This window comes from Ascaphus truei, chromosome 3 (genome assembly GCF_040206685.1).
Source record: "Ascaphus truei isolate aAscTru1 chromosome 3, aAscTru1.hap1, whole genome shotgun sequence".
NCBI lineage: Eukaryota > Metazoa > Chordata > Amphibia > Anura > Ascaphidae > Ascaphus > Ascaphus truei.
In genome coordinates this window covers 430705137-430848034 of record NC_134485.1, presented here as the reverse complement: position 1 = coordinate 430848034, position 142898 = coordinate 430705137, and the positions used below count along the sequence as shown (strand labels likewise).

The 142898-nt window shown below is 52.5% G+C and overlaps 2 protein-coding genes across 2 annotated transcripts; one reads left to right on the top strand and one right to left on the bottom strand.

The window, feature by feature from the left end:
* Positions 1–43426: 43426 nt before the first annotated feature.
* On the top strand, positions 43427–44728 carry NDUFB4 (NADH:ubiquinone oxidoreductase subunit B4). Its single transcript, XM_075592903.1, has 3 exons — positions 43427–43683; positions 43870–44016; positions 44559–44728. The coding sequence occupies exons 1-3, from the start codon at positions 43507–43509 to the stop codon at positions 44619–44621; spliced, it is 387 nt and encodes a 128-aa protein (XP_075449018.1). The 5' UTR covers positions 43427–43506; the 3' UTR covers positions 44622–44728.
* An 8852-nt stretch (positions 44729–53580) lies between these two features.
* On the bottom strand, positions 53581–137594 carry HGD (homogentisate 1,2-dioxygenase). Its single transcript, XM_075592902.1, has 14 exons — positions 136988–137594; positions 128369–128440; positions 126922–127010; positions 125503–125608; positions 124796–124852; positions 123081–123172; positions 122292–122326; positions 118685–118764; positions 114860–114959; positions 113771–113895; positions 66611–66715; positions 66106–66232; positions 57708–57889; positions 53581–56584 (listed from the first exon to the last, which is right to left on the bottom strand). The coding sequence occupies exons 1-14, from the start codon at positions 137000–137002 to the stop codon at positions 56441–56443; spliced, it is 1329 nt and encodes a 442-aa protein (XP_075449017.1). The 5' UTR covers positions 137003–137594; the 3' UTR covers positions 53581–56440.
* Positions 137595–142898: the final 5304 nt, after the last annotated feature.

Sequence of the window (142898 nt, the reverse complement as noted above, 5' to 3'; positions counted from 1 at the left end):
CTTCAGTGTCAGGGGATAGTGCAGAGTAACTGAGTACTTCAGTGTCAGGGGATAGTGCAGAGTAAAGGAATCCTTCAGTATTAGGGGATAGTGCAGAGTAACGGAGTACTTCAGTATTAGGGGATAGTGCAGAGTAACGGAGTACTTCAGTGTTAAGGGATAGTGCAGAGTAAATAAGTACTTCAGTGTTAGAGGATAGTGCAGAGTAAATGAATCCTTCAGTATTAGGGGATAGTGCAGAGTAACTGAGTACTTCAGTGTTAGGGGATAGTGCAGAGTAACTGAGTACTTCAGTGTTAGGGGATAGTGCAGAGTAAATAAGTACTTCAGTGTTTGGGATAGTGCAGAGTAAAGGAGTACTTCAGTGTTAGGGGATAGTGCAGAGTAAAGGAATCCTTCAGTATTAGGGGATAGTGCAGAGTAACTGAGTACTTCAGTGTTAGGAGATAGTTCAGAGTAAAGGAGTACCTTGGAGACTTCAGCCGTGCGGAGGCTGAGGGAGTAAATGAATACTTCAGTATTAGGGCATGCCGGGCTGAGCTGGGCCGCTTTCCTCTACTGCTCACGGTACAGAAGAGAGCACTGACATTCTGGGCTCACCTAAACACCAGCCAACCACAGTCTTACTGCCACAGAGCAATGCGAAGCCAGGACCTCCTCACTAAACCCTGTGCCATCAAACAACTTGTCCTCTCACTCCAAGGACAAAACCCCACACAGATTAACAACCTGCCGAAAAAGAAATCAACTCAATCGCCAACGAAATGAAGAAGCAGTATGTGACAAGATGGGAAAATGATATCCAACGCTCAAAGAAGCTGGAGACCTACCACAGCCTACAGAGAGAATACATTCTGGCACCCTACCTACTGAAGGTAAAAGACCCAAAACAGAGACAGACCCTGGGCCAGTACAGAATAAGTGCCCACAGCCTAGAAATAGAAACAGGCAGGCACAGACAGAACTGGAAGCCCCGGGAGATGAGACTGTGCCAAAGATGTGAGCTAGGTGAGGTAGAAGATGAAACTCACTTCCTGTTGCGTTGCACACAATACTCTGAAGTGAGGAGTGCCCACCTAGAGAAACTCACTGCTGTTATGCAGAAGTTTAATAATACAGAAGAGAACCAAAAAATAGCGATCCTCCTGGGAGAAGATGAAACCACAGCAGAACTGGCTGCACACTATATCAGCACCTGCCACAAGCTGAGAGACGTACATTAACCCCCACACCCCTGTGCGAAACTGTTACCCATATACCGTGCAATCATTATACCCTACCCCTAGTATTCGTGTAATTATTGTCCCCCACCCCCTATTATCCACGCTTTGGCAATACTGAAATGTTCTTTCGTCATGCCAATAAAGCTGATTTGATTTGATTTGGATAGTGCAGAGTAAATAAGTACTTCAGTGTTAGGGGATAGTGCAGAGTAAAGGAGTACTTCAGTATTAGGTGATAGTGCAGAGTAACTGAGTACTTCAGTGTCAGGGGATAGTTCAGAGTAAAGGAGTACTTCAGTATTAGGTGATAGTGCAGAGTAACTGAGTACTTCAGTGTCAGGGGATAGTTCAGAGTAAAGGAGTACTTCAGTATTAGGTGATAGTGCAGAGTAACTGAGTACTTCAGTATTAGGTGATAGTGCAGAGTAACTGAGTACTTCAGTATTAGGCGATACCTTTTTTATTTGGAGTAACAATAGATATGAATAGAATTAGGACATTGACTCCCTGCGTCTGGTACAGAATAAGTCATCGCTTTGTTATACTCTGGCGCCCCCTATAGAGTAATCTGCTTTCCTGCGTCTGGTACAGAATAAATCATCGCTTTGTTAAACTCTGGCGCCCCCTATAGAGTAATCTGCTTTCCTGCGTCTGGTACAGAATAAATCATCGCTTTGTTAAACTCTGGCGCCCCCTATAGAGTAATCTGCTTTCCTGCGTCTGGTACAGAATAAATCATCGCTTTGTTATACTCTGGCGCCCCCTATAGAGTAATCTGCTTTCCTGCGTCTGGTACAGAATAAATCATCGCTTTGTTATACTCTGGCGCCCCCTATAGAGTAATCTGCTTTCCTGCGTCTGGTACAGAATAAGTCATCGCTTTGTTATACTCTGGCGCCCCCTATAGAGTAATCTGCTTTCCTGCGTCTGGTACAGAATAAGTCATCGCTTTGTTATACTCTGGCGCCCCCTATAGAGTAATCTGCTTTCCTGCGTCTGGTACAGAATAAGTCATCGCTTTGTTATACTCTGGCGCCCCCTATAGAGTAATCTGCTTTCCTGCGTCTGGTACAGAATAAGTCATCGCTTTGTTATACTCTGGCGCCCCCTATAGAGTAATCTGCTTTCCTGCGTCTGGTACAGAATAAGTCATCGCTTTGTTATACTCTGGCGCCCCCTATAGAGTAATCTGCTTTCCTGCGTCTGGTACAGAATAAGTCATCGCTTTGTTATACTCTGGCGCCCCCTATAGAGTAATCTGCTTTCCTGCGTCTGGTACAGAATAAGTCATCGCTTTGTTATACTCTGGCGCCCCCTATAGAGTAATCTGCTTTCCTGCGTCTGGTACAGAATAAGTCATCGCTTTGTTATACTCTGGCGCCCCCTATAGAGTAATCTGCTTTCCTGCGTCTCTGTCCCAAACTGGATAGAAATATAAATGATAATATTTTCTCCGCACTGACCGTGTGCTGTAGGGCAGGGGGGCGCAAACTGGGACTTTTCCTGGGGGGCGCGGGCGGTTGCAGAGGCCCCCGCGCTCTTCCCCAAGGCATTTCAATTAAATCCGGGGGATCGTGTGAGGCCTCCGCATCTCTCAACTTACCGTGATTCAGACGGCTGTGTGACGCGTCGCCAAGGCAAATTTGACGCTGCGAGGTCATGTGACGTCACATGACCCCGTAACATCTTTTGGTTTGGCTCTAAGGTTGGGGGGGGGGGGGGGGGGAGGGGTGAGCACCGGAGCAGGCAAGGCAGGGAGGCGCCGCAGCAAAAGTTTGCGCTCCCCTGCTCTAGGGCACAAGGAGATTAATGACCTGCCCAATGCCACATGGAGAGCGCTGGGGTATAAACCACGTCCACCCCCATAAAAGCAGTGACACCATCACAATGATCCTCACCAACTATACTTGTGTGTAGATACTGCACTAACGTTCAGTGTCTTGCACCTAGTGCCACGTTCAGTGTCCTGCACCTAGTGCCACGTTCAGTGTCCTGCACCTAGTGCCACGTTCAGTGTCCTGCACCTAGTGCCACGTTCAGTGTCCTGCACCTAGTGCCACGTTCAGTGTCCTGCACCAAGTGCCACGTTCAGTGTCCTGCACCTACTGCCACGTTCAGTGTCCTGCACCTAGTGCCACGTTCAGTGTCCTGCACCTACTGCCACGTTCAGTGTCCTGCACCTAGTGCCACGTTCAGTGTCCTGCACCTACTGCCACGTTCAGTGTTCTGCACCTAGTGCCACGTTCAGTGTCCTGCACCTAGTGCCACGTTCAGTGTCCTGCACCTACTGCCACGTTCAGTGTTCTGCACCTAGTGCCACGTTCAGTGTCCTGCACCTAGTGCCACGTTCAGTGTCCTGCACCTAGTGCCACGTTCAGTGTCCTGCACTTAGTGCAGTGTTCAGTTTCCTGAACGTATCCGGCCCATAGAGTTTCACTGGTTGGACAGAGTAAGGCCTCGATTATACCAAGTGCTGCAGGGCGGCAGCGCTATTCTGTGACCTCACCCTGCGCTGCCGCCGAGCGGCATCTTGGTTATACCGGGGAGACAGGACAGAAAGTAGCAGAGGAGGCTTGGAGGCGTGGCGCAGGCGTGGCGGAGGCGTGGACATGAGCGGTTCGCCCTCATTGGCTGAACCGCTCACGTGACGCGGTTGTCGTCTGGCTAATAACAAATCCCTCTCCTCACCAGGCGTCCGCCCTGCAGCTCCAGGCGGCGCGCACGCCGCTACAGGTATGTACGTTCAGTGTGCAGCACAGTTTCCCCCCTCTCTGGAAGATGTACTGCTGCTACAGGTGTTTGTGGTGCGTGCATACCTGCGAGGGTCCCGGTGAGCTGAGTGGTGCGCGATGCTGTGGTGAACAGGACAGGCTTTCGGTGATCTTCATGTTCAACTCTGGGTGTCAGCGCCTCCAGCTTCAGTGGGCTCCAGTGTAGCACACTTTCCCCCACGACCTGGGAGATGTGTGGCTACGGTGTGTGTGGTGCAAAACCTGTGGCTCACAGGAGGCCTGAGCCTCCGCTGCTGGGAGTCTGGGGTGTACCTGGATCGATGCTCGATAGCGCTCGATAGCGCCTCCACCTGCACGGGGTTCTCTATGTAGAATAAAACTGTTACAGGACTGTAGCAGGACGGCCTCGCGGCAGGGTCAGTAAGACGCTAGACACTGTATGAAACTTTAACTGTAGTGGTTTATTAGCCACAAAACAAATAAACACCGGGTGCACTGTCCCTTTAAGAAAACCAAATAATAAAAATAAACACCTATTCCTGTTAAGGAAACTAACTAGACTTCACTCCAGCCCTTTCTAGCGGCAGCTGCCCAACTATACTGGTTCCCAGCTTAAAACATACCCCGGCATATGCACCCCCCATGAACAGTCTTAAGCCCATCAATATAAAGTCTTACTTATCTGTTAGTCCATTGGAGCAGACGTCCCCGCTTCAGCACAGCCTCATGTCCTTCCTTTCTAGGGGAACCCGGCCCCACGTTAGCTCAGAGAAAATCTCCTCTGTTCCCTTCCCTGAGGGAAAACAGCCAAACTCTTTTTGTATCACTCCCAGCATGGCAGCTTGCAGTGTCTGTTTTAAAAGACTTCCTTGTTCATTCAGACCAGGCTGATTAGGCCTTGCCCCCGCTGCCTACTACAGCGTCCTCTGTGGCGGATGCTGCACGGACGAGAGCCCTCCCCTCAATGGCGCCTGGGCCCGCTGCGAGGGGGGGCCACAGCACTCGGGCGAGAGTTGCTCTTGCTCTCAATAGAATTGAGAGCAGGACTCGCGTCGAGCGATTAGGCAGGCCCCCGGTGGTTCAGCCAATGAGGGCGAACCTGCCGGGTGACGTCATGGCCGCGCCCCCGTCACTCCCCCGCCACGCCCCCCCCGGTCTCTCTGCCTGCAGTGAGCTGCAGACCGGGGAATCGGCTGTACGCGCCGCCAATCTCGCGGGCGCGCGTTACAGCGGCATTACCGGGGCCTTAGCCTGCAGACTGGTACTTCGCTACATCATTGTCTCTGTGTCTTTGACGTCCTTTAGTGTCCCGTTGGCATAGCAACGGGCATCACATGACACGGTTTCGTCACGTGGCATTCTCGTTGGCATGGCAACGCGGCGCCTTGTGATGCAGTGCGGCCACATTGAGAAGATATGCAGGGGAAAGATCCCGGGAGATGCTGGTAGACCTGCTCGCACAGGTGAGTGAATTATGCACCGGTTCGGTGAAATTGTGAAATTTTAGGAAAAGGTTCGCACGAACCGGTTGAATCCCACCACTGTGTATACCGGTATTACCTCTCTGGGCGTGTATGTGTATACTGGTATTAACTCTCTGGGTGTGTATGTGTATACCGGTATTAACTCTCTGGGCCGTGTATGTGTATACCGGTATTAACTCTCTGGGTGTGTATGTGTATACCGGTATTACCTCTCTGGACATGTATGTGTATACCGGTATTATCTCTCTGGGTGTGTATGTGTATACCGGTATTACCTCTCTGGGCGTGTATGTGTATACTGGTATTAACTCTCTGGGTGTGTATGTGTATACCGGTATTAACTCTCTGGGCCGTGTATGTGTATACCGGTATTAACTCTCTGGGTGTGTATGTGTATACCGATATTACCTCTCTGGACGTGTATGTGTATACCGGTATTAACTCTCTGGGTGTGTATGTGTATACCGGTATTACCTCTCTGGGTGTGTATGTGTATACCGGTATTACTTCTCTGGACATGTATGTGTATACTGGTATTACCTTTCTGGGCGTGTATGTGTATACTGGTATTACCTCTCTGGGCGTGTATGTGTATACTGGTATTACCTCTCTGGGCAGGCATTTGTATACCGGTATTACCTCTTTGGGCAGTATGTGTATCCCGGTATTACCTCTCTGGGTATGTATGTGTATACCGGTATTACCTCTCTGGGTGTGTATGTGTATACCAATATTACCCCTCTAGGCGTGTACTGTATGTGCATACCGTTATTACCTCTCTGAGCGTGTATGTGTATATGGGTATTACCTTTCTGGGCGTGTATGTGTATACCGGTGTAGCCGTGATCCCCGATTCACCCCATTGAGCGGGAGGTTGCGCTTGCAAGAGTAGTTGCAAAAGCCCGCGAAGGAGGAGAGTGCATTTGGCGGGAGGGAGCAGTCCGTTGACCCAGCAGCCCTGCGGGGAGGGTCAGGTGAGAGAGTCGAGCCAATGAGCTGAGGATGTGTCGGAGATATAGGCAAGTGGTTGTGCGCACGTGGAGCTAGAGCTGATTGGAGAGGAGAGGAGATGGAGAGTCTGTGAGGGGAGGTTGAACCGCCCCAGCGCAGGCCAGGTGCCCCAGGCCCAGTTAGCCCTGAGTCACCGTAGAGACAAGCTGAGCTAGGGATCGCCTTAGCGAGGTTCCTGTTCCCCTAGTATCGTTAAGCCTTGACCGGGACTATACTGTCGAGAGGGAGGTCTGGGCTCAGACCCCCACTGGTGTTGCCGGAGTCTGGGTGTGAGCGTCCTGGACCATAGAGAGAGAGATAGAGACAGATCGTTGTCGACGTACCGAGACCCTTTGTGAAGATCGTGGCAGTCCCGAGCACCGGAGTGCTCGGCAGGTATTTCACCAAGTGCACCAACGGTACCATTCATTCACCCGAGACACAGTGGCTGCGCAGTCACCCATACACACACATAGGGCCTGCTGTGAGCGGGAGGACTAATCCGTAAGGATCGGACACGGGGTGGGATCACCCGGTGGCGGGTGTGGGAAGTATTGTTGGCGTCCGCCGTGGTGCATGTTGTGGGTCGTCCGCCGTGGCGAGAGGTAGTATTGGCGTCCGCCGTGGCGCAAGATATATATATCTTATACATATATACATAGGAATGTTATGGCATGTAATGTACTGTGAGTTTGGTTTGCAAGTATAAGAGATTGGTTTTAGAACTTGCCAAAAAATAGTGTAATGAGGCGGTCACTGCTGCCGCAAGGGTATAGAAGTTCCACACGCAATAAAAATAAAGTTTGGTTTATTAGTGCATACATATATGTATGTTATTAGTAGGTTTTAAGATGTACTAATATATGATACAATGTGTTGCTTGTTCTGCTACTGATTAACTGGAACTTTGTAAGGAATCCGCTCCGTGGTTTACTGGTTGCCTTATCTTGCAGACCTGTGCAGTCCTGGAGCACCTCTCCTGATGTTTGCTGCAGCCTGGATTCACTCACCAAAGCAATACACACTCCCTCTGGTATCTATTGCAGCTGTGCAGCCTATCACTGCAACATAGACTTGCATTCACTCATTTGGAGCAGTACCTTCACACCCCCACCGGGGATTGGCCCGCTGGCCTTTAAGTATTGCTTTCCCATAATGCTCCTTGCCGAGCATAGTCCTAACTGGATGTCAACTGTTTTGCCACAAGCTCTCGCTTGTTCTCCTTTGCTGATACCAGGTTCCGCCCTGCGTCCTTCAGCTTCCTTCAAGCCGCTTGTTCTCCAATGCTGATTCCAGGTTACGTCCTGCATCCTTCAGCTCCCTTCAAGCCGCTTGTTCCCTTATGCTGATACGGAGGTATTCCCTGCGTCCTTCAGCTTCTGTTCCCCTGTGCTGAAGCAGAGGTTTCGTCCCTGCGTCCTTCAGCCTCCTGGATTCCTGCACTAAAGTAGAGGTTTCGTCCCTGCGTCCTTCAGCCTCCTGGATTCCTGCACTAAAGTAGAGGTTTCGTCCCTGCGTTCTGCAGTCTCCTGGATTCCTGCACTGAAGCGGAGGTTTCCCTGTATCTACAGCTTCCTGGTTCCTGGGGCCTACTCTTTCCCTAATATAGAGAGGCCGTGTCCTGGTTCCTGCGCTGAAACAGTGGATTCCCTTGCCCGCTCAGGACTTTTGCGTTGTAGCACTGGTGCACCCGTGCAGCAAGACGGTGTGCTATTCTGGTCTGCCTACCATCTCCTGTGACCAGCACCATGGGCCATGGTCGTCGCTTGCGCAAAGGCCAACCCCGCGCTCCTAAGCTGAAGCGGGTCTCTCCTATCTCCTTATTGCCGAACTCCTGCATGGACAATGTTTATCCTGACGTCTCCTGTTCTGACCCTGGCTTGTACAACGACGACGCTGTCTTCTCTAATCCTGATCCTGCGACATATGACTACGAACTGCGCAATCCGGATCAGCCTGCGCGGTCTCAGGTCGGTGCTTTTACAACCCCACCTCAGCCTCGCGGTCCGACCCTGGTTTGTGGCGAGCAGAACCCTGACAGTATGCTCGGCCCTACAAACTCGGACCCCGCTGAGGTGTGGGTTGGTAAGTTTTTTCCTAAAAACCTGTCCCAGCCTGTAGACCAGTCCCAGTTTGAGAATAATTATTTGTGCGATATAATACCTCTGATGGAAGATCCGTTTATGTTGGAGGGCTTGACTCCCTTGCAAAAGAAATGCCGTAATAATCTGGTTTATAAGGCTTACTGCCTCAGAGACTTAAAACAGTATCTGGCCAGTGTTTTGGTCATTGCTAACATTGCTTGCTCCCCTGATTCCCCTTTAACTGGGGAGGAGCTGAGTCCTGTGGAACTGGTCAACGCCTGTAGTACACTCAATGCCCTGGCTTTATCTTTGGACATTCCTGTAGTACTCCCGGAACCTTCCGTCATGGTGGCTCTCGCTCACGAGACGCTGCATTTACTTTCCCGTGCATTTGATGATTGCTTGTTAAAACAGGATCGTCTCTTAGCCGCTCACGCCGTCGTTTGGCGGTATCCCTCGGCTACCAGTCCTGTTGCTAAACCGGGGGACGTATCTCTCTCTCCGGGAGAGGACCAAACGGAACTATTACCAATATCTCCCAACGTAGTAACTGCCACAGTCCCAAGCTCTGATTGTATGCCCGGGTTCCCTGACACTAATGATATGTCTACATTAACCCCTGCCGATCAGTCTTGTGAGGTCCCCTTGGAGAACACATATGTGTCACTAACTAACACTAAGGTTCTTGTATCAGAGAATAAGTCCATTAGTTCTCCTATTTCTAGCTTTGAATCCCTCTCTCTAGGTCTTGAGGGTTTTCCAGCTTTAAACTCTGCTAGGCAGTCCTGTGCGCTTTCCCCGTCAGAGAAAGAATCCCTAAGTTCTGTTCCCAGGGTTATTTCTGTATTAACCTCTGTGGGGCAGCTCTCTGAGTTTCCTTTGGTAAATCCCTGTTCTCTGTCAGCCACGGTCACGCCCCTAGCTTCAGACGAGAGATTCCTGCGCTCTTCTAATACAGAGAAAAGGTTACCTATGTATTACTCTCAGGCATTGTCTGCATTAACCCCTGTAAATTCTTGCTGCCTCCAAGTTAATGTCTTCGTTGTAGCCTCAGAGAATGAGTCCACAAGTCAGACAGCAGAGGTTGCATTGAGGGATTCCCATAACCGTACGGAGTCTCTAGATATTCTTTGCTATAAATCCCCTGCTTCAGCTCAAGTTTCCGCAGTTTCGTCTCCGGAGACTTCGGCTAAAGTTCTGGTTCCTGTTAAATGTATTCAGGAGTCAGGTTTTTCCCTAAGCTTAGTCGCAGAGTTCCTTCTCCCGGGTATTTCACTGAACCAGCCTGTCGCCCACATAGCGGTGATCCCTGCTTCAGCGCATAGTTCCCACATTATGGAGTCTGCAGTAAGTTCTGGTTTCCCAGACATTCCTTACCAAATACCTACTTCAGAGACCAGTGCAGTTATGATTAACCCCCATGTACTGTCTGAGTTCTCCTCCTCTTTAAGCTTAGGGTTAAAGGCATACAGTAGTCTGTATGTCTCTCCTGGGGTTCATATTATGTTCCCAGGAATGTTTGCTGACGCACGGTTTTCTCCCAAAAGTGACGCTTTTCCATATAGATTAGTAAAAAGCTTGCACACTCTTTCCCTTTTCGCTGAATTGTGTCTTTCTAGTTTTGAGACTCTGAGAAGTAATGATTCTCCTTCTGATTCTGAAGCTCTTCCTACAAGGAGTATCCTGTCTGAGGGTCCCCCTGATTTCTCTCTCCAGGCTAATTCTCCAGGGATCAGCATATCTGTGGTCACTCCCTTAGTACTGTCTGAGGTCACCATGCATATATTACAAGTCCTGGGGTTTAACTCTGAGCTGTTTAGCTGTCCTGCCTTTGCTGAAACCCAGTCCCTCAGTACTGTGTCTAAATATGCCCCAGCAAACATGGGGTTACTCTGGGAAGAAATTAAAACTCCTGTCTTAAAGGGTGTTTTTTCTCACATGTCCAGCAAATCTAGAACCTCAGTAATTGTTTCTAAGTCACTTATCAATACATCTGATTTTTTCTCTAATCAAACCCAGACACCCTCACTATCGGTTAGGAGTCCTGTGATCAGAGATTTTGCACTAGAAAACACACCAATTCATGTTTTTGTCAGGTTAGGTACCCCTGTGGTTAGGGCCATTGCAGTTTCGGAAAAGACTCCTTGTACTCCTAAGGTGCCTGTCATTAAGAGTTTTCATAGTTCATACTTGCTGCTTGTTGATTCTCAGGGCCCGGTCACTGAGGTACAGACTTCAGCTTCTGATGTTAGCTTCCCTCCCACCTCTACCCTGGCTCTGCCTTTTTCTCAAGCTACTGATTTGAAGATCCCAAGGACTATTCCTGATTCACTGACAATATTATCTCCCAAGGAAGATTTCCCAGTATTGGAGAGCTCTACTGTTGTTTGCTTCTCTGCTCCTGCTAAACCATGGTTTTGTCCCTCGGAATTTTCGGTTGCCCCTGTTATTTCCTCTCAGTTGGAAATACTCTGTACGTATCCCAAGATTTCGGTCCCTGTGCCTGGTTTACTGCTTGCCTTGTCACCTTCCATACCAATACCGGGAGATGCTTTCAACCAGCCTATACCCTTACTAACCATTACCTGGGAGCCTTCTAGAGGAAAAATTCCTCGCAAATTCCACCATGCAGTGGTCAGCCAAGACTTTTTCTGTTACAAAGTTCCTCCTGGTGTATTCGATCAACTATCAGGGCCGCTGATCCTAGATTCAGGTTCCTTTATTAAAGACTGGGCTTTCAGTGGAGGTTCTTCTACCGTTTCTGCTCTGGAACTCTCTGGTTCTTCACAGCCCTGGATTTCCAAGACATTTTGCGAGGCGAGCCATGTACCAAGGATGTTTCTTCCATCAATCTCATATCCTAGAACTGTACTCACCAAGGAACTGCTCGTTTACGGATCCCCTTTCCACCTAAAGAACTTTAGGAACAACTCGATGTCTCCGAGACCCATGGATGGTCCTGTCTGGCCGCAGTTTTCACCGTGGGGTGGGGGTACACTAAGGAGTAACCACGAGTCTCTGGACCACGACTCTACCCCCAATCCTAGACGGTTCAGCAACAATTCCCGGTTCCCCAACTCTATGTGTGCTCATGTTCGCCCGGAGGTCTCGCGTGAAGGGGGGGGTACTGTAAGGAATCCGCTCCGTGGTTTACTGGTTGCCTTATCTTGCAGACCTGTGCAGTCCTGGAGCACCTCTCCTGATGTTTGCTGCAGCCTGGATTCACTCACCAAAGCAATACACACTCCCTCTGGTATCTATTGCAGCTGTGCAGCCTATCACTGCAACATAGACTTGCATTCACTCATTTGGAGCAGTACCTTCACACCCCCACCGGGGATTGGCCCGCTGGCCTTTAAGTATTGCTTTCCCATAATGCTCCTTGCCGAGCAAAGAGCAAAGTCCTAACTGGATGTCAACTGTTTTGCCACAAGCTCTCGCTTGTTCTCCTTTGCTGATACCAGGTTCCGCCCTGCGTCCTTCAGCTTCCTTCAAGCCGCTTGTTCTCCAATGCTGATTCCAGGTTACGTCCTGCATCCTTCAGCTCCCTTCAAGCCGCTTGTTCCCTTATGCTGATACGGAGGTATTCCCTGCGTCCTTCAGCTTCTGTTCCCCTGTGCTGAAGCAGAGGTTTCGTCCCTGCGTCCTTCAGCCTCCTGGATTCCTGCACTAAAGTAGAGGTTTCGTCCCTGCGTTCTGCAGTCTCCTGGATTCCTGCACTGAAGCGGAGGTTTCCCTGTATCTACAGCTTCCTGGTTCCTGGGGCCTACTCTTTCCCTAATATAGAGAGGCCGTGTCCTGGTTCCTGCGCTGAAACAGTGGATTCCCTTGCCCGCTCAGGACTTTTGCGTTGTAGCACTGGTGCACCCGTGCAGCAAGACGGTGTGCTATTCTGGTCTGCCTACCATCTCCTGTGACCAGCACCATGGGCCATGGTCGTCGCTCGCGCAAAGGCCAACCCCGCGCTCCTAAGCTGAAGCGGGTCTCTCCTATCTCCTTATTGCCGAACTCCTGCATGGACAATGTTTATCCTGACGTCTCCTGTTCTGACCCTGGCTTGTACAACGACGACGCTGTCTTCTCTAATCCTGATCCTGCGACATATGACTACGAACTGCGCAATCCGGATCAGCCTGCGCGGTCTCAGGTCGGTGCTTTTACAACCCCACCTCAGCCTCGCGGTCCGACCCTGGTTTGTGGCGAGCAGAACCCTGACACACTTGTTGTCTATTTTTTGTATATGTATAGATTGGACATGAGTAGCTAGCTTTGTTTTTAATTATACTTTGTGTCATTTTAGTGTCTTGTATTAACAACTGTGTGTCAATGGTGATGTTTAGATAGTGGGCACTGATTGGCGTTTTTATGGCGCCAGGATTTCTAGGGTTAAGTATTGGTTTATTAGCCTTGGGTGTGTTATTATCTACCTGTTTCTAGTTTATCTGTTAACCAATCATATATCAGTAGCGCACTATATATACATCATCAGACATAGGGCCTCATGCAGAGAGCAGCGCTATTAACAATCTCGCCATTTTCCGGAGAAAATCGCGCTAAAAACAGCTGAAAATGGCGAGGTAGGAAAAAAGCACCATTTTTTTTTTATTTGCAAATCTCGCCGCGCGGCTGGCGAGAACCTACATCTCTCCAGTTTTGAAAACGGCCGTATTCAGAGAGGCGCGAACGCCATCTAGTGGCTGTTCGCGCCAAAAAAATGGTGCGATTTTCTACATTTTGCTTCGCCAATAAAAGTTGGCAAGAAGCTCGAGCTCGGCGGCCGGTGGGGGAGAAAAAAAAAAAACGCGATTTTTTTACAACAAGTTTCAACAGCGCTCATATCGCCGGTTGAAACTCTCCATATGCAGACAGGATTTTAAATGCAGTTTTATGACCTTTCTGCATATGGAGATTAAATCACGCCAAAAAAGGTACTATTTTTTTCTTTCTCCAATTAATTCCACCGCTGCTCTCTGCATGAGGCCCTTAGTGCCAGATACTCTTTGACAAAGTCACTGGTGTGATGAAACGCGTCAGCGTTCGCTCTGTGGCAGATTTTCTCCGTGTATATATGCACTAATAAACCAAACTTTATTTTTATTGCGTGTGGAACTTCTATACCCTTGCGGCAGCAGTGACCGCCTCATTACACTATTTTTTGGCAAGATTTACTTCGGCTGGAGCACGCTGACTTCCTCTTCCTGTTCAGTGATCCCTGACGTCATCGTTGACCGGAGACCCGGCGCGTCAAGATTGTGAGTGCTTGCTTCTCTTGTTCTCCCTTCCCCTACCTCCGCAGTGAGGATTGCTTGTTCGTGGGTGACACCGGGTGTAGGAGGGTCGTGGCGGAGGGTAGCGGTTGCTTAGCGGTTGTTCCTGGTTAGGGAACACTGCGGTACTACTGCTTTTTTTCCTCCACACCACTTTATACCCCTACCCGTTGTTTGTCACGTGGCACGATCCAAGTGGGGAGTCTCAATTTAGGCTTATTTATTATTGGGATACTGGACAGAAGAGTGTTCTATTTTTATGCAATTATTGCAATTATTGTTCTGGACTATACATAGTACATATCTGTGGACAATTTGTAGCACCAGTTTTCTCCTGGGAGAGATTCCAGGATACTTGGTTTTAGAACTTGGCTGTGTAAGTGTAATTCTTGCATATACGTCCTGCGAAGACCCACTCCCCCTTTGGCGGGAGCTGTCGCAAGTGGAGGCGCTGCACCCGTTATAAATATTGCGCGCACCCCAGGCTCTCCGTGGCAGAGACTTAGGCCCTGTGAGCCGGCAGGTAATACAGCACATAGTACCGGCTTGCTAGTGATAGGAAACAGGGCTACATTTGGAGGCGCTGCTGAGAGTTCAGACCTGGGGTGCCCCTCGAACCTAAATTGTTATCACCATGGCTTTGCCCACCTGTCACGAGATACGAGACTGGGCCCGTCAAGTACGCACGCCTACCCGTTGCGCCGTAGCGCTGGCCCGAGTGCCCATGGCCTTACCCTTAGAGACTTTACAGACGGCCTTGCGACAACTCCCGGGTTTTGCCAAAGCTCGCCTGGTAGATGTAATGGTAGATCACGACTCCAAGTGGAATACCTTGTTGGTGGACTGTCGGCGTAATCTGTTAGTGCTCGAACCTGCCGTTCCTCAAGCGCTGGCCTTACCTTATGCACCGCCCGGCGGTAGTCCTTTTGTCTACCCCCTCCGAGATCCCCTCGTACGTCCGTTGGATGAGGACGACCCCACCCTCCCTTTGATTCACTATGCCGCGAGTGACGGCGGTAGCTTCCGGTCTGTGTCCAGTGATCCAGGCTCCAGCGCCTCTGTGAAGGCTGGAATGAGTAGTAATATGCTGCAGAAACTGAATGACAAGATAGACCAGTTATCTAGTCCTCCCAGTTTGCCGCCGCTAGTCGAAGCGCTTACCTTAGCCACCCACGCCCAGAACTACCGGAAGCTAAAAGCCTTCTCGGGGACCCTCCCTGTGCCTACCGGGGAAGATGGGGTAGAAACGTGGAAAGAGCACACGCGGGGGGTAATGGAAGAGTGGTCATGCACCAATGTAGTAAAAAGACAGACTCATGGAGTGCCTGCGGCCCCCAGCGGCCACGCTGATCGGTATACACCGCGAACAGTACCCCGAGCTAACCTCTCGCTTGATGATAGAGTTCCTGGCCGAAGCCTATAGCGCGAAAGAGGATGACGGGGCCTTGTGGGCCAAGTACTATGCCGTAAACCAGAAGGAGGGGGAAGAGCTGTCCGCCTATATACACCGTGTGCAAATATCCCTCGGACCGCTGCTGCATTATAAATACGTGCTACCCTCCCAGATGAATGAGTATCTCCGTAAGCAGTACCTCCGCGGATCCAGTCCTTCTCACCCAATAGCCAGCATGATTCGTGATCACCTCACCCGGGCCCCCCCCCCGTCGTTCATCCAACTACTGCAACAGGTGAAGGAACACGAGACGCATCTCATGCTACACTCCCCTCAGAGGCCGAAAGCTAGCAGCAGCACAAAACCCAAAGGAAGTACGGAAAAGAAGGAGGAACCCCCGGACCAGCCTGGCTCCGAGAAACCGCCTTTCGCGGGACGGTCGTCCCCTCCGCCTTTATAGCAGGGCTACCCCCAGAGATATGTCATGCTACAAGTGCGGGAAGCGGGGGCATCTATCCTACGATTGCCGCCTGGGCGCTTCTCGACACCGCAGCCCCTCACCCCAGAAGTTCCCGTCCCAGGCTATGATCTGCGGGATGTATGCGACGGATGCTGACCAAGACGGGTCCCCTTCCGGAGGGGCCGAGCCGGTAGAAGATGGTAATCGGGTGGGACCGGTAGCGTTGATCCGGGTTTTAGTGGATGGAATCTACTCTTCTGCACTACTAGACACCGGATCCCAGGTCACCATCATATACCGAGGGTTCTATGATCGTCATCTTCAAAAGCGTCTGCTGCGACCGGCTGACCACATCAAGGTACGCGGGCTAAGCAATGACGACTACCCCATCGATGGGTTAGTGACCGTGGATCTGGAAATACAACAGCTCAACACGGGAAAATCTCACCCCATGAAGGTGGACGCCTTGGTGTGTCCAGAACCCTGAGATCCCCCCAAATACCCTATTACACTCAGCACCAATGCTGATATTGTACAAGCGGTCATCCGGGCCTATCTAGACGAGACTAAAGAGTTCCCCATGTCCAGCCTACAGCTGCAATTGGTTCAAGCCGACGCAGCCCAGCCTTCCTCTCTTCCAGATGACTACGGGCTGTTGTTCTGTGGACAAAAGGGCTGGACGAAGCTTTTCCCCGGAGAAACGCGAAGAATTCCCGCTTGGTGTGCTTATGCGGAGCGCCTAGCCAAAGACCAGCAATTCTCACTAGAAAGTACCCCCGGGGAGGATGTACGGCGAGGGTATCGGCTCAGACCCGAATTCCGCCATTGGCGGGGCGCCATTCCTAGACGCATTGATGTGATGGTGCAGAATCTATCGCCCTTCCCCCTGGCCATCGATGTGGGACAGCGGATAGGAAGAATCTATCCTGTTAGTTCAGTGGAAGAAGCCGTGCAAGTAAACATGACCCGAGTGGAAGAAACAGGGACGGCCCTGGACTTCGATTTTGGCTTGTCCGAGTTGCCTGGAGCCTGGAAGGACCGGTTACGGGTGCAACTGGAACAGAGACGATCCGTATTCTCTACCGGGGAGATGGATGTGGGGTGTAGTCGCAACGCCCAGCACACCATTCGCATGATGGATGCGAAGCCCTTCAGAGAGCGTTCTCGCCGACTCGCTCCAAGGGATGTGGAGGATGTGAGGGCAGCTATCAATGACATGGAAGCCGCCGGGATTGTCACAGAATCCCGAAGTCCCTACGCCTCTCCTATAGTGGTGGTGAGAAAGAAAAATGGAACCGTGAGACTATGTGTAGATTATTGGACGCTGAACAATCGGACGGTACCGGATCAGTATAACCTCCATCGCATAGAAGAGATCCTCGATACCTTACACGGGAGCCAGTGGTTCAACGTACTGGATCTACGGTCTGGGTACTATCAAGTCCCTATGAGCCCAGAGGATCAAGAAAAGACAGCCTTCATCTGCCCCTTGGGGTTTTATCAGTTCACCCGCATGCCCCAAGGTATATGCGGGGCACCAGCCACCTTCCAGCGATTAATGGAGAAGACGTTGGGTGACCTCAACCCCCGAGAATGCCTGGTGTACCTAGATGACATCATAGTCTTCGGGAAAACCCTGGAAGAACACGAGGCTCGTGTCTTAAAGGTACTGGATAGATTGTCCCAAGAAGGCCTCAAACTCTCTCTGGACAAATGTCGGTTCTGCCGGACCTCAGTAACATACGTAGGGCACATAGTGTCCGGCGCCAGAATCGCCACTGATCCCGCCAAAATAGAAGCTGTCGTTAACTGGCCTCACCCAGAGAATGTGGGGGAGCTGCGCTCGTTCCAGGGATTTTGCGGCTACTATCGATGATTTGTGGAAGGGTACTCATGCAGGGCCAAAGCCCTCAACAGCCTGCTCCGCATATACCTGTCTGAAACGGGCCAGAAGACCCACTCTGCCAAACAGCCCTTTGGGGATAAATGGACCCCCGAGTGCGACCAAGCCTTCCATGACTTGAAGCAGAGCCTGATGGCTGCTCCGGTCTTGGCCTACGCCAATCCCGACAAACCCTACATCCTGCACATGGATGCCAGCCTGAGCGGCCTAGGAGCCGTGTTGCATCAACAATATCCTGAGGGGTTACGACCCGTAGCATATATCAGCCGAAGTCTCACGGTCAGTGAACAGAACTATCTGTACGGGGTGTCATTCGAAGTACGCACCGACAATAATCCTCTCACCTACATCATGACCTCTGCCAAACTTGATGCGACCGGACATCGCTGGTTGGCCGCGCTCTTCAATTACAACTTCACCTTGAAATACAAACCTGGGCCTTTGAACATTGGAGCTGACGCCCTGTCGAGGCGACCGGGGTTGATCCCTACCACCGATGAAGATCAGTGGGAGGAGATCCCTGGACCCGGGATAAGAGCACTCTGTGGCACGGCAGCCATCATAGATGAGCAAGTAGCCTTTTCGGAATTGCGGGTGGCTGACTCCCTAGGGTGCACCCTTACCGCTATACCTGAAGCCTATCGTGACCCGAGTGGGATGCATGTTACCCCCGATCAGATCATTGCATGGGAGGACATGGTACGTTACCAAGAACAAGATCCGGTCGCAGGGACTATCCGGGATGCCATTCGACAAAAGCGGCAGGGCCAGCTTCGCCAGACTCCGGGGGATGTCGGAGGTATACTGATCCGGATCGCCGACAACTAGTGTTACCAAAACGACTCCAATACTTAGTGTTGAAGGCTCTCCATGATGAACACGGACATCTAGGGGTAGACAAGACTTTTGGACTAGTGAGAGATAGATTTATTTGGCCAAAAATGAGAGAATCCGTGGAGCATCACTGTCGTAGGTGTGTGCGGTGTATCCAATGCAAGACTCTATCAACTAGAGCTGCCCACATGAGCCATCTAAAAAGCACGGGACGTATGGATTTAGTCTGCATGGACTTCTTGTGCATCGAACCCGACACCCATGGTATAGGGAACGTGCTGGTCATCACTGATCATTTCACCCGCTACGCCCAGGCCTTTCCGACCAAAGATCAAAAAGCCCTTACGGTGGCTAAGGTGCTTTGGGAGAAATATTTCATGCATTATGGGCTTCCTCAACGTCTGCACTCCGACCAGGGACGGGACTTTGAAAGTAAGCTAATAAAAGAATTGCTGAAGCTCCTGCACATTAAAAAGTCCCGTACTACCCCTTACCACCCAGAAGGGGACGCTTTGCCCGAACGTTTCAATCGCACTCTGCTGGACATGCTGGGCACACTAACGGGTGTAGAGAAGACTAAGTGGAGTCGCCATGTGGAAACTCTAGTCCATGCTTATAATTGCACCCGACACGAATCTACCGGGTTCTCGTCCTACTTTCTTATGTTCGGCCGTGAAGCTCGTCTGCCAGTGGATATCCAGTTGAAAGTCTCCACCGATGGGGTGCACTATACCACCCATTTTCGCTACGTACAAAGATTGCAAGAGAATTTGCAGAAGGTCTATGGGCAAGCCGAGAGATCCACCGAAAAACTGAATGCCGGGAACAAAAGGCGCTATGATCACAAAGTGAAAAATAGAGACATTAAACCTGGTGATGCCGTACTGCTCCGCAACCGGGAGTACCAGGAAAACATAAGTTGGCTGACCGTTGGCAGGAAGGGGTGTACGAAGTAGTTACTCAAAAGTCTACCGTATCAAAGACTCGGAGGGTCGGGTAAAGACGTGGCATCGCAATCATCTGCTCCCTATTCCCCAAATAAAAGAAGGAGACTTGGAGTGGCCTACATCTCCCCTGAGTGAGGAACTGTCATCAGGACAGGAAAGTCGGGAAGATCCAAAGGAAGGAACCTCTCAAAGGGGCCTTCCGGCCGCGGGGGCGTCTCCCGGAGGAGCTACGGGCAAAGAGCCCCTTGGCCCAACGACAGAGACACTGACTCCAGTGAGTCCGCCACTAGATCCCCAGAGCCCGTGCTTTGTGCCACAAAGAGACTTTATAGATATGCCCAGCCCCTCAAGGGTCGAGTTGGCAATACCCGCTGAGAATTGCTACTCTCCCAAAGAGGTAGCAGAAGAGCCAATTCGCAGAAGCCAAAGAGCTGGCCAACCTCCCACGAGGTTGGCTTATGATCAGTTCGGGGCACCCCATTATGAGGCTCAGCAGTGGGCTCGCAGCCGGGTCCAATCCGTGATTATCATGTTCAGTGAAATGTACAAGTTGATATAGAGACCAATGTATTAGTATTTTTCATTATATAACTGGTTGTGCTGTTATCATTGTCCAAGCGGGTCGTTGGAATCCACAGGGGGGAGGATGTAGCCGTGACCCCTGATTCACCCCATTGAGCGGGAGGTTGCACTTGCAAGAGTAGTTGCAAAAGCCCGCGAAGGAGGAGAGTGCATTTGGCGGGAGGGAGCAGTCCGTTGACCCAGCAGCCCTGCGGGGAGGGTCAGGTGAGAGAGTCGAGCCAATGACCTGAGGAGGTGCCGGAGATATAGGCAGTGGTTGTGCGCACGTGGAGCTAGAGCTGATTGGAGAGGAGACGGAGAGTCTGTGAGGGGAGGTTGAACCGCCCCAGCGCAGGCCAGGTGCCCCAGGCCCAGTTAGCCCTGAGTCACCGTAGAGACAAGCTGAGCTAGGGATCGCCTTAGCGAGGTTCCTGTTCCCCTAGTATCGTTAAGCCTTGACCGGGACTATACTGTCGAGAGGGAGGTCTGGGCTCAGACACCCACTGGTGTTGCCGGAGTCTGGGTGTGAGCGTCCCGGACCATAGAGAGAGAGATATAGACAGATCGGTGTCGACGTACCGAGACCATTTGTGAAGATCGTGGCAGTCCCGAGCACCGGAGTGCTCGGCAGGTATTTCACCAAGTGCACCAACGGTACCATTAATTCACCCGAGACACAGTGGCTGCGCAGTCACCCATACACACACATAGGGCCTGCTGTGAGCAGGAGGACTAATCCGTAAGGATCAGACACGGGGTGGGATCACCCGGTGGTGGGTGTGGGAACTATTGTTGGCGTCCGCCGTGGTGCATGTTGTGGGGCGTCCGCAGTGGCGCGAGGTAGTATTGGTGTCTGCCGTGGCGCGAGATATATATATCGTATACATATATACATAGGAATGTTATGGCATGTAATGTACTGTGAGTTTGGTTTGCAAGTAAAAGAGATTGGTTTTAGAACTTGGCTGTGTAAGTGTAATTCTTGCATATATGTCCTGCGAAGACCCACTACCCCTCTGGCGGGAGCTGTCGCAAGTGGAGGCGCTGCACCCGTTATAAATATTGCGCGCACCCCAGGCTCTCCGTGGCAGAGACTTAGGCCCTGTGAGCCGGCAGGTAATACAGCACATAGTACCGGCTTGCTAGTGATAGGAAACAGGGCTACATTTGGAGGCGCTGCTGAGAGTTCAGACCTGGGGTGCCCCTCGAACCTAAATTGTTATCACCATGGCTTTGCCCACCTGTCACGAGATACGAGACTGGGCCCGTCAAGTACGCACGCCTACCCGTTGCGCCGTAGCGCTGGCCCGAGTGCCCATGGCCTTACCCTTAGAGACAGAAAGCCCAATGCTCGTAACACCATATTACATGCCAAAAGCTCTCATGATAAGAATCTTCGCAGGAACTGTTCGATCATTGAGGACTTTGAAATCAGATCACTTGAGATGATTGAGAGATTCGAGGCGAGGGGTTATGATCCTTTTATGTGGGTTGCAATAAACGGTATGTGGGATTAACCACGCGACCGTTAAAGCAACGCATACTTGAGCATATGAGATTAATTCTCAGGAGAGACAAACTGCACCCGGTCTCTAATCATTTTGACATATGTCAAAAGGGAAGTCTGTTGAACTTCAGATGTGTTGCACTGGAGTCTGTCAAAATGCACTACAGAGGTGGTGATAGAGCCAATTTGCTTCACAGACGTGAGGCATTTTGGATATTTACACTCAACACCTTAGTACCCAATGGGTTAAATATCGACTGGGACTTGAAGAGTTTCCTCTAAGGATATACTATAGTACTATACTTAATTGGTACATACAATGTGCTCCAATAGATATTACTGTATCAATGTATCTTCTTATATCCCATCTTTTCTATATCCCCCCTCTGGTCGTGCATGAGAACAGACTCCAGTATCATTTTGTAATCTTTATCGGTTGCCAGGGTGATTTATCATTTGAAATTCCTTTATAAGGTTTAAACATATTAGAGACTCAGATGGTTTAATATTAGTATGCGTCCACTTACCTATTTATTGCAATATTATCTCTATTGCAATTCCATGTGAAGCTTTGTATGCCAAAATTTATTCCTATACCAGTGAGTTAATTATTTACCTACCTATTTGGAGAGGCTATAATCATTGGTTAGTTAATCATTACATTTGAGGCATGACATGATGTGGTAATATTTAATTGGGCCATAACATCAGGAATCATCTTTGTCCAATATGTATCTCATTCATTCATTTTTTTTATTATTATTTTTTTATCTGTTTATTTTCATTTTTGATCACTATTATCTTTCTTTTTTCATTTGTATATAGTATATATATTCATTCTGTTTTTTCTTATTCTGCTTCTCTTCTGTTCTGTCTTGTTTCTTTACTATCTGCAAAACAAAATCAAGTGGTTATTTACATCAGCTGTTTTGTATGACGGGGAGTATGTTAAATACCCAGGACCTCCCCTTACCCAGTACTCCTTGAGAAAGCGCCATAGTGGGCGTGAAACGCGTGGGAGAGTTTGTTACTGTCTATTTTTTGTTTTTATGTAGCCTAATAAATTAGTTTTTAACTTCTTTTGCTGGTGAGTTCTTACCTTTTTTCTCCTGGAGCGGATGGACCACGGATCCTTTACCTTCTTACTCTCCGTGGCAGAGACTTAGGCCCTGTGAGCCGGCAGGTAATACAGCACATAGTACCGGCTTGCTAGTGATAGGAAACAGGGCTACACCGGTATTACCTCTGCAGGTGTGTATGTGTATACTGGTATTACCTCTCTGGGCGTGTATGTGTATACCGGTATTACCTCTCTGGGTGTGTATGTATATACCGGTATTACCTCTCTGGGCGTGTATGTGTATACCGGTATTACCTCTCTGGGCGTGTATGTGTATACCGGTATTACCTCTCTGGGTGTGTGTGTGTATACCGGTATTACCTCTCTGGGAGTGTATGTGTATACCGGTATTACCTCTCTGGGCGTGTATGTATATACTGGTATTACCTCTCTGGGCGTGTATGTGTATACCGGTATTACCTCTCTGGGCGTGTATGTGTATACCGGTATTACCTCTCTGGGTGTGCATGTGTATACCGGTATTACCTTTCTGGGCGTGCATGTGTATACCGATATTACCTCTCTGGGTGTGCATGTGTATACCGGTATTACCTCTCTGTGTGTGTATGTGTATACCGGTATTACCTCTCTGGGCGTGTATGTGTATACCGGTATTACCTCTCTGGGGGCGTGTATGTGTATACCGGTATTACCTCTCTGGAAATGTATGTGTATACCGGTATTACCTCTCTGGAAATGTATGTGTATACCGGTATTACCTCTCTGGACATGTATGTGTATACCGGTATTACCTCTCTGGAAATGTATGTGTATACCGGTATTACCTCTCTGGAAATGTATGTGTATACCAATATTACCCCTCTAGGCGTGTACTGTATGTAAAAACAGAAAAAACACAGCGCACAACGCTCATAGTGCATTAAAAATTATATTGACACAAACAATGAATAAGGTGAGTATCGTGCGTACATCAAGATGATGTTAAACAAGTAATTTTGGGATATTGTTACCCAAACACCACGTGGAAGCCGGATCAGATGTCCTCACATGGGTATGGACGCTGGTGCCACGGACACAGGTCCCTGCTTGGGTAGGTAGGGAGTCTTTGAAAGTTCTTTCTCCCACAGACGAATCAAACGTGTACAGCTCTCACATGCAATGCTGCTTCAGAGCAGAGCTCCACGCCGGCTGAAACCCTCTCTCTCCCCTCCGTTCAGACCCTTCCGGGTTGGTGACGTCACCGCGGGGTTCTCGCCGATATTGGCGCCGATTTCACTGGGTCAGCTCGCCGTGATAGGATAGTACAGTTGAAGGCAATATAGTTATTAGCTTTTCCAACGCGTTTCGAAACCCGTAGGTTTCTTCATCAGGGAATAAACATAAGTGGCATATGGACGGTTTTAAATACCCCACGCCAGTACCTCATTGGCTCAGCTGACTACATTCTCCACCAATAAGAAAGTGGCGGGGAGGAGTCAAAAGGCCCGGTTTGCACGCATCACTGGTTGTCAGTGGCAACATAACGTAAACAAAATAAACTTTATTAACAAACGAAAATAACATGGTGCAAACGCGATCGATGATTCTAAAACAAGAAGAGGGATATTAGTACATGGAAAGGAGAACAACATATTCAGAAATGTATCCAATATTAACACATTTAAAAGACTTTCCTCAAGTCCATCATATCACATGATACTAGAAAAGAAGCACGAAAAATAGAGCATAATTAATCATATAAGACACTTGAATGAAAGCACAAAAAACAAGGGACACTTTAGAAACCCCAATTATAAAGGGAAAAACTACATTCCAAATTTTAAATATGGACAAAGAGAATATGAAAAATATGATCCAAATTTTAATCAAAATGTTTATAAACCGAGTCCAAGGTATAGATCACCAGCCCAACCCTCTCCATCGGGTTTTTTAGACTCAGTGAAAAACAGGCATATAGATCCCCTAAGGAAGGAAGAGGGTCAGGGTTCAGTCCAAAAACCGGAAATAAAAGAAAGAAGGAAAAGGGTTCTATCAGGAGAGGAACAAGAGGGGGGGGCCAGATCTAAAGAAAAGAGACTGCGAGATGATTTAAAAGCACCATCTCCCAGAGGGATCTTTAATCTGTCTACGGTCATCTTGACAGATGAACAAAAAAAGGTTTTAGACAGAGGCCTTACTTTCTCTCGTTCATGTGGCCCGAGTGCATTTCAATTGTACACAGATCTCCAGAAGTTTGTTCGCAACCTCACTCTGAAGAGACACTTTATAAAATCCGATTTGGAAAGTATTCTACCAAATGTAGCAACTGAAATCAGTTTTGATCCTTCTACATCTCTTCAGACAGAGAGTGTGAACAATGAACCCACCTGCACACATACCCACTTTAGAGGGAAATCAAAATTTTACCCTGCACACTCTAAAGGCCACCACATAGAGACATTTTTTAATATGGTCAACAAAGATTTTAATTTTTTTTTTTTCCCCCCCAATGTTTTTATTAGGCATTTTTAGAGAATACAACATTTCTGACAAATTGTGTAGCCTAACATTTTCCAAAACATATATATTTTTTTTTTAAAAGGGGGGGAAAGAAGGGCAACCTAAGTTGTCCATGAAAAAAGGGGAGGGAGCCTTCATAGAGAGAAGGTAAGGAGGGAGGGTGGTGGGGTGGTTGAGGGGGTGGGGGGAAGAGGGGGGGGAGGGTATTGTCGTCCTACAGGGCTGATGGGGTGTGGCTGGTGAGGTTCGTACTGATTTTTTCTTATGGGGGGGAGTTAGTCTCCCACCTCCCTGGGTTGGTCGGGGCGCGCTGGTATAGTGGAACCAGGGTTCCCAGATATCCTCAAAGGCAGGGGTTTTTTGTCTGATGTTGGCTGTGAGCTTTTCCATAGTCATTACTTCCCCAATCCTTTTCTTTATTGTATTGAGCGCTGGCGTAGCTGTTTTCCTCCAGGAGGCCGCAATACAGCATCTCGCCGCAGTGAGAATGAAGGATATTAATTTCCTGGTGGGCCGAACTATATTCGGCATGGGTGCTGCCAACAGGAAGGTCAGTGGTTCAATAGGAATTTCTAGGCCTGTGACCTCTTTTATAAGAATTTGGACCTTGGCCCAGTATTTCACAATTTCTGGACAGGTCCACCAGATGTGGGCCATGTCCCCTCTATTACCACAGCCTCTCCAACATTGGTCTGATGCCAGAGGGTAGATCTGGTTTAATCGTGCTGGGGTAAGATACCAGCCAAACATGATCTTATAGATGTTTTCCTTAATTGTGGTGCAAAGGGAAGTTTCTGAGGCTGCCTGCCAGATTTCCTCCCAAGTCTCTCTTTTTATATCGACGTTAAGGTCAGCTGACCATCGCAGCATGTAGTCGTGCTGTGTAGGGGACGTTGAGCGCATTAGGATATTGTAAATATCTGAGATGAGTCCCTTCTGGTAGGACTTGTCCTCACACAAGAGTTCAAACGTCGTGAGAGTGGGGTATTCTGGATGAGGGCACGTAGTTCTGACAAAGTTTCTAATTTGTAGATATTTAAAGGTGTCCAATTTTGTAATTTTAAATTTGTTCCTCAGTTCTTGGTGGCTCAGGAGCTTCCCTAGGCTCAGTACGTCGGCAATCGCCTCTATACCCCGTGTGTGAAAGTGGGCGAACAGCTTAGATCCGCATCCTGGAGGGAATTTAGGGTTATTAACAAAGGGGGTGAGTTGTGAGTTTGTGGATGTGAGGTTAAATTTAAGTTTGCAACTGGACCAGGTATCCCACGTGAATCGTGAGGCCTGTAGCTTAAGATTGTGTAAGTGGCCATCTCCTCTGTTCAGGCTCCAGAGGCTTGCTTGCAGATAAGGCAGTTTGGCACACCGAGTTTCCATTCCCACCCAGCAACATCGGGTCGGGTCTGAGTTCCACATTACTTCCTGCCTGAGCTGAGCGGCTAGGTAATATTTATATAGGTCAGGCACCCCCATCCCTCCTCTGGATCTTGTGGTCATCAGGACTGATCTGGCTACCCTGGGTCTCTTACCCTGCCAAATGAAGTGGAGTAGTCTATTCTGTATATATTTTAGATCGGCGGCCGGGACCTGGATTGGGAGCGTCTGGAATAGGTACAACATTCTTGGGAGTATATTCATTTTGGTAGAGATCATCCTCCCAATCCATGAGATCTGATAACCTTCCCACCGATCTAGATCCCTTTTGATCTGATCCCATAGTTTCGGGTAGTTATCCCTATATAGGTCCCGATAGTGCCTAGATACATTAATTCCCAGATACTTAATGCATGAGGGGCACCATCGGTAGCTGAAATTTAGCTTGAGGAGTTTGATTATGGGGTCGGGAAGACTAATATTTAGGGCCTCAGATTTGTCGCTATTTATTTTATATCCTGATACCTTTCCAAACTCCGTCAGTTCCATCTGAAGGTTGGGGAGGGAAGTTAGGGGTCTGGTCAAGGTCAGGATAATATCGTCAGCGAATAGGGAAATTTTGTATTGTTCAGTGGCCATAGGTATACCCTGGATGTTTGGGTTTTGTCTTATTTTGGCCGCCAGTGGTTCAATCGTGAGAGCGAAGAGGAGAGGGGAGAGGGGGCAACCCTGTCGGGTACCATTTCGAATGTGGATTTGTTCCGCTCCTCCACCCGATAGTCTAACTGAGGCGGATGGCGTTTGGTAGAGCGCCTGGACACCCGTAAGAAAGGAGTCCCTGAATCCGAATTTTTTTAATGTTTGGTCTAGGAACAGCCAGTCAATTCTGTCAAATGCCTTCTCTGCGTCTAAGCTTAGTAACATAGCTTGTGAGTCTGTAAGGTGGGCCTGGTCAACAAGGTTAATGATTTTACGGGTATTGTCTGAGGCCTGACGGCCCAAGACAAACCCGACCTGGTCCATGTGTACTAGTCTCGGGAGAATTGGATTAAGTCTGTTCGCCAATATTTTACTGTATAGTTTTAGATCATTGTTCAACAGTGAGATTGGTCTATAGCTACCGCATTGTGTGGGGTCCTTCCCTTCTTTGAGGATTATGGCCAAATTTGCGGACGACATTGAAGATGGGATAGGACATCCTTCTAAAAATGAGTTGAACAATTGTAAAAGGTGGGTGGACAGAATGGGGAGAAACTTCTTATAGTAGGCATTCGTGAAACCATCAGGGCCCGGTGCTTTAGAAATTTTGGAGGCCTTAACGGCCCATTCTAGTTCTTCCGCCGTTATTTTGGCGTTCAGGAGAAGGAGTTCCTCCTCTGTTAATGAGGGGAGGTCGCAGTCAGCTAGATAATCAATGGTAGCCGATAGCGCCTTCGGGTCTGGGCTAGCAGAGTGAGCCCTTAGGTTATATAATTTAGAGTAAAATTTAGTGAATTCCTCTGCAATTTTTTTTTCATTGTATTGGAGTTCACCAGCACTATTCCGGATCGCCATTATTTGCGATCTTTTGTGTATGCCTCGTAACTTGCTAGCAAGAAGTCTGTCGGCCTTGTTCCCTTTATCGTAATACCTCTGACCCGTCCATTTAAGAGCTTTTTCGACACTGTCCATTTGAATTATTCTTAAGTTGCTTCTGGTAGAAGTCAACTGTTTATAGATTTTCCGGGAAGGGTTATTTTTATGCTGTTGTTCTAAACTTATTATTTTGTCTGTTAGCTCTTTGGTTTGTTTAAGTTTATTTTTTTTCCTATGGGAGGCAATCGAGATGAAATGTCCTCTGATTGTCGCCTTATGGGCTTCCCACAGGCTCGCTGGAGAGGCAACAGTGCCTATATTTATCCGGAAATATTCCTTAAGGGATTTTTTGATCTCCCGTACTGTCTCCGAGTGATTCAGTAGGGAGTCGTTCAGTCTCCAGGAATACGAGGTTGTTTTCACGAATGGAATGGATAGGGTCAGGGTGATGGGAGCATGATCTGACCACGTGATTGGGCCGATGTCAGTATCTAGGGCGGCTTCTAGGATGTTCTTGGTCGCAAGAAAGTAGTCTATACGGGAATATGTCTGGTGAGGGGCCGAGTAAAAGGTATAATCCCTTTGCCCCTGGTGTTGTGTTCTCCAAATGTCTAAGAGTGAGAAGTCCCCCATTATGTCCTTGAATTTTTTCCCCAGTCTTTGTGTCTGGGTGGAGTGTTGTCGCCCTGGGAGGCTCGATTTATCTTCTTTAGGGTTGAGAGCCATATTTAGATCGCCTGCAATAAGTAGCGATGATAGGTATTGGGGGTCAATTTCTGCCAGAACTGTTTTTAAGAAATCTGTCTGGTTCTCGTTTGGGGCATATAGGTTAATAAGGGCGATTGCCGAGCCTGAGAGCGAACCGTAGACCACAATAAATCTTCCCTCTGGATCTGCCTGGATTTTAGCAAGATTAAATGGGGTGCCCTGACGAATCAGAATGGCGACCCCTCTGCGTTTACTACTATATGAGGCAAAGTAGCTCATCGGATACACATGCTGGAATGTTTTAGGCGGCTCCCGAGATGTGAAGTGTGTCTCCTGGAGGAAAACAACATCGCCTCCCAACCTCTTAAGTTCCTGTAGGGCCAGGCATCTTTTTCTGGTGTTGTGGAGGCCCTTGACATTTAGGGAAGTAAACTTTAGAGCTTGTTGGCGTGACATTCTGCTTGGGATGGACGCAGACTAATTGTAAACTTTAAGTTAAGATGGTAGCTGGACAGCCAAGTGGGACGGGGGGTAGGGTGGGAGGGGAACCGCTGGGATAGGATCAGCGGATGTAGAAAAGAGAGAAGGTAGACCCTATTGGGGTCTGTAAAGTTTGAAACCGATCTGGTTTAAAGACCGGTTGGGGTGGTTTAAGACCCTAGGGGGGCGGGTCCGACGACTGTCTCCAGTAAGGGTGGGCCGAGTAGAGACCCTTAGCTATTTGGAGTTACAGCCAAAACATGCAGACCGTGGGAGTCCTAGAAGATTGGATTTCTCTCCTGTATGGGCAATGTGGGGAGTGGACAGGCGCTGGGCTGCTCAGTTCTAGGGGTGGGCGGTGGGGGGGAGGTGAGTGGGTGGGGGGTTCAGGGTTAGGCTGGGTAGGGGACCGCTTCTGGGAGGAGTCCGATTAATGTGTTCCTGGCTTCTGTACTGTGTGTACAGGCGCTCATATAGTGTACCTTGACCTCTCGGGTGGGTGTCTATAAGTGTTGAATGAGCCTGAGGTCTCTTGGGCCCTCCCGGGGCGGTGAGGTTCGGGTGCATCCCCTCCATGGAGTGGTCCTTGGTGTGAGAAGAGGGGGAAGAGAGGAGGGTGGGGGGGTGGAGGGGAGGGTGTGGGAGGAAAAAAGGGGGGTGATACGGGAGGGGGGAGGGGGTTGGGGGGGAAGATAAGGGGCAGAAGGGGGGGAGAGCAGTTCTGACATATCCTAAGCATAGCATTCAATACCAACATTGTACCTCGTATTAGATAGGCTGTGTGTATACAATGCTTGACAGAGTGGTTACATACACTACTGAGCTGAAGCGGTCCACTCCTAGGCTTCCTTGGAACGGCGGTGGTCACCTGTGATTTTACAGGAGGACGAACCGTGGGTGGGGGAGGACGGGGTGGGGGGGAGATTGATCATAGGGGAAGGGAAGCGGACTGGGGGGCGGTGGGGGAGGGGGGGTCTGGGGGGAGGGGGGGTGGGGGGGGAAGGGGGGTTGAGAGAGAAAGGGGAGGGGGGGGGTGCAGGCTTAAACATTGATCCTTGCGCAGTGTACACAGTTTACATTTAACAATATAGACATCAAACATTTGCCATAGTACAGGTGTTGTGTGACCTTTTGTGGTAAACCTGGGCAAAGCGTCGGACAGATGGGGGGATAATTAGGGGGGGAGGAAGGGATAGGGGGTAGGGGGGGGGGGGTACAGGCTTATACATTTAAACATTGAATATTGTACGTAATTTACATTTAGCAGTTGAGGCAACCGACATTTGCCATAGCACAGACGCTGTGCGACCTCGTGTGGTAAACCTGGGTACCGCGTCTGTCAGGCCAATCCGCGTGAGCGTGTCCGGCCGAACAGACCCGGGGGTGAGTGGTTCAGTCCGAAGGGGTCGGGGGAGGGTAGGGGGGGGGGGCAGGGGCAGGGAGGGGGGGGCAGGGGCAGGGAGGGGGGGGCAGGGGCAGGGAGGGGTGGGGCAGGGGTAGGGGGGGTGGTGTGGGGGGAAGGGGAGGGGGGGGCGGGGGGAGAGTGTGACCCTGGGCAATGAGTCATAAGTAGTGAGAACATTTTGCATTACAGTTAGATGAATGACGAATAGGCAGAGGCATATGGATCAGCTGGAGGGGAAAGAAAAAAGGGGGGGGGCGGGAGGGCCGGGGGGGCAGTGGGACAAATGAGGGTGAGGAGAGGATGTTAGGGGGAGGGGGTGGGAAAGGGGGAGGGGGTGGGAAAGGGGGGGGAGGGGGACTTTAGAATGAGGGGGGGGGGGTGCTGTTCCCGGATCGGGGAGCAGGGGGGGAGGGTGGTTGGGGGACCAGGGGGGTTGGGGGTGGAAGGGAGGGGGAGGGAGGGGTTGGGAGTAGGTGGGGAGAGGGGGGGGTCCGGAGGTGGGGGTTGAGAGAGGGGGTGTGGGGGGGGTGGAGGGGGGGTGAGGGGAACCAGCTTGATCGTGGAACCCAAAGCGTTGTGCAGATGGAACATTCAAGTATGCAGGCACCAGATACTATGGTAATACTAAGTTAGTGCAGACTTTTGTGTCCTGTCAGTAGAATGTTGTATACGTGACTTTATTCTCCAGTAGATGTAGCTGGGTTGTGGCTGGAATACGTGGCCCCTCTCTTGGAGTGGATGGGGTGGGGGGGGGGTTGAAGGGGCAGCTGGGAGGGTTTGTCCTCAGGGGTTCGGGTGGGGGGGAGCAGGGGTTTGGGGGGACCTCTTGCTGGGCATGCTATTGTGGGGAGGCGGGACATTGCTGACAGAGACATATGGGGGGAGGTGGACGGGGCATGTGCGGGGCACTAGTACAAACTGGTACAAACCCTGGCTGTCGGCGCATGTCCGTTGTGTTTCTGGATCGCGTTTCCTGGGTTCTCGCGGTGGGGGGGGGGGGGAAGGGGAATCGGGTGTCCTGAATAGGGCTATACACCTTGGCCCAGCCCCCCCGGTCGAGGGGGGGGGAGCGTTGAGGAAACCCCGTCCGGGAGAGAGAAGGGGGTGATAAGGGGATCCTCCGGAGGATGCCACCGGGGAGGTCCAGCGGTCTGCGCCGGGTGGCGTCATCACGCCCCGACGGCACAGCCACCGCTATGCTCAGGCATCGCAGCCGTCGCCGGCGGGAACCCATCGCGCAGCGCGATGACGTCAGTCGGCGCCCCTCCGACCTCGGCGGGGCTCGACTCGCTGGTGTGAGGCCTCCTCGGGCGCCATTTTGGTGAGCGACCAACAGAGCGACCGCGGATCGGAGAAGGACCACGAGGAGGGGTATGGACGCTCCGGCCGCCATCTTGGGAGACTGCGCAGTTGATGTCGGTGTGCAGGCAGGCGGGGATCATGCTCCTCAGCGGGGCTCCGGATTCAGCTCCTCGTCGTCCTGTAGCTGGATTGTCCTCATTGAGGTCTCAGGGGCTGGCTGCAAGATCTCCGGTGAGCCCTGGGTCGAAGGGAAGGCCACGAGGGAAGGTAAGGATATACCCAGCGCCATTTTGGGGGTTGTTTCTTTTTTTATTTGTTGTGGGATGAACGGTGGTATTCTGCCGGCTGGAATTTGTGGGTAGTTCTGTGCGGTCCCTCATTTTTCCCGGATTTGCCTCTGTCCCGCAATTCTCTCAGAGGTCCTCACAGGCATGTCGTCCCTCTCTCGGGGCCGGTCACCGGCTGAGTGGGCAGGTTGGAAGGGGTCATCTGGGAGGCCCAGGGCTTTAGCGAAAGGTGCCATGTCCTCGGGGTGCCTAATTGTTAGGTATTTGCCCTTGTGGGGGACCACCAATTTGAAGGGGAATCCCCATTTGTATGTTATCCCTTTTTCTCTCAGGAGCAATGTGAGGGGGCGAAGAGCCTTGCGTCGATCTATGGTTAGTTTAGAAAGGTCGTTGTAGACCTGTAGCTGTTCGCCTCGGAACGCGATCGTGTTTCTCCCCCTGCTAGCGCCGATCAGCTTGTCTTTGGTTGAGTAGCTGTGCAGTCGCACGATCGCGTCCCGCCGGCGATTAGGGTCCTCGGAGCGTGGCCCCAGAGCTCTATGCGCTCTGTCAATCTCCAGGTCTCTTGGCTCAAGGTCCGGGCAAAGGAGAAGGAAAAAATCCACCAGGTAGGCCCTCAGGTGCGCAGGCAGGATTGCCTCAGGGATGCCGCGGACGCGCAGGTTCTGGCGGCGATCCCTGTTTTCCTGGTCTTCCAGGCCATCCTGTAGGGTGTTGATTTCGTGGCCCAAGCGGATGATTTCATCGTCAGCCTCTGACTGATGATGTAGGGCCTCGTCGAGTCTGGCTTCTAGCGTGGTGGTACGCTCCTGGAGGCCATTGATATCCTGCCGGATTTCGGCCACCGCCTCCTTGATGTTGGTTTGGAGTGAGCGCTGTAGTTTGGCATGTAGTTCCTCCAAGTATGCCTTCGTGATTCCCCCCTCAGCGGGTGGGGGGGACTCGGCGGGGTGTGCTGATTCCGTGGGGCCTTGTGTGCCTCGTGGGCCTGGAGTCTGGGGGCCATCTTGCCTCTTTCCACTCACTTCTGCAGGCCGCTTTGCAGGGGTGAAGAAGTTGGCTCCTCCGTGAGTCGGGGGATTTTTCCCTTTATTAGCCATCCTGCCGTGTTTAGGAACCTTTTAGGGGCTTTTTATAGGTTTTTGGACGGGTTGAAACTCCTTAAAAAGTAGGTTTATTCAGGAGGGTCTCAGGAGCTCTTCCTCTACCCGACTGTCCTGGATGACGTCATAGACACGCCAAAGATTTTAATTTTTTAACCAGTAATGTTAAGAATGGTGACATTAGACACAATTTAAATAAAAATGAAACATTGGCTTTAAAACTCCTACAACAAAATAAAGATCTGATTATCAGACAAGCCGATAAGGGGGGAGGTGTTGTGTTACAGAACAGGAAGGATTATGAGGGGGAAGCCCTCAGACTCCTAAACGACACCTCCTCCTATAAAAGATTGAAAAAAGATCCTACAGGGGAATTTTAAATTTTATTGAAAGAACTTCTAGATAAAGCTCTCACTACCAATGTCACAGTAAAAAGTGAATATGACTTTTTGTATTCTAGCTGTCCAAGAATTGCTATTTTTTTACCACCTCCCAAAAACGCATAAAAGTTTCACGAACCCGCCAGGTAGACCGATCATATCGGGAATCCAGAGTTTAACAGCAAACTTGTCCCAATATGTGGACTATTTCCTCCAACCCTATGTGGCAAAACTTCCTTCATATTTGAGAGACTCAACATCAGTGTTGAATTTGTTGGAAGGTCTTGAATGGAAGGACTCATATAGGTGGCTCACATGTGATGTGCAGGCCCTATACACAAACATCCCACATGTGGAAGGCCTTAATGCCGTTTGCTCTTTTCTAGTGGATAATGTAAACTTACATCCCCTTAATAGAAAATTCGTTTTGGACTCAATTAATTACATCTTAAAACATAATTATTTCATGTTCCTGGATGAATTCTTTCTACAGGTTTGCGGAGCTGCGATGGGCACTAGATTTGCCCCCAGTTTCGCAAACCTGTACATGGGAGGATGGGAAAATGATTACATTTACAACAATAACCCTTTTAAAACAAACATTATTGTATGGCGTCGTTTCATAGACGATATTTTATGCGTATGGGACGGCGACCAGTGCTCAATTGGCCACTTCATACAATATATAAACAACAATGACAGGAATTTAACCTTCACACATGCAGATCATGAGAAAGAAATTCACTTCTTGGATCTCAGCCTTGTGGTGTCAGATGAGGGGAAGTTGGTGACAAAAACACACTTCAAAGAGGTTGATTCAAATAATCTCCTCTTAGCCACAAGTAACCACAAAAAAACGTGGATAACAAATATTCCCAGTGGCCAATATTATAGACTGAGAAAAAATTGTAGCACAGAAATAGATTTTGAAGAACAGGCCAAAAAATTAACTTCAAGATTTTTAGAGAGAGGTTATCGTCTAGAAAAACTGAATAATGACTTGGAAAAAGTTAGAAAAATAGAAAGAAAAACAATGTTAGTGCCAAAGAGTAAAAAAAGAAAGAGCCTTCAGCAGAATGAGGGAAAATGTAATGTGTCTTTTATCACTAATTTCAATTCAATGACGGGGCAAATTGAGAAAATAATAAAAAAACACTGGTCAATTCTCTCAAATGACTCGCTGCTGGGTGCTCACCTTTCGAAATTCCCAAAATTTATATACAGAAAAGCAAAAAATTAAAAAAAATACGCTATCCCCAAGTGATATAAAACTAAAAGAACATCACAGTGGGGATAAAAAATGGTTAAACAACAAACCAATTGGGAATTTCAACTGTGGTAAGTGCTCAGTATGCAAGCATTTGCACCCTGATAAGAAAACATTTAGGTGTATAAAAACTGGAGAAATCCATGACATAAAAGATTTTATTTATTGTAATACAGACCATGTAGTTTATTTATTAGAGTGTCCGTGTGGCCTATTATATGTGGGACGCACCAAACGTCCACTAAAAGTGCGCATTCAGGAACACCTGCGCAACATTAGAATAGGGTTTATGAAACATAGCCTGTCAAAACACTATGTACAATGTCACAATAGTGACCCCTCTTCTTTATTTTTCAAAGGTATTCAACATATACCAAAAAATAGAAGAGGGGGTGACAGAGTAAAAGAACTTTCAAGGCAGGAAACCTTCTGGATACACAAATTAAACACCTTGTATCCAGGGGGCTTAAATGAGGATATAGATATTTGGTCTCTCTATTAATTTATCCTCATGATTTTTTGATACCTGTTTTATTAATATATCCATCCATTTTAGATATTTATAATTTTATCTTTTGTCTCGATGTCCTTTTATATTGTATTATATATTGCCTAATGCATTTGCCTGCTATATAATATTTTTTGTGCTTTCATTCAAGTGTCTTATATGATTAATTATGCTCTATTTTTCATGCTTCTTTTCTAGTATCATGTGATATGATGGACTTGAGGAAAGTCTTTTAAATGTGTTAATATTGGATACATTTCTGAATATGTTGTTCTCCTTTCCATGTACTAATATCCCTCTTCTTGTTTTAGAATCATCGATCGCGTTTGCACCATGTTATTTTCGTTTGTTAATAAAGTTTATTTTGTTTACGTTATGTTGCCACTGACAACCAGTGATGCGTGCAAACTGGGCCTTTTGACTCCTCCCCGACACTTTCTTATTGGTGGAGAATGTAGTCAGCTGAGCCAATGAGGTACTGGCGTGGGGTATTTAAAACCGTCCATATGCCACTTATGTTTATTCCCTGATGAAGAAACCTACGGATTTCGAAACGCGTTGGAAAAGCTAATAACTATATTGCCTTCAACTGTACTATCCTATCACGGCGAGCTGACCCAGTGAAATCGGCGCCAATATCGGCGAGAACCCCGCGGTGACGTCACCAACCCGGAAGGGTCTGAACGGAGAGGAGAGAGAGGGTTTCAGCCGGCGTGGAGCTCTGCTCTGAAGCAGCATTGCATGTGAGAGCTGTACACGTTTGATTCGTCTGTGGGAGAAAGAACTTTCAAAGACTCCCTACTTACCTAAGCAGGGACCTGTGTCCGTGGCACCAGCGTCCATACCCATGTGAGGACATCTGATCCGGCTTCCACGTGGTGTTTGGGTAACAATATCCCAAAATTGCTTGTTTAACATCATCTTGATGTACGCACGATACTCACCTTATTCATTGTTTGTGTCAATATAATTTTTAATGCACTATGAGCGTTGTGCGCTGTGTTTTTTCTGTTTTTATTTGTTAGCTCTAGGGGGTTCCTGAGCCTCCCTCCACCACAGCTGCAGACACTCTGATTTGTTCAATTAAGGTCACGTATTATACCTTATTATTCATCACTTCACATACATCATTAGTTGCGCACTTTTTTCTTTTCAGTGTACTGTATGTGTATATCGTTATTACCTCTCTGAGCGTGTATGTGTATATGGGTATTAACTCTCTGGGCGTGTATGTGTATATCGGTATTAACTCTCTGGACCGTGTATGTGTATACCGGTATTACCTCTCTGGGCGTGTATGTGTATACCGGTATTACCTCTGTGGGTGTGTATGTGTATACCGGTATTAACTCTCTGGGTGTGTATGTGTATACCGGTATTACCTCTCTGGGCGTGTATGTGTATAGCGGTATTACCTCTGTGGGTGTGTATGTGTATACTGGTATTACCTCTCTGGGCGTGTATGTGTATACCGGTATTACCTCTCTGGGCGTGTATGTGTATACCGTTGTTACCTCTCTGGGCATGTATGTGTATACCGGTATTACCTCTCTGGGCGTGTATGTGTATACCGGTATTACCTCTCTGGGCGTGTACATGTATACCGGTATTACCTCTCTGGGCGTGTACATGTATGCTGGTATAACCTCTCTGGGCGTATATGTGTATACCGGTATTACCTCTCTGGGCGTGTATGTGTATAGCGATATTACCTCTCTGGGCGTGTATGTGTATACCGGTATTACCTCTCTGGGCGTGTATGTGTATACCGGTATTACCTCTCTGGGTGTGTATGTGTATCCCGGTATTATCGCTCTGGGCGTGTATGTTTATACCGGTATTATCTCTCTGGGCGTGTATGTGTATATCGGTATTATCTCTCTGGGCGTGTATGTGTATACCGGTATTACCTCTCTGGGCGTGTATGTGTATACCGGTATTACCTCTCTGGGCGTGTATGTGTATACCGGTATTACCTCAGGACAAAGTGACCTGACCGGCTTGGGAGGCCAAGGGATTTCCCTGAGCAGGCAGAGAACAGGGCTGTTGCTAGGGATCTGGGTAGCTTTCTCCATCCTGATTGGCTGCATTACCCTGCTGTTATGGATTACAGGTAGCTTACGACATATATAGCATAATTATTACAGGTTACAGGTACATATATAGTATCATTATATGGCTTAGTACAGCTTAGAGCATATTGTCAGAATGTTAGCTTTTTTTCTTGTCTTAGAAATAAGGGTTGTTTTGCTAAGAAGTGGACAGGATATTGGTACACAGTTACATACGCATAAAAGCTTAAGTAGATCACGTAAACACGCTGTGGTCACGCTGTGGTCAAACTGTAAATGCTGGTAAACACACGTCAGTAGCCACAGAGTATGGTCACATATCACACGTCAGGCACGTACACAGTAAACAATAAGACACCATATAAGTCAGCGTGCCAGGATATTAAATCAGAACCGAAGTGGGAAACCACACTGAGACGAGACCTAGATGAGACTGGCGTGCCCTATCATAATATCTTTGTGTTCGTGAGTATGACAGGCATACTAACTAAATAATCTCTGCATAGTGTGGATTGTTAGCTCACTGTTAGCGATTAGCTTACAAAGTTAGCTTGTTATCTTTGCAATTTTTGCTTGTGATATTTCTGGTTATTTTTGTTGTAATACAATAAACAACAAACCTTATCTTATACAAACTCTGAGTGACCTTTCTTTATAATAATCTCACAATACCCCTCTTAGGGTGTGAATCCGAGAGTCTACAAGTGAAACATCGTGATTTGTGTTTCTGCTTAGTGCAGAATATAACTTATTACGAGGCATTACTTGGGAGAAGAAAGTTTGGCATCGAGCCCAGATTACTGCAGCAATCAGGAAGAGGTGTCAGGAGCCTAGGGGTGGGGCCAAGGAGAGGAGGAAACAGCATGGAGCAGAGTGTGAGTGTGTTGTTGGAGTGTCCACGGACAGAGCTAGGTTTGTCATGTGTCCGGTTTTGAACAAGACAGGCCAGTAATTGTGCAGTGTGTCCGGTATTACCACTCTGTAGACCGCACCGCGAGGGGGGTGGTGGGAAGCATGGCGGAGGTGGGAAGTGCGAGTGTGGCACGTATTGTTGGAGTGTCCACAGACAGAGCTGTCAATAAAGCTGTGCTTGTTGTTGCCGTGTCCGCGGACAGAGTTGTGAATAAGGGGGCGGCCCCAGTCACTTCTACAGCGCACGGCTCGGCGTGCGCTGTGCTATCAAGCCCCGCCCCCCCCAGTCCGGCCGGTCCCAGTCCTTACCTTGTCGCGCACCTTTCCCCAGCGGTGCGCGACAGGTTTTCATGGAGGCAGGGGAATTTGAAATTAGAATCCATGACGGAGGCGTGGCCACGCCCCCGCAAACCCACAGCCACGCCCCCTCCTGTCGTAAACCTTCCCTCTCCCCTCAGACCGCCTAGCGCGGTGCAGCGCTGTGCACACGCCGCCCCCCCGCCGGGCGCGCGTGTCACAGTGAAGACTGGGGACTCAGCCTAAAGCTGCGCATATTGTTGGAGTGTCCGCGGACAGAGCTGCGAATAAAGCTGCGCTTGTTGTTGTGTCTGCGGACAGAGCTGTGAATAAAGTTGCGCGTCTTGAAGTGTCCGCAGAGCTGTGAATAATGCTTGTTGATGGAGTGTCTGCGGACAGAGCTGTGAATAAAGCTGCGTGTGTTGTTGGAGTGTCCGCGGACAGAGCTGCGAATAAAGCTGCGTGTGTTGAAGTGTCCGCAGACAGAGCTGTGAATAAAGCTGCGCTTGTTGTTGCCGTGTCCGCGGGCAGAGCTGTGAATAAAGCTGCGCTTGTTGTTAGTGTCCACGGACAGAGCTGCGAATAAAGCTGCGCTTGTTGTTGGAGTGTCCGCAGACAGAGCTGCGAATAAAGTTGCGCGTCTTGAAGTGTCCGCAGAGCTGTGAATAATGCTTGTTGATGGAGTGTCTGCGGACAGAGCTGTGAATAAAGCTGCGTGTGTTGTTGGAGTGTCCGCAGACAGAGCTGCGAATAAAACTGCGTGTGTTGTTAGTGTCTGCAGACAGAGCTGCGAATAAAGCTGTGCTTGTTGTTAGTGTCTGTGGACAGAGCTGTGAATAAAGCTGTGCTTGTTAGTGTCTGCGGGCAGAGCTGTGAATAAAGCTGTGCTTGTTAGTGTCTGCGGACAGAGCTGCGAATAAAGCTGCGCTTGTTGTTAGTGTCTGCGGACAGAGCTGTGAATAAAGCTGTGCTTGTTAGTGTCTGCGGACAGAGCTGCGAATAAAGCTGTGCTTGTTGTTAGTGTCTGCGGACAGAGCTGTGAATAAAGCTGTGCTTGTTAGTGTCTGCGGACAGAGCTGCGAATAAAGCTGCGCTTGTTGTTAGTGTCTGCGGACAGAGCTGTGAATAAAGCTGTGCTTGTTGTTAGTGTCCGTGGACAGAGCTGCGAATAAAGCTGCGTGTGTTGAAGTGTCCGCAGACAGAGCTGTGAATAAAGCTGTGCTTGTTGTTGCCGTGTCCGCGGGCAGAGCTGTGAATAAAGCTGCTTGTATAGTTGGAGTGTCCGTGGACAGAGCTGCGAATAGTTAACCCACAGTGGTCAATTAACCATCCACTCCCTCACCTTTCTGTTCGTGTTGTTAGTGTCCGCGGACAGAGCTGCGAATAAAGCTGCGCTTGTTGTTGTTAGTGTCCGCGGACAGAGCTGGGAATAAAGCTGCGCTTGTTGTTAGTGTCCGAGGACAGAGCTGTGAATAAAGCTGCGCTTGTTGTTAGTGTCCGAGGACAGAGCTGCGAATAAAGCTGTGCTTGTTGTTAGTGTCCGAGGACAGAGCTGCGAATAAAGCTGCGCTTGTTGTTAGTGTCCGAGGACAGAGCTGCGAATAAAGCTGCGCTTGTTGTTAGTGTCTGAGGACAGAGCTGTGAATAAAGCTGCGCTTGTTGTTAGTGTCCGAGGACAGAGCTGCGAATAAAGCTGCGCTTGTTGTTAGTGTCCGAGGACAGAGCTGCGAATAAAGCTGCGCTTGTTGTTGTTAGTGTCCGCGGACAGAGCTGGGAATAAAGCTGCGCTTGTTGTTAGTGTCCGAGGACAGAGCTGTGAATAAAGCTGCGCTTGTTGTTAGTGTCCGAGGACAGAGCTGCGAATAAAGCTGTGCTTGTTGTTGTTGCCGTGTCCGCAGACAGCTGTGAATAAAGCTGCCCTTGTTGTTGGAGTAGAGGGTGAAAGATATGACTATTTGGCGCTCCCCAGTCACAAAACACAATAATAATATTACACCACTAATTGGTGTTAAAGATAGTAGTGAAAAATGGTATATAGACATACCCCGCTTTAAGGACACTCACTTTAAGTACACTCGCGAGTAAGGACATATCGCCCAATAGGCAAACAGCAGCTCGCGCATGCGCCTGTCAGCACGTCCTGAACAGCAATACCGGCTCCCTACCTTTACCGAAGCTGTGCGCAAGCGGGGAGACTATAGAGCCTGTTACACATGCGTTATTTACATCAGTTATGCACATATATGATGATTGCAGTACAGTACATGCATCGATACGTGGAAAAAAGGTAGTGCTTCACTTTAAGTACATTTTCGCTTTACATACATGCTCTGGTCCCATTGCGTACGTTAATGCGAGGTATGCAGGTATTGTATTGTATGTATTGTATGTCTTTATTTATATAGCGCCATTAATGTACATAGCGATTCACAGTAGTAATACATGTGGTAATCAAATAAATAACAGAGCATGGGAATACGTGCTTTAGACATAAAAGTAACATTAAGGAAGAGGAGTCCCTGCCCCGAGGAGCTTACAGTCTAATTGGTAGGTAGGGAGAACGTACAGAGACAGTAGGAGGGAGTTCTGGTAAGTGCGTCTGCAGGGGGCCAAGCTTTATGTATCATGTGTTCAGAATGTTCACAGTGCTATTCATATGCTTCTTTAAGAAAGTGTGTCTAAGGTGGGTCTTAAAGGTGGATAGAGAGGGTGCTAGTCGGGTACTGAGGGGAAGGGCATTCCAGAGGTGTGGGGTAGTCAGTGAAAAGGGTTTAAGGCGGGAGAGGGATTTAGCTACAGAGGGGGTAGAAAGAAGACATCCTTGAGAAGAACGCAAGAGTCTGGATGGTGCATAACGAGAAATTAGGGCTGAGATGTAAGGAGGGGCAGAAGAGTGTAAAGCTTTAAAAGTGAGGAGAAGAATGGAATGTGAGATGCGGGATTTGATCGGAAGCCAGGAGAGGGATTTCATGAGGGAGATGCTGAGACAGATCTAGGAAAGAGTAGAGTGATTCTGGCAGCAGCGTTTAGGATAGATTGTAGGGGAGACAGGTGAGAGGCAGGAAGGCCGGACAGCAGGTTACAGTAATCAAGACGGGAGAGAATGAGGGCCTGAGTCAGAGTTTTAGCAGTCGAGCAACAGAGTAAAGGGCGTATCTTTGTTATACACAGACAAATAAAACAACTGTTGCGATCACTCAACCTCCAACAAGGAACAACCAAATTCCTTCAAGGAAACACGAACAGAAAGGTGAGGGAGTGGATGGTTAACAGGTGATCACTGTGGGTTAATAGGCTTCTTGTATATACTCAATGAGTAGGTAGGTAAAGTAGAGCAGGAGAAGAAAGCAGGGGATTGGTTGTGCACTAAATGATTTTTAATACAGGATGCACACAACAACAATAAAAAATCCCCTTACAGGGCACTTACATTTGTTAGTGCCCTATGGGCATAAAATGGTATCTTTTAGATCAGGGGTAGGCAAACTTTTGATGCAGAGCCCCCCTTTTCATCCATGAAATTTCTCGGGTCCCCCCTGCCTGATGTAAACGTTATACAATGTAAATACAAATATGTCAAAATACTTATTTCAACAGCTCGCGCTTGCAAAATTGGGCTGCGTCCACGCTGCCTCTGAGAGCGGTGACATCAACTCTCCAAGCATGAGCACAGGGTGTCCTGCATAATTTTTCAAGCACGAGCGGGGGGGCATGGATTGGGGCTATTTTTGTGTCTGTGTGGTGTGTGGCTGTGTGTGTGCATTGACTGCTGCTGAGCGCGCTTCAAAGTAAATTTTGTGTGTCTCCCCAAGCGCTAAGCTTGGGAGAGCGTACGCCCCCCAGTTTGTGCACCGCATGCATTCAATCACAATACCCATACACACACAGCACACACACTCAATCAGAAAACACACACACACAATACACCCACACACAACACACAACACACACACCCTCAATCACAACATCTAAGCATGTTTAAGTATTTTGTATTATTTCAATATTATCCGTTCGTATAAGAGCCCTTAATGCTGTGTTTTAGAGCTCGAGTTTGGCGAATCAGCCGTGTATAACATTAAGCTAAGTTTCAGTTCGGACCAATAGGAGATGGACTGAGGATATTTTAACAGTAGGTAGAGTAGTGGTTATTACACCCCTGATGAAGCTAGCAGCTGTCTAGCGAAACGCGTTGAGTGAGGAGGAGGAACACCGACATGACCGGAAAACAAGTGACGTCTGAGTGCAGTGCTGAGCAGAGCGTTACTCCCAGCGGCCGCTATCGGGGGGACGCAAAGCAGAGCCAAGCAGCCAAGACGCAGACCGGGACCTAAGATCGGAGAGACTATCATCTAAAAGATACCATTTTATGCCCATAGGGCACTAACAAATGTAAGTGCCCTGTAAGGGGATTTTTTTATTGTTGTTGTGTGCATCCTGTATTAAAATTCATTTAGTGCACAACCAATCCCCTGCTTTCTTCTCCTGCTCTACTTTACCTACCTACTCATTGAGTATATATAAGAAGCCTATTAACCCACAGTGATCACCTGTTAACCATCCACTCCCTCACCTTTCTGTTTGTGATGTTGTTAGTGTCCGCGGGCAGAGCTGTGAATAAAGCTGCGCTTGTTGTTAGTGTCCGCGGGCAGAGCTGTGAATAAAGCTGCGCTTGTTAGTGTCCGCGGGCAGAGCTGTGAATAAAGCTGCGCTTGTTGTTGTTAGTGTTCGCGGGCAGAGCTGTGAATAAAGCTGCGCTTGTTGTTGTTAGTGTCCGCGGACAGCGCTGTGAATAAAGCTGCGCTTGTTGTTGTTAGTGTCCGCGGACAGCGCTGTGAATAAAGCTGCGCTTGTTGCGGACGCGCTGTGTCCTTGTGATGGCGGATTACCGGGAGGCGCCGCTGTGCAGCCGGCCCGCGGCGCTGAAGCACGAGGAGTATTATGATCTGAGCCCCGGGCACCGGAGGGTGGAGGAGGAGAGGCTGGCGATACGGTCCCAGCTCAAGAGACAGTACCAGCTGCAGCTTAATAACCCAAACAGAACCGAGCTGGTGGTGAGGAGACCGGGGGAGAGGGGCACGGGGGTGACCCGGGGGAGAGGGGCACGGGGGTGACCCGGGGGAGAGGTGCATCTCCCATGATCTGCTTTATTGTGACATATACGTAGATATCCGTGCTTATCCCTGAAAGGGACCCTGGTTACTGTAAGCGAGTCACCTCTTTGCTTTCTCCTCATTTAGAATGACCCTGCTTTATCCCGTTGGTTGCACGCTCGTAACAGCAACATCTACCCCAACTTCAGACCCACCCCCAAGACGTCTCTCCTCGGCCTAGTCTGTGGGATTGGACCCCTCTTCTTCTGGTACTACGTATTCAAAACTGACCGGGTGAGAGTGTGTGTGTGTGTATATATACATTTGTGCACTGCACAATCCTCGGGGTTACCAGATGTGCAATATCTGAAGATGGGAACTGGGTAGACTTCCATCTCGGAGTTTAACACCTTGTCTTCCAGAGCCCTCCAGTTTTTAACTGTGTGTGCGCTGTTCAGATTTACACTTTCAGGTTAAAATTTTGAAAGGTAATTCTTGAATAATCCCTGAAGTGATTGATCCCATCGTGTTCTGATTAAACTCCCGTTCAGTGGGAGTCGGGCGATCGGACACTACGGGGGTTATTGACTCGGTCTTTAAGTCTCCAAATGAAGCAACCCTCAAGCATTCTAACAATGTGACTGCAACGTCACTAAATGTTGGTAAGGGGATCAGCACATTTTGCCCCTGAGGATTCAGCAAAGTATAGCTAATGTGATGAAGGTTGAACATCCCTGGTCCCTTGAACATTGTATATAGCTTGGTTACAGCAGTGGAACAGCGATGCAGTGTATGACCCCTACACAGGATAACATTCTCTCTCTAACTATGTACAGGATCGCAAGGAAAAACTCATTCAGGAAGGCAAGCTGGAGCGGCCGTTTAGTCTGTCGTACTGAGGTGCTGGGACACGGGTCACAGGACTATCTCCTGATAAATCAGGATTGTATAAAGTGTGTGAGGGATTCCCCCTCCCCCAAATAAAATATAATGTGAATCACTTGAACCTGTTTGGTGTGTGGCTTCCCGTTTGACTTGGATTCTGTATTTTGTCATTTTATTTATGTTTTTTTTTTTTTCTTTATATACTCTGATTGTCCTCGCCATGCAGTGATTACAGCTGCGGCCCGAGCACAGATAATGCAAGTAACGGAGCCCCAGACTGTTTTCAGATATGCTGTGAAGTTGCCAGTTGATCCTGATGTGACATAACCCTTGTCCCATTCTCCCTTTTCTTATAGATATGTCCATGAAACATTCTGATGTTGGATATAAATGTGGGACCCTGTTGGGTTTCTGCGCACATTCATTCTTTTTTTTAATTTATTTTATGTGAAACTTCTTTGCACCTACATAGTTTTGATAGGAAAAATCCCTTGTATTGTAACAAAAAAGCATGATAGAAGTGATGTCACGCTACAGATGGGCTCGTGCCCGCGCGTGAACATACCTCCAAGTTCCAGGCCGCACAGAGATTGTAGGCAGTGCATGCTCAGAAGAGGAGGTTGCAAGCCACAGCACGCATGCGCAATACCACCCTTCACCTCCAAATGTGCCGAACAGCCGCCGTCCTCTGCGCATACGCCGAAGATGCCACGCATGCGGAGAAGATAGTCCTCCACACTGTGCATACTGAAGAGGAGGCACACACACTCTCTGAAGAGGAGACACACACACACACACACTCTCTGAAGAGGAGACACACACACACACTCTCTGAAGAGGAGAGACACACACACACTCTGAAGAGGAGACACACACACACTCTGAAGAGGAGACACACACACACTCTGAAGAGGAGACACACACACACTCTGAAGAGGAGACACACACACACTGAAGAGGAGACACACACACTGAAGAGGAGACACACACACACACTCTGAAGAGGAGACACACACACACTCTGAAGGGGAGACACACTGAAGAGGAGACACACACACTCTCTGAAGAGGAGACACACACACTCTGGAGAGGAGACACACTCTGAAGGGGAGACACACACACACTCTGAAGAGGAGACACACACTCTGAAGAGGAGACACACACACACTCTGAAGAGGAGACACACACTTTGAAGAGGAGACACACACTCTGAAGAGGAGACACACAATCTCTGAAGAGGAGACACACACACACACTCTGAAGAGGAGACACACACACACTGAAGGGGAGACACACACTCTGAAGAGGAGACACACACACTGAAGAGGAGAAACACACTCTGAAGAGGAGACACACAATCTGAAGAGGAGACACACTCTGAAAAGGAGACACACTCTGAAGAGGACACGCACACACACTGAAGAGAACACACACACTGAAGAGGACACACACTGAAGAGAGAACACACTGAAGAGGAGGCACACACACTGAAGAGGAGACACACTGAAGAGGACACACACACTGAAGAGGAGACACACACTGAAGAGGACACGGACACACACACACTGAAGAGGACACACACACTGAAGAGGAGACACACATACACTGAAGAGGACACGGACAAACACACACTGAAGAGGACACGGACACACACACACTGAAGAGGACACACACTGAAGAGGAGACACACACTGAAGAGGAGACACACTGAAGAGGACACACACTGCAGAGGAGACACACTGAAGAGGACACACACACACACTGAAGAGGACACACACACAGCAAAGAAGTTTCACTTCAAAAAGGGTTTGCCGAGCACGCACGTTCTCATTGAAACTGCTTTGCGCGTTGTCACTGAACTTGTATTTTGATTTGTATGATTTTCATTGGATGACACACTTTTGACAGTGACAAAACGCAAAGACGTTTCACTTTGAATGCGCGTGCTCGGCACACACACTTTTTTTTTTTTTAATTATTCTCCCCCACCTCCTGAAAATTAGCAGTTTTGCGAAATTCTGTGGCCTTTTTATGATGTGTGCGCACACACAGAACATCTTCAGATCTGATTACGAGCCTTTGCATAACAATGAAATTAAAATATCTCCTAAATGTCAGCGTTCTGCAATGTATAAGGCTGACGAGTATCTATATAACTGCAACTTCCCTCTTCACTTTCTTAGTGAAGAAGTGACATTGTTAATGATCCCCGCATCACCCCGCCTTAGTAATGAGCTTGCTTTATCTGCTAAACAGTAGGGTGTCAGTGGGTGTGCAGGGCAGTCTGGGGGAGCGATGACCAGGCAGAAGTGAGGTGTTGGGCGGGTTGTCCATCCGGTGGAGAGGGGTACCAGTGTCATGCTTGGTCGGTAGTGCAGGGGCACGCGCGCCTGAGCAATCTGTGGACTCAGACCGCTCGCGATGGAGAGGCGTGGCTGTGACGTCACAAGGCTGGTTCGCCCTCATTGGCTGAACCGCTCGCGTGACGCGTCCGTCGCGGCAAAAGACAAAATAATTTTGTATTTTCCAAAAAATCTGTCACGCTTCCTTCCATGTGCGGTCGCGTGCGCTAGGGTCCGCTCCACAGATCTGCATTTTCACGTCGCTCGTACCATGGCCGCAGATTTAGGGTAGGGAGCTGGGGCGTGCCAGTGCCAGATGGGGGGAGGGCAGGCTGTTTTGGTAAATTGTTTTTGATTATAATAAAAAATAGCTTATAATAGTAGTAATCCCCTCGGGACAGGGCATGCCCAGGTGGGTTAGAAGCCTTTGACTCCAACACCCTGTGCATTAATGCCCAGATAATGCCCTGTCCTGAGGGGTCTATTACTATACTTCTAACCTCCAGGAGAGATCTTGCTCAGGACAGGTGTTTGAGAAGGGGTTAAAGTGCTTAGTACAGGGGTTTGAGAAGGGGTTACAGTGATCAGGGGGAGCTGGATGTTTATTTTATTTTGTTAGACTTCCCCATTGTTCTTTGTCATCTGGCTAAAGTGTTTTGACATAACGTGATGTGAAGCAATACTGGGTAAGGGCTGTTATACACAGCGCGCGGCCCTATGCGAATGCGCGTGCACGTGCCGCATGCTTTTCGGAAGTGTAACGGGTATTCCCTGTGAATACAGACGCTACTACTGCTGTGTATACCTGTGTGGCTCTCAGGAGCCTAAGCCTCCGCTCGGGGAGCCTGGGGTACATACATATGACAATCTCGTGGTGCGACGCCTCCACCTGGGAGGGATCCCAACGGAGTGGGAGGAGGCCCTCACAGGAAACAATCACGGTAACCACACAGTTTTAAACAGGACAGGCTTTACTGCATAACTTATACTCTACGGTACATATCATTCCACGTCACATTTGGGTAAGGCATAATACACCCCGCTCCCACCACCGTGTATCCCCACACTGTGTCCAATCGCATTATACAAGGCCCTTGGCCACTCTCCACGTAAGTGTCCCCAAGGGATACCCCCACCCTTTAGGCGTGCTTCTTGCGTTGCTGTACAGTGTTTGTGCACTTAAGATATGATACCTGCCCGGGGCTCCCACCCCGGGTTCCACAGACTACGACAGGGATTCCGCCCGATCCGACTTCGTCCTCCGCACCGCGTGGGGTGAATTCCAGCGTGGATAATATCGCCTTAGTCTCAGTGTCTTTGGTGGCGTTCCGAGCCCAGAACCCACCTCGCAGGGCTGCATGGATTCAGCGCTGTGTCCCTGACTATCCAAATAGCTAATGGGGCAGAGTCCCTATCTAGGGCCTGTCCCTATAGCACCACAAGCTACACAGTGGCTCAGGACCTAACTGGGACCTAGGGGGCTGCTGACCTAATGCAGTGGGTCACTGACCCCTGCACTCACCTCCTTCCCCTAGCTTGTCCTGGTCCTGACTGACTGCGTAGCTCCAAGCCCGCAAAATGTATCTTTTCTTGCCTGCAGGGCAATACTTCAGCCCTATTGTTGTGTTTTACCGTTTCCAGAGGTGCTGGGATGCCCTAAATGAGGCTAGTTTATGACCCAGGGGGCAAGTAAGCATAACCGAAGGCCTGGCTTTTAAGGGACTCTGGGGAGAGGCCCTCCAGGATGTATACAAAAAGTTAGAGCTTCAAAGGGGTTAAGCAACTGGGGGGATTCTTGACCAGAAGCAGATATGCTGTCACTGAGCAAAGGGGGTTTGGCCAGGTGGTATTATAAGCTGGTGCAGGCCATGGGGCAGTTGTTCTCTGCTGTAACATCAAGAAGGAGGGGGAGGAGGCGAAGAGGAGTTTTATCACAATCACAGATTTGAAACCCGCTCAAGATTCAACAGTTCTAAGAGATCCATCTAAGAGTTTCATCAGTTCCACCTTGTGTGATTCACCTGGGATTCAGTCCCTTTTGAGAAGTTCCAGCTCTGAGTAAATCGCCTACATTTCTCAGAGGATAAGTGACCCTAATTCCACAGCAAGAGGCCACAGGAATGAAAAGTGGCCTGGAATATTTTGCCGTGTGTTTGCAATTAGGAAAGATTAGTTTTGTTATCCCAGTTTTCCAAAGTAAGTGTCTTTTTACTGTATTTTTGTGTAACATAGTTGTGTGCGTTCATTAGGTGAATAAACACAATTCATTTTTATCTCTCTGCTTGCTCAATCAATGATCCCGGTAATTAAAAGTGTTAATAAGCTGGGTCCATCGTGACAGGCGTCTAGATGTAAGGGATTTCCCTCCCAGCCCTGATCCATATCTGCACCCTCCACCCCGTTCCCAAGTGACTTACATTGACACCTATGGGTGCTGGGACTATAACCGGAGCGCAGGACAGTTCCTTTGTTTTCTTACTGTAAAGAACCCTTTCCTTTGTTGCTGGTGAAATCTCCTTTCCTCCAACCTTAAGGGATGGGCCCGAGTCCTTTGTACTGCCCGTGGGATGAATAGTTCTTCTGAAAGCTCCTTGTATTGTCCCTGAATATATTTGTATATAGTTATCATATCCCCTCTTAGACGCCTCTTTTCTAATGTAAATAAATCTAATTTAGCTGGCCTATCCTCATAAATCAGATTGTCCATTCCCTTTATTAATTTGGTGGCTCTTCTCTGCACTCTCTCTAGTTCCATAATGTTTTTTCTAAGGAGTGGTGCCAAAAATTGTACTCCATATTCAAGGTGTGGTCTTACTAATGCTTTGTAAAGGGACATAATTATGTTTACTTCCCTTCCATCCATTGCCTGTTTAATGCAAGATAAAATTTTGTTTGCCTTTGCAGCTACTGCATGACATTGGGCACTATTGCTAAGCCTGCTGTCTACAAGCACTCCTAAATCCTTCTCCATCAAGGATTCCCCCAATTTATCCCTATTTAATTTGTAAGTCGTCTGTTTATTCTTGTTTCCCAAATGTATAACCTTACATTTATCTGTATTAAACCTCATCTGCCAGTTACCTGCCAAGCTTCCAGTCTCTCCAAGTCCTTCTGAAGAGAAATTACATCCTGCTCTAATTTTTCTACCTTACACAATTTTGTGTCATCAACAAAGATGGAGACTTTGCTCTCTATACCAACCTCAAGGTCATTAATATACATGTTAAAAAGCAGGGGTCCCAGTACCGATCCCTGAGGTACTCCACTCACGACTTTAGCCCAACCTGAATTTATGACAACTCTCTGTTTATCCTTCAACCAGTTTTCAATCCAGATGCAAATATTTTTACTGAGTCCAGTTTGCTTTATTTTGTACTAGCTGAGAGCCCCGGCGTTGCCCGGGATGTTTGTTGTGTGGGGGTGGCATTTGGGTGGGGAGTGGTCCACGCGGCCCATGGCGGTGTGCGGTGGTACTGCTGCTGTGGCTGTACTGATGGTGATTGTATCGGTGTGCTGATTTGGGAGGGTTTGTTGCGGATGTGGGGGTGCGGATGTGGGTGTGCCGATGGGGGAGGTGCGAAGGTGCCAATGTGTGGGTGCTGATGGTGTTGATGGGGGCTGGGAATGGTGGGGAGCCGAAAATGCCAGTGTGCTGGGGGGGGGCATGGGATACCGGTGTGCTGATGTGGTGGTGCTGGGGATAGTGTGTATACGTGTGTGTGTGTGTATACATGTGTGTATACATGTTTGTGTGTATACATTGTGTGTGTGTGTGTGTGTATGTGTACGTGTGTGTGTGTATGTGTACGTGTGTGTGTGTATGTGTACGTGTGTGTGTATACATGTGTGTGTGTACATGTTTGTGTGTGTGTATACACGTGTGTGTGCATACATGTGTGTGTGTGTGTGTGTGTGTAAATGTGTGTGTGTGTGTGTATACATGTGTGTGTGTGTGTGTGTATACATGTATACACACACACACACACACACACACACACACGTGTAGGGCAGGGCCGGGGGGGGGGGGTGAAGGGCAGGGCCAGGGGGGGGGTGAAGGGCAGGGCTGGGGGGGTGAAGGGCAGGGCCGGGGTGGGGGGTGAAGGGCAGGGCCGGGGGGGGGGGGTGAAGGGCAGGGTCAGTGGGGGGTGAAGGGCAGGGTCGGGGGGGGGGTGAAGGGCAGGGTCGGGGGGGGGTGAAGGGCAGGGTCGGGGGGGGGGGGGGTGAAGGGCAGGGTCGGGGGGGGGGGGTGAAGGGCAGGGCCGGGTGAAGGGCCAGGGCGGGGGGGGGGAGGGTGAAGGGCCAGGGCGGGGTGAAGCGCCAGGCCGGGTGAAGGGCCAGGCCGGGTGGGGTGAAGCGCCGGGCCGGGGGGGTGAAAGATCCCTTCCCGTGCGGTTACTTACCTCGCACCGGGCCGCGCTCCTCCTCCTCGGGTTCCTCGGCAGTCTCCGTTGCCCCCGGCGATGCGGAGCTGAGACGCTCAGGTGAGGAGGTGGTGTGGGCCGCGGCCCGTACAGCTCCCGACTGAGAGAGCGGGAGCAGCGCGCGCGGGGATGGTGAGCTGGGGGCGCGGCCTCTAGGCCTGAAGGTGAGAGCGGCGACAGCGTGCTTGGGGGTGGGGGGGGTAGGGAGCACCGGGGGAGAGGGAGCACCGGGAGAGCGGGTGAGCACCGGGAGAGAGGGTGCTCTGGGGGGGGGGGGGAGGAAGCACCGGGGGAGAGGGAGCACCGGGGGAGAGGGTGATGTTGAGGTCCCGCGGAGTGGTGATAGGGGGGGTTCCGTTGTTGCGGGCAAGCGGCCGAGACGGGCGGGGGGGGGGGGGGCAAGGCCGGGCAGCCGTTAAGGAGGGTGGAGAGAGAGAGAGAGAGAGAGAGAGTGTGAGTGTGTGTGTGTGTGTGTGTGTGTGTGTGTGTATGTGTGTGTGTGTGTGTGTGTGTGTGTCAGCCGTTAAGGAGGGTGGAGGGAGAGAGAGTGTGTGTGTGTGTGTGTGTGTGTGTGTCAGCCGTTAAGGAGGGTAGAGAGAGAGAGTGTGTGAGTGTGGGTGTGTGTGTTTGGCCCGCCCGTCACTCCGCCTCAGGCCTATGAGAGGTGTGCCTCCACCTCAGGCCAATGAGAGGTGTGCGGGGGCGGCCCAAGGGACCAATGAGATTTCCCCTAGGGACACCGGACATCCAGGCAGGCAGGCATACAGTGCTTTCACTAATATAGTATAAGATTTGGCATGTGATGTTGCGGTGTGGTGTCACGTTGTGGTTAGCAGATATCACGGTATGGCCAGCAGGTGTGTCGTGGTGTGGTCAGGAGGTGTGTGATATCACAGTGTGGTTAGGAGAGGTGTGTGGTGTCACGTGATTAGCAGGTATCACGTTGTGGCCAGCAGGTGTGTCGTGTCGCGGTGTGGTCAGAAGGTGTATGATGTCAGGGTGTGGTTAGCAGGTGTGGTGTTGTGGTCAGGTGTGTGTGATATCACCGTGTGGTCAGCAGGTGTGTTGTGTCATGGTGTAGTCATTAGCTGTGTGATGTCAGGTTGTGGCCAGCGGGTGTGTCATTTCACAGTGTGGTCAGGTGTGTGATGTCAGGGTGTGACCAGCGGGTGTGTCGTGGTGTGGTCAGGAGGTGTGTGATGTCAGGATGTGGCCAGCGGGTGTGTTATGGTCAGGATGTGTGTGATGTCAGGGTGTGGCCAGCGGGTGTGTCGTGTCGTGGTGTGGTCAGCAGGTGTGTCGTGTTGCGGTCTGGTCAGGTGTGAGATGTCAGGGTGTGGCCAGCGGGTGTGTCATGTTGCAGTGTGGTCAGGTGTGTGATGTCAGGGTGTGGCCAGCGGGTGTGTGATGTCAGGGTGTGGCCAGCGGTTGTGTCATGGTGTGGTCAGGAGGTGTGTGATATCACTGTGTGGTCAGGAGGTGTGTAATGTCAGGGTGTGGTCAGGAGGTGTGTGATATCACAGTGTGGTCAGGAGGTGTGTGATATCACGGTGTGGTCAGGAGGTGTGTGATATCACGGTGTGGTCAGGAGGTGTGTGATATCACGGTGTGATCAGGAGGTGTATGATATCACGGTGTGGTCAGGAGGTGTGTGATATCACGGTGTGGTCAGGAGGTGTGTGATATCATGGTGTGGTCAGAAGGTGTGTGATATTACGGTGTGGTCAGGAGGTGTGTGGTGTCAGGGTGTGGCCAGGAGGTGTGTGATGTCATGGTGTGGTCAGGAGGTGTGTCATGTCACGCTGTGGTCAGGAGGTGTGTGATATTACGGTGTGGTCAGGAGGTGTGTGATATCACGGTGTGATCAGGAGGTGTATGATATCACGGTGTGGTCAGGAGGTGTGTGATATCACAGTGTGGTCAGGAGGTGTGTGATATCACGGTGTGGTCAGGAGGTGTGTGATATCACGGTGTGGTCAGGAGGTGTGTGATATCACGGTGTGGTCAGAAGGTGTGTGATATTACGGTGTGGTCAGGAGGTGTGTGGTGTCAGGGTGTGGCCAGGAGGTGTGTGATGTCATGGTGTGGTCAGGAGGTGTGTCATGTCACGCTGTGGTCAGGAGGTGTGTGATATTACGGTGTGGTCAGGTGGTGTGTGATGTCAGGGTGTGGTTAGTACAAAACAATTGAAAACAAATCCAGTAAATATCTAATACTGCACCACTGATTTATTAAAAAAAAAAAAAAAACATTGGATTTTGAACGAAATTGTGCTTTGTGTGTTGTGCTTTGTGTGTTGAAGGACGGAGCGATTCATGTTGTGGGTATTTGCTCCGTGTCACATACCGATACGCCTGCTGTAGTGTTGCAATTGTGGGTAACCTGTGTTATCCTCCTGGCAGTAACATGACATATTATAGGCTAAAGTTGTATACTGTGCAGAAAAGCAGCTGTGCTTTGATGGCAAAGGAAAGAACAGTAACAGCAGCTAACATTTGCAGGAATAACCTGAAAATACGCATGTAGCGTATCCTGAGAATAATCCAGGGCCTTTAATGGCTATTCTTCAGGGTTAGTATTTAAATCGGAAGTCCCAGTTACTTGGTCCAAAATGTGTGTATATTATTTATAATAATATTATTATTGTCACAATACAGTAATAACACATTTATGTAGCATTCAGAGAGGGGAGTTACTGTATATGCTTTAATAAATCACTGACATTCAGTCCTTTTAAATTGGGACTCTAATTTATACTCGGGCTTCGGGTGTCACTGGGGGTGCCCTGTTCATACTATGTGATCAGTCTCACCCCGGATTGCTTTGCCCCCCTCTCTGCTTGGAACCCTGCGAGAGATGCTCACTCTCAGCACATCAAATGGTGACATTAAAGGACACGGATCAAAGCAAACGTGGTGTCCTTTGGGGACACGATAAAAATCACATTAATTTTAATAGGATTCATTTTCTCTGACACATATGGGGGGCAGTTTTCCCCCCTGAATTTCACCACTTTGTTCTTAACACATAAGGCCACCTGTTGTCCCTATTCCGTAATGGGTTAAACAGGGTAACACACAGTTACCAATGCACCGATTTGTATATTTAACTAATCATTTTTCCTAATCTCGCCGTTTTGAATTAGGGCCACCGGAGATTATTGTGACATGGGAAGGAAGGGGTTAAACTGACTTGCTATGCATTACTCCTGTGTTTGCCCTGTCCCAGCCATTTTTATCCCTCATTTGCAGGCCATTCCCTGCCTGAGAGGTTAAAAGACAAGATGCATTGCTTGCCATACCCTCTAACAGACACATGATGGCGGTATAGAAGCCGGCATTTCAATGAGAAATACTCATTCTAGAACGAAACCACTCAGAAACCTGATTTTTGAGGTGCAAATATAGTGAACCACTTCATGCACATACATATCATTTTTACAGTTATAACACAAACGTAACATGTTGTTTTAATAAAGTATGTAAAAACTGCAGATTTTAAATGTAAGGCAGGAGGTATTTTTTGTAAGTCCAAGCAGGAATTCCGTGGACATACAGCTCTGAGATGGGTGAATGAGCTGGGGTATTTTTATGACGGAGCCTCAAAGGGATCTAGCTGATTAGCATCTCCCTGTCTAAAAGAGTGTCCGTTATGAAAAGACCCAGAAGACCCATAATGTATACAAAACTGGCATACTGATGCTCAACAGATGTCAGGCTAGTGACACCTCTGGGTCAGAAATCAGACTCAGTGGCACCAAGTTACGGGTGTAGCCCAGGTATGCTAAGTGGCATGGGCATCAACCTGACCCATGCGCCCTACCCACCGGACAGCCCTTTTGACCGGTCTTATGAACTGTGGGTAAACTGGCTATTGGTGGGTTAATGGTTCCCACGAGGGGGATTGGATCCACATGTTAAAGATAGCTTTGGGCAGTCTATAACTGTGGCTCCCCAGGTATCCCCAGTGTGATTCCTGAATTTTGATCCATGATGTAAAGATGCAAGGCTTTGTTTCAGCACAGCGGCAACTGATCCAGGAGTGAAGGGGTTAATAACAATGTAACCAAGGATTTGCCCCAAATTTTGGAATTCGTTAGCCCTGGTGACTCTGGAACGAATTCTAACGAAGTTCCACGAAATACTTTGAGGTGGCTAAGATATCAGATCAGCAACTTGTGATCTGGCCACAGATCCTTTAAACCAAGGCTTCATTTCTTGCACTTGCAAGCAAAGGACAATTTATTTCGTTCCAAGGACAATTTATTTCGTTCCCTTATCCCAGTAAGTGTTGTTTTAAGTGTATTCTGCAGATGTCGTGTGTTTGTCTATTAAGGAAAAAAAATCACAATTTATTTTTAAACTTGTTCTGTTCAATCAAGTACCCAGAAATATAAATGTGTTGATAAAGTTGGTGTCCATCGTGACAGGCTTTTAAATAACTGGTGGCAGCGTGGTGGGATACTGATTGAACCTATATTGCAGTTTCCTGCGGGGCTCTGTAATATAATAAGGACCTTGTAGCTTGCGAGATCCTCAGACAAGTAGCAACTGACACACACTTCTAAAGAGCACGAGAGACTTCACTGTTCCCTTCACCCATACCCCGAAGGCACCATGAGCGATCGCTCAGGAAGGTTCAGGTCGTGGACCAGAGAGAAAGTCATGGAGAGATGTGCGGGGTATGGCTTACCGACAGATGGGCGGTCGAAGGACAACTGGAGGAGGATTTGGAGCATTATGAGGACCGCAGGGTCCTACCAGAGGGGTAAGTCCCCGTAGCTGCGTGGTGGCGGATGCTATTCAGCCCGGAGTGCAGGAGGTCCCTCCAGCTCCGGGACTGATAGTGATACAGATGTGAGGGGATGGGTCTATGACCATAAACCTCAGACCTATGGTCTCCTCCCGATGTACATCACTTGCTACTGGTCTCCTCCCGATGTACATCACTTGCTGCTGGTCTCCTCCCGATGTACATCACTTGCTGCTGGTCTCCTCCCGATGTACATCACTTGCTGCTGGTCTCCTCCCGATGTACATCACTTGCTGCTGGTCTCCTCCCGATGGACCATCACTTGCTGCTTGTTTTCCGGGCGGGGTTGAAGTGGTTCTTCAGCTGCTCCCAGCACCGGTAGTAATTCTTGTCCAGGCGGTTACAGGTTATCATTCCCCACTTGGTCACCGCCATGCTAAAGGACGACTCAAACATGAAGGCCTGGACAAGAGACAAACCCAGCGTCATTAATAACCCCGCCAATGCGCCACACTCATTTAACAGCCCATCTATAAAACAAAGGGTTAGTCCCACATAGCACCCACATCACAGGGGGTTAATAAGATGACAGCGCTATGTTTAATAGGTTAAATCAGGTGATGCTCATATTGGTAAATCGGCACAAAACAGAGGAGAAGAGGAGCACACAGGAGACTTGTTTTGAGTTTGAAAAAACTTCAATAAAGTATTCACAGCATCAGAGCTAATAAAGGTAACGTTACAGGACTAATGTGTCCCTTCCTCAGAACCAGCACCTCAGACCCAGCACCCAGAGGAAGGGACGCATTAGTCCTGAGACGTTACCTTTATTAGCTCTGATGCTGGGAATACTTTAAGTTTTTACAAACTCAAAACTGGTCTCCTGTGTGCTCCTTCTCCTTCTCCTCTATTTTGTGCCGATTATCAGGTCCAGCTTCGAGACGCCGGGACCACTGGACGGTAAGCACCAGAAGCAGAATAATACTTGTGTGCTTTCTATAAGCAGCGCTGTGCCACTTATACTTACTATTGCTCCCATATTGGTAAATCAAAAATGATAAGTATTTCCATACTATTTTTAGGTAAATGCTCCTTATTTATACTGGGGGAGACCAAGAATGGGAATAGTTGTGTGTTGCACCCTAATTATAATGTGCTCGCCCCAGCTCATGGTCTGAGCACTAATTATATAAGGGCAGAACCCCCCCCCCCCCATTTATATTATAGTGTTTACCAAGAATCCGGCATACAACGGTTACAAGATACGGATACCGGTTTGTTTAAAAAACAGGGACAAATCCCCTTGTAACTTATTATTAAACTTATCACACTCATTATAAGCTCAATTTGTTCCCATGTAGCAGGTATGGCGAACTCCAATCCTCATCACCACCCAACAGGTCAGGTTTCCAGAATATCCCTGCTTCAGCACAGGTGGCCAAGTCAATGACTGCACCACCTGTGCTGAAGCAGGGATGTCTTGAACACCTGACCTGTTGGTGGCCCTTGAGGACGGGAGTTGCTATATACAGGACTGCATGTTAAAGCAGCCGTATGTGCGGCAGTGTCGCCCGTTGCTCCTTACCAGTGTCCCGTCTGCTACTCTCTCCGGCTGCAGCTCGGCCCCACTTGCTTTCTCGAAGCAGTCGGCGTCCGGCCCGTGGGGGGTCATCGCGCTGTGCAGGCTCCCCCCGCCGGGCTGGAACCCCTCCTCCTTAGCCTCGTACTGACCCTTAATCAGCCCCATGAATTCACTCATACAGTTCCCTGGGAGGGAAGAGGAGGGAGCTCAGTATCGGTAATGCATGTTATACACAGGTATGCAACAACACACGCCTATCACAGATACACACTCATATACTGTTATACACAGGTATGCAACAACACGCCTATCACAGATACACACTCATATACTGTTATACACAGGTATGCAACAACACACGCCTATCACAGATACACACTCATATACTGTTATACACAGGTATGCAACAACACGCCTATCACAGATACACACTCATATACTGTTATACACAGGTATGCAACAACACACGCCTATCACAGATACACACTCATATACTGTTATACACAGGTATGCAACAACACACGCCTATCACAGATACACACTCATATACTGTTATACACAGGTATGCAACAACACGCCTATCACAGATACACACTCATATACTGTTATACGCAGGTATGCAACAACACGCCTATCACAGATACACACTCATATACTGTTATACACAGGTATGCAACAACACACGCCTATCACAGATACACACTCATATACTGTTATACACAGGTATGCAACAACACGCCTATCACAGATACACACTCATATACTGTTATACACAGGTATGCAACAACACACGCCTATCACAGATACACACTCATATACTGTTATACACAGGTATGCAACAACACACGCCTATCACAGATACACACTCATATACTGTTATACACAGGTATGCAACAACACACGCCTATCACAGATACACACTCATATACTGTTATACACAGGTATGCAACAACACACGCCTATCACAGATACACACTCATATACTGTTATACACAGGTATGCAACAACACACGCCTATCACAGATACACACTCATATACTGTTATACACAGGTATGCAACAACACGCCTATCACAGATACACACTCATATACTGTTATACACAGGTATGCAACAACACACGCCTATCACAGATACACACTCATATACTGTTATACACAGGTATGCAACAACACGCCTATCACAGATACACACTCATATACTGTTATACACAGGTATGCAACAACACACGCCTATCACAGATACACACTCATATACTGTTATACACAGGTATGCAACAACACACGCCTATCACAGATACACACTCATATACTGTTATACACAGGTATGCAACAACACGCCTATCACAGATACACACTCATATACTGTTATACGCAGGTATGCAACAACACGCCTATCACAGATACACACTCATATACTGTTATACACAGGTATGCAACAACACACGCCTATCACAGATACACACTCATATACTGTTATACACAGGTATGCAACAACACGCCTATCACAGATACACACTCATATACTGTTATACACAGGTATGCAACAACACACGCCTATCACAGATACACACTCATATACTGTTATACACAGGTATGCAACAACACACGCCTATCACAGATACACACTCATATACTGTTATACACAGGTATGCAACAACACACGCCTATCACAGATACACACTCATATACTGTTATACACAGGTATGCAACAACACACGCCTATCACAGATACACACTCATATACTGTTATACACAGGTATGCAACAACACACGCCTATCACAGATACACACTCATATACTGTTATACACAGGTATGCAACAACACGCCTATCACAGATACACACTCATATACTGTTATACACAGGTATGCAACAACACACGCCTATCACAGATACACACTCATATACTGTTATACACAGGTATGCAACAACACGCCTATCACAGATACACACTCATATACTGTTATACACAGGTATGCAACAACACACGCCTATCACAGATACACACTCATATACTGTTATACACAGGTATGCAACAACACGCCTATCACAGATACACACTCATATACTGTTATACACAGGTATGCAACAACACACGCCTATCACAGATACACACTCATATACTGTTATACACAGGTATGCAACAACAACACACCTATCACAGATACACACTCATATACTGTTATACACAGGTATGCAACAACACACGCCTATCACAGATACACACTCATATACTGTTATACACAGGTATGCAACAACACGCCTATCACAGATACACACTCATATACTGTTATACACAGGTATGCAACAACACGCCTATCACAGATACACACTCATATACTGTTATACACAGGTATGCAACAACACATGCCTATCACAGATACACACTCATATACTGTTATACACAGGTATGCAACAACACACCTATCACAGATCCACACTCATATACTGTTATACACAGGTATGCAACAACACACGCCTATCACAGATACACACTCATATACTGTTATACACAGGTATGCAACAACACACCTATCACAGATACACACTCACATACTGTTATACACAGGTATGCAACAACAACACACGTATCACAGATACACACTCATATACTGTTATACACAGGTATGCAACAACAACACACGTATCACAGATACACACTCATATACTGTTATACACAGGTATGCAACAACACACCTATCACAGATACACACTCATATACTGTTATACACAGGTATGCAACAACACACCTATCACAGATACACACTCATATACTGTTATACACAGGTATGCAACAACACACCTATCACAGATACACACTCATATACTGTTATACACAGGTATGCAACGACACACACCTATCACAGATACACACTCATATACTGTTATACACAGGTATGCAACGACACACACCTATCACAGATACACTCATATACTGTTATACACAGGTATGCAACAACACACGCCTATCACAGATACACACTCATATACTGTTATACACAGGTATGCAACAACACACGCCTATCACAGATACACACTCATATACTGTTATACACAGGTATGCAACAACACACCCCTATCACAGATACACACTCATATACTGTTATACACAGGTATGCAACAACACACGCCTATCACAGATACACACTCATATACTGTTATACACAGGTATGCAACAACACGCCTATCACAGATACACACTCATATACTGTTATACACAGGTATGCAACAACACACGCCTATCACAGATACACACTCATATACTGTTATACACAGGTATGCAACAACACACGCCTATCACAGATACACACTCATATACTGTTATACACAGGTATGCAACAACACACGCCTATCACAGATACACACTCATATACTGTTATACACAGGTATGCAACAACACACGCCTATCACAGATACACACTCATATACTGTTATACACAGGTATGCAACAACACACGCCTATCACAGATACACACTCATATACTGTTATACACAGGTATGCAACAACACGCCTATCACAGATACACACTCATATACTGTTATACACAGGTATGCAACAACACACGCCTATCACAGATACACACTCATATACTGTTATACACAGGTATGCAACAACACGCCTATCACAGATACACACTCATATACTGTTATACACAGGTATGCAACAACACACGCCTATCACAGATACACACTCATATACTGTTATACACAGGTATGCAACAACACACGCCTATCACAGATACACACTCATATACTGTTATACACAGGTATGCAACAACACGCCTATCACAGATACACACTCATATACTGTTATACGCAGGTATGCAACAACACGCCTATCACAGATACACACTCATATACTGTTATACACAGGTATGCAACAACACACGCCTATCACAGATACACACTCATATACTGTTATACACAGGTATGCAACAACACGCCTATCACAGATACACACTCATATACTGTTATACACAGGTATGCAACAACACACGCCTATCACAGATACACACTCATATACTGTTATACACAGGTATGCAACAACACACGCCTATCACAGATACACACTCATATACTGTTATACACAGGTATGCAACAACACACGCCTATCACAGATACACACTCATATACTGTTATACACAGGTATGCAACAACACACGCCTATCACAGATACACACTCATATACTGTTATACACAGGTATGCAACAACACACGCCTATCACAGATACACACTCATATACTGTTATACACAGGTATGCAACAACACGCCTATCACAGATACACACTCATATACTGTTATACACAGGTATGCAACAACACACGCCTATCACAGATACACACTCATATACTGTTATACACAGGTATGCAACAACACGCCTATCACAGATACACACTCATATACTGTTATACACAGGTATGCAACAACACACGCCTATCACAGATACACACTCATATACTGTTATACACAGGTATGCAACAACACGCCTATCACAGATACACACTCATATACTGTTATACACAGGTATGCAACAACACACGCCTATCACAGATACACACTCATATACTGTTATACACAGGTATGCAACAACAACACACCTATCACAGATACACACTCATATACTGTTATACACAGGTATGCAACAACACACGCCTATCACAGATACACACTCATATACTGTTATACACAGGTATGCAACAACACGCCTATCACAGATACACACTCATATACTGTTATACACAGGTATGCAACAACACGCCTATCACAGATACACACTCATATACTGTTATACACAGGTATGCAACAACACATGCCTATCACAGATACACACTCATATACTGTTATACACAGGTATGCAACAACACACCTATCACAGATCCACACTCATATACTGTTATACACAGGTATGCAACAACACACGCCTATCACAGATACACACTCATATACTGTTATACACAGGTATGCAACAACACACCTATCACAGATACACACTCACATACTGTTATACACAGGTATGCAACAACAACACACGTATCACAGATACACACTCATATACTGTTATACACAGGTATGCAACAACAACACACGTATCACAGATACACACTCATATACTGTTATACACAGGTATGCAACAACACACCTATCACAGATACACACTCATATACTGTTATACACAGGTATGCAACAACACACCTATCACAGATACACACTCATATACTGTTATACACAGGTATGCAACAACACACCTATCACAGATACACACTCATATACTGTTATACACAGGTATGCAACGACACACACCTATCACAGATACACACTCATATACTGTTATACACAGGTATGCAACGACACACACCTATCACAGATACACTCATATACTGTTATACACAGGTATGCAACAACACACGCCTATCACAGATACACACTCATATACTGTTATACACAGGTATGCAACAACACACGCCTATCACAGATACACACTCATATACTGTTATACACAGGTATGCAACAACACACCCCTATCACAGATACACACTCATATACTGTTATACACAGGTATGCAACGACACACACATATCACAGAGACACACTCATATACTGTTATACACAGGTATGCAACGACACACATCTATCACAGATATACACTCATATACTGTTATACACAGGTATGCGACACACACCTATCACAGATACACACTCATATACTGTTATACACAGATATGCAACGACACACTCCTATCACAGATACACACTAATATACTGTTACACGTCCTGTTATACACAGGTATGCAACGACAGACACCTGTCATAGATACACACCCATGTACTGTTACATCCTAAAGTGTGTAATTTGCTGACACAATGTTATATATTCAGTCAGACACAGACACACAGTAACAGTTACACCTGTCTGACACACACTGACACAATGTTATATATTCAGTCAGACACAGACACACAGTAACAGTTACAGCTGTCTGACACACACTGACACAATGTTATATATTCAGTCAGACACAGACACACAGTAACAGTTACACCTGTCTGACACACACTGACACAATGTTATATATTCAGTCAGACACAGACACACAGTAACAGTTACACCTGTCTGACACACACTGACACAATGTTATATATTCAGTCAGACACAGACACACAGTAACAGTTACACCTGTCTGACACACAGTGACACAATGATATATATTCAGTCAGACATAGACACACAGTAACAGTTACACCTGTCTGACACACACTGACACAATGTTATATATCAGTCAGACACAGACACACAGTAACAGTTACACTTGTCTGACACACACTGACACAATGTTATATATTCAGTCAGACACAGACACACAGTAACAGTTACACCTGTCTGACACACACTGACACAATGTTATATATATCAGTCAGACACAGACACACAGTAACAGTTACACCTGTCTGACCTGTCTGACACACTGACACAATGTTATATATTCAGTCAGACACAGACACACAGTAACAGTTACAGCTGTCTGACACACACTGACACAATGTTATATATTCAGTCAGACACACAGTAACAGTTACACCTGTCTGACACACACTGACACAATGTTATATATATCAGTCAGACACAGACACACAGTAACAGTTACACTTGTCTGACACACACTGACACAATATTATATATTCAGCCAGACACAGACACACAGTAACAGTTACACCTGTCTGACACACACTGACACAATGTTATATATTCAGTCAGACACAGACACACAGTAACAGTTACACCTGTCTGACACACAGTGACACAATGATATATATTCAGTCAGACATAGACACACAGTAACAGTTACACCTGTCTGACACACACTGACACAATGTTATATGTATCAGTCAGACACAGACACACAGTAACAGTTACACCTGTCTGACCTGTCTGACACACTGACACAATGTTATATATTCAGTCAGACACAGACACACAGTAACAGTTACAGCTGTCTGACACACACTGACACAATGTTATATATTCAGTCAGACACACAGTAACAGTTACACCTGTCTGACACACACTGACACAATATTATATATTCAGTCAGACATAGACACACAGTAACAGTTACAGCTGTCTGACACACACTGACACAATGTTATATATTCAGTGAGACACAGACACACAGTAACAGTTACACCTGTCTGACACACACTGACACAATGTTATATATTCAGTCAGACACAGACACACAGTAACAGTTACAGCTGTCTGACACACACTGACACAATGTTATATATTCAGTCAGACACAGACACACAGTAACAGTTACACCTGTCTGACACACAGTGACACAATGTTATATATTCAGTCAGACACAGACACACAGTAACAGTTACAGCTGTCTGACACACACTGACACAATGTTATATATTCAGTCAGACACAGACACACAGTAACAGTTACACCTGTCTGACACACACTGACACAATGTTATATATTCAGTCAGACACAGACACACAGTAACAGTTACAGCTGTCTGACACACAGTGACACAATGTTATATATTCAGTCAGACACAGACACACAGTAACAGTTACACCTGTCTGACCTGTCTGACACACTGACACAATGTTATATATTCAGTCAGACACAGACACACAGTAACAGTTACACCTGTCTGACCTGTCTGACACACAGTGACACAATGTTATATATTCAGTCAGACACAGACACACAGTAACAGTTACAGCTGTCTGACACACACTGACACAATGTTATATATTCAGTCAGACACACAGTAACAGTTACACCTGTCTGACACACACTGACACAATATTATATATTCAGTCAGACACAGACACACAGTAACAGTTACAGCTGTCTGACACACACTGACACAATGTTATATATTCAGTGAGACACAGACACACAGTAACAGTTACACCTGTCTGACACACAGTGACACAATGTTATATATTCAGTCAGACACAGACACACCGTAACAGTTACAGCTGTCTGACACACTGACACAATGTTATATATTCAGTCAGACACAGACACACAGTAACAGTTACACCTGTCTGACACACACTGACACAATGTTATATATTCAGTCAGACACAGACACACAGTAACAGTTACACCTGTCTGACACACAATGTTATATATTCAGTCAGACACAGACACACAGTAACAGTTACAGCTGTCTGACACACAGTGACACAATGTTATATATTCAGTCAGACACAGACACACAGTAACAGTTACAGCTGTCTGACACACAGTGACACAATGTTATATATATTCAGTCAGACACAGACACACAGTAACAGTTACACCTGTCTGACACACACTGACACAATGTTATATATTCATGTATCTACCTCTGATTAGGGGAGTTGAAGGGCCACTTACTGTGATAATAGGGAGGTCGGAAAGTGTGATCCGTTACCCCCCAGCGTGGCGGGAAAATCACAAAATCAGCTATGGCGACCCCCGGCCGCAGAGACTTGGCTGTCAGCACGGTGAAGATAGAAGGGTCCTGAAGACAGGAAAACAGTATGGGTCCAATGGTTGAGGAGCGATATCAGCCTACAGCAATGAAGCACTCAGAAGTTGGGCTACCTTCAGTTAATGACATTTCTTAAAGCAGTGGTGCTCAACTCCAGTCCTCAAGACCCCCCAAGAGGTCAGGGTTTAAGGATATCCCTGCTTCAGCATAGATGGCTCAATCAGTCCCAGCTTCAGCACAGGTGGCTCAACCAGTCCCAGCTTCAGCACAGGTGGCTCAATCAGTGGCTCAGTCTTTGACTGAGCCACTGATTGAGCCACCTGTGCTGAAGCAGGGATATCTGTAAAACCTGACCTGTTGGTGGCCCCTCAGGACTGGCGTTGTGCAGCCCGGCCTTATAGTACTTACCGCATGATCGAACGCGACGCAGTTAATGACCACGAAGTGATCCAGGTTGTACTTGTACGGGGCGTAGTTTCCGTGCCAAGCGACCACGTTGAATGGGGAGAAATCCTTCAAAGAAAGGGGCATGAAAAACCAGATTTATATCCAGGGGGAGAAACAGGGGCGCACAAAGTCAAATAAACGGCCGCCACGTACTTCCACAGAACAACCTGCTTTTAATTTCAATGCTGGATATATTTTCGAAACTAAACAAAAGTTTCCCGGCTGCAAAACGGGGACAAAACCAGCGCAAAGAACAGCACCAGATTCCTTACAGGGAAAAAACTGAACACACACACACACACACACACACACACACACACACACACACACACACACACACACACACACACACACACACACACACACACACACACACACACACACACACACACACACACACACACACACACACACACTTCCATGGGTTGTCTGCATATAAACACTGGGACTCTGTATACAGCTTTGTTGCTTGCACACATGGCTGCAAGTTCCACATTGTCCAACCCTTTTAACTATGATTGCACTTCGTCAACGACCGGTACGGATACTCCTTCTTACGTCCTGTACTCAACCCAGAACAGATGGTGGGTCCTGTGGGCTACGTGCTGTGCTGTCCTGCCTCCTCACCGGCCCCCAGCCATCCTCATCTACCCGCGGTGTCGTCTTCCTCAATGTTTGCCTGTGCCCCTTGTCTCTCTGCACTAATCTGTTGACTTCCTCTATGGTTTGTTTTGTGTTTTCGGGTGTCCTGCCCATGTTCCCTTTGCCTTGCCTGTCTGTGTGCACCTGTGCTCTTGTCTCTGGGTTTAATTGGGGGAGGGAGGGGTTGGTTGTGCGGCTTCCATTGTTATCGGTGGATTCCTAGCGAGCGTTGTGTGTTGGAAGTTTTCTTGGGGCCTTATTTTCGTCTCCTGAGAATGTGTGCCAATGAAACTCTCCCAGATCTAGGACACAGAACCTACTTTCTCTTCCTCATCTGTTGCATCTACCCAGTCTGAAGTGAAGAGACTAAACGTTTTTCTTTCCATCGTTTTAATGAGGGGGTGGGGGTGTATCCATTGTCGCGGGATCATTTTCCTCACGGCCATTGCGATTATTTGAGTTCATTACTTCCATCTCGGTCTGCTCTTTCTCTGTCCTCTTCAATGTCATGGGCTATGAGGATAAGGATCACTTATTCTGGGCTTAGGGGTAAGTCTATGTATAGTGATTCTTTACTGTACTGTCCAATTTGTGACCAAAAGTGTTGGATTTCAGGGCAATTCCATAGGGCCGCGTAAGAGGTCTGCGAGGTCAGAGGTCGCACATTTTGGCATTTGCTGTCGGGGACAAGTTCGGGCTTGAATCTGAACTGTGGAGTGGTGTATGTTCTATGTAAGATGCTGTAGGGCATTTACCCGATAGATTGTATTTAAATTTGGCCGGTCTGTTAGCCAGGTTCCTACTGCCGGTGAGTTGTTGTCAAATGTCTGTGTTTCCCCCAGACGATGGTATATGATTGAGATTGATGCTTTCCCATATCTTGCTATATGGAAGAGAGCATCAAGCGAACGTTTCTCCGGTGGATAAGATTATTAGTTATCGCTAATGTGTAGTGTCTGGCTCGGAGGTATGCAGAGAAACGTACGTTTGGTATAATGTCTGGCCTGGAGGTATGCAGAGAAACGTGCGTTTGGTATAATGTCTGGCCTGGAGGTATGCAGAGAAACGTGCATTTGGTATAATGTCTGGCCTGGAAGTATGCAGAGAAACGTGCGTTTGGTATAATGTCTGGCCTGGAGGTATGCAGAGAAACGTGCGTTTGGTATAATGTCTGACCTGGAGGTATGCAGAGAAACGTGCGTTTGGTATAATGTCTGGCCTGGAGGTATGCAGAGAAATGTGCGTTTGGTATAATGTCCGGCCTGGAGGTATGCAGAGAAACGCGCGTTTGGTATAATGTCTGGCCTGGAGGTACGCAGAGAAATGTGCGTTTGGTATAATGTCCGGCCTGGAGGTATGCAGAGAAACGTGCGTTTGGTATAATGTCTGGCCTGGAGGTATGCAGAGAAACGCGCGTTTGGTATAATGTCTGGCCTGGAGGTATGCAGAGAAATGTGCGTTTGGTATAATGTCTGGCCTGGAGGTATGCAGAGAAATGTGCGTTTGGTATAATGTCTGGCCTGGAGGTATGCAGAGAAACGCGCGTTTGGTATAATGTCTGGCCTGGAGGTATGCAGAGGAACGTGCGTTTGGTATAATGTCTGGCCTGGAGGTATGCAGAGAAACGGGCGTTTGGTATAATGTCTGGCCTGGAGGTATGCAGAGAAACGTGTGTTTGGTATAATGTCTGGCCTGGAGGTATGCAGAGAAATGCGCGTTTGGTATAATGTCTGGCCTGGAGGTATGCAGAGAAACGTGCGTTTGGTATAGTGTCTGGCCTGGAGGTATGCAGAGAAACGCGCGTTTGGTATAATGTCCGGCCTGGAGGTATGCAGAGAAACGTGCGTTTGGTATAATGTCTGGCCTGGAGGTATGCAGGGAAACGTGCGTTTGGTATAATGTCGGCCTGGAGGTATGCAGAGAAATGTGCGTTTGGTATAATGTCTGTCCTGGAGGTATGCAGAGAAACGTGCATTTGGTATAATGTCTGGCCTGGAGGTATGCAGAGAAACGCGCGTTTGGTATAATGTCCGGCCTGGAGGTATGCAGAGAAACGTGCGTTTGGTATAATGTCTGGCCTGGAGGTATGCAGAGAAATGTGCGTTTGGTATAATGTCTGGCCTGGAGGTATGCAGAGAAACGCGCGTTTGGTATAATGTCCGGCCTGGAGGTATGCAGAGAAACGTGCGTTTGGTATAATGTCCGGCCTGGAGGTATGCAGAGAAACGCGCGTTTGGTATAATGTCTGGCCTGGAGGTATGCAGAGAAACGCGCGTTTGGTATAATGTCCGGCCTGGAGGTATGCAGAGAAACGTGCGTTTGGTATAATGTCTGGCCTGGAGGTATGCAGAGAAATGTGCGTTTGGTATAATGTCTGGCCTGGAGGTATGCAGAGAAACGCGCGTTTGGTATAATGTCCGGCCTGGAGGTATGCAGAGAAACGTGCGTTTGGTATAATGTCCGGCCTGGAGGTATGCAGAGAAACGCGAGTTTGGTATAATGTCTGGCCTGGAGGTATGCAGAGAAACGTGCGTTTGGTATAATGTCCGGCCTGGAGGTATGCAGAGAAACGTGCGTTTGGTATAATGTCCGGCCTGGAGGTATGCAGAGAAACGTGCGTTTGGTATAATGTCTGGCCTGGAGGTATGCAGAGAAACGTGCGTTTGGTATAATGTCTGGCCTGGAGGTATGCAGAGAAACGTGCGTTTGGTATAATGTCTGGCCTGGAGGTATGCAGAGAAACGTGCGTTTGGTATAATGTCTGGCCTGGAGGTATGCAGAGAAACGTGCGTTTGGTATAATGTCCGGCCTGGAGGTATGCAGAGAAACGCGCATTTGATATAATGTCTGGCCTGGAGGTATGCAGAGAAACGTGCGTTTGGTATAATGTCTGGCCTGGTGGTATGCAGAGAAACGTGCGTTTGATATAATGTCTGGCCTGGAGGTATGCAGAGAAACGTGCGTTTGGTATAATGTCTGGCCTGGAGGTATGCAGAGAAACGCGCGTTTGGTATAATGTCTGGCCTGGTGGTATGCAGAGAAACGTGCATTTGATATAATGTCTGGCCTGGAGGTATGCAGAGAAACGTGCGTTTGGTATAATGTCTTGCCTGGAGGTATGCAGAGAAACGTGCGTTTGGTATAATGTCTGGCCTGGAGGTATGCAGAGAAACGTGCGTTTGGTATAATGTCTGGCCTGGAGGAATGCAGAGAAACGTGCGTTTGGTATAATGTCTGGCCTGGAGGTATGCAGAGAAACGTGCGTTTGGTATAATGTCTGGCCTGGTGGTATGCAGAGAAACGTGCGTTTGGTATAATGTCCGGCCTGGAGGTATGCAGAGAAACGTGCGTTTGGTATAATGTCTGGCCTGGAGGTATGCAGAGGAACGCGCGTTTGGTATAATGTCCGGCCTGGAAGTATGCAGAGAAACGTGCATTTGGTATAATGTCTGGCCTGGAGGTATGCAGAGAAACGCGCGTTTGGTATAATGTCTGGCCTGGAGGTACGCAGAGAAATGTGCATTTGGTATAATGTCTGGCCTGGAGGTATGCAGAGAAACGCGCGTTTGGTATAATGTCTGGCCTGGAGGTATGCAGAGAAACTCGCGTTTGGTATAATGTCTGGCCTGGAGGTATGCAGAGAAACGCGCGTTTGGTATAATGTCCGGCCTGGAGGTATGCAGAGAAAAGTGCGTTTGGTATAATGTCTGGCCTGGAGGTATGCAGAGAAACGTGCGTTTGGTATAATGTCTGGCCTGGAGGTATGCAGAGAAACGTGCGTTTGGTATAATGTCCAGCCTGGAGGTACGCAGAGAAACGTGCGTTTGGTATAATGTCCGGCCTGGAGGTATGCAGAGGAACGTGCGTTTGGTATAATGTCTGGCCTGGAGGTATGCAGAGAAACGTGCGTTTGGTATAATGTCTGGCCTGGTGGTATGCAGAGAAACGTGCGTTTGGTATAATGTCCGGCCTGGAGGTATGCAGAGGAACGTGCGTTTGGTATAATGTCTGGCCTGGAGGTATGCAGAGAAACATGCGTTTGGTATAATGTCCGGCCTGGAGGTATGCAGAGAAACGTGCGTTTGGTATAATGTCCGGCCTGGAGGTATGCAGAGAAACGTGCGTTTGGTATAATGTCTGGCCTGGAGGTATGCAGAGAAACGTGCGTTTGGTATAATGTCTGGCCTGGAGGTATGCAGAGAAACGTGCGTTTGGTATAATGTCCGGCCTGGAGGTATGCAGAGAAACGTGCGTTTGGTATAATGTCCGGCCTGGAGGTATGCAGAGAAACGTGCGTTTGGTATAATGTCCGGCCTGGTGGTATGCAGGGAAACGTGCGTTTGGAATAATGTCTGGCCTGGAGGTATGCAGAGAAACTCGCGTTTGGTATAATGTCCGGCCTGGAGGTATGCAGAGAAACGTGCGTTTGGTATAATGTCCGGCCTGGAGGTACGCAGAGAAACGTGCGTTTGGTATAATGTCCGGCCTGGAGGTATGCAGAGAAACGCGCGTTTGGTATAATGTCTGGCCTGGAGGTATGCAGAGAAACGCGCGTTTGGTATAATGTCTGGCCTGGAGGTATGCAGAGAAACGTGCGTTTGGTATAATGTCTGGCCTGGAGGTATGCAGAGAAACGTGCGTTTGGTATAATGTCTGGCCTGGAGGTATGCAGAGGAACGCGTGTTTGGTATAATGTCTGGCCTGGAGGTATGCAGAGGAACGCGCGTTTGGTATAATGTCCGGTCTGAAGGTATGCAGAGAAATGTGCGTTTGGTATAATGTCTGGCCTGGAGGTATGCAGAGAAACGTGCGTTTGGTATAATGTCTGGCCTGGAGGTATGCAGAGAAACGTGCGTTTGGTATAATGTCTGGCCTGGAGGTATGCAGAGAAACGCGCGTTTGGTATAATGTCTGGCCTGGAGGTATGCAGAGAAACGCGCGTTTGGTATAATGTCTGGCCTGGAGGTATGCAGAGAAACGCGCGTTTGGTATAATGTCTGGCCTGGAGGTATGCAGAGAAACGTGCGTTTGGTATAATGTCCGGCCTGGAGGTATGCAGAGAAACGCGCGTTTGGTATAATGTCCGGCCTGGAGGTATGCAGAGAAACGCGCGTTTGATATAATGTCTGGCCTGGAGGTATGCAGAGAAACGTGCGTTTGGTATAATGTCTGGCCTGGAGGTATGCAGAGAAATGTGCGTTTGGTATAATGTCTGGCCTGGAGGTATGCAGAGAAACGCGCGTTTGGTATAATGTCCGGCCTGGAGGTATGCAGAGAAACGTGCGTTTGGTATAATGTCCGGCCTGGAGGTATGCAGAGAAACGCGCGTTTGGTATAATGTCTGGCCTGGAGGTATGCAGAGAAACGTGCGTTTGGTATAATGTCCGGCCTGGAGGTATGCAGAGAAACGTGCGTTTGGTATAATGTCCGGCCTGGAGGTATGCAGAGAAACGTGCGTTTGGTATAATGTCTGGCCTGGAGGTATGCAGAGAAACGTGCGTTTGGTATAATGTCTGGCCTGGAGGTACGCAGAGAAATGTGCGTTTGGTATAATGTCTGGCCTGGAGGTATGCAGAGAAACGTGCGTTTGGTATAATGTCCGGCCTGGAGGTATGCAGAGGAACGTGCGTTTGGTATAATGTCTGGCCTGGAGGTATGCAGAGAAACGTGCGTTTGGTATAATGTCTGGCCTGATGGTATGCAGAGAAACGTGCGTTTGGTATAATGTCCGGCCTGGAGGTATGCAGAGAAACGTGCGTTTGGTATAATGTCCGGCCTGGAGGTATGCAGAGAAACGTGCGTTTGGTATAATGTCTGGCCTGGAGGTATGCAGAGAAACGTGCGTTTGGTATAATGTCTGGCCTGGAGGTATGCAGAGAAACGTGCGTTTGGTATAATGTCCGGCCTGGAGGTATGCAGAGAAACGTGCGTTTGGTATAATGTCCGGCCTGGAGGTATGCAGAGAAACGTGCGTTTGGTATAATGTCCGGCCTGGTGGTATGCAGGGAAACGTGCGTTTGGTATAATGTCAGGCCTGGAGGTATGCAGAGAAACTCGCGTTTGGTATAATGTCCGGCCTGGAGGTATGCAGAGAAACGTGCGTTTGGTATAATGTCCGGCCTGGAGGTACGCAGAGAAACGTGCGTTTGGTATAATGTCCGGCCTGGAGGTATGCAGAGAAACGCGCGTTTGGTATAATGTCTGGCCTGGAGGTATGCAGAGAAACGCGCGTTTGGTATAATGTCTGGCCTGGAGGTATGCAGAGAAACGTGCGTTTGGTATAATGTCTGGCCTGGAGGTATGCAGAGGAACGCGCATTTGGTATAATGTCTGGCCTGGAGGTATGCAGAGGAACGCGCGTTTGGTATAATGTCCGGTCTGGAGGTATGCAGAGAAATGTGCGTTTGGTATAATGTGTGGCCTGGAGGTATGCAGAGAAACGTGCGCTTGGTATAATGTGTGGCCTGGAGGTATGCAGAGAAACGTGCGTTTGGTATAATGTCTGGCCTGGAGGTATGCAGAGAAACGCGCGTTTGGTATAATGTCTGGCCTGGAGGTATGCAGAGGAACGCGCGTTTGGTATAATGTCTGGCCTGGAGGTATGCAGAGGAACGCGCGTTTGGTATAATGTCCGGTCTGGAGGTATGCAGAGAAATGTGCGTTTGGTATAATGTCTGGCCTGGAGGTATGCAGAGAAACGTGCGTTTGGTATAATGTCCGGCCTGGAGGTATGCAGAGAAACGTGCGTTTGGTATAATGTCTGGCCTGGAGGTATGCAGAGAAACGCGCGTTTGGTATAATGTCTGGCCTGGAGGTATGCAGAGAAACGCGCGTTTGGTATAATGTCTGGCCTGGAGGTATGCAGAGAAACGCGCGTTTGGTATAATGTCTGGCCTGGAGGTATGCAGAGAAACGTGCGTTTGGTATAATGTCTGGCCTGGAGGTATGCAGAGAAACGTGCGTTTGGTATAATGTCTTGCCTGGAGGTACGCAGAGAAACGTGCGTTTGGTATAATGTCTGGCCTGGAGGTATGCAGAGAAACGCGCGTTTGGTATAATGTCTGGCCTGGAGGTATGCAGAGAAATGTGCGTTTGGTATAATGTCTGGCCTGGAGGTATGCAGAGAAACGCGCGTTTGGTATAATGTCTGGCCTGGAGGTATGCAGAGGAACGTGCGTTTGGTATAATGTGTGGCCTGGAGGTATGCAGAGAAACGTGCGCTTGGTATAATGTGTGGCCTGGAGATATGCAGAGAAACGTGCGTTTGGTATAATGTCTGGCCTGGAGGTATGCAGAGAAACGTGCGTTTGGTATAATGTCTGGCCTGGAGGTATGCAAAGGAACGCGCGTTTGGTATAATGTCTGGCCTGGAGGTATGTAGAGGAACGCGCGTTTGGTATAATGTCCGGTCTGGAGGTATGCAGAGAAACGTGCGTTTGGTATAATGTCCGGCCTGGAGGTATGCAGAGAAACGTGCGTTTGGTATAATGTCCGGCCTGCAGAGAAACGTGCGTTTGGTATAATGTCCGGCCTGCAGAGAAACGTGCGTTTGGTATAATGTCTGGCCTGGAGGTATGCAGAGAAATGCGCGTTTGGTATTATGTCCGGCCTGGAGGTATGCAGAGAAACGTGCGTTTGGTATAATGTCTGGCCTGGAGGTATGCAGAGAAACGCGCGTTTGGTATAATGTCGGCCTGGAGGTATGCAGAGAAACGCGCGTTTGGTATAATGTCTGGCCTGGAGGTATGCAGAGGAACGTGCGTTTGGTATAATGTCTGGCCTGGAGGTATGCAGAGGAACGCGCGTTTGGTATAATGTCCGGTCTGGAGGTATGCAGAGAAATGTGCGTTTGGTATAATGTCTGGCCTGGAGGTATGCAGAGAAACGTGCGTTTGGTATAATGTCCGGCCTGGAGGTATGCAGAGAAACGTGCGTTTGGTATAATGTCTGGCCTGGAGGTATGCAGAGAAACGCGCGTTTGGTATAATGTCTGGCCTGGAGGTATGCAGAGAAACGCGCGTTTGGTATAATGTCTGGCCTGGAGGTATGCAGAGAAACGCGCGTTTGGTATAATGTCTGGCCTGGAGGTATGCAGAGGAACGTGCGTTTGGTATAATGTCTGGCCTGGAGGTATGCAGAGAAACGTGCGTTTGGTATAATGTCTTGCCTGGAGGTACGCAGAGAAACGTGCGTTTGGTATAATGTCTGGCCTGGAGGTATGCAGAGAAACGCGCGTTTGGTATAATGTCTGGCCTGGAGGTATGCAGAGAAATGTGCGTTTGGTATAATGTCTGGCCTGGAGGTATGCAGAGAAACGCGCGTTTGGTATAATGTCTGGCCTGGAGGTATGCAGAGGAACGTGCGTTTGGTATAATGTGTGGCCTGGAGGTATGCAGAGAAACGTGCGCTTGGTATAATGTGTGGCCTGGAGGTATGCAGAGAAACGTGCGTTTGGTATAATGTCTGGCCTGGAGGTATGCAGAGAAACGTGCGTTTGGTATAATGTCTGGCCTGGAGGTATGCAAAGGAACGCGCGTTTGGTATAATGTCTGGCCTGGAGGTATGTAGAGGAACGCGCGTTTGGTATAATGTCCGGTCTGGAGGTATGCAGAGAAACGTGCGTTTGGTATAATGTCCGGCCTGGAGGTATGCAGAGAAACGTGCGTTTGGTATAATGTCCGGCCTGCAGAGAAACGTGCGTTTGGTATAATGTCCGGCCTGCAGAGAAACGTGCGTTTGGTATAATGTCTGGCCTGGAGGTATGCAGAGAAATGCGCGTTTGGTATTATGTCCGGCCTGGAGGTATGCAGAGAAACGTGCGTTTGGTATAATGTCTGGCCTGGAGGTATGCAGAGAAACGCGCGTTTGGTATAATGTCGGCCTGGAGGTATGCAGAGAAACGCGCGTTTGGTATAATGTCCGGCCTGGAGGTATGCAGAGAAACGTGCGTTTGGTATAATGTCTGGCCTGGAGGTATGCAGAGAAACGCGCGTTTGGTATAATGTCCGGCCTGGAGGTATGCAGAGAAACGTGCGTTTGGTATAATGTCTGGCCTGGAGCTATGCAGAGAAACGCGCGTTTGGTATAATGTCTGGCCTGGAGGTATGCAGAGAAACGCGCGTTTGGTATAATGTCCGGCCTGGAGGTATGCAGAGAAACGCGCGTTTGGTATAATGTCTGGCCTGGAGGTATGCAGAGAAACGGGCGTTTGGTATAATGTCTGGCCTGGAGGTATGCAGAGAAATGTGCGTTTGGTATAATGTCTTGCCTGGAGGTATGCAGAGAAACGCGCGTTTGGTATAATGTCTGGCCTGGAGGTATGCAGAGAAACGTGCGTTTGGTATAATGTCTGGCCTGGAGGTATGCAGAGAAACGTGCGTTTGGTATAATGTCTGGCCTGGAGGTATGCAGAGAAACGTGCGTTTGGTATAATGTGTGGCCTGGAGGTATGCAGAGAAACGTGCGTTTGGTATAATGTCCGGCCTGGAGGTATGCAGAGAAACGTGCGTTTGGTATAATGTCCGGCCAGGAGGTATGCAGAGAAACGTGCGTTTGGTATTATGTCCGGCCTGGGGGTATGCAGAGAAACGTGCGTTTGGTATAATGTCCGGCCTGGAGGTATGCAGAGAAACGTGCGTTTGGTATAATGTCTGGCCTGGAGGTATGCAGAGAAACGCGCGTTTGGTATAATGTCCGGCCTGGAGGTATGCAGAGAAACGTGCGTTTGGTATAATGTCTGGCCTGGTGGTATGCAGAGAAACGTGCGTTTGGTATAATGTCTGGCCTGGTGGTATGCAGACAAACGTGCGTTTGGTATAATGTCCGGCCTGGGGGTATGCAGAGAAACGTGCGTTTGTTATAATGTCTGGCCTGGAGGTATGCAGAGAAACGTGCGTTTGGTATAATGTCTGGCCTGGAGGTATGCAGAGAAACGTGCGTTTGGTATAATGTCCGGCCTGGAGGTATGCAGAGAAACGTGCGTTTGGTATAATGTCCGGCCTGGGGGTATGCAGAGAAACGTGCGTTTGGTATAATGTCCGGACTGGAGGTATGCAGAGAAACGTGCGTTTGGTATAATGTCTGGCCTGGAGGTATGCAGAGAAACGCGCGTTTGGTATAATGTCCGGCCTGCAGAGAAACGTGCGTTTGGTATAATGTGTGGCCTGGATGTATGCAGAGAAACGCGCGTTTGGTATAATGTCTGGCCTGGAGGTATGCAGAGAAACGCGCGTTTGGTATAATGTCCGGCCTGGAGGTATGCAGAGAAACGCGCGTTTGGTATAATGTCTGGCCTGGAGGTATGCAGAGGAACGCGCGTTTGGTATAATGTCTGGCCTGGAGGTATGCAGAGGAACGCGCGTTTGGTATAATGTCCGGTCTGGAGGTATGCAGAGAAATGTGCGTTTGGTATAATGTCTGGCCTGGAGGTATGCAGAGAAACGTGCGTTTGGTATAATGTCCGGCCTGGAGGTATGCAGAGAAACGTGCGTTTGGTATAATGTCTGGCCTGGAGGTATGCAGAGAAACGCGCGTTTGGTATAATGTCTGGCCTGGAGGTATGCAGAGAAACGCGCGTTTGGTATAATGTCTGGCCTGGAGGTATGCAGAGAAACGCGCGTTTGGTATAATGTCTGGCCTGGAGGTATGCAGTGGAACGTGCGTTTGGTATAATGTCTGGCCTGGAGGTATGCAGAGAAACGTGCGTTTGGTATAATGTCCGGCCTGGAGGTATGCAGAGAAACGTGCGTTTGGTATAATGTCTTGCCTGGAGGTACGCAGAGAAACGTGCGTTTGGTATAATGTCTGGCCTGGAGGTATGCAGAGAAACGCGCGTTTGGTATAATGTCTGGCCTGGAGGTATGCAGAGAAATGTGCGTTTGGTATAATGTCTGGCCTGGAGGTATGCAGAGAAACGCGCGTTTGGTATAATGTCTGGCCTGGAGGTATGCAGAGGAACGTGCGTTTGGTATAATGTGTGGCCTGGAGGTATGCAGAGAAACGTGCGCTTGGTATAATGTGTGGCCTGGAGGTATGCAGAGAAACGTGCGTTTGGTATAATGTCTGGCCTGGAGGTATGCAGAGAAACGTGCGTTTGGTATAATGTCTGGCCTGGAGGTATGCAAAGGAACGCGCGTTTGGTATAATGTCTGGCCTGGAGGTATGCAGAGGAACGCGCGTTTGGTATAATGTCCGGTCTGGAGGTATGCAGAGAAACGTGCGTTTGGTATAATGTCCGGCCTGGAGGTATGCAGAGAAACGTGCGTTTGGTATAATGTCCGGCCTGCAGAGAAACGTGCGTTTGGTATAATGTCCGGCCTGCAGAGAAACGTGCGTTTGGTATAATGTCTGGCCTGGAGGTATGCAGAGAAATGCGCGTTTGGTATTATGTCCGGCCTGGAGGTATGCAGAGAAACGTGCGTTTGGTATAATGTCTGGCCTGGAGGTATGCAGAGAAACGCGCGTTTGGTATAATGTCGGCCTGGGGGTATGCAGAGAAACGCGCGTTTGGTATAATGTCCGGCCTGGAGGTATGCAGAGAAACGTGCGTTTGGTATAATGTCTGGCCTGGAGGTATGCAGAGAAACGCGCGTTTGGTATAATGTCCGGCCTGGAGGTATGCAGAGAAACGTGCGTTTGGTATAATGTCTGGCCTGGAGCTATGCAGAGAAACGCGCGTTTGGTATAATGTCTGGCCTGGAGGTATGCAGAGAAACGCGCGTTTGGTATAATGTCCGGCCTGGAGGTATGCAGAGAAACGCGCGTTTGGTATAATGTCTGGCCTGGAGGTATGCAGAGAAACGGGCGTTTGGTATAATGTCTGGCCTGGAGGTATGCAGAGAAATGTGCGTTTGGTATAATGTCTTGCCTGGAGGTATGCAGAGAAACGCGCGTTTGGTATAATGTCTGGCCTGGAGGTATGCAGAGAAACGTGCGTTTGGTATAATGTCTGGCCTGGAGGTATGCAGAGAAACGTGCGTTTGGTATAATGTCTGGCCTGGAGGTATGCAGAGAAACGTGCGTTTGGTATAATGTGTGGCCTGGAGGTATGCAGAGAAACGTGCGTTTGGTATAATGTCCGGCCTGGAGGTATGCAGAGAAACGTGCGTTTGGTATAATGTCCGGCCAGGAGGTATGCAGAGAAACGTGCGTTTGGTATTATGTCCGGCCTGGGGGTATGCAGAGAAACGTGCGTTTGGTATAATGTCCGGCCTGGAGGTATGCAGAGAAACGTGCGTTTGGTATAATGTCTGGCCTGGAGGTATGCAGAGAAACGCGCGTTTGGTATAATGTCCGGCCTGGAGGTATGCAGAGAAACGTGCGTTTGGTATAATGTCTGGCCTGGTGGTATGCAGAGAAACGTGCGTTTGGTATAATGTCTGGCCTGGTGGTATGCAGACAAACGTGCGTTTGGTATAATGTCCGGCCTGGGGGTATGCAGAGAAACGTGCGTTTGTTATAATGTCTGGCCTGGAGGTATGCAGAGAAACGTGCGTTTGGTATAATGTCCGGCCTGGGGGTATGCAGAGAAACGTGCGTTTGGTATAATGTCCGGACTGGAGGTATGCAGAGAAACGTGCGTTTGGTATAATGTCTGGCCTGGAGGTATGCAGAGAAACGCGCGTTTGGTATAATGTCCGGCCTGCAGAGAAACGTGCGTTTGGTATAATGTGTGGCCTGGATGTATGCAGAGAAACGCGCGTTTGGTATAATGTCTGGCCTGGAGGTATGCAGAGAAACGCGCGTTTGGTATAATGTCCGGCCTGGAGGTATGCAGAGAAACGTGCGTTTGGTATAATGTCCGGCCTGGAGGTATGCAGAGAAACGCGCGTTTGGTATAATGTCCGGCCTGGAGGTATGCAGAGAAACGTGCGTTTGGTATAATGTCCGGCCTGGAGGTATGCAGAGAAACGCGCGTTTGGTATAATGTCCGGCCTGGAGGTATGCAGAGAAACGTGCGTTTGGTATAATGTCCGGCCTGGAGGTATGCAGAGAAACGTGCGTTTGGTATAATGTCCGGCCTGCAGAGAAACGTGCGTTTGGTATAATGTCCGGCCTGCAGAGAAACGTGCGTTTGGTATAATGTCTGGCCTGGAGGTATGCAGAGAAACGCACGTTTGGTATAATGTCCGGCCTGCAGAGAAACGTGCGTTTGGTATAATGTCTGGCCTGGATGTATGCAGAGAAACGCGCGTTTGGTATAATGTCTGGCCTGGAGGTATGCAGAGAAACGCGCGTTTGGTATAATGTCCGGCCTGGAGGTATGCAGAGAAACGTGCGTTTGGTATAATGTCCGGCCTGGAGGTATGCAGAGAAACGCGCGTTTGGTATAATGTCCGGCCTGGAGGTATGCAGAGAAACGTGCGTTTGGTATAATGTCCGGCCTGGAGGTATGCAGAGAAACGCGCGTTTGGTATAATGTCTGGCCTGGAGGTATGCAGAGAAACGCGCGTTTGGTATAATGTCCGGCCTGGAGGTATGCAGGGAAACGCGCGTTTGGTATAATGTCCGGCCTGGAGGTATGCAGAGAAACGCGCGTTTGGTATTCCCATATTTATCTTTCAGTTCTTGAAATGAGTAGCTTGAGTTGTCCTATATTGAGGATTCCCCTTTTCCTCCCGGGGTGCGAATGAGTTTTTCGCTTTTCCTTCGCGGTGAATGGTCGGCGCAGTGATTTGTCCCTTCGGAGCTGTATTGTTTTACATGCTCTATACCAGGGAAGCACAATCTCTCCCTGCTGCGCCCCCCTGCCTTCTTCTCTCCCTGCTGCGCCCCCCTGCCTGCTTCTCTCTCTGCTGCGCCCCCCTGCCTGCTTCTCTCCCTGCTGCGCCCCCCTGCCTGCTTCTCTCCCTGCTGCGCCCCCTTGCCTGCTTCTCTCCCTGCTGCGCCCCCCTGTCTGCTTCTCTCCCTGCTGCGCCCCCCTGTCTGCTTCTCTCCCTGCTGCGCCCCCCTGCCGGCTTCTCTCCCTGCTCGCGCCCCCCTGCCTGCTTCTCTCCCTGCTGCGCCCCCCTGCCTGCTTCTCTCCCTGCTCGCGCCCCCTGCCTGCTTCTCTCCCTGCTCGCGCCCCCCTGCCTGCTTCTCTCCCTGCTCGCGCCCCCCTGCCGGCTTCTCTCCCTGCTCGCGCCCCCCTGCCGGCTTCTCTCCCTGCTCGCGCCCCCCCTGTCTGCTTCTCTCCCTGCTGCTCCCCCTGCCTGCTTCTGTCCCTGCTCGCGCCCCCCTGCCGGCTTCTCTCCCTGCTGCGCCCCCCTGCCGGCTTCTCTCCCTGCTGCGCCCCCCTGCCTGCTTCTCTCCCTGCTGCGCCCCCCTGCCTGCTTCTCTCCCTGCTCGCGCCCCCCTGCCTGCTTCTCTCCCTGCTCGCGCCCCCCTGCCTGCTTCTCTCCCTGCTCGCGCCCCCCTGCCTGTTTCTCTCCCTGCTCGCGTCCCCCTGCCTGCTTCTCTCCCAGCTCGCGCCCCCCTGCCTGCTTCTCTCCCTACTCGCGCCCCCCCTGCCTGCTTCTCTCCCTGCTGTCCCCCCTGCCTGCTTCTCTCCCTGCTGCGCCCCCTGCCTGTTTCTCTCCCTGCTCGCGCCCCCCCTGCCTGCTTCTCTCCCTGCTGTCCCCCCTGCCTGCTTCTCTCCCTGCTGCGCCCCCTGCCTGCTTCTCTCCCTGCTCGCGCCCCCTGCCTGTTTCTCTCCCTGCTGCGCCCCCCTGCCTGCTTCTCTCCCTGCTCGCGCCCCCCTGCCTGCTTCTCTCCCTGCTCGCGCCACCCTGCCGGCTTCTCTCCCTGCTCGCGCCCCCTTGCCTGCTTCTCTCCCTGCTCGCGCCCCCCTGCCTGCTTCTCTCCCTGCTGCGCCCCCTGCCTGCTTCTCTCCCTGCTCGCGCCCCCTGCCTGCTTCTCTTCCTGCTGCGCCCCCTGCCTGCTTCTCTCCCTGCTGCGCCCCCCTGTCTGCTTCTCTTCCTGCTCGCATCCCCTGCCTGCTTCTCTCCCTGCTGTGCCCCCCTGCCTGCTTCTCTCCCTGCTGTGCCCCCCTGCCTGCTTCTCTCCCTGCTCTCGCCCCCCTGCCTGCTTCTCTCCCTGCTGCGCCCCCTGCCGGCTTCTCTCCCTGCTGCACCCCCCTGCCTGCTTCTCTCCCTGCTGGCGCCCCCCTGCCTGCTTCTCTCCCTGATCGCGCCCCCTGCCTGCTTCTCTCCCTGCTGCGCCCCCCTGCCTGCTTCTCTCCCTGTCTGCTTCTCTCCCTGCTGGCGCCCCCCTGCCTGCTTCTCTCCCTGCTGCGCCCCCCTGCCTGCTTCTCTCCCTGCTGCGCCCCCTGCCTGCTTCTCTCCCTGCTGCGCCCCCTGCCTGCTTCTCTCCCTGCTGCGCCCCCCTGTCTGCTTCTCTCCCTGCTCGCGCCCCCCTGCCTGCTTCTCTTCCTGCTGCGCCCCCCTGCCTGCTTCTCTCCCTTCTGCGCCCCCCTGCCTGCTTCTCTCCCTGCTCGCGCCCCCTGCCTGCTTCTCTCCCTGCTGTGCCCCCCTGCCTGCTTCTCTCCCTGCTCGAGCCCCCCTGCCGGATTCTCTCCCTGCTGGCGCCCCCCAGCCTGCTTCTCTCCCTGCTCGCGCCCCCCTGTCTGCTTCTCTCCCTGCTGCGCCCCCCTGTCTTCTTCTCTCCCTGCTGGCGCCCCCCTGCCTGCTTCTCTCCCTGCTGCGCCCCCTGCCTGCTTCTCTCCCTGCTGCGCCCCCCTGTCTGCTTCTCTCCCTGCTGCGCCCCCTGCCTGCTTCTCTCCCTGCTCGCGCCCCCCTGCCTGCTTCTCTCCCTGCTGCGCCCCCCTGCCTGCTTCTCTCCCTGCTGCGCCCCCCTGTCTGCTTCTCTTCCTGCTGCGCCCCCCTGCCTGCTTCTCTCCCTGCTGCGCCCCCCTGCCTGCTTCTCTCCCTGTCTGCTTCTCTCCCTGCTGGCGCCCCCCTGCCTGCTTCTCTCCCTGCTGCGCCCCCCTGCCTGCTTCTCTCCCTGCTGCGCCCCCTGCCTGCTTCTCTCCCTGCTGCGCCCCCCCTGTCTGCTTCTCTCCCTGCTGCGCCCCACTGTCTGCTTCTCTCCCTGCTCGCGCCCCCCTGCCTGCTTCTCTCCCTGCTGTGCCCCCCTGCCTGCTTCTCTCCCTGCTCGCGCCCCCTGCCTGCTTCTCTCCCTGCCTGCTTCTCTCCCTGCTGCGCCCCCTGCCTGCTTCTCTCCCTGCTCGCGCCCCTCCTGCCTGCTTCTCTCCCTGCTGCGCCCCCTGCCTGCTTCTCTCGCTGCTGGCGCCCACCTGTCGGCTTCTCTCCCTGCTGTGCCCCCCTGCCTGCTTCTCTCCCTGCTGGTGCCCCCCTGCCTGCTTCTCTCCCTGCTCGCGCCCCCCTGCCTGCTTCTCTCCCTGCTCGCGCCCCCCTGCCTGCTTCTCTCCCTGCTCGCGCCCCCCTGCCTGCTTCTCTCCCTGCTGCGCCCCCTGCCTGCTTCTCTCCCTGCTGTGCCCCCCTGCCTGCTTCTCTCCCTGCTGCGCCCAACTGCTGCGCCCCCCTGCCTGCTTCTCTCCCTGCTGCGCCCCCTGCCTGCTTCTCTCCCTGCTCGCGCCCCTCCTGCCTGCTTCTCTCCCTGCTGCGCCCCCCTGCCTGCTTCTCTCCCTGCTCGCGCCCCCTGCCTGCTTCTCTCCCTGCCTGCTTCTCTCCCTGCTCGCGCCCCTCCTGCCTGCTTCTCTCCCTGCCCGCGCCCCTCCTGCCTGCTTCTCTCCCTGCTCGCGCCCCTCCTGCCTGCTTCTCTCCCTGCTGCGCCCCCCTGCCTGCTTCTCTCCCTGCTCGCGCCCCTCCTGCCTGCTTCTCTCCCTGCTCGCGCCCCCTGCCTGCTTCTCTCCCTGCTCGCGCCCCCCTGCCTGCTTCTCTCCCTGCTCGCGCCCCCCTGCCTGCTTCTCTCCCTGCTCGCGCCCCCCTGTCTGCTTCTGTCCCTGCTCGCGCCCCCCTGCCTGCTTCTCTTCCTGCTGCGCCCCCTGCCTGCTTCTCTCCCTGCTCGCGCCCCCCTGCCTGCTTCTCTCCCTGCCTGCTTCTCTCCCTGCTCGCGCCCCCCTGCCGGCTTCTCTCCCTGCTCGCGCCCCCCTGCCGGCTTCTCTCCCTGCTCACGCCCCCCTGCCTGCTTCTCTCCCTGCTGCTCCCCCTGCCTGCTTCTCTCCCTGCTGCGCCCCCCTGTCTGCTTCTCTCCCTGCTGTGCCCCCCTGCCTGCTTCTCTCCCTGCTGCGCCCCCCTGCCTGCTTCTCTCCCTGCTCGCGCCCCCCTGCCTGCTTCTCTCCCTGCCTGCTTCTCTCCCTGCTCTCGCCCCCCTGCCTGCTTCTCTCCCTGCTGCGCCCCCTGCCTGCTTCTCTCCCTGCTGCGCCCCCCTGCCTGCTTCTCTCCCTGCTGCACCCCTCTGCCTGCTTCTCTCCCTGCTGCGCCCCCCTGTCTGCTTCTCTCCCTGCTGTGCCCCCCTGCCTGCTTCTCTCCCTGCTGTGCCCCCCTGCCTGCTTCTCTCCCTGCTGCGCCCCCTGCCTGCTTCTCTCCCTGCTGTGCCCCCCTGCCTGTTTCTCTCCCTGCTGCGCCCCCCTGCCTGCTTCTCTCCCTGCTGCACCCCTCTGCCTGCTTCTCTCCCTGCTGCGCACCCCTGTCTGCTTCTCTCCCTGCTGTGCCCCCCTGCCTGCTTCTCTCCCTGCTGTGCCCCCCTGCCTGCTTCTCTCCCTGCTGCGCCCCCTGCCTGCTTCTCTCCCTGCTGTGCCCCCCTGCCTGTTTCTCTCCCTGCTGCGCCCCCCTGCCTGCTTCTCTTCCTGCTGCGCCCCCCTGCCTGCTTCTCTCCCTGCTCGCGCCCCCCTGCCTGCTTCTCTCCCTGCTCGCGCCCCCCTGCCTGCTTCTCTCCCTGCTGCGCCCCTGCCTGCTTCTCTCCCTGCTGCGCCCCCCTGCTGTGCCCCCCTGCCTGCTTCTCTCCCTGCTCGCGCCCCCTGCCTGCTTCTCTCCCTGCTGCGCCCCCTGCCTGCTTCTCTCCCTGCTCGCGCCCCCTGCCTGCTTCTCTCCCTGCTGCGCCCCCCTGCCTGCTTCTCTTCCTGCTGCGCCCCCCTGCCTGCTTCTCTCCCTGCTGCGCCCCCCTGCTGTGCCCCCCTGCCTGCTTCTCTCCCTGCTGCGCCCCCCTGCCTGCTTCTCTCCCTGCTGCGCCCCCCTGCCTGCTTCTCTCCCTGCTGCGCCCCCCTGCCGGCTTCTCTCCCTGCTCGCGCCCCCCTGCCTGCTTCTCTCCCTGCTGCGCCCCCCTGTCTGCTTCTCTCCCTGCTGCGCCCCCTGCCTGCTTCTCTCCCTGCTGTGCCCCCCTGCCTGCTTCTCTCCCTGCTGCGCCCCCTGCCTGCTTCTCTCCCTGCTGTGCCCCCCTGCCTGTTTCTCTCCCTGCTGCGCCCCCCTGCCTGTTTCTCTCCCTGCTCGCGCCCCCCTGCCTGCTTCTCTTCCTGCTGCGCCCCCCTGCCTGCTTCTCTCCCTGCTCGCGCCCCCCTGCTGTGCCCCCCTGCCTGCTTCTCTCCCTGCTCGCGCCCCCTGCCTGCTTCTCTCCCTGCTCGCGCCCCCTGCCTGCTTCTCTCCCTGCTGCGCCCCCCTGCCTGCTTCTCTTCCTGCTGCGCCCCCCTGCCTGCTTCTCTCCCTGCTGCGCCCCCCTGCTGTGCCCCCCTGCCTGCTTCTCTCCCTGCTGCGCCCCCCTGCCTGCTTCTCTCCCTGCTGCGCCCCCCTGCCTGCTTCTCTCCCTGCTGCGCCCCCCTGCCTGCTTCTCTCCCTGCTCGCGCCCCCCTGCCTGCTTCTCTCCCTGCTCGCGCCCCCCTGCCTGCATCTCTCCCTGCTGCGCCCCCCTGCCTGCTTCTCTCCCTGCTGCGCCCCCTGCCTGCTTCTCTCCCTGCTCGTGCCCCCCTGCCTGCTTCTCTTCCTGCTGCGCCCCCCTGCCTGCTTCTCTCCCTGCTGCGCCCCCCTGCTGTGCCCCCCTGCCTGCTTCTCTCCCTGCTGCGCCCCCCTGCCTGCTTCTCTCCCTGCTGCGCCCCCCTGCCTGCTTCTCTCCCTGCTGCGCCCCCCTGCCGGCTTCTCTCCCTGCTCGCGCCCCCCTGCCTGCTTCTCTCCCTGCTGCGCCCCCGTCTGCTTTTCTCCCTGCTTCGCCCCCTGCCTGCTTCTCTCCCTGCTGGCGCCCCCCTGCTGTGCCCCCCTGCCTGCTTCTCTCCCTGCTCGCGCTCCTCCTGCCTGCTTCTCTCCCTGCTCGCGCCCCCCTGCCTGCTTCTCTCCCTGCTTGCGCCCCCTGCCTGCTTCTCTCCCTGCTGCGCCCCCCTGTCTTCTTCTCTCCCTGCTCGCGCCCCCCTACCGGCTTCTCTCCCTGCTCGCGCCCCCCTGCCTGCTTCTCTCCCTGCTGCGCCCCTTGCCTGCTTCTCTCCCTGCTGGCGCCCCCCTGCTATGCCCCCCTGCCTGCTTCTCTCCCTGCTCGTGCCCCTCCTGCCTGCTTCTCTCCCTGCTCGCGCCCCCCTGCCTGCTTCTCTCCCTGCTTGCGCCCCCTGCCTGCTTCTCTCCCTGCTGCGCCCCCCTGTCTTCTTCTCTCCCTGCTCGCGCCCCCTTGCCGGCTTCTCTCCCTGCTCGCGCCCCCCTGCCTGCTTCTCTCCCTGCTCGCGCCCCCCTGCCTGCTTCTCTCCCTGCTGCGCCCCCCTGCTGCGCCCCCCTGCCTGCTTCTCTCCCTGCTCGCGCCCCCCTGCCTGCTTCTCTCCCTGCTGGCGCCCCCCTGCCTGCTTCTCTCCCTGCTCGCGCCCCCTGCCTGCTTCTCTCCCTGCTCGCGCCCCCCTGCCTGCTTCTCTCCCTGCTCGCGCCCCCCTGCCGGCTTCTCTCCCTGCTCGCGCCCCCCTGCCGGCTTCTCTCCCTGCTCGCGCCCCCCCTGTCTGCTTCTCTCCCTGCTGCTCCCCCTGCCTGCTTCTGTCCCTGCTCGCGCCCCCCTGCCGGCTTCTCTCCCTGCTGCGCCCCCCTGCCGGCTTCTCTCCCTGCTGCGCCCCCCTGCCTGCTTCTCTCCCTGCTGCGCCCCCCTGCCTGCTTCTCTCCCTGCTCGCGCCCCCCTGCCTGCTTCTCTCCCTGCTCGCGCCCCCCTGCCTGCTTCTCTCCCTGCTCGCGCCCCCCTGCCTGTTTCTCTCCCTGCTCGCGTCCCCCTGCCTGCTTCTCTCCCAGCTCGCGCCCCCCTGCCTGCTTCTCTCCCTACTCGCGCCCCCCCTGCCTGCTTCTCTCCCTGCTGTCCCCCCTGCCTGCTTCTCTCCCTGCTGCGCCCCCTGCCTGTTTCTCTCCCTGCTCGCGCCCCCCCTGCCTGCTTCTCTCCCTGCTGTCCCCCCTGCCTGCTTCTCTCCCTGCTGCGCCCCCTGCCTGCTTCTCTCCCTGCTCGCGCCCCCTGCCTGTTTCTCTCCCTGCTGCGCCCCCCTGCCTGCTTCTCTCCCTGCTCGCGCCCCCCTGCCTGCTTCTCTCCCTGCTCGCGCCACCCTGCCGGCTTCTCTCCCTACTCGCGCCCCCTTGCCTGCTTCTCTCCCTGCTCGCGCCCCCCTGCCTGCTTCTTCCCCCTGCCTGCTTCTCTCCCTGCTCGCGCCCCCCTGCCTGCTTCTCTTCCTGCTGCGCCCCCTGCCTGCTTCTCTCCCCTGCTGCGCCCCCCTGTCTGCTTCTCTTCCTGCTCGCATCCCCTGCCTGCTTCTCTCCCTGCTGTGCCCCCCTGCCTGCTTCTCTCCCTGCTGTGCCCCCCTGCCTGCTTCTCTCCCTGCTCTCGCCCCCCCTGCCTGCTTCTCTCCCTGCTGCGCCCCCTGCCGGCTTCTCTCCCTGCTGCACCCCCCTGCCTGCTTCTCTCCCTGCTGGCGCCCCCCTGCCTGCTTCTCTCCCTGATCGCGCCCCCTGCCTGCTTCTCTCCCTGCTGCGCCCCCCTGCCTGCTTCTCTCCCTGTCTGCTTCTCTCCCTGCTGGCGCCCCCCCTGCCTGCTTCTCTCCCTGCTGCGCCCCCCCTGCCTGCTTCTCTCCCTGCTGCGCCCCCTGCCTGCTTCTCTCCCTGCTGCGCCCCCTGCCTGCTTCTCTCCCTGCTGCGCCCCCCTGTCTGCTTCTCTCCCTGCTCGCGCCCCCCCTGCCTGCTTCTCTTCCTGCTGCGCCCCCCTGCCTGCTTCTCTCCCTTCTGCGCCCCCCTGCCTGCTTCTCTCCCTGCTCGCGCCCCCTGCCTGCTTCTCTCCCTGCTGTGCCCCCCTGCCTGCTTCTCTCCCTGCTCGAGCCCCCCTGCCGGATTCTCTCCCTGCTGGCGCCCCCCAGCCTGCTTCTCTCCCTGCTCGCGCCCCCCTGTCTGCTTCTCTCCCTGCTGCGCCCCCCTGTCTTCTTCTCTCCCTGCTGGCGCCCCCCCTGCCTGCTTCTCTCGCTGCTGCGCCCCCTGCCTGCTTCTCTCCCTGCTGCGCCCCCCCTGCCTGCTTCTCTCCCTGCTGCGCCCCCCTGCCTGCTTCTCTCCCTGCTGCGCCCCCCCTGTCTGCTTCTCTCCCTGCTGCGCCCCCCTGCCTGCTTCTCTCCCTGCTCGCGCCCCCCCTGCCTGCTTCTCTCCCTGCTGCGCCCCCCTGCCTGCTTCTCTCCCTGCTGCGCCCCCCTGTCTGCTTCTCTTCCTGCTGCGCCCCCCTGCCTGCTTCTCTCCCTGCTGCGCCCCCCTGCCTGCTTCTCTCCCTGTCTGCTTCTCTCCCTGCTGGCGCCCCCCTGCCTGCTTCTCTCCCTGCTGCGCCCCCCTGCCTGCTTCTCTCCCTGCTGCGCCCCCTGCCTGCTTCTCTCCCTGCTGCGCCCCCCCTGTCTGCTTCTCTCCCTGCTGCGCCCCACTGTCTGCTTCTCTCCCTGCTCGCGCCCCCCTGCCTGCTTCTCTCCCTGCTGTGCCCCCCTGCCTGCTTCTCTCCCTGCTCGCGCCCCCTGCCTGCTTCTCTCCCTGCCTGCTTCTCTCCCTGCTGCGCCCCCTGCCTGCTTCTCTCCCTGCTCGCGCCCCTCCTGCCTGCTTCTCTCCCTGCTGCGCCCCCTGCCTGCTTCTCTCGCTGCTGGCGCCCACCTGTCGGCTTCTCTCCCTGCTGTGCCCCCCTGCCTGCTTCTCTCCCTGCTGGTGCCCCCCTGCCTGCTTCTCTCCCTGCTCGCGCCCCCCTGCCTGCTTCTCTCCCTGCTCGCGCCCCCCTGCCTGCTTCTCTCCCTGCTCGCGCCCCCCTGCCTGCTTCTCTCCCTGCTCGCGCCCCTCCTGCCTGCTTCTCTCCCTGCTGCGCCCCCTGCCTGCTTCTCTCCCTGCTCGCGCCCCTCCTGCCTGCTTCTCTCCCTGCTGCGCCCCCCTGCCTGCTTCTCTCCCTGCTCGCGCCCCCTGCCTGCTTCTCTCCCTGCCTGCTTCTCTCCCTGCTCGCGCCCCTCCTGCCTGCTTCTCTCCCTGCCCGCGCCCCTCCTGCCTGCTTCTCTCCCTGCTCGCGCCCCTCCTGCCTGCTTCTCTCCCTGCTGCGCCCCCCTGCCTGCTTCTCTCCCTGCTCGCGCCCCTCCTGCCTGCTTCTCTCCCTGCTCGCGCCCCCTGCCTGCTTCTCTCCCTGCTCGCGCCCCCCTGCCTGCTTCTCTCCCTGCTCGCGCCCCCCTGCCTGCTTCTCTCCCTGCTCGCGCCCCCCTGTCTGCTTCTGTCCCTGCTCGCGCCCCCCTGCCTGCTTCTCTTCCTGCTGCGCCCCCTGCCTGCTTCTCTCCCTGCTCGCGCCCCCCTGCCTGCTTCTCTCCCTGCCTGCTTCTCTCCCTGCTCGCGCCCCCCTGCCGGCTTCTCTCCCTGCTCGCGCCCCCCTGCCGGCTTCTCTCCCTGCTCACGCCCCCCTGCCTGCTTCTCTCCCTGCTGCTCCCCCTGCCTGCTTCTCTCCCTGCTGCGCCCCCCTGTCTGCTTCTCTCCCTGCTGTGCCCCCCTGCCTGCTTCTCTCCCTGCTGCGCCCCCCTGCCTGCTTCTCTCCCTGCTCGCGCCCCCCTGCCTGCTTCTCTCCCTGCCTGCTTCTCTCCCTGCTCTCGCCCCCCTGCCTGCTTCTCTCCCTGCTGCGCCCCCTGCCTGCTTCTCTCCCTGCTGCGCCCCCCTGCCTGCTTCTCTCCCTGCTGCACCCCTCTGCCTGCTTCTCTCCCTGCTGCGCCCCCCTGTCTGCTTCTCTCCCTGCTGTGCCCCCCTGCCTGCTTCTCTCCCTGCTGTGCCCCCCTGCCTGCTTCTCTCCCTGCTGCGCCCCCTGCCTGCTTCTCTCCCTGCTGTGCCCCCCTGCCTGTTTCTCTCCCTGCTGCGCCCCCCTGCCTGCTTCTCTCCCTGCTGCACCCCTCTGCCTGCTTCTCTCCCTGCTGCGCCCCCCTGTCTGCTTCTCTCCCTGCTGTGCCCCCCTGCCTGCTTCTCTCCCTGCTGTGCCCCCCTGCCTGCTTCTCTCCCTGCTGCGCCCCCTGCCTGCTTCTCTCCCTGCTGTGCCCCCCTGCCTGTTTCTCTCCCTGCTGCGCCCCCCTGCCTGCTTCTCTTCCTGCTGCGCCCCCCTGCCTGCTTCTCTCCCTGCTCGCGCCCCCCTGCCTGCTTCTCTCCCTGCTCGCGCCCCCCTGCCTGCTTCTCTCCCTGCTGCGCCCCTGCCTGCTTCTCTCCCCTGCTGCGCCCCCCCTGCTGTGCCCCCCTGCCTGCTTCTCTCCCTGCTCGCGCCCCCTGCCTGCTTCTCTCCCTGCTGCGCCCCCTGCCTGCTTCTCTCCCTGCTCGCGCCCCCTGCCTGCTTCTCTCCCTGCTGCGCCCCCCTGCCTGCTTCTCTTCCTGCTGCGCCCCCCTGCCTGCTTCTCTCCCTGCTGCGCCCCCCTGCTGTGCCCCCCTGCCTGCTTCTCTCCCTGCTGCGCCCCCCTGCCTGCTTCTCTCCCTGCTGCGCCCCCCTGCCTGCTTCTCTCCCTGCTGCGCCCCCCTGCCGGCTTCTCTCCCTGCTCGCGCCCCCCTGCCTGCTTCTCTCCCTGCTGCGCCCCCCTGTCTGCTTCTCTCCCTGCTGCGCCCCCTGCCTGCTTCTCTCCCTGCTGTGCCCCCCCTGCCTGCTTCTCTCCCTGCTGCGCCCCCTGCCTGCTTCTCTCCCTGCTGTGCCCCCCTGCCTGTTTCTCTCCCTGCTGCGCCCCCCTGCCTGTTTCTCTCCCTGCTCGCGCCCCCCTGCCTGCTTCTCTTCCTGCTGCGCCCCCCTGCCTGCTTCTCTCCCTGCTCGCGCCCCCCTGCTGTGCCCCCCTGCCTGCTTCTCTCCCTGCTCGCGCCCCCCTGCCTGCTTCTCTCCCTGCTCGCGCCCCCTGCCTGCTTCTCTCCCTGCTGCGCCCCCCTGCCTGCTTCTCTTCCTGCTGCGCCCCCCTGCCTGCTTCTCTCCCTGCTGCGCCCCCCTGCTGTGCCCCCCTGCCTGCTTCTCTCCCTGCTGCGCCCCCCTGCCTGCTTCTCTCCCTGCTGCGCCCCCCTGCCTGCTTCTCTCCCTGCTGCGCCCCCCTGCCTGCTTCTCTCCCTGCTCGCGCCCCCCTGCCTGCTTCTCTCCCTGCTCGCGCCCCCCTGCCTGCATCTCTCCCTGCTGCGCCCCCCTGCCTGCTTCTCTCCCTGCTGCGCCCCCTGCCTGCTTCTCTCCCTGCTCGTGCCCCCCTGCCTGCTTCTCTTCCTGCTGCGCCCCCCCTGCCTGCTTCTCTCCCTGCTGCGCCCCCCTGCTGTGCCCCCCTGCCTGCTTCTCTCCCTGCTGCGCCCCCCTGCCTGCTTCTCTCCCTGCTGCGCCCCCCTGCCTGCTTCTCTCCCTGCTGCGCCCCCCTGCCGGCTTCTCTCCCTGCTCGCGCCCCCCTGCCTGCTTCTCTCCCTGCTGCGCCCCCGTCTGCTTTTCTCCCTGCTTCGCCCCCTGCCTGCTTCTCTCCCTGCTGGCGCCCCCCTGCTGTGCCCCCCTGCCTGCTTCTCTCCCTGCTCGCGCTCCTCCTGCCTGCTTCTCTCCCTGCTCGCGCCCCCCTGCCTGCTTCTCTCCCTGCTTGCGCCCCCTGCCTGCTTCTCTCCCTGCTGCGCCCCCCTGTCTTCTTCTCTCCCTGCTCGCGCCCCCCTACCGGCTTCTCTCCCTGCTCGCGCCCCCCTGCCTGCTTCTCTCCCTGCTGCGCCCCTTGCCTGCTTCTCTCCCTGCTGGCGCCCCCCTGCTATGCCCCCCTGCCTGCTTCTCTCCCTGCTCGCGCTCCTCCTGCCTGCTTCTCTCCCTGCTCGCGCCCCCCTGCCTGCTTCTCTCCCTGCTTGCGCCCCCTGCCTGCTTCTCTCCCTGCTGCGCCCCCCTGTCTTCTTCTCTCCCTGCTCGCGCCCCCCTACCGGCTTCTCTCCCTGCTCGCGCCCCCCTGCCTGCATCTCTCCCTGCTGCGCCCCCCTGTCTTCTTCTCTCCCTGCTCGCGCCCCCTTGCCGGCTTCTCTCCCTGCTCGCGCCCCCCTGCCTGCTTCTCTCCCTGCTCGCGCCCCCCTGCCTGCTTCTCTCCCTGCTGCGCCCCCCTGCTGCGCCCCCCTGCCTGCTTCTCTCCCTGCTCGCGCCCCCCTGCCTGCTTCTCTCCCTGCTGGCGCCCCCCTGCCTGCTTCTCTCCCTGCTCGCGCCCCCTGCCTGCTTCTCTCCCTGCTCGCGCCCCCCTGCCTGCTTCTCTCCCTGCTCGCGCCCCCCTGCCGGCTTCTCTCCCTGCTCGCGCCCCCCTGCCGGCTTCTCTCCCTGCTCGCGCCCCCCCTGTCTGCTTCTCTCCCTGCTGCTCCCCCTGCCTGCTTCTGTCCCTGCTCGCGCCCCCCTGCCGGCTTCTCTCCCTGCTGCGCCCCCCTGCCGGCTTCTCTCCCTGCTGCGCCCCCCTGCCTGCTTCTCTCCCTGCTGCGCCCCCCTGCCTGCTTCTCTCCCTGCTCGCGCCCCCCTGCCTGCTTCTCTCCCTGCTCGCACCCCCCTGCCTGCTTCTCTCCCTGCTCGCGCCCCCCTGCCTGTTTCTCTCCCTGCTCGCGTCCCCCTGCCTGCTTCTCTCCCAGCTCGCGCCCCCCTGCCTGCTTCTCTCCCTACTCGCGCCCCCCCTGCCTGCTTCTCTCCCTGCTGTCCCCCCTGCCTGCTTCTCTCCCTGCTGCGCCCCCTGCCTGTTTCTCTCCCTGCTCGCGCCCCCCCTGCCTGCTTCTCTCCCTGCTGTCCCCCCTGCCTGCTTCTCTCCCTGCTGCGCCCCCTGCCTGCTTCTCTCCCTGCTCGCGCCCCCTGCCTGTTTCTCTCCCTGCTGCGCCCCCCTGCCTGCTTCTCTCCCTGCTCGCGCCCCCCTGCCTGCTTCTCTCCCTGCTCGCGCCACCCTGCCGGCTTCTCTCCCTACTCGCGCCCCCTTGCCTGCTTCTCTCCCTGCTCGCGCCCCCCTGCCTGCTTCTCTCCCTGCTGCGCCCCCTGCCTGCTTCTCTCCCTGCTCGCGCCCCCTGCCTGCTTCTCTTCCTGCTGCGCCCCCTGCCTGCTTCTCTCCCTGCTGCGCCCCCCTGTCTGCTTCTCTTCCTGCTCGCATCCCCTGCCTGCTTCTCTCCCTGCTGTGCCCCCCTGCCTGCTTCTCTCCCTGCTGTGCCCCCCTGCCTGCTTCTCTCCCTGCTCTCGCCCCCCTGCCTGCTTCTCTCCCTGCTGCGCCCCCTGCCGGCTTCTCTCCCTGCTGCACCCCCCTGCCTGCTTCTCTCCCTGCTGGCGCCCCCCTGCCTGCTTCTCTCCCTGATCGCGCCCCCTGCCTGCTTCTCTCCCTGCTGCGCCCCCCTGCCTGCTTCTCTCCCTGTCTGCTTCTCTCCCTGCTGGCGCCCCCCTGCCTGCTTCTCTCCCTGCTGCGCCCCCCTGCCTGCTTCTCTCCCTGCTGCGCCCCCTGCCTGCTTCTCTCCCTGCTGCGCCCCCTGCCTGCTTCTCTCCCTGCTGCGCCCCCCTGTCTGCTTCTCTCCCTGCTCGCGCCCCCCTGCCTGCTTCTCTTCCTGCTGCGCCCCCCTGCCTGCTTCTCTCCCTTCTGCGCCCCCCTGCCTGCTTCTCTCCCTGCTCGCGCCCCCTGCCTGCTTCTCTCCCTGCTGTGCCCCCCTGCCTGCTTCTCTCCCTGCTCGAGCCCCCCTGCCGGATTCTCTCCCTGCTGGCGCCCCCCAGCCTGCTTCTCTCCCTGCTCGCGCCCCCCTGTCTGCTTCTCTCCCTGCTGCGCCCCCCTGTCTTCTTCTCTCCCTGCTGGCGCCCCCCTGCCTGCTTCTCTCGCTGCTGCGCCCCCTGCCTGCTTCTCTCCCTGCTGCGCCCCCCTGCCTGCTTCTCTCCCTGCTGCGCCCCCCTGCCTGCTTCTCTCCCTGCTGCGCCCCCCTGTCTGCTTCTCTCCCTGCTGCGCCCCCTGCCTGCTTCTCTCCCTGCTCGCGCCCCCCTGCCTGCTTCTCTCCCTGCTGCGCCCCCCTGCCTGCTTCTCTCCCTGCTGCGCCCCCCTGTCTGCTTCTCTTCCTGCTGCGCCCCCCTGCCTGCTTCTCTCCCTGCTGCGCCCCCCTGCCTGCTTCTCTCCCTGTCTGCTTCTCTCCCTGCTGGCGCCCCCCTGCCTGCTTCTCTCCCTGCTGCGCCCCCCTGCCTGCTTCTCTCCCTGCTGCGCCCCCTGCCTGCTTCTCTCCCTGCTGCGCCCCCCCTGTCTGCTTCTCTCCCTGCTGCGCCCCACTGTCTGCTTCTCTCCCTGCTCGCGCCCCCCTGCCTGCTTCTCTCCCTGCTGTGCCCCCCTGCCTGCTTCTCTCCCTGCTCGCGCCCCCTGCCTGCTTCTCTCCCTGCCTGCTTCTCTCCCTGCTGCGCCCCCTGCCTGCTTCTCTCCCTGCTCGCGCCCCTCCTGCCTGCTTCTCTCCCTGCTGCGCCCCCTGCCTGCTTCTCTCGCTGCTGGCGCCCACCTGTCGGCTTCTCTCCCTGCTGTGCCCCCCTGCCTGCTTCTCTCCCTGCTGGTGCCCCCCTGCCTGCTTCTCTCCCTGCTCGCGCCCCCCTGCCTGCTTCTCTCCCTGCTCGCGCCCCCCTGCCTGCTTCTCTCCCTGCTCGCGCCCCCCTGCCTGCTTCTCTCCCTGCTGCGCCCCCTGCCTGCTTCTCTCCCTGCTGTGCCCCCCTGCCTGCTTCTCTCCCTGCTGCGCCCAACTGCTGCGCCCCCCTGCCTGCTTCTCTCCCTGCTGCGCCCCCTGCCTGCTTCTCTCCCTGCTCGCGCCCCTCCTGCCTGCTTCTCTCCCTGCTGCGCCCCCCTGCCTGCTTCTCTCCCTGCTCGCGCCCCCCTGCCTGCTTCTCTCCCTGCCTGCTTCTCTCCCTGCTCGCGCCCCTCCTGCCTGCTTCTCTCCCTGCCCGCGCCCCTCCTGCCTGCTTCTCTCCCTGCTCGCGCCCCTCCTGCCTGCTTCTCTCCCTGCTGCGCCCCCCTGCCTGCTTCTCTCCCTGCTCGCGCCCCTCCTGCCTGCTTCTCTCCCTGCTCGCGCCCCCTGCCTGCTTCTCTCCCTGCTCGCGCCCCCCTGCCTGCTTCTCTCCCTGCTCGCGCCCCCCTGCCTGCTTCTCTCCCTGCTCGCGCCCCCCTGTCTGCTTCTGTCCCTGCTCGCGCCCCCCTGCCTGCTTCTCTTCCTGCTGCGCCCCCTGCCTGCTTCTCTCCCTGCTCGCGCCCCCCTGCCTGCTTCTCTCCCTGCCTGCTTCTCTCCCTGCTCGCGCCCCCCTGCCGGCTTCTCTCCCTGCTCGCGCCCCCCTGCCGGCTTCTCTCCCTGCTCACGCCCCCCTGCCTGCTTCTCTCCCTGCTGCTCCCCCTGCCTGCTTCTCTCCCTGCTGCGCCCCCCTGTCTGCTTCTCTCCCTGCTGTGCCCCCCTGCCTGCTTCTCTCCCTGCTGCGCCCCCCTGCCTGCTTCTCTCCCTGCTCGCGCCCCCCTGCCTGCTTCTCTCCCTGCCTGCTTCTCTCCCTGCTCTCGCCCCCCTGCCTGCTTCTCTCCCTGCTGCGCCCCCTGCCTGCTTCTCTCCCTGCTGCGCCCCCCTGCCTGCTTCTCTCCCTGCTGCACCCCTCTGCCTGCTTCTCTCCCTGCTGCGCCCCCCTGTCTGCTTCTCTCCCTGCTGTGCCCCCCTGCCTGCTTCTCTCCCTGCTGTGCCCCCCTGCCTGCTTCTCTCCCTGCTGCGCCCCCTGCCTGCTTCTCTCCCTGCTGTGCCCCCCTGCCTGTTTCTCTCCCTGCTGCGCCCCCCTGCCTGCTTCTCTCCCTGCTGCACCCCTCTGCCTGCTTCTCTCCCTGCTGCGCCCCCCTGTCTGCTTCTCTCCCTGCTGTGCCCCCCTGCCTGCTTCTCTCCCTGCTGTGCCCCCCTGCCTGCTTCTCTCCCTGCTGCGCCCCCTGCCTGCTTCTCTCCCTGCTGTGCCCCCCTGCCTGTTTCTCTCCCTGCTGCGCCCCCCTGCCTGCTTCTCTTCCTGCTGCGCCCCCCTGCCTGCTTCTCTCCCTGCTCGCGCCCCCCTGCCTGCTTCTCTCCCTGCTCGCGCCCCCCTGCCTGCTTCTCTCCCTGCTGCGCCCCTGCCTGCTTCTCTCCCTGCTGCGCCCCCCTGCTGTGCCCCCCTGCCTGCTTCTCTCCCTGCTCGCGCCCCCTGCCTGCTTCTCTCCCTGCTGCGCCCCCTGCCTGCTTCTCTCCCTGCTCGCGCCCCCTGCCTGCTTCTCTCCCTGCTGCGCCCCCCTGCCTGCTTCTCTTCCTGCTGCGCCCCCCTGCCTGCTTCTCTCCCTGCTGCGCCCCCCTGCTGTGCCCCCCTGCCTGCTTCTCTCCCTGCTGCGCCCCCCTGCCTGCTTCTCTCCCTGCTGCGCCCCCCTGCCTGCTTCTCTCCCTGCTGCGCCCCCCTGCCGGCTTCTCTCCCTGCTCGCGCCCCCCTGCCTGCTTCTCTCCCTGCTGCGCCCCCCTGTCTGCTTCTCTCCCTGCTGCGCCCCCTGCCTGCTTCTCTCCCTGCTGTGCCCCCCTGCCTGCTTCTCTCCCTGCTGCGCCCCCTGCCTGCTTCTCTCCCTGCTGTGCCCCCCTGCCTGTTTCTCTCCCTGCTGCGCCCCCCTGCCTGTTTCTCTCCCTGCTCGCGCCCCCCTGCCTGCTTCTCTTCCTGCTGCGCCCCCCTGCCTGCTTCTCTCCCTGCTCGCGCCCCCCTGCTGTGCCCCCCTGCCTGCTTCTCTCCCTGCTCGCGCCCCCTGCCTGCTTCTCTCCCTGCTCGCGCCCCCTGCCTGCTTCTCTCCCTGCTGCGCCCCCCTGCCTGCTTCTCTTCCTGCTGCGCCCCCCTGCCTGCTTCTCTCCCTGCTGCGCCCCCCTGCTGTGCCCCCCTGCCTGCTTCTCTCCCTGCTGCGCCCCCCTGCCTGCTTCTCTCCCTGCTGCGCCCCCCTGCCTGCTTCTCTCCCTGCTGCGCCCCCCTGCCTGCTTCTCTCCCTGCTCGCGCCCCCCTGCCTGCTTCTCTCCCTGCTCGCGCCCCCCTGCCTGCATCTCTCCCTGCTGCGCCCCCCTGCCTGCTTCTCTCCCTGCTGCGCCCCCTGCCTGCTTCTCTCCCTGCTCGTGCCCCCCTGCCTGCTTCTCTTCCTGCTGCGCCCCCCTGCCTGCTTCTCTCCCTGCTGCGCCCCCCTGCTGTGCCCCCCTGCCTGCTTCTCTCCCTGCTGCGCCCCCCTGCCTGCTTCTCTCCCTGCTGCGCCCCCCTGCCTGCTTCTCTCCCTGCTGCGCCCCCCTGCCGGCTTCTCTCCCTGCTCGCGCCCCCCTGCCTGCTTCTCTCCCTGCTGCGCCCCCGTCTGCTTTTCTCCCTGCTTCGCCCCCTGCCTGCTTCTCTCCCTGCTGGCGCCCCCCTGCTGTGCCCCCCTGCCTGCTTCTCTCCCTGCTCGCGCTCCTCCTGCCTGCTTCTCTCCCTGCTCGCGCCCCCCTGCCTGCTTCTCTCCCTGCTTGCGCCCCCTGCCTGCTTCTCTCCCTGCTGCGCCCCCCTGTCTTCTTCTCTCCCTGCTCGCGCCCCCCTACCGGCTTCTCTCCCTGCTCGCGCCCCCCTGCCTGCTTCTCTCCCTGCTGCGCCCCTTGCCTGCTTCTCTCCCTGCTGGCGCCCCCCTGCTATGCCCCCCTGCCTGCTTCTCTCCCTGCTCGTGCCCCTCCTGCCTGCTTCTCTCCCTGCTCGCGCCCCCCTGCCTGCTTCTCTCCCTGCTTGCGCCCCCTGCCTGCTTCTCTCCCTGCTGCGCCCCCCTGTCTTCTTCTCTCCCTGCTCGCGCCCCCTTGCCGGCTTCTCTCCCTGCTCGCGCCCCCCTGCCTGCTTCTCTCCCTGCTCGCGCCCCCCTGCCTGCTTCTCTCCCTGCTGCGCCCCCCTGCTGCGCCCCCCTGCCTGCTTCTCTCCCTGCTCGCGCCCCCCTGCCTGCTTCTCTCCCTGCTGGCGCCCCCCTGCCTGCTTCTCTTCCTGCTGTGCCCCCCTGCCTGCTTCTCTCCCTGCTTGCGCCCCCCTGCCTGCTTCTCTCCCTGCTGTGCCCCCCTGCCTGCTTCTCTCCCTGCTGCGCCCCCCTGCCTGCTTCTCTCCCTGCTCGCGCCCCCCTGCCTGCTTCTCTCCCTGCTCGCGCCCCCCTGCCGGCTTCTCTCCCTGCTTGCGCCCCCCTGTCTGCTTCTCTCCCTGCTGCGCCCCCCTGCCTGCTTCTCTCCCTGCTCGCGCCCCCCTGCCGGCTTCTCTCCCTTCTCGCGCCCCCCTGCCTGCTTCTCTCCCTGCTCGCGCCCCCTGCCTACTTCTCTCCCTGCTCGCGCCCCCCTGCCTGCTTCTCTCCCTGCTTGCGCCCCCTGCCTGCTTCTCTCCCTGCTCGCGCCCCCCTGCCTGCTTCTCTCCCTGCTCGCGCCCCCCTGCCTGCTTCTCTCCCTGCTTGCGCCCCCTGCCTGCTTCTCTCCCTGCTCGCACCCCCCTGCCGGCTTCTCTCCCTGCTCGCGCCCCCCTGCCTGCTTCTCTCCCTGCTGCGCCCCCCTGCTTGCGCCCCCTGCCTGCTTCTCTCCCTGCTCGCACCCCCCTGCCGGCTTCTCTCCCTGCTCGCGCCCCCCTGCCTGCTTCTCTCCCTGCTCGCGCCCCCCTGCTGGCTTCTCTCCCTGCTCGCGCCCCCCTGCCTGCTTCTCTCCCTGCTCACGCCCCCCTGCCTGCTTCTCTCCCTGCTCGCGCCCCCCTGCTTGCTTCTCTCCCTGCTGCGCCCCCCTGTCTTCTTCTCTCCTTGCTCGTGCCCCCTGCCTGCTTCTCTCCCTGCTCGCGCCCCCCTGCCTGCTTCTCTCCCTGCTCGCGCCCCCTGCCTGCTTCTCTCCCTGCTCGCGCCCCCCTGCCTGATTCTCTCCCTGCTCGCGCCCCCCTGCCGGCTTCTCTCCCTGCTCGCGCCCCCCTGCCTGCTTCTCTCCCTGCTCGCGCCCCCCTGCCTGATTCTCTCCCTGCTCGCGCCCCCCTGCCGGCTTCTCTCCCTGCTCGCGCCCCCCTGCCTGCTTCTCTCCCTGCTGCGCCCCCCTGTCTTCTTCTCTCCCTGCTCGCGCCCCCCTGCCTGCTTCTCTCCCTGCTCGCGTCCCCTGCCTGCTTCTCTCCCTGCTCGCGCCCCCTGCCTGCTTCTCTCCCTGCTCGCGCCCCCCTTCCGGCTTCTCTCCCTGCTGCGCCCCCTGTCTGCTTCTCTCCCTGCTGCGCCCCCCTGTCTTCTTCTCTCCCTGCTCGCGCCCCCTGCCTGCTTCTCTCCCTGCTCGCGCCCCCCTGCCTGCTTCTCTCCCTGCTCGCGCCCCCCTGCCTGCTTCTCTCCCTGCTGCGCCCCCCTGCCGGCTTCTCTCCCTGCTGCGCCCCCCTGCCTGCTTCTCTCCCTGCTGCGCCCCCCTGCCTGCTTCTCTCCCTGCTGCGCCCCCCTGCCTGCTTCTCTCCCTGCTGCGCCCCCCTGCCTGCTTCTCTCCCTGCTGCGCCCCCCTGCCTGCTTCTCTCCCTGCTCGCGCCCCCTGCCTGCTTCTCTCCCTGCTCGCGCCCCCCTGCCTGCTTCTCTCCCAGCTGCGCCCCCCTGCCTGCTTCTCTCCCTGCTGCGCCCCCCTGCCGGCTTCTCTCCCTGCTCGCGCCCCCCTGCCTGCTTCTCTCCCTGCTGCGCCCCCCTGCCTGCTTCTCTCCCTGCTGTGCCCTCCCTGCCTGCTTCTCTCCCTGCTGGCGCCCCCCTGCCTGCTTCTCTCCCTGCTGCGCCCCCCTGTCTTCTTCTCTCCCTGCTGCGCCCCCTGCCTGCTTCTCTCCCTGCTCGCGCCCCCCTGCCTGCTTCTCTCCCTGCTCGCGCCCCCCTGCCTGCTTCTCTCCCTGCTGGCGCCCCCCTGCCTGCTTCTCTCCCTGCTGCGCCCCCTTGTCTGCTTCTCTCCCTGCTGCGCCCCCCTGCCTGCTTCTCTCCCTGCTGCGCCCCCCTGCCTGCTTCTCTCCCTGCTCGCGCCCCCCTGCCTGCTTCTCTCCCTGCTGCGCCCCCCTGCCTGCTTCTCTCCCTGCTGCGCCCCCCTGCTGTGCCCCCCTGCCTGCTTCTCTCCCTGCTCGCGCCCCCCTGCCTGCTTCTCTCCCTGCTGGCGCCCCCATGCCTGCTTCTCTCCCTGCTGCGCCCCCCTGCCTGCTTCTCTTCCTGCTGCGCCCCCCTGCCGGCTTCTCTCCCTGCTCGCGCCCCCTGCCTGCTTCTCTCCCTGCTCACGCCCCCTGCCTGCTTCTCTCCCTGTCTGCTTCTCTCCCTGCTGGCGCCCCCCTGCCTGCTTCTCTCCCTGCTGGCGCCCCCCTGCCTGCTTCTCTCCCTGCTGCGCCCCCCTGTCTGCTTCTCTCCCTGCTGCGCCCCCCTGCCTGCTTCTCTCCCTGCTCGCGCCCCCTGCCTGCTTCTCTCCCTGCTGGCGCCCCCCTGCCTGCTTCTCTCCCTGCTGGCGCCCCCATGCCTGCTTCTCTCCCTGCTGCGCCCCCCTGCCTGCTTCTCTTCCTGCTGCGCCCCCCTGCCGGCTTCTCTCCCTGCTCGCGCCCCCTGCCTGCTTCTCTCCCTGCTCACGCCCCCTGCCTGCTTCTCTCCCTGTCTGCTTCTCTCCCTGCTGGCGCCCCCCTGCCTGCTTCTCTCCCTGCTGGCGCCCCCCTGCCTGCTTCTCTCCCTGCTGCGCCCCCCTGTCTGCTTCTCTCCCTGCTGCGCCCCCCTGCCTGCTTCTCTCCCTGCTCGCGCCCCCTGCCTGCTTCTCTCCCTGCTGGCGCCCCCCTGCCTGCTTCTCTCCCTGCTGCGCCCCCCTGCCTGCTTCTCTCCCTGCTCGCGCCCCCTGTCTTCTTCTCTCCCTGCTCGCGCCCCCTGCCTGCTTCTCTCCCTGCTGCGCCCCCCTGCCTGCTTCTCTTCCTGCTGCGCCCCCTGCCTGCTTCTCTCCCTGCTGCGCCCCCCTGCTGTGCCCCCCTGCCTGCTTCTCTCCCTGCTGCGCCCCCCTGCCTGCTTCTCTCCCTGCTGCGCCCCCCTGCCTGCTTCTCTCCCTGCTGCGCCCCCCTGCCGGCTTCTCTCCCTGCTGCGCCCCCCTGCCTGCTTCTCTCCCTGCTGCGCCCCCCTGCCTGCTTCTCTTCCTGCTGCGCCCCCCTGCCTGCTTCTCTCCCTGCTGCGCCCCCCTGCTGTGCCCCCCTGCCTGCTTCTCTCCCTGCTGCGCCCCCCTGCCTGCTTCTCTCCCTGCTGCGCCCCCCTGCCTGCTTCTCTCCCTGCTGCGCCCCCCTGTCGGCTTCTTTCCCTGCTCGCGCCCCCCTGCCTGCTTCTCTCCCTGCTGCGCCCCCCTGTCTGCTTCTCTCCCTGCTGCGCCCCCCTGCCGGCTTCTCTCCCTGCTCGCGCCCCCCTGCCTGCTTCTCTCCCTGCTGCGCCCCCGTCTGCTTCTCTCCCTGCTTCGCCCCCTGCCTGCTTCTCTCCCTGCTGCGCCCCCCTGTCTGCTTCTCTCCCTGCTGCGCCCCCTGCCTGCTTCTCTCCCTGCTGCGCCCCCCTGCCTGCTTCTCTCCCTGCTGGCGCCCCCCTGCTGTGCCCCCCTGCCTGCTTCTCTCCCTGCTCGCGCTCCTCCTGCCTGCTTCTCTCCCTGCTCGCGCCCCCCTGCCTGCTTCTCTCCCTGCTTGCGCCCCCTGCCTGCTTCTCTCCCTGCTGCGCCCCCCTGTCTTCTTCTCTCCCTGCTCGCGCCCCCCTACCGGCTTCTCTCCCTGCTCGCGCCCCCCTGCCTGCTTCTCTCCCTGCTGCGCCCCTTGCCTGCTTCTCTCCCTGCTGGCGCCCCCCTGCTATGCCCCCCTGCCTGCTTCTCTCCCTGCTCGTGCCCCTCCTGCCTGCTTCTCTCCCTGCTCGCGCCCCCCTGCCTGCTTCTCTCCCTGCTTGCGCCCCCTGCCTGCTTCTCTCCCTGCTGCGCCCCCCTGTCTTCTTCTCTCCCTGCTCGCGCCCCCCTGCCGGCTTCTCTCCCTGCTCGCGCCCCCCTGCCTGCTTCTCTCCCTGCTCGCGCCCCCCTGCCTGCTTCTCTCCCTGCTGCGCCCCCCTGCTGCGCCCCCCTGCCTGCTTCTCTCCCTGCTCGCGCCCCCCTGCCTGCTTCTCTCCCTGCTGGCGCCCCCCTGCCTGCTTCTCTCCCTGCTGTGCCCCCCTGCCTGCTTCTCTCCCTGCTTGCGCCCCCCTGCCTGCTTCTCTCCCTGCTGTGCCCCCCTGCCTGCTTCTCTCCCTGCTGCGCCCCCCTGCCTGCTTCTCTCCCTGCTCGCGCCCCCCTGCCTGCTTCTCTCCCTGCTCGCGCCCCCCTGCCGGCTTCTCTCCCTGCTTGCGCCCCCCTGTCTGCTTCTCTCCCTGCTGCGCCCCCCTGCCTGCTTCTCTCCCTGCTCGCGCCCCCCTGCCGGCTTCTCTCCCTTCTCGCGCCCCCCTGCCTGCTTCTCTCCCTGCTCGCGCCCCCTGCCTACTTCTCTCCCTGCTCGCGCCCCCCTGCCTGCTTTTCTCCCTGCTTGCGCCCCCTGCCTGCTTCTCTCCCTGCTCGCGCCCCCCTGCCTGCTTCTCTCCCTGCTCGCGCCCCCCTGCCTGCTTCTCTCCCTGCTTGCGCCCCCTGCCTGCTTCTCTCCCTGCTCGCACCCCCCTGCCGGCTTCTCTCCCTGCTCGCGCCCCCCTGCCTGCTTCTCTCCCTGCTGCGCCCCCCTGCTGCGCCCCCCTGCCTGCTTCTCTCCCTGCTCGCGCCCCCCTGCCTGCTTCTCTCCCTGCTCGCGCCCCCCTGCTGGCTTCTCTCCCTGCTCGCGCCCCCCTGCCTGCTTCTCTCCCTGCTCATGCCCCCCTGCCTGCTTCTCTCCCTGCTCGCGCCCCCCTGCTTGCTTCTCTCCCTGCTGCGCCCCCCTGTCTTCTTCTCTCCTTGCTCGTGCCCCCTGCCTGCTTCTCTCCCTGCTGCGCCCCCCTGCCTGCTTCTCTCCCTGCTCGCGCCCCCTGCCTGCTTCTCTCCCTGCTCGCGCCCCCCTGCCTGATTCTCTCCCTGCTCGCGCCCCCCTGCCGGCTTCTCTCCCTGCTCGCGCCCCCTGCCTGCTTCTCTCCCTGCTCGCGCCCCCCTGCCTGCTTCTCTCCCTGCTCGCGCCCCCTGCCTGCTTCTCTCCCTGCTCGCGCCCCCTGCTGCTTCTCTCCCTGCTCGCGCCCCCCTGCCGGCTTCTCTCCCTGCTGCGCCCCCTGTCTGCTTCTCTCCCTGCTGCGCCCCCCTGTCTTCTTCTCTCCCTGCTCGCGCCCCCTGCCTGCTTCTCTCCCTGCTCGCGCCCCCCTGCCTGCTTCTCTCCCTGCTCGCGCCCCCCTGCCTGCTTCTCTCCCTGCTGCGCCCCCCTGCCGGCTTCTCTCCCTGCTGCGCCCCCCTGCCTGCTTCTCTCCCTGCTGCGCCCCCCTGCCTGCTTCTCTCCCTGCTTGCGCCCCCTGCCTGCTTCTCTCCCTGCTGCGCCCCCCTGTCTTCTTCTCTCCCTGCTCGCGCCCCCCTACCGGCTTCTCTCCCTGCTCGCGCCCCCCTGCCTGCTTCTCTCCCTGCTGCGCCCCTTGCCTGCTTCTCTCCCTGCTGGCGCCCCCCTGCTATGCCCCCCTGCCTGCTTCTCTCCCTGCTCGTGCCCCTCCTGCCTGCTTCTCTCCCTGCTCGCGCCCCCCTGCCTGCTTCTCTCCCTGCTTGCGCCCCCTGCCTGCTTCTCTCCCTGCTGCGCCCCCCTGTCTTCTTCTCTCCCTGCTCGCGCCCCCCTGCCGGCTTCTCTCCCTGCTCGCGCCCCCCTGCCTGCTTCTCTCCCTGCTCGCGCCCCCCTGCCTGCTTCTCTCCCTGCTGCGCCCCCCTGCTGCGCCCCCCTGCCTGCTTCTCTCCCTGCTCGCGCCCCCCTGCCTGCTTCTCTCCCTGCTGGCGCCCCCCTGCCTGCTTCTCTCCCTGCTGTGCCCCCCTGCCTGCTTCTCTCCCTGCTTGCGCCCCCCTGCCTGCTTCTCTCCCTGCTGTGCCCCCCTGCCTGCTTCTCTCCCTGCTGCGCCCCCCTGCCTGCTTCTCTCCCTGCTCGCGCCCCCCTGCCTGCTTCTCTCCCTGCTCGCGCCCCCCTGCCGGCTTCTCTCCCTGCTTGCGCCCCCCTGTCTGCTTCTCTCCCTGCTGCGCCCCCCTGCCTGCTTCTCTCCCTGCTCGCGCCCCCCTGCCGGCTTCTCTCCCTTCTCGCGCCCCCCTGCCTGCTTCTCTCCCTGCTCGCGCCCCCTGCCTACTTCTCTCCCTGCTCGCGCCCCCCTGCCTGCTTTTCTCCCTGCTTGCGCCCCCTGCCTGCTTCTCTCCCTGCTCGCGCCCCCCTGCCTGCTTCTCTCCCTGCTCGCTCCCCCCTGCCTGCTTCTCTCCCTGCTTGCGCCCCCTGCCTGCTTCTCTCCCTGCTCGCACCCCCCTGCCGGCTTCTCTCCCTGCTCACGCCCCCCTGCCTGCTTCTCTCCCTGCTGCGCCCCCCTGCTGCGCCCCCCTGCCTGCTTCTCTCCCTGCTCGCGCCCCCCTGCCTGCTTCTCTCCCTGCTCGCGCCCCCCTGCTGGCTTCTCTCCCTGCTCGCGCCCCCCTGCCTGCTTCTCTCCCTGCTCATGCCCCCCTGCCTGCTTCTCTCCCTGCTCGCGCCCCCCTGCTGGCTTCTCTCCCTGCTGCGCCCCCCTGTCTTCTTCTCTCCTTGCTCGTGCCCCCTGCCTGCTTCTCTCCCTGCTGCGCCCCCCTGCCTGCTTCTCTCCCTGCTCGCGCCCCCTGCCTGCTTCTCTCCCTGCTCGCGCCCCCCTGCCTGATTCTCTCCCTGCTCGCGCCCCCCTGCCGGCTTCTCTCCCTGCTCGCGCCCCCTGCCTGCTTCTCTCCCTGCTCGCGCCCCCCTGCCTGCTTCTCTCCCTGCTCGCGCCCCCTGCCTGCTTCTCTCCCTGCTCGCGCCCCCTGCTGCTTCTCTCCCTGCTCGCGCCCCCCTGCCGGCTTCTCTCCCTGCTGCGCCCCCTGTCTGCTTCTCTCCCTGCTGCGCCCCCCTGTCTTCTTCTCTCCCTGCTCGCGCCCCCTGCCTGCTTCTCTCCCTGCTCGCGCCCCCCTGCCTGCTTCTCTCCCTGCTCGCGCCCCCCTGCCTGCTTCTCTCCCTGCTGCGCCCCCCTGCCGGCTTCTCTCCCTGCTGCGCCCCCCTGCCTGCTTCTCTCCCTGCTGCGCCCCCCTGCCTGCTTCTCTCCCTGCTGCGCCCCCCTGCCTGCTTCTCTCCCTGCTGCGCCCCCCTGCCGGCTTCTCTCCCTGCTCGCGCCCCCCTGCCTGCTTCTCTCCCTGCTCGCGCCCCCCTGCCTGCTTCTCTCCCTGCTCGCGCCCCCCTGCCTGCTTCTCTCCCTGCTCGCGCCCCCCTGCCTGCTTCTCTCCCTGCTGTGCCCTCCCTGCCTGCTTCTCTCCCTGCTGCGCCCCCTGCCTGCTTCTCTCCCTGCTGCGCCCCCCTGCCTGCTTCTCTCCCTGCTGGCGCCCCCGTGCCTGCTTCTCTCCCAGCTGGCGACCCCCTGCCTGCTTCTCTCCCTGCTGCGCCCCCCTGTCTTCTTCTCTCCCTGCTGCGCCCCCTGCCTGCTTCTCTCCCTGCTCGCGCCCCCCTGCCTGCTTCTCTCCCTGCTCGCGCCCCCCTGCCTGCTTCTCTCCCTGCTGGCGCCCCCCTGCCTGCTTCTCTCCCTGCTGCGCCCCCCTGTCTTCTTCTCTCCCTGCTGCGCCCCCCTGCCTGCTTCTCTCCCTGCTGCGCCCCCCTGCCTGCTTCTCTCCCTGCTGGCGCCCCCATGCCTGCTTCTCTCCCTGCTGCGCCCCCCTGCCGGCTTCTCTCCCTGCTCACGCCCCCTGCCTGCTTCTCTCCCTGCTCACGCCCCCTGCCTGCTTCTCTCCCTGTCTGCTTCTCTCCCTGCTGGCGCCCCCCTGCCTGCTTCTCTCCCTGCTGGCGCCCCCCTGCCTGCTTCTCTCCCTGCTGCGCCCCCCTGTCTGCTTCTCTCCCTGCTGCGCCCCCCTGCCTGCTTCTCTCCCTGCTTGCGCCCCCCTGCCTGCTTCTCTCCCTGCTGGCGCCCCCCTGCCTGCTTCTCTCCCTGCTCGCGCCCCCTGCTTGCTTCTCTCCCTGCTCGCGCCCCCTGTCTTCTTCTCTCCCTGCTCGCGCCCCCCTGCCTGCTTCTCTCCCTGCTCGCGCCCCCTGCCTGCTTCTCTCCCTGCTCGCGCCCCCTGCCTGCTTCTCTCCCTGCTCGCGCCCCCCTGCCGGCTTCTCTCTCTGCTGCGCCCCCTGTCTGCTTCTCTCCCTGCTGTGCCCCCCTGCTGCGCCCCCCTGTCTTCTTCTCTCCCTGCTCGCGCCCCCCTGCCTGCTTCTCTCCCTGCTCGCACCCCCCTGCCTGCTTCTCTCCCTGCTGCGCCCCCCTGCCGGCTTCTCTCCCTGCTGCGCCCCCCTGCCTGCTTCTCTCCCTGCTGCGCCCCCCTGCCTGCTTCTCTCCCTGCTGCGCCCCCCTGCCTGCTTCTCTCCCTTCTCGCGCCCCCCTGCCTGCTTCTCTCCCTGCTGCGCCCCCCTGCCGGCTTCTCTCCCTGCTCGCGCCCCCCTGCCTGCTTCTCTCCCTGCTCGCGCCCCCCTGCCTGCTTCTCTCCCTGCTCGCGCCCCCCTGCCTGCTTCTCTCCCTGCTGTGCCCTCCCTGCCTGCTTCTCTCCCTGCTGCGCCCCCTGCCTGCTTCTCTCCCTGCTGTGCCCCCGTGCCTGCTTCTCTCCCTGCTGGCGCCCCCCTGCCTGCTTCTCTCCCTGCTGCGCCCCCCTGTCTTCTTCTCTCCCTGCTGCGCCCCCCTGCCTGCTTCTCTCCCTGCTGCGCCCCCCTGCCTGCTTCTCTCCCTGCTCGCGCCCCCCTGCCTGCTTCTCTCCCTGCTGGCGCCCCCATGTCTGCTTCTCTCCCTGCTGCGCCCCCCTGCCTGCTTCTCTTCCTGCTGCGCCCCCCTGCCGGCTTCTCTCCCTGCTCGCGCCCCCTGCCTGCTTCTCTCCCTGCTCGCGCCCCCCTGCCTGCTTCTCTCCCTGCTCGCGCCCCCCTGCCTGCTTCTCTCCCTGCTCGCGCCCCCCTGCCTGCTTCTCTCCCTGCTCGCGCCCCCCTGCCGGCTTCTCTCCCTGCTCGCGCCCCCTGCCTGCTTCTCTCCCTGCTCACGCCCCCTGCCTGCTTCTCTCCCTGTCTGCTTCTCTCCCTGCTGGCGCCCCCCTGCCTGCTTCTCTCCCTGCTGGCGCCCCCCTGCCTGCTTCTCTCCCTGCTGCGCCCCCCTGTCTGCTTCTCTCCCTGCTGCGCCCCCCTGCCTGCTTCTCTCCCTGCTCGCGCCCCCTGCCTGCTTCTCTCCCTGCTGGCGCCCCCCTGCCTGCTTCTCTCCCTGCTGCGCCCCCTTGCCTGCTTCTCTCCCTACTGCGCCCCCTGCCTGCTTCTCTCCCTGCTGGCGCCCCCCTGCCTGCTTCTCTCCCTGCCGCGCCCCCCTGCCTGCTTCTCTCCCTGCTGCGCCCCCTTGCCTGCTTCTCTCCCTGCTGGCGCCCCCCTGCCTGCTTCTCTCCCTGCTGCGCCCCCCTGTCTGCTTCTCACCCTGCTGCGCCCCCCTGCCTGCTTCTCTCTCTGCTCGCGCCCCCCTGCCTGCTTCTCTCCCTGCCTGCTTCTCTCCCTGCTGTGCCCCCTGTCTGCTTCTCTCCCTGCTGCGCCCCCCTGTCTGCTTCTCTCCCTGCTCGCGGCCCCCTGCCTGCTTCTCTTCCTGCTGCGCCCCCCTGCCTGCTTCTCTCCCTGCTGGCGCCCCCCTGCCTGCTTCTCTCCCTGCTCGCGCCCCCCTGCCTGCTTCTCTCCCTGCTGCGCCCCCCTGCCTGCTTCTCTCCCTGCTGCGCCCCCCTGCCTGCTTCTCTCCCTGCTGCGCCCCCCTGCCTGCTTCTCTCCCTGCTGCTCCCCCCTGCCTGCTTCTCTCCCTGCTGCGCCCCCCTGCCTGCTTCTCTCCCTGCTCGCGCCCCCTGCCTGCTTCTCTCCCTGCTCGCGCCCCCTGCCTGCTTCTCTCCCTGCTGCGCCCCCCTGCCTGCTTCTCTCCCTGCTGCGCCCCCCTGCCTGCTTCTCTCCCTGCTGCGCCCCCCTGCCTGCTTCTCTCCCTGCTCGCGCCCCCTGCCTGCTTCTCTCCCTGCTGGCGCCCCCCTGCCTGCTTCTCTCCCTGCTGTGCCCCCCTGTCTGCTTCTCTCCCTGCTGCGCCCCCTGCCTGCTTCTCTCCTTGCTGCGCCCCCCTGCCTGCTTCTCTCCCTGCCTGCTTCTCTCCCTGCTCGCGCCCCCTGCCTGCTTCTCTCCCTGCTCGCGCCCCTCCTGCCTGCTTGTCTCCCTGCTGGCGCCCCCCTGCCTGCTTCTCTCCCTGCTGCGCCCCCCTGCCTGCTTCTCTCCCTGCTGCGCCCCCCTGCCTGCTTCTCTCCCTGCTGCGCCCCCCTGCCTGCTTCTCTCCCTGCTGCGCCCCCCTGCCTTCTTCTCTCCCTGCTCGCGCACCCTGCCTGCTTCTCTCCCTGCTCGCGCCCCCTGCCTGCTTCTCTCCCTGCTGGCGCCCCCCTGCCTGCTTCTCTCCCTGCTGTGCCCCCCTGTCTGCTTCTCTCCCTGCTGCGCCCCCTGCCTGCTTCTCTCCCTGCTGCGCCCCCCTGCCTGCTTCTCTCCCTGCCTGCTTAACTCCCTGCTGCGCCCCCCTGCCTGCTTCTCTCCCTGCCTGCTTCTCTCCCTGCTCGCGCCCCCTGCCTGCTTCTCTCCCTGCTCGCGCCCCTCCTGCCTGCTTCTCTCCCTGCTGGCGCCCCCCTGCCTGCTTCTCTCCCTGCTGCGCCCCCCTGCCTGCTTCTCTCCCTGCTGCGCCCCCCTGCCTGCTTCTCTCCCTGCTCGCGCCCCCCTGCCTGCTTCTCTCCCTGCTCGCGCCCCCCTGCCTGCTTCTCTCCCTGCTGCGCCCCATGCCTGCTTCTCTCCCTGCTGCGCCCCCCTGCCTGCTTCTCTCCCTGCTCGCGCCCCCCTGCCTGCTTCTCTCCCTGCTCGCGCCCCCCTGCCTGCTTCTCTCCCTGCTGCGCCCCCTGCCTGCTTCTCTCCCTGCTGTGCCCCCCTGCCTGCTTCTCTCCCTGCTGCGCCCCCCTGCTGCGCCCCCCTGTCTGCTTCTCTCCCTGCTGCGCCCCCTGCCTGCTTCTCTCCCTGCTCGCGCCCCTCCTGCCTGCTTCTCTCCCTGCTCGCGCCCCCTGCCTGCTTCTCTCCCTGCTCGCGCCCCTCCTGCCTGCTTCTCTCCCTGCTCGCGCCCCTCCTGCCTGCTTCTCTCCCTGCTGCGCCCCCTGCCTGCTTCTCTCCCTGCTCGCGCCCCCTGCCTGCTTCTCTCCCTGCTCGCGCCCCCTGCCTGCTTCTCTCCCTGCTGGCGCCCCCCTGCCTGCTTCTCTCCCTGCTGTGCCCCCCTGTCTGCTTCTCTCCCTGCTGCGCCCCCCTGCCTGCTTCTCTCCCTGCCTGCTTAACTCCCTGCTGCGCCCCCCTGCCTGCTTCTCTCCCTGCCTGCTTCTCTCCCTGCTCGCGCCCCCTGCCTGCTTCTCTCCCTGCTCGCGCCCCTCCTGCCTGCTTCTCTCCCTGCTGGCGCCCCCCTGCCTGCTTCTCTCCCTGCTGCGCCCCCCTGCCTGCTTCTCTCCCTGCTGCACCCCCCTGCCTGCTTCTCTCCCTGCTCGCGCCCCCCTGCCTGCTTCTCTCCCTGCTCGCGCCCCCCTGCCTGCTTCTCTCCCTGCTGCGCCCCCTGCCTGCTTCTCTCCCTGCTGCGCCCCCCTGCCTGCTTCTCTCCCTGCTCGCGCCCCCCTGCCTGCTTCTCTCCCTGCTCGCGCCCCCCTGCCTGCTTCTCTCCCTGCTGCGCCCCCTGCCTGCTTCTCTCCCTGCTGTGCCCCCCTGCCTGCTTCTCTCCCTGCTGCGCCCCCCTGCTGCGCCCCCCTGTCTGCTTCTCTCCCTGCTGCGCCCCCTGCCTGCTTCTCTCCCTGCTCGCGCGCTTCCTGCCTGCTTCTCTCCCTGCTCGCGCCCCCTGCCTGCTTCTCTCCCTGCTCGCGCCCCTCCTGCCTGCTTCTCTCCCTGCTCGCGCCCCTCCTGCCTGCTTCTCTCCCTGCTGCGCCCCCCTGCCTGCTTCTCTCCCTGCTCGCGCCCCTCCTGCCTGCTTCTCTCCCTGCTGCGCCCCCCTGCTGTGCCCCCCTGCCTGCTTCTCTCCCTGCTGTGCCCCCCTGCCTGCTTCTCTCCCTGCTGCGCCCCCCTGCTGTGCCCCCCTGCCTGCTTCTCTCCCTGCTGTGCCCCCCTGCCTGCTTCTCTCCCTGCCCCCCTTCTCTCCCTGCTGTGCCCCCCTGCCCCTCCTCCCTTACCTCCGGCTCACGGCATCAAATAATGCCATGGGGTCACGTGACCCCGCGGCGTCATTTGACGCCGTGTTGCCATGGCGACGTTTGGCCATGGCGACGCGTCGCCGCAGACGCATTAAGGGAAGTTGCAGGGGCCTCACGCGATCCCCCGGCATTAATTTAAATGCCTTGAGGGAAGAGCGCAGGGCCACTGCAATCGCCGCGCCCCCCATGTTTGCGCGCCCCTGCTCTATACCATGGTTTCCATGTGCTAAATATTAGCGGATTCTCATTAATGTTTACAGGAACCTTGTTGGGCGCCATATGTAATAAGTGTGCAACATTTACGTCTGGGCTTAATTGTTGATCTATATCAGGAGTGCACAAACTTCCTGAGGTGCGCACCCCTGTGTGGCAGCCGCAGCGTTCGCGCCCCCCCCTCTCCAAGGACCCCGAGGGTCATGTGACGCCACGCTGCCATGGCGACGCATCACTTCACATGACCTTGCCACGTCATTTGACGCGTGTTGCCATGGCAACGCCTCTATTGACCCCCGCTGCATCAAATGACGCCGCGTTGCCATGGCGACGCACTACTGAAGAGCCGGTAAGGGAGTTACCGAGGGCCCGCCCCGTATTTAATTTAAATGCCTTAGGGAAGAGCGCGGGGCCTCTGTAACCGCCGTGCCCCCCCCCCCCTAGAAATTGTTGCGCCCCCAGTTTGCGCACCGCTTGTCTATTGCTTGGGGTGTGAATTGATTTGTGTGGTTTATCCTGTCTCCTGCCTGTGTTAGGAGTGTCGCAGTGTTGTACAGTGTCAGTGTGGGGACGTTTATCCCATTTCTGTTGTGTTGTTGTAATCTTTTCACGCGTAGTCTAAGTTTTTTTTTATATTCTCCCATATAAAGGTCTGGACGGAAGGATTTGTTCAGACCTTTTTCATCTTTATCTTTCATCGTGATTGGCAGCACGTGTGAAATATGCAGGAACCCGGGAAATTGTCATCTTAGCGAGACGGCGCCTTCCCCAATGCGATGGATTGAGATTTAGCCATTTTGTTGTGTCTGTGTAATATTGTCTGTCAGTGGTTTTATATTATTTCTATATAGCTGCTGCATATCATTGGGAGGAGTATGCCTGGAAATGTCATGTGTATGTTTGCCCGTCTGAGGGGAACATACCCCTTCATTTCAGCTCTTTTCTGTTGGTAAGCGCCAATGCTTCAGATTTTTCATAGTTTATTGTTAAGCCTGATACTATACTGATACTATATTGATACTATATTGATACTATACTGATACTATACCGATACAATACTGCTACTATACCGATACTGATACTGTACCAATACTGATAGTGTACCAATACCGATACTGATACTATACTGCTACTATACCGATACTGATACTGTACCAATACTGATAGTATACCGGTACAATACCGATACTGATACTATACTATACCGATACAATACTGATTCTATACTGATACAATACTGCTACTATACAGATACTGATACTGTACCAATACTGATAGTATACCAGTACAATACCGATACTGATTCTATACCGATACAATACTGATTCTATACCGATACGATACAATACTGATTCTATACCGATACTATACTGATACTATACCGATACGATACAATACTGATTCTATACCGATACTATACTGATACTATACCGATATACTGATAGTAAACCGATGCAATACTGCTACTATACCGATACTGATACTGTACCAATACTGATAGTATACGGTACAATACCGATACTGCTACTATACTGCTACTATACTGCTACTATACCGATACTGATACTGTACCAATACTGATAGTATACCGGTACAATACCAATACTGATACTATACTGCTACTATACCGATACTGATACTGTACCAATACTGATAGTATACCGGTACAATACCGATACTGATACTGTACCAATACTGATAGTATACCGGTACAATACCGATACTATACCGATACTAAACCGATACTGATACTGTACCAATACTGATAGTATACCGGTACAATACTGATACTGATACTATACTATACAGATACAATACTGATTCTATACCGATACGATACAATACTGATACAATACGGATACTATACAGATACAATACCAATACGATACTATACTGATACAATACCAATACGATACTATACTGATACTATACTGAATGTCTGTATTTTACCTGCTGGCTTTTAATGGGATCCCTTTTCCTTGATAGATTTTGTGCTGTTTTTACCCCGGTTTTACAGAAGATTTGAGTAAATGAAACCCCAAGCCTTTCACCTTTTTAGGAGCTATTTATCAAGCTTTACTGGCCGCAGGCTCTGCGCAAAAAACAGAATCAGCTTTAAAAGGAATGGGAATTTTTATCTGCTTAATCTTGCACCGATGTCGTCCTGTATTGCAGGGAGCAGTAAAATCAGTTAACTCATAATATACTACAGCTAAAATGCAATTAATGCTATCACTGTGTATGTTACAGCTAATACACTTACACTTACTGCTATCACTCTGTGTGTTACACTAATAAACTTACTGCTATCACTGTGTGTTACACCGAATAGACTCACTCTTACTGCTCTCTCCCTATGTAAGTTAGTTTACTTTATTGATATTGCTAATTTAGTATATTCACATTTCCCACCTCTGAGTTCACAGTTATCATCACTATGTCCAAGTCCATAAAAGAATGACCAATAAAGCGAAACGAATATTAAACCTGAACGATTATGTAATGTTGTGCCACTCGGGATGATGAGCTTAGAACCACGTACAACTGATATATATAAAACAATATTAAATGAGCGTGTTACCTGCTGAGCAGCAAACAGCTTGCCATGGTACTTGCTTATAACTGTGTACCCGCCGGGCACCTTCCGATCTTCATACCAAGCTACGGGGGTGAGGAAATCTCTTGGATTGGCCAAGCCATTTGCCCCTAGAATGAAGCAGAGTATCATGGATAAATTGCTCAGCATGTGGTTCAACAGATTGGTCCACAGTTCCAGCAACCACAAACCACCAGCCACCCCCCTCGGCACTTCGCCAGGGCGCATGTAGTGGCTTATTTCTCTGGATGCCGAATCTGGAACGGGTGTGATAAGGAGGGAAAATAAAGGGATCTAACACTGATGGAAGTACAAGGGGACCCTGAGTGTTTGGGAAAAAGGAAGTGAAAACAGATGTACAGAGAGGATCAATAATTCCAGCGTGCGAGGAGAAAAAGGGGGTGACATGGATGGTAATAATAATAACTTTTTTTCACATAGCGCTTTTCTCCCAAAGGGACTCAAAGCGCGTCACAATCACAGCGCAGCGCACATAGGAACGTTACAGACACAGCCCCTGCCCAGATGAACTTACAATGATGTTGGTGCCTGAGGCACCGGGAGATAAAGAGACTTGCCCAAGGTCACAGGGAGGTGACACCGGGAACTGAATCAGGTTCCCCTGCTTCACACTCTGTGTCATTGTTATCAGTCAGTGTCTTTACTCACTGAGCTACCGACTCCTTCTCCCCTGGTGGGGAGTAATGAGTCCCCCAGCACGGTGCAGCCCTGGAGAAGCCTTGGAGGTGGGAATGAGAGGAAGTAGTGAGGGAGGAGATCCATACAGTCGGTCACAAGCTGAAGGGTCTCCTGAATTGACAGTGTTCAGTATTTATTTAAATACACAGTAATAATCCCCTTACGTTTCACAGCATTTTCCCCTACACAATGTCTATGTCAGGTTTATATCCAGGAAGTGTTTAAATGGTATCTATCCCATCCCCCCTCGCCATCCTGTAAACCCCAACAGTGTACCCCTCTCAGGCACCACGTCCGCTCTGCTCCTCACATCTGGACACTGGTGGAGCAGGTCCACCAACATCTGGGTTGCACCATTACTTCCTAGGGACTTACCGATTGGCCCTAGGTCCGGCAACTCGAAGTGGGCACCATACACCTCTAGGACGTACCCTCGCGCCTCTCCAGACACCTCCACGCTGAAGCGCATCCCTTGCTGTAAGACACGTACAAGAATCAGAGGCCCCTACTCAACAGCTGCTCTCCTGTGCTGGGGAAGATGTCAGCCCCAGTCATTTGAATGGAGCAGAATGGTTCTGCCACACAGCAAAGATTGGAGACCCCATGCACACTTCTACAACCACTTGCGGCTCTATGAAGTGACAGAGAAGCACAGGGAATGGAGCACGGATTAAATACTCAGATTTTTCCATTGAGTTTATCGGTATCTAGTATACAAGTCACAACGGGTTTAATACAAACCTCATTCCTTTCAATTCATTGGACATATTCTAATCCTGGATTATTTGCAGTTTCTTTTGACCTTTCCTTTGTGTGGTTTTATTGTATTATATTGTATAATATTGTACAACACTAAATCCTACAAGGAGCAGTGACTCCCAATTATAACTATAATCATATTCCTTTCAATTCAATTAGAACGTCTTATTCTGTAGGATTTCGCGGGGACGGTGTGCACAGTTTTGCAGCTGTTTATCAGGGTGTACGCCCCGTTTTCCATAGTAGGGTTACTCGCCTGATTGAGCTGCACAGTAGTTCTGTATTATTATACAGCAGTTACCCCCCTAACTCTATGAGCCGTAATAGTAACAACCATCCTAATTATATAAAGGTTTAATGCCGTGATCTAAGGGATCATTCATTAATTTGCGATAGCGCCGATCGGGAAACACCCATTGAATTCAATGCACCCGATCGGCCCCATTGCAGTTTAATTAATAACCCCCTTAATTCGAAATCCCCCGGAGTGACCGTCGTCAGAAGAAAACGAAGATTGGCGTCTTTGGGGCTTTGGGACGAAGATCACCTGGAATGTCCACTTCAGGGTGTATAGAATGACCGTGGTCAACATGCCTCTGAAATAGGGGAACGGTACCTTTCTTTCCAGAAATCCTACACCTGCTAGATAATGGGATAACGCTCGTGGAGCTCATTCTAGAAAGGTTTATATATAAAATTCATGCTGTAAAAACAACAAGAATGCCACTGCAAAAATTGGCACTGTATTTTTTTAAGTATAGTAGTAGAATAAACGTTCATATTATCCGGTGTTTGGCGTTGGTAGCTTTGTCACTTTAAAAAAAATAAATTCAATTATATTTTTTTATTGGGGAAAATTATATATATAAAAATGTAGGCACATTACTGCAAATTGCAACATCATTATCTATATATGAACGCAATAATCAATGAGAAACCAATTCAAAGTGGATATATAAATAATATAGCAAAAGTTCTTGCATATTTCAATAGAACAATTCTTTACTACTTAGGGTAACATAAACCTTTTATGTTTGACATTGTTGATTTCTGTGTAATTTGATTCGGACAAAGAACTCCCTTCTAATATTCCCCCGCTTTAAGACTGTAATTATCATTACTACTGTGCCATGTTAATGTTCTTCACTTAACGCTTCCTCTCATTCCAATATTCCTTATTTTTAACATTTATAAACAAATAGGCCATTAGCATTTAAAGCTGCAGACTAAGCAATATCTTACGTGTGTGTTTTTTTTTATTATAAATCAGTTCTGTACTATGATAAAATACTTTTACAGTAGCATAAAAAAATAAAAATAACAAAAACAACAACTCTGAATGATATTTTTAATGTATTATAATGTAACATGCTTTTTTGTTTCTATACCAACCATTTACAAAGTCACATCCCCTTACTCTTCTGAAACAGGCTCTGGCACACCCCTTTTTGAGCCCCACCCTCTCGCTAGCAGTGCACCAATTGTATCTAGTGACTGCCTGGTCACATGATCTTCCCCACAGAACTTTGCATCATTGGTCCTATTCTGCTGCACTGACGGCCATTTAGTGAACCCCGAGCCGAGTCTCCGCCGATCGATCACAGGAGAACGGATCGATCGGCAACTTAGCTAAATACTTATCATTGTATAATGCATATATTAAAGTGGGGAAAATAAAACAAACTGACAGCTGCTTTAAGGGAATGTCTGTACCTACTAGAAGTGTTTGATGGCAGATTTGCTATTTCTGGTATGTTATATCCAGAGTATGATTAAACCAGAGGTGGAAGCGTGATGATAATAAGGGGCAATATGCCTGCGTGCCATTTCTATATTGTCATCATGCGGTGACCCCTGGTTTTATCATATTCTGGATATTTCATGCCAGGAATGGAAAATCTACCATTAAACACCTCCTAGTAGGACACAGATATTCTATTGGGTAACAAATCACATGTCACTAAACAGCAAGAAAGATACGTATAACAAACAGCAGATAATATGAACATAGATATTGGATAACACAAACATAGACATTGGATAACACAAACATAGACATTGGATAACACAAACATAGACATTGGATAACACAAACATAGACATTGGATAACACAAACATAGGCATTGGATAACACAAACATAGACATTGGATAACACAAACATAGACATTGGATAACACAAACATAGGCATTGGATAACACAAACATAGACATTGGATAACACAAACATAGACATTGGATAACACAAACATAGACATTGGATAACACAAACATAGACATTGGATAACACAAACATAGACATTGGGTAACACGGACATTGATATTGGGTAACACGGACATTGATATTGGGTAACACGGACATTGGATAACACAAACATAGATATTGGGTAACACAGACATAGATATTGGGTAACACGGACATTGGATAACACAAACATAGATATTGGGTAACACAGACATAGATATTGGGTAACACGGACATTGGATAACACAAACATAGATATTGGGTAACACGGACATTGGATAACACAAACATAGATATTGGGTAACACGGACATTGGATAACACAAACATAGATATTGGGTAACACAGACATTGGATAACACAAACATTGATATTGGGTAACACGGACATTGGATAACACAAACATAGATATTGGGTAACACAAACATAGATATTGGGTAACACAGACATTGGATAACACAAACATAGATATTGGATAACACAAACATAGATATTGGGTAACACGGACATTGGATAACACAAACATAGATATTGGGTAACACGGACATTGGATAACACAAACATTGATATTGAGTAACACGGACATTGGATAACACAAACATAGATATTGGGTAACACGGACATTGGATAACACAAACATTGATATTGAGTAACACGGACATTGGATAACACAAACATAGATATTGGGTAACACAAACATAGACATTGGATAAAACAAACATAAATATTGGGTAACACAAACATAGACATTGGATAACACAAACATAGATATTGGGTAACACAAACATAGACATTGGATAACACAAACATTGATATTGGGTAACACAAACATAGACATTGGATAACACAAACATAAATATTGGGTAACACAAACATAGATATTGGGTAACACAAACATAGATATTGGGTAACACGAACATAGATATTGGATAACACGGACATCGGATAACACCAACAAAGACATCAGATAATACAAATATGGACATCGGATAATATGAACATAGACACTGGGTAACATAGACATTGGGTAACGTGGACATTGGATAATATAAACATAGACATCAGATAACTCGAACATAGACATCGGATAACTTGGACATGGACGTCAGATAACACAAACCTAACATCGGATAACATGAACCTACAGTAAGCAGATGCCCGAAGATGCCAATCTGTGAGAGGGGGGATCGGATCTTACCTGTATAACACAGATCTCTTTGGGCTCTACAAGCATCTTCCCAAACTCAGTTAGAATCAGGAGCTTCCCCTGTTGTGGAACTGTGGGATGGATACAGAGCAGTTATTGCCAACATTCGTGGTGCATTTAACAGTATGTGTATACCGGTATTACATCTCTGGGCGTGTATGTGTATACCGGTATTACATCTCTGGGCGTGTATGTGTATACCGGTATTACATCTCTGGGTGTGTGTGTGTATAGCGGTATTACCTCTCTGGGTGTGTGTGTGTATAGCGGTATTACCTCTCTGGGTGTGTGTGTATACCAGTATTACCTCTCTGTGTGTGTATGTGTATACCGGTATTACCTCTCTGGGCGTGTATGTGTATAGCGGTATTACCTCTCTGTGTGTGTATGTGTATACCGGTATTATCTCTCTGGGCGTGTATGTGTATACCGGTATTACCTCTCTGGGTGTGTATGTGTACAGCGGTATTACCTCTCTGGGCGTGTATGTGTATACCGGTATTACTTCTCTGGGTGTGTATGTGTATACCGGTATTATCTCTCTGGGCGTGTATGTGTATAGCGGTATTACCTCTCTGGGCGTGTGTGTATACCAGTATTACCTCTCTGGGCGTGTATGTGTATACCGGTATTACCTCTCTGGGCGTGTATGTGTATACCGGTATTACCTCTCTGGGTGTGTATGTGTATAGCGGTATTACCTCTCTGGGCGTGTATGTGTATAGCGGTATTACCTCTCTGGGCGTGTATGTGTATACCGGTATTACCTCTCTGGGCGTGTATGTGTATACCGGTATTACCTCTCTGGGCGTGTATGTGTATACCGGTATTACATCTCTGGGCGTTTGTGTATACCGGTATTACCTCTCTGGGCGTGTATGTGTATACCGGTATTACCTCTCTGGGCGTGTATGTGTATATCGGTATTACCTCTCTGGGCGAGTATGTGTATACCGGTATTACCTCTCTGGGCGTGTATGTGTATACCGGTATTACCTCTCTGGGCGTGTATGTGTATACCGGTATTACCTCTCTGGGCGTGTACGTGTATACCGGTATTACCTCTCTGGGCGTGTACGTGTATACCGGTATTACCTCTCTGGGCGTGTACGTGTATACCGGTATTACCTCTCTGGGCGTGTATGTATATACCGGTATTACCTCTCTGGGCGTGTGTGACAGGGTGAATGAACGTCACCAGCCATATACCTGGCAAACCTATGTTTAGGCTTGCAGTGCAGCAGTGACGAGGTTAAGTTTCAGTTGAGAAGGGCTGTTTAATTAGTCTGACCCAGCTGCATAATCAAGGTGTTTTAAACCCCCCAGGCTGTACATTTCCCTGAGTAGGGAGAGCGCAGGGCTGCTTCTAGGGGGCTGGGCAGCTTCCACCATCCTGATTGGCTGAATTAACTTGCAGCAGCCAATCACAAGGAGGTGTCAGGAGCCTGGGGGTGGGGCCAAGGATATGGAAGAAACAGCATTGAGGTGTGTGTGTGTGTGGCGCGCGTGTGGCGTGTGTGTGTGGCGTGTGTGTGTGTGTGGCGTGTGTGTGGGTGTGGCGTGTGTGTGTGTGTGGCGTGTGTGTGTGTGGCGTGTGTGTGTGGGGCGTGTGTGTGTGTGGGGCGTGTGTGTGTGTGGGGCGTGTGTGTGTGTGTGGGGCAAGTGTGTGTGGGGCAAGTGTGTTGCACCTTTCACAATTGTGTCTAGTATTTTTGGAGAATCCGCCTGGCAACCCTAACTCCTACCACCAGCTGGCCAGCTCCCACGGTAATAAAGATGCACAGCCGACTTCTATGCTAAGGACACTGAGAAAAAGCTTCCCCGAGATAAGCGTCGGGAAGAAATGGCTTAAAGGAACATTTCCAGACAGACAATCAGGTGGGAACCTTACAGTGTTTCAGATCAATCAGCCAGAGCTAAAGTAACCCGCTGCAGTTCTTATTATCTGACACCAGAGGGCGATCAAAACAGACCTAGCAACAACAGCAACAGATGTAAGAATCGCTGCCTGTGCAGTTTGCAAATCTGTTCCTTTTTAAATGATATTATTATTATGTTTTATTTGCATGCCACCAACATGTTCCCCAGCGCAGTACAGTAACATTGTATAACAAAGAGAGTACATAACGTTTTATTTTCCTGAAATGTGTCAAGAAATCAACGAAAACCACAAAAATGCAATGAAACACCCGGCAAAAACACCTGTATTTCACACGCTGGATTCAAGCTGCTCCCAGATTAAGATATTTGTGGGTTTTTGGCGAAATTTGCTATTCTTGCAACTTTTCCCCCAGCCGCTCATACGCTGCAACGGAGCAGATCACTGCTCTCGGATATTCTGGAGCCCAGTTTAGTTTGGACCATATTTAGTAAGCGGTGCTTAGCCACAAGGCACCTTAGATACGGACCTTAATGTGATCAATACAGAGCTCCCAAAGTGACGTCTTGATGCAGATCAAACTGTTCAGTATGTTTCATCCCTTGTGTACTTAAAAATGTAAGACTCTTGTTAATCTGATACCGGCCCTTGAGACCAGACCACCAACAGGACAGTTTTTAAGGATATCCCTGCATTGATGTCTGTGTATATTATTGGTATATGGTCACCACTTTATTGTGTGATCAATTGAGCAGACGTCCTATTGCATATTTTGTAGGAATGGGCTGTACCTTTATGCTGTCATATTTATATGGGACATTCCAACTGCAGACTTGATACATCAAAATACCACATATTGCAGAGAAGGAACTGACATGGTAACCAGTTTACATCACACTGCATTATATAGCAGTATATAGATTCTGTCCTACACAGGCTCAATCCACATACCACCAACCTATGACTGTGTGTTACCCTACCTGAGCTCACATTGATTTCTTGCTTCTCAGTAGTCAGGTGTCTTTATTTACCTATGGGTCAGATCTCCACTATGACAAGATTTCTACACATACTTTACCCATTACAATTGACCCTGGCCTAGACTACTACTTATCACATCTTACAGGAGGGTTCTCACTAAATAGCAATCATAGGTTGGCATGATGGGTATGCTGTGTTAGAGACTGTCTCTATTTCAGCACCAGCAAGCTACACTCCAGACATTGGTTGTTGAGTTATGCAGCCAGATACATTATCCTACAAATTGTTAGGTACCCCCTGGTGATTACATTGCACACTTTATTACCACCTTAGTGTGGCAACTACTTCTACTAGGCAATACACCCCAGGGTTCACGTTACCATCCTGGTCCATCCCCACCCTATTTTTAAATACACCACACATGTTTTTTCTTTATTAATTATTAGTGTGTAGACCTCTTTTTTAATATTACTTATTAAATGTTACGTTTTGGACGCAAATCATTATTTCATATTATTACGTATTAGTGAGCACTATATTTTTTCTGTGTTTTTGTATCCCTGCTTCAGCACAGGTTGCTCAATCAGTCCCTGCTTCATTCAGCACAGGTGGCTCAATCAGAGGCTCAGTCTATGATATCCTGAAAACCGGACCTGTTGGTGGCCCTTGGGGACTGGAGTTGGCCGCCCCTGGTCTAAACGTTGGTAAAATAAAGATAAATGAAAAACAGCAACTCACCAATCAGCAAATCCCCATCAGAACTGTAGAAACATCTAAGAAAAACAAAGAGCAAATTAATGGGCCCCGTCCATCGCAGTTACTGCGCTTAACGTTATTTCCGTTACACTTGGATAGAAGTGCTTTATTCTGCTCTCCCGCCAGGAGAACCCACATTTGTGTTTGAACGGTTGCATGGTTATATTTTTTAGAGCAGATCAGAAGTGAGGGGTGTTTAATGGAGATCTAATGCCCAAATTTCCTGCCGTTCTCCAAATCTCCGTCTCCTCGTGTCTGTCCCTCCTTTCTTTCCAAGGACAGGACGAGCAGAGCAAGAGATATTCTTAGGTTCGGAGGAATAAGCGGAGATGGGCAGGGATGGGTTGAAAACTTAGGATGCAGGTATCTGTTATGTGACCCAAATGGCAGAATGGGTAACTCAGTTACAAAGAACTTTTGGGTACAATCAACATGCCATTGTTAGCCCTATGGAGCAGGGACCCGTCGATACTAAAATAATAATAATAAAATAAAAAATAAATAAAAAATAATAATATATATATATATATATTTTTTATATATATATATATATATATAGTCAATATACACTGACCGTTTTGTAGTATGCTTTCATTTTAACTGAATCTTAGACTGAAGAAGTAATCACACACAAAGGCAGGGGAACAAAGAATATACTAAAATACTAGATGAAGATGAGACAGATCTACGGGTTGTTCGTCGGCAACAAGCTTCCTCCAATCCATCGCTGATCTCAGCAGCGGCCAACGGGCTTAAACAAGGCAACATTACCTGTCGGTCATGGAGGTGTTGCAGGTATAAATGTGTATGGCGATTCCATTGCGTGACCTGGGCTCTCCGGCTCCACAGAGGGTGTGCAGTCCCTGGACAGAGAGTTACAAGTGGTCAGGGCTCGGCAGTGGGACATGGTGCTGCCCATTATATAACCATTCATTGCTCACCCCTTAGTTATGAGGCACTGCAGGAGATGGGGTGTATAGCACCAATCACTATTAGAAATGTTATGTTAATGAAATATTTTACCAGGAACCCCAAGGTAAAGAGGGATAAACAAACGCAGGTGATTTCAGGGGCGCTGCTAGCTCATGTGAGGAATCCTCTGGGGGGTTACAAACCTCACCCATTATTTACTAAAAGCCATATTTGTTTTAGTAAGAATAACACAAACAGGATGTTCGGGAGGCCGATTGTTAAAAGTGATCTTTTACCCCAAAACGACGTACCAGAACGGTCACATGTCGGGAACCCAGCTGAGCGAGGGGGTGAGAGTTCTGGGCCAAATACTAAATTAATATGAATCATATAATGATTCCAACACATCCGGTTGAATAGGACGCAGGTGACCTGGTATGGACTCCGAGAAGGGGGTTAGTCTGCTTATTACCTAGCACAACTTGGTTTTGTTTTTTCTTTTTCATGAAAGTGTGATAGTGTTATAGTGAGGAAGCACGCTGTTGCGAAACGCGTTGAGGTCACGAGAGGCTGCTCAACGCACTCATCCATTGGCTGGTACAGAGAAGCCAGGGAGTTCGAGCGGAGGAGAGATCTCCGTGTGCTGGTGCAGTCCGGACTTATCATCAGCGCCAGCAGCGGTTACCCGCTCTGTTACTCCTGGTTAGTACTTGTTCCCCTACATTTAGTCACTGTGTTGCTACTGAACACTGTATTAAGGTGCTTTATTGCCAGTTTGACTCCTCTAGTGACTGTTCAGTCTGTGTATTTATTTTTGTCTCGTACTCGCAATAAGGAGGGGTTGTGATGCTTTTTAGCTTGTTGTGTATTATATGAATGTGGCCTTATGTCCAACCATGAAATTGATTATTATTTTTACTAAATTGTTTCTCTTATTATTAATCCCATGTACGCTGTGTATACATTATTTTCGCCAACATATACAGTATAGGAGATTGGATTCAGTGGTCAAAGTATGATGGGGTTTCAAGAGCACAAGTGTTGCTTAATCATTACAATATTCAACACGTATAAATATATAAAAATTTGCTTTTACGTTAGTCTGTAAACAGTGGGACCTGAGACTTGGGAAGGTTCGATCTCCTCTAGCTGCTCCCTTCTGTTGGATGTCACGGTGTGTTCAGCAAGAGTAGCACAAGCCAAGCCCTCCTCTCTCCCCATCCCCTTATCTTTAATGGCTCTCTGATAAGGAGAATGTGGTCAGTTAATGAAAACACTGGATTTATGAACACTTCCCCCATTCAGAGGCCCCAAAAAAAGGCAATTTGTAATTAATTTCCAGAAAAACAAGATAAGCCAAATCTTTGGTGGCATTTCAGGAAGCCAATGGGATGGTAACAGTCTTTACCAAGTGTTGTTTTTTGTGAGGCTTCATGGGGTGGTATTTTAAATGGATCTTCCAAGAAGCCGAGTTTTGCATGGAAGAGCCCATGAGTTGTGTCCCAGTGTATATGGTGTATGTCAGAGAGGCGCTGTTCTGTATGAGAGGGGGAATGAGGCCATCTCCCACTTACTGTCACAAAGTCCTCCTTCTGTGCTGCTTTGGGCATCTCAAACGGCTTCCACCTCAGCTGTGAAGAGAGCACAAGGTTATTAGGCTATTACGCACTAAGGGCCTCATGCAGAGAGCAGTGCTAAAAGGGAAAGCGGCATGTATTGGCGAAATCTGCCTTTAGAAAGGCAGATAATGGGGAGTTTTAAAAAAAGCGCCATTTTTTTTTCTCTCAGAAACTTGCCGCGCGGCTGGAGAGAACCTAAATCTCTCCAGTGTTGAAAACGGCCGTATGCAGAGAGCAGCGAATGCCATCTAGCGGCTGTTCGCTGCAAAAAAATGGCGCGATTTTCAACATTTTTCCTCTCCACCAAGCAGCTGGCGCTCCGCGGCCGGTGGAGGAGAAAAAAAAAAAAACGCGATTTCTTTCCCACTAGTTTCAACAGCGCTCATAGCGCTCATAGCGCCGGTTGAAACTCTCCATATGCAGAAAGGATTGTAAGTGCAGTTTTATGCCCTTTCTGCATATGGAGAAAAAAACTCTCCAATAAAGCTAAATTTTATTCCCCTCTCCAATTCTAAATAGCGCTGCTCTCTGCATGAGGCCCAAAGACTGTCTAGTCCAGAGAGCCCAAATGGGCCCATTGCTTCTATTTACTCAAGTCTACCAGCTGTAAAACTGGAGCGCTGCAATGATTACCCAGAGTTTTTCGGGAGATGGGGCAGTACCTGGTTGGGGTCCGGTTCCACTTCGTCCCAGTTGTGCGTCAGGTGTTCCTGGTGGTAGGCCACGAACGGCTTGTGACGGACGGAAGGCAAAATCCGATACAACCAGCTGGGCAAAAAGAAGCAGCAGAGAGGTCAGGAGAGCCGGAGTCTGGAAAAGGGGCGGCCAACTCCAGTCCTCAAAGGCCAGCAACAGACCAGGTATTGGGGATATCCCTGCTTCAGCACAGGTGACTCAATCAGTGGCTCAGTCATTCTGAATGAGCCACCTGTGCTGAAGCAGGGATATCCTTAAACCCAACCTGTTGGTGGCCCTTGAGGACTGGAGTTGGCCACCGTGGTCTAGAATGACTGGACCTCTAGATTAGCAACTGTAGCTATCGCACCGTGCCAGTGTGCGCTAACGTAATATTACTATCATCGTCTTCACACCCCATTGCACTGTGCGGACACGTTACACACAAATGATAATCATAAATGACCAAGAACATGCTTAATCTTACAGCTGTAGCAAGAGTCACTGTTTTCCGCGCTGGGGCAATCGGTGGGACCGCGACGACGACTGCCCCATTGCCGGAGGCTTATCGTTGCCGGGGATCCGGAAGCATGGGACAACCGCAGCACTACCTCCGGAGCGGCGGCTTAAAGCTTTTTCCGCGCCCCGTTTCCGAAGACAGGAAGTCTTGCTACATATACATCTATATCTACACTGTAGTGTGCAAACCAAACCAGGCAGTCTGTCTACTTTAGGCACGAGTGAGGAGGCGGATCTGCAAATCCATGCCTTTAAATAACTTTTTGTATCGACAGTACGTGTGAAATAAAGTAACAGCTTCTCGTTGTGAGTTAGGCCTCGGGCGTGGTCTCATACCTGTGAGCCCCTACAGCCGTAATGAGAGCGGCTTTAGTATGGGCTCGCCTACGCTTCCGCAAGCGCGCGGAAGCGTAGGTTTTACCAGCATTTTTAATTTCAGCGCTCGCCGGAGCGCAGGGCCGGTCACATGAGCGGGTTCGCCCAATGAGGGCGAACCAGCTCCGTGACGTCACTGGCCCGCCCCCTGACGGCGCGCTGTCTAAGGCCAGGGAAAGCACCCGCTTTCCCTGAGCCTCAGCGCGCCTCAGCACACCAGCAGGAACCCTGGCCGAGGCCTAACACACCTGCTTATTTCAGGAGCAAAGTTTGCAGCTTTTTGGGGGCAGATTTACCAAGTGGAGTTATGGGTTAGAGCCCCTGATCCGGGTTTAATTTATATTCTAGTCAATGGGAGGTAGCGCCAGACTGCGTGCACAATCCGCTAACCCATATTGTACCAGCACTTGTTGAATCTGCCCCATTCTTCTCTCAAACAAAGAGTAATGGACCTGGACCATTAGTGGTTCCTATGGTGTTAATACAATTAGGAATGTGTATTAGTGCATTACCTTCTCTTGTTCGAGGCTCTGGGGCAGGTGAACGCTGAGCCGGAGATCTGCTCAGCGTACAGACCATACGGACACACCTGGGGGTTATTCTACATTTAAGAAGAATAAATGGGGTTTCAGTAAAATAATAGAATTCCGCAGCACTCTCTCATCCAATCGTATGTTCTCATCGGACGGCTATTTATTAATTCAGAGATCAAACAGCGATAATATTCACGAGTCAGTGAGAACCACTCGTCTGTTTCCATGATCATAAGCTCACACTCCACTGACTTTCAAACCATTTTCGTTTTAAGGATTGCTGTACCTGGGAGACTCAATGATTGGCTGTTCCTCCCAAGTGAGGGCAGTGACATCACTAGACTGGAATTAAAGCTTCATCTGGTTCCATCTGCCATGTTGATTGATCTCAGTCAGGTGGAATGTTTGCTACTTATAACGGCTCAAGGAGGTTTAGGAGGGGGTTTAGGAGGGGGTTTAGGAGGGGGTTTAGGAGGAGGTTTAGGAGGGAGTTTAGGAGGGAGTTTAGGAGGGAGTTTAGGAGGGAGTTTAGGTGGGAGTTTAGGAGGGGGTTTAGGAGGGGGTTTAGGAGGGGGTTTAGGAGGGGGTTTAGGAGGAGGTATAGGAGGGGGTTTAGGAGGGAGTTTAGAATGGGGTTTAGGAGGGGGTTTAGGAGGGGGTTTAGGAGGGGGTTTAGGAGGGAGTTTAGAATGGGGTTTAGGAGTGGGTTTAGAAGGGGGTTTAGGAGGGAGTTTAGAATGGGGTTTAGGAGGGAGTTTAGGAGGGGGTTTAGGAGGGGGTTTAGGAGGGGGTTTAGGAGGGGGTTTAGGAGGGAGTTTAGGAGGGAGTTTAGGTGGGAGTTTAGGAGGGGGTTTAGGTGGGAGTTTAGGAGGGGGTTTAGGAGGAGGTATAGGAGGGGGTTTAGGAGGGAGTTTAGAATGGGGTTTAGGAGGGGGTTTAGGATGGGGTTTAGGAGGGGGTTTAGGAGGGAGTTTAGAATGGGGTTTAGGAGTGGGTTTAGAAGGGGGTTTAGGAGGGAGTTTAGGAGGGGGTTTAGGAGGGGGTTTAGGAGGGAGTTTAGGAGGGGGTTTAGGAGGGAGTTTAGAATGGGGTTTAGGAGGGAGTTTAGAATGGGGTTTAGAATGGGGTTTAGGAGGGGGTTTAGGAGGGAGTTTAGAATGGGGTTTAGGAGGGAGTTTAGAATGGGGTTTAGAAGGGGGTCTAGGAGGGGGTTTAGAATGGGGTTTAGGAGGGGATTTAGAAGGGGGTTTAGGAGGGGGTTTAGAAGGGGGTTTAGGAGGGGGTTTAGGAGGAGGTTTACGAACTTTCACAAGGTAAGGAAAAGATTGCAGCCATAAGATCTTTCATATATACATAAAGAAGGTTCCTTTTCTTGGAAACGAAAAAACAAAAAAACACCTCCCCCATTATCTGTACCCGAACCTACCTGTCCTTCAGGTAATGCACCTGGGCAGCGAGGATCCTCCGAAGAAAACTCATTGCCAAATCCTGGCATGTACTAGACAGGAGAGAGAAAGAAGACAGCAGTCACACAGCAGTAAGAGTGCTCCCACTGACCCAGAAAGCCACGGCCCCCAACCTCCTACCGGACACTGTTATCACTATTATTATCAGCCGAGTCGGTTCAATGCTCTACTGGTACAAACTGGTCATTTGTGTCATAAGTAATTCAAGTGATGGAGAAAATCACTGCCTTGTCCTGTGTGAACGTCCTTCACACGTACACACTCACCTTCTTAATGCTTGCAGTAGAAATGCCAGTCATTTCATTTGTCATTTTTTGATTAACAAGGCAAATTTGCTACATTGGTTAATGTGACCAACAACGTTTTTGCACCTATGATTGCTCAGTGATTTCTAGCAATTATAATTCCCATTTTTGTGTGGAAAATTTGTTTTGGGGGGGTGGATTATATTGTCCAATAAAGCTACCCTTTCCATTGAAAGTCAACACTAATATGCAGCTCACAATCTCCTACAGAAAAGTTGGCCGGTGCTTCCAGTTGGGACACTCCTGCCTCAGGCACTTAAATTCTGTGTGGTCCTGTCCAAATCACGTCAACTCATTGTACCTTCCCAGAATGCACTTCAAACCATGGATATGTGCTGGTAATATAAATGAATACCTTCAGGGACCCAGCACCGTGAATAGCATTGTTTATTTATATTTTAACTTCTAGCACCAGTCCCAGTGAAAGTCTCTGAAACAGTTGACAATAAAAAAATCAAATGAGACTGAATTCAAACCCACAAGACTCACGGAAAATCAATAGAGAGTTGGTTAGTTAATAGTAATAAACAACAAATACAGTATAAAAAGATGTGTGATGGATTGGGTGACTTTCAGTTTTTTTAGGTACATTTTGCCAAACTGATGATGGGTCCCCTTCCTCCGCCTCCTGCCTGTGCATCAGGTGGCAATCATTGATCTGCAGGGTGTTTAGGGAAGGGACTGGCGGTGGTCATATTGATCGGCCTTGTGTATGCTGGCAGCAATGTGCTATACAGCACTCACAAAGATGACAGATCATTGCTCTCCAGGCTGTTATTTGCCAGGGAAAGCTGCTGAGTCACAATGTGTCGGATAAAACTTCGGATCCATCTGGGACACATTGCAGTCCGTGTGTCTGCCAGCACCGCCTCCTGTATGAGGTGCTCTCAAGGGAAGGAAGAGGGTTTAATGTTCATGTTTGGTGGGACAGATGGAGAACGTCAACTCACTAACAAACTGGTACACAAACAGACACACACATTAACACAAAGATACGCACGAGCGCGCGCACAAACACACGTATACATAACACAGACACTGATACACACGGACACATATACAGACTGTGGTTGTGTATTAGTGACTATATGTGTATCAGTGTGAGGTTATGTACAAGTGTCTATATGTGTATTACACACTGCTACACATACGCGCAGACACTATTGCATAATTACACACATTAACACATAGATACAGTACACACACTGGTTGAAGGATAGACACCAGAGAGTTGTCATAAATGGAACCTTTTCACATTGGGTTAAAGTCGTGAGTGCAGTACCTCAGGGATCGGTACTGGGACCCCTGCTTTTTAACGTGTTTATTAATGACCTTGAGGTTGACATCGAGAGCAAAGTCTCCATCTTTGCTGCTGACACTAAATTGTGTAAGGTAGTAGAATCAGAGCAGGATGTCATTTCTCTCCAGAAGGACTTGGAGAGACTGGAAACGTGGGCAGGTAAATGGCAGATGAGGTTTAGTACGATAAATGTAAGGTTATGCATTTGGGGAGCAAGAATAAACAAGCGACTTACAAATTAAGAGGACAAGATTCGGTCAATCCTTGAGAAGGATTTAGTGGTGCTTGTAGACAGTAGTGTCATGCAGTAGCTGCAAAGGCAAATATGATCTGATCTTGCATAAAATGTGTCATGTGTGGATGGGAAGAAGTTGCTCAGATGCTACCCAGTAGTGAGTTCAGGCTGGGGTTGTTGCTGCATGTGCCTGGTGATTCAGTAACTTGCTGGGTGCTCTCTGAGAGCTCTGGAATTCTCTAAGGTTAAGTTTAAATTCCAGTGGCTCCCAGAGACCACCAGGGTTATGGAGGTTGGGTTGGGGGGTCATAGTAATCTGGGTCACAGGTATAGGAGCGTGGCTCTCGGGGTGGGGCTCCCTAGTGGTTCTGGGTGGCAGCTACCCGCCTAACAAAGTCGGGCGAGGATTCCCAGGGTGTAGGCTGGGTCAGTGTTCCCAGGATTGGGTGGGGGGTACCCCGGGTATAGGAGCGTGGCTCATGTAGTGGGCCTTCTAATGGTGCTGTGGGGTGATGCTACAATCCTGGCAGTGTAAGGTTAGGGGTGATAGTGGATGTTTTGGGCACCTTTTTGCCTTAGCCCGAGCGAGACACTTCGTGGTCAGTAGGACTGAGGGACGTGCCCAGCGGGCGGCGTCTGGATAGACTCGGTATACGGATGACCCGCTGTTTTGGTTACCGACTGTCTGGCGCTCCAGCGTGATCAGACCTCTCCGTGACGGCCGTCCGTCACAGCGGGTATGAGCGGTGTAGGGTATTTTGAGGGGGGTAATTATAAAAGTGGGGTATATATAAAAGGTACGGTGGTTTCAAAGAGGCGTGGGGGAATAGTGTGGAGTATATGAGGGCCACATGGGGGCGTATAGAAGTGACCTGGGGTTAGGGTGACCAGACGTCCCCTTTTTTCAGGCTCAGTCCCGGTTTTCTGTCCCGCTGGTGAGCGTTGACTGCGCATGCGCGAAGAGCGCTTGCCGACCGCCACTTCCCGGCTGCTCGTGCGCATGAGCGATCTGCACTTGCTTGCTGCTTTTGGGCATGTGCGACCGGCAAGCTCCGATCGCGCATGCGCAGTTGGGTAAGTGCCGATCGCGCATGCGTGACATTTGTACAGGTTTTTGCCAGGACAAATCTGGTCCCCCTACCTGGGGTATATATATGAGGGGTGTGGGGGTGTAACGGATGCATGTGTACCTATTCTCATGTGGGAAATGTTGAAGGGTATGGAGTGTTACCTGGAAGGTGCCTTATGGAGTAGCACCACTTACTAAACATGGCCCATAATGCAGTGAATGAGTGCAATTAATTCACAGCAATGAATCCGCCGCGCGCTGCTCTCCCGCCACACTCTGCTCTCCCGCCACACTCTGCTCTTCCGCCGTGCGCTGCTCTCCCGCCATACTCTGCTCTCCCGCCACACTCTGCTCTCCCGCCACACTCTGCTCTCCCGCCACACTCTGCTCTCCCGCCACACTCTGCTTTCCCGCCGTGCGCTGCTCTCCCGCCACACTCTGCTCTCCCGCCACACTCTGCTCTCCCGCCACACTCTGCTCTCCCGCCACACTCTGCTCTCCCGCCACACTCTGCTCTTCCGCCACACTCTGCTCTCCCGCCACACTCTGCTCTCCCGCCACACTCTGCTCTCCCGCCACACTCTGCTCTTCCGCCACACTCTGCTCTCCCGCCACACTCTGCTCTCCCGCCACACTCTGCTCTTCCGCCGCGCGCTGCTTTCCCGCCGTGCGCTGCTCTCCCGCCACACTCTGCTCTCCCGCCACACTCTGCTCTTCCGCCGCGCTAATAGTTATAATCTGCATTTCTGTACTGCTCTGCGGCCAACATAGCAAACATCCCATTTATGATCATCTTTAATTTGCGTGGCACCAGCATGTTCCGTGGCGCAGGAGAATGTGGCAAGGAGGACAATATAAGAGTACATATAAGTGAAGACAAAAACTGAGACAATAGGAAGAAGTTGTTAGTCTTATCTTCAGCGAAGGGAACTGTTATCTGGGAGACGGACGCCTGATAATCAGGCACAGAGAGGGCTGTACCTATTATTCTGTATCCACTATAAATAATACAATATTTCACCCGTTTTTGCTGGGAATGTTTCCCCCTGGACAACGCTCGCTGCATCACTACATTTGGGACGATTATCAGAAAGGAAAGGTTTTCTGTTTGCGATGATAGATTTTGTGAAAGATTGCTTAGGAGGAGTCGGAGCCTCAAGGCAATGTGTATATATACTATATACTGGCCGCAAATGAGTTAAAGTGAATTCATAGGCTGTGCCATGTTTGATCCCCTATTGCTGCCGCAGGGGCCAAAAATACCTTGGACTGCACCCAAGGCCGCGCTTATAGTGCTGGCGACGCGACCGATTACGTCACCTGTCGCCAATCGCTAGAGTTGCACTTTAGTTTTGGGCGACGTCGCTGGCTGCAAGAGGCACGGAGAAGCTCCCGATTGGCCGCAAGGGGAGACCATCGCCGGAAAAAAAATCAAATAACCGTGACTACCAAATTTTTGGTAGCACTGTCGCTCCGTCGCCGTCGCGCGCACTATAAGCGCACCCGACGGCGACAATGCATTTGTTTTGCCGCGCCGGCACTATAAGTGCAGCCAGGAGGCAGCGGTTGTACCACAGCCTAAGATATGTTTTTTACACAATATTTCTCCAATTAGATAAGAAACTGATGGAGGATTCAACTATTTTTTGGGTGGGGGGGGGCTGTACATACAAAAATCACTAACATACGTTACCATAATGTTACCACTGTCCCCCAGTAACGTTTAAAGCGAAAAGGACATGCACAGTATTTGTGTACTGTGAAATATACAGGTATCAGGAAACGATTACTTTGCACTTTGTTTTTAGGCAGTTTGGCTTCGGATGGTACAATCGTTTGTAAAAACTCCCCCAACATATCACACACATTATTTTACAGAAATGGTTTAAAATATCTCTACTGATCTTATAAGAACAGATAGGTATCAATCACACCCCCCCCCCAACCATGGCTCACTATGGGGCCTGCCTTTTTAACAGGACAGGATGGGGTTAAGCCACTCTGGAATCTCTCCTGCTTTGAAGTCCATGGTAGCAATGACCCCATGTGGCCCAGCAGCTGGGCAGATGTGAGATAGGAGAATCTGATTGGCTGAGGAGGGAAACACCCACCTCCACTCCCCTCTCAAAGGGGGATTCGCAGCCAAAGTGCACCAGTGACCTGATGGCTAATCAGGGGCACAGGGGGGGGGGGGGGGGGGGGAGGCAGCAGAGAGGGGGTCAGGGTGATGCCTGTCAATCATTCAAAGACCTTATTATAGTGTGTGGGCAATTCCAGTCCTCAAGGGCGACCAACAGGTCAGGTTTTGAGGATATCCCTGCTTCAGCACAGGTGGCTCAGTCGAAGCAGTGGATATCCCCAAAACCTGACCTGTTGGTGGCCCTTGAAGAGTGGAGTTGTCCTGGGGTACACAGTACAGTAGCTAGAAATGCCCGTTCAGGTTCTAGCATTGAGAGAAGAAAGAGTAAGTGTTTGCCCTAAGCTGGAATATATTACAGATCCCTCAGTTAGTTAACAGACCCCGTATCTTTCCAACACGTTGCATGCCCCCCCCCCCCCCCCCCCACAGCAGAGCGGTTTGTGCTATTCGGGATCGTTATATTCTTTTGGATTAGACACATACTGTATTATTTGCATGTGTTTCTATGGGTGAATATGTTTAGTCCTGTTCTACATCCTTATTGTCACTGAATAAACACGCATTTGCAGTTACGATTCATGGACATACAATGATCATCCTTTATTGGGATTAATCCGCAGTTGTGTACAATGGGGGGGGGGGGGGAGATATCGTGATGTAAAAACACCATACAAAACGCGTTGGTACAGTAGGTGAGGGGTCACTGCCCATTATTGTGTTTAATGAGTGCAGTAGGAAGTCTGCCATAAATAGGTTTACGATAACATGAAGCAGAGTGCTCATTTGCATGCCATTACCCAGAATCCCTAGCAGCATTGTTAGCATTCTATGCTAGGAGATAATGGGGAAGGGCAGGGTTGCAGACCTGGCTGAGGCGTGTGAATGTGCTCACACGTGTGGGGTTTATTTGCTGTGCACTGTACGGTGGTGGTGGGTGGGTGTCACTTAATTACTCACCTTGCTTCTTTCTTTGTGTATCAGAATAAAACGTGTAACGTTACCAATCCTACCGTGTGTATTACAAACCGGAAGTACCTCTGAACCGGAGCATGTGCGTAGTTTGCTAATGGATGGAGCCACTTTTTGCCGTCGTCTCCCCTGAAATGGTTAACCCTTTTGGACAATATATAAAATCTGTGTCTTTGTGAGGGATTTTCTCATTTCCCTCACGTGAGGGATCACAGGGGTTAATAGCACCCCCTCAGAATAGGCGCATGTCATTGGCACAAAGATAATGATAACTGTAGTGTCTGTAGACTTAGGGGGTCATTTACTAAAGTCTTATTACACATAGGTGCCAAGAAAGGAACCCTCCATAATAAGACGTATCGGTTTATAATGCCAGCAGTGTACAGAGGAGAGCTGACAAACAGTAGCACAATTTACAAGCACAATGAGTCCCAAACGCACTCTTGCCCCATTCAGTGATATAGAGCATGTTACTCTAAGGCTGAGTCCATGCTGCCGCAGACCGCGCGGAGGTGTCCGTGCGCAGCGCGATCACATTGCCTTAAGGCATTGATCGTGCCCATAGACCGCGCGGGCGACAGCAGGAGGGGTTGTGCAAGGAATCAGTTGATTTCTCAGCGTGACGGGCAGGGCACATGAGCAGTTCGCCCAATGAGAGCGAACCAGCTCCATGACATCACAGACACGCCCCCCCCGATGGCGCGTCTACCATGTCCAAATAACGCGCCCGCTTCATGCGGGTGAAGTCACAGACGCGCACGCCTCTGAGCGGACGAAGGCTGTATGGACCTGGCCTAAGGCTGCGGCCAGGGTGAAGAGACGTGCGCTCACGCTGTGTGACGTCACGGTCTGCCCGAGCAGGAGCGATTGGGTGTCGTGCTCGCACGGTGGGGTGGGGGCGTGACGTCACATCCTCAGCTCCATCTGATTGGTGTTTGTGACTGCTGTTCTGTCATTGGCTCTTACCTGGTCATGTGATGCGTCATCGCACAGAAAAAACAAATTCTACCGACTCCCCAAGCACAGCTCCGGTCCAAGCGCACGTGCAACAGCACTTATGGCGCGTCCATCAGGAACACGGTATTTAAACGCGCCACATGCGTGTGTCTCTACACCCTGGCCGCGGCTTAACATTTTAGTGTCAAAGGTACATGGGTACAGTATAAAGTGACTTGCTCTGGGTGATGGCTGGCACAAAGCGCCCACACTTTAAGTTCAGTTACTGCTACAAGTCTCTAGCTATACAATAACAATATGTTTCCTGCGTAGTCCTGACAGGGTATGCACTGCTCATTGTAACAGTGAGCCGCCCTCTTGTACACACATCTACATTCAGTATGTCTGTTTCCCCCTCAATGTATCTCAGCTAACTGCAGAAATTAGTGGTACTGTGTCAAGGTATAGGTGGTCTTCATGTGGCTGCTTCCTCCAAGAGGTGCTGAAGGAGTTGGGTTACCTTGTGATACCCTTTTTACTTATTCATTGGATGCAAGGCTGAAATCATCTTATTAATGTAGAGGCTTTCCATTAGAAAGCGCTTTACAGTGATACTTCTGCGTATTTATGCAGCCACCTCGGGGGTACAATTCCAACAGTACATTTGTGCTATTCTGTCTTTAATGGCAGCATTACAACATGAGAAGGGAAATAAACATAACAAAGTATTATATTTAGAGTTGGCGGAGATAAAACATGGGGAAATAATGTGATTTGCTCTGAATCACCGAGTCCAAGAACTCAAAACTGAACACACCAACTCCTATCCTCCAGTGATAGAGATATCTCCCAACAGGGAGATAGGCAAACCATGCATTGGGCTGAGGGAACATAAGTCAGGGAGAAAGTGACATGTTTAACTGCTCTCAGCACGTCTCTATGATAGATAGGTACAGGAGGCAAAAGCATTGCGGTGTCTGTATTATAACCAGCTAGCATGCCTTCCAACCCACAGGGATGAGCTGTGTGCAAACACCGATGGCTGTGGGACAGGGCATCAGAAGGGCAGCATTGGAATGTCTTGTAACTATAGAGGCTGCCCAGTAATCACACAGTAACTTATTACACCAGTCTATGATCAGGGCAACAGTGGTGCAATACTGGGGCAAAAACACCTCCAGATAAATACAAACCCCACTAATTGAAAAGCCCCTTTCTTTGATACACCTGGTGCAATTGTTTTGCCCCAGAATAGCACCATTATTGCCATGATACGCAGACACCTCCCAAGTACATTACTTTTTATTCACAAAGCTAACTTCACATTTTGATTTTACACACTCCCCCCCTAATTTACAGCATAAATATCGACATAATCCTAGTTTCATGGAACTTTGCTCCGTTTAATATAATTTCGGCACTTCGACCAGTGAGGCTAAACCCAACAGCAAATCATTTGTACATTTGTATTCTCAAAGCCGAACAGCTTTTACCTGGTGAATTAATTATTCTCCGTGCCACTGAGTACTGTAGCATGCTTGGTTTTTTGTTTGCCGTTACCCTGGATATGGAATGCCCATTGAAATACCCCCAGATCTTGTGCTCTGCCGGGGCCCGGCACTCACCTTCAGTTCTGCCATCTCTCCGCGGCGTCTCGGACCTGCTGTCACTTCTCCTTCTCTCCCTCTGCAGCTCTGAGTCCACCGGGTTCAGCAGAAATATAAAACAGTTGCTCAATGTGGGTTTCATTAACCAGAGGCCCGCCTGCCCCTTGCACAGCCCTGCGAGTTTAAGGTTGGAAGCTGTGCACAGTATGAAGGGGGCTGAGCCAGAGAAGGCCGTCCTCATTCAACAGATCCACGAGACCCTACAGAACTGTGATCAGAGCTGCTCAGGACTTGCAGCAAACACAGAACTCATGGGTACCTGCATGTCTGCTAAGGGCTCCCCCTAGACCCTGACATGGTTTGACTGCTGACAAGGATTCTGGGTAACAACATGCAAATTAGCCAAGTGGGTCATTAAGCAGAGATTAATTTACTTGATTGGGAGTCTGTGTGCGATAATGCCCTGTTTGGCACTATCGCAGTTTAATGAATAACCCGTGTTACTTTTTCAGCTTCCTACCCATTTTAAACATCGTTCCCGTCAAGGTTTCCCCTGCTGCATTAGACAGATTGTATCAACAAAACCTCCGCCAGTGGTACGGATTCTTGTAGCACATTTAAAATGTATGTTAAAAATACATTGTACCTCCGCTGATCGCCCCCCCCCCATCCCTTCTGTATATTCTATATTTTTACAGCTCTATCAAAAAGGAACCAGATTGGCAAGAACCAAACCGGTCACTAAGTTTCACGCTCTGCTTGAGTAACATTGTAATGTTACCCACTGCACCTCAAGCATGAAGGGAATGAAGTAACGGGGGCTGCCCAGGTGCGTGCCACGTCCTCGTGTCTGCCCAGGTGCGTGCCACGTCCTCGTGTCTGCCCAGGTGCGTGCCACGTCCTCGTGTCTGCCCGGAAAAGTTAGTACCAGCCCAAGCACTCAGAAAGCTTTTCCTCATCAAAGTGCTACACAAGAACAGTCTTGGCAGAAACGTCACACAAATTATTCTGGGCGTCAAAACTTTATATGGAAGTGTCCCGGGTGGCGGCGATCGATCGGATGAGATCTAGTTACTATGGTGCCTGGGTGGCAAAACCGGGGCCGGGAAAAAATATACCAGGTTTATCCAGTGGATGTAAACGCGCGTCGATGTATCAGGTGCACCTCTTCTGCAGTCAGGAGACTTTGATCATTAACTTATAACAATTAAGGCCTCGTTCAGGGTGCAGGCTTCGGAGGGAGGGCGTGCTGCCGTGCGAGCTGCCGTGGGACACAATGTATTTAAATTGAATACTGGTTGTCAGGGTAGCAGCTGCCCTGTCTCCGAAGTAGGGAGTTGACATTGGCTACAGTTTCAATAAACAAAAAATTAGTTTTTTGAAGCTGCAGCAGCGTCACTGGGACCTCGGCAGCCAATGAAATCATTCTTGAGAATGATTTCAAGACTGCAGCCTCGATCCCTAACCTCAGGTCTGTAGCCCCGCCCCCTCAACTCCTGAAACCGTCTGCTGGGGATGAACACACATCGCCCAGCAGACTGCCGATCCAACTCCTGCCTCTGGCACCCTGAACGAGGCCTAAGAAATGTAGCCACTAACGTGCAGTCAGCACTGTGTGATATCCAATGCGATGAGTGGGTTGGCCAACCAATGGGGAAGAGCCAGTGCAGAGAGGTGACGAATTGGCTGATATGACCCGTGGTCAGAGAAGCCATTTCCATTCTCATGATCTCGGATGCCCTGTACCGGCTTAACGTTACATAGGCAGCGACCAGCCTCGCACTGATGAGACCGAAAAGGTTGAAATAACCGTCAGTGAGTAGGTTACTGGCTCTGCACTTCTTTAACCCAGACTCCGCTGAAAAAGCTGTCTAATACACAGGGATATTCGATAGGGGTCCATGTTAAAATGGATACGTAAAGAGTGACAGTGCGCATTTGCATGTCATTACCCAGAATTCCTGGCTGCGGTAGAAGCATTGCATTCAAGAGATAATGGGGAAGGGCAGGGTTGCAGACCTGCCTGATACATGTGAATGAGCTCACAAGTGATGTTATTTACTGATCCCAGATACAAACTCCCATTTATGTCATAGCCTGATAACGGGCCACAGTTACTTAACAGTGCTAAGCTTTAGAAGTTTAGGGCCACAGTTACTTAACAGTGCTAAGCTTTAGAAGTTTAGGGCCACAGTTACTTAACAGTGCTAAGCTTTAGAAGTTTAGGGCCCATTCAATTTAATGTGAATGCGGGCTAAGGTTTAGCAATGTTTAGTAAATCTGGGCGAAACGTCTTACTTTATCCAAGGATCGCTCCATTGCCAGTAAACAGTATTACAACCTGAAATGCTCACCCTCAGAGGTTGTTGGACTGTGAAAACCTTATAACAGAGACTGAGTATGACCTGGTGTGCAGCTGTGAAAGAATTATGGACAGGAGGGCTATACGGAAGAAAGAGGGTCTGGGGTTACTGGTCATCCATTTGGTATCTTTTTTTTTTATGTGGACGTGTGATAAGTGTTTGTGGGTAAAGATGAGTTTCGCTGACAGTAGAAGTTGCAAGGCTGTGCCTGTGGCTTAACACCCAGAATTATAGCGATACAATTTATCAGTACCCTGACACACTTTCTATTGTACCATTTCTGTATGAAAGAATGTACGAGTGGGCAAGGTTTGCTCTGAGATTATTTCAGAATATCATGTACTTCCTAGAGAGATTAAAACTTGATTTTGGTAAAAACAAATATATGGGAGAGAGGCATTTTATGCTAACCAAGCTCAAATAAAGCATATGTAGTGTTTTTAGATTGTAATAGGGCAGTGCCGCCTTATCTTCTGTAACCAAGGCTGTAAATACTGGGGGTGGTATTACCCCACCCCAGATCACGCTGAAGCCGCTTGCCAACGAGTCATCTCCTTGCGCACTCGCAATAAAGATTCCTTGATACTCACCGAACCTGTCTGCAGTTCTTGGTGCCCCTGGGGTACCCCTGAGAAGGCTGCGTCCCTGCATAAAAGGGGCTAATGTTCAGTATGTGGCTAACAGACAACATAAAGGCCAAGGCGGCCGTAGAAAAAAGACAGAATGGAAGTAAATCTCCAGAGAAGCAAAGCTGATCTCTCAAAGGTCTCTTATTCGGTGTCAAATACATGATGTAGGTAACTTGCTGTAAACACTGGATACAAAGAAAAGAAGAATCCCTTTATACACAGAATGCCAAGGGAACACAGAACATAAGGAGTGTATGGGAAGATTGATCACAGCAGATACAGCCAGGCGGGGAAATACTTGTGTGTAGAATGAGGTGAGAATGATGTAAGGTTAATGCTTTTTATACTGGCATTTAGGGAATGGTTTTTCCTGGATGGCCCTCCGTCGCCTTAAACTCAACATGGCTAAAACAGAGCTCCTCATACTTCCTCCCAAACCTGGCCCTACTACCTCCTTCCACATTACTGTTGGAACTACGATCATCCACCCAGTAGCCCAAGCACGCTGCCTAGGGGTCACACTCGACTCCTCTCTCACATTCGCCCCTCACATTCAAAACATTTCTAAAATTGTTGCTTTTTCCTCCGCAATATAACAAAGATACGTCCTTTCCTCTGTTGCTCGACTGCTAAAACTCTGACTCAGGCCCTCATTCTCTCCCGTCTTGATTACTGTAACCTCCTGCTGTCCGGCCTTCCTGCCTCTCACCTGTCTCCCCTACAATCTATCCTAAACGCTGCTGCCAGAATCACTCTACTCTTTCCTAGATCTGTCTCAGCATCTCCCCTCATGAAATCCCTCTCCTGGCTTCCGATCAAATCCCGCATCTCACACTCCATTCTTCTCCTCACTTTTAAAGCTTTACACTCTTCTGCCCCTCCTTACATCTCAGCCCTAATTTCTCGTTATGCACCATCCAGACTCTTGCGTTCTTCTCAAGGATGTCTTCTTTCTACCGCCTTTTTATCTAAAGCCCTCTCCCGCCTTAAACCTTTCTCACTTTCTGCCCCACACCTCTGGAATGCCCTTCCCCTCAGTACCCGACTTGCACCCTCTCTATCCACCTTTAAGTCTCACCTTAAGACACACTTGCTTAAAGAAGCATATGAATAGCACTGTGAACATTCTGAACACATGATACATAAAGCTTGGCCCCCTGCAGACGCACTTACCAGAACTCCCTCCTCCTGTCTCTGTACGTTCTCCCTACCTACCAATTAGATTGTAAGCTCCTCGGGGCAGGGACTCCTCTTCCTTAATGTTATGTTTGTTTAAAGCACTTATTCCCATGATCTGTTATTTATTCGATTACCACATGTATTACTACTGTGAAGCGCTATGTACATTAATGGCGCTATATAAATAAAGACATACAATACAATACAATTGTCTAGTCCACAGATGCATAGCTGTACTAGTAACCCTTTGTGTACTGTGCTTAAATAAAATCTCCTATTGAGAAGCGTCTTGGTTCCACTCGCCTTCTTTCAGAGACAACTTTCTAGCATTTTCCCATTCTCTACAGAATATCCCTGCTTCAGGCAGATAGGGTTGCCAGGTGTCCGCTATTGAAGTTGAATTTTATTTGGTTACTCTGTCCGGTACAAAATGAATGAATACCGGATTTGTATGTGTGCAGGGGACGACGACATGTATGTGTGCGGTGGGGGGACTGGGACGGGGACGACATGTATGTGGCCGGTATTATGTCTCCAGACTTAGTAACCAATCGTGAGATTTCCCCTGAGAAGCAATAGAGCAGGGCTGCTGCTGCTGCTATGGGTCTGGGTAGCTTCCTCCATCCTGGGGGGTAACAGAGGCTGAAGGGAGGGAGGACAAAGGGGGTGGGAGGATAAGGGAAGAGAGGATGAGGAGGGGTGCAACAATCTTGGAATTTGTGGGAGGAGCAGTAAGATCAGTATTGCTCGCCATGTACAGTATGACTGCAGGTCAGTTATTTATAAATTATCTGACCATTACGTCATTTGTTCTAAATTTCACTCCAAGCGCGCACGAATTTGCACTATTTCATATTCTATTTCCTAAAAAAATCCTGGGAAGGGCGCTCCCTGTCAAGACCCCTCCCCAGATTTTTTTTACGAAACAGAATATAAATTGGTGCAAATTGGTGAATACTTGGGAGTGAGATTTAGAAAAAATTACATAAATCAGGTAATTTATAAATAACATTCTTCCCCACCAACGATTCTCGCGCGTCGCACCTTTCACCATTGTGTCCAGTATTTTTGGACAAGCCACCTGGCAACCCTAGCTTCAACACAGGTGGCTCAATCAAAGACTGACTCACCTGTGCTGAAGCAGGGATAACCTGAAAACCTGACCTGTTGGTGGCCCTTGAGAGCTGGAGTTTCCCACCCCTGTTCTACAGGTACAGCACAGTCTGTGTATCTTAGGACAAAAGCAAGGGGTTTTTATGAAATAAATCATGTTTTTTTGCAGCCCGGAGAATTTGATGCAAACATAATCAGGGCTTCGTACCAAAGTCTGTAAGTGGTATAAGGCACCGAAGGAGTTGTGCAACCACCAGTCAAAGTTGGTTGATATAATTGCAACAACTCCACCCCTGCCCTTGGGAGACAGAGGATGTGGTTCATCGACCTTCACACATCCCATTACCCTGCACTGATTTTTTTCCCAAGCGCACAGTTACTTTGGATAATAATACAAGCCAGGGAGGAGAGCTCGGTCTTGATGGTTTCACGCAGCACCTTGTTTGCTTACAGGGAGAAGAATGACTCCTCTACACAAAGCTACTGATGAAGCGGCCCGACAGGATTCTACTTGGCATTCTGCTCTCACACGCTGTCTTTGCTATTTTGTTACGGGACCTGTCAGGGGCCCTGTGATAACAAACAGCCATCCAAGAGTTTACAACACGTCCCAACAGCCGTAGGACGGGATACGAACAGGAGGTT

Bases quoted from the DNA above. Each gene is read 5' to 3' on its own strand.
- NDUFB4 (XM_075592903.1), top strand. From the start codon at position 43,507: ATGGCGGATTACCGGGAGGCGCCGCTGTGCAGCCGGCCCGCGGCGCTG. The intron at 43,684-43,869 runs GTGAGGAGACCG...CTCCTCATTTAG, and splicing joins CAAACAGAACCGAGCTGGTG to AATGACCCTGCTTTATCCCG. The intron at 44,017-44,558 runs GTGAGAGTGTGT...AACTATGTACAG, and splicing joins ACGTATTCAAAACTGACCGG to GATCGCAAGGAAAAACTCAT.
- HGD (XM_075592902.1), bottom strand. The intron at 66,716-113,770 runs GTAACACGCTCA...CTTTCTTTGAAG, and splicing joins AGCTGTTTGCTGCTCAGCAG to GATTTCTCCCCATTCAACGT. The intron at 66,233-66,610 runs GTAAGTACTATA...TCCTGTCTTCAG, and splicing joins GCGTCGCGTTCGATCATGCG to GACCCTTCTATCTTCACCGT.